This window comes from Cupressus sempervirens, chromosome 3 (assembly GCF_028749045.1).
Source record: "Cupressus sempervirens isolate cs-2001-9-10 chromosome 3, ASM2874904v1, whole genome shotgun sequence".
Classification (NCBI taxonomy): domain Eukaryota; kingdom Viridiplantae; phylum Streptophyta; class Pinopsida; order Cupressales; family Cupressaceae; genus Cupressus; species Cupressus sempervirens.
The window spans coordinates 139787232-139931410 of NC_143120.1; the positions used below are offsets into that span (position 1 = coordinate 139787232).

Below are 144179 nucleotides of genomic sequence, written 5' to 3' on the forward strand. Positions count from 1 at the left end.
ATAATGTTCTCTAAGAATGGCAATGGTCTTATCTCGACAAAAATTACCTGCCATCCCTCCTCTGTGTTTCTCCTTAATAAAATTTTCCCTCATGGAACTCCTTGGAATGCACAATTGACTACCCTTGAACAACATGCCATCCTGAATCAAATAGTCTAACCACTTGGTTCTATCTATAGCAACATGCTCTTTACAAGCTTTCCATGCTTCAGCAAAATTAGGATCCTCAGAGTACAAATTCTTGAGTTCATCAAACCCAACTACTTCAACCTGCATTACTGTAAGCAACAACTGTCTCCTGCTTAGTGCATCTGTAACCCTGTTAGATTTTCCACTTCTATGTTTCAACACAAATGTATAGCTCTGCAAGAACTCTACCCACTTCATATGCCTCTGATTCAATTTACCTTGGCTATTTAGGTACTATAATGCCTGATGATCAGTATACAAAAAAAATTCCTTTGGCAACAAATAATGCCTCCATTTCTTTAAGGCCTGAACTATTGCATAGAACTCTTGATCATAAACATAATACTTCTTCTTTGCATCATTCAATTTTTCACTAAAATATGCAATTGGCTTACCTTCCTGGCTTAATACAGCCCCAATAGCATTGCCACTAGCATCACAATCCACCTGAAACACCTTTCTAAAATCTGGAGGTGCCAACACAGGTTGTTCTATTACCTTCTTCTTCAACAATTCAAAACTTCTCGCAACTGCTGTAGTCCATTTGAACTCTTTTCTATCCCCTCTTATTGCGTCATTTAGGGGTGCACATATGCCACTAAAATTCTTAATAAACTTCTTGTAAAAACTAACCAGACCATGAAATGATCTTACCTCAGTAGCAGACCTTGGAGTAGGCCATTCCAAGATGGCATTTACCTTCTCTGGATCCATTTTGAGACCTTCAGGTGATATAACAAACCCCGAGTAGACTAACTCCCTTTTTGCAAAGATACACTTCTTCAAATTAATTAACAGTTTCTCTTCCCTTAACCTTTCAAGGACACTAAGAATATGCAATAAATGTTCTTCCAAAGTCTTGCTGAAAATTAAAATATCATCCAAATAGACAATAACAAATTTTTCCAAGAACTTCTTAAGTACCTCATTCATAAGCCGCATGAAGGTGCTTGGGGCGTTTGTCAATCCAAAGGGCATGAATAATCAGTCATAAAGACCCTTCTTGGTCTTGAAGGTTGTTTCCACTCATCTCCTTCTCGTATTTGTATCTAATGATAGCCACTTGAGATCTATCTTTGTGAAGTATTGAGCTTCACTCAAGCAATCCATAAGATCATCCATTCTTGGCAAAGGAAACTGGTACTTGATGGTTATCCTATTTATAGCTCAAGAATCTGTACACATCCTCCACTCTCCATTTTTCTTTAGTGCGAGTACTGAAGGTACTGCACATGGACTTAGGCTCTCCCGAATCAAGCCCTTCCTCAACAGCTCCTGAACCTGTCTATTTAGCTCCTCTGTTTTAGTAGGAGTCATCCTATGAGAAGCCTTGTTAGGAAAACTTGCTCCTAGAATCAGATCTATCTGATGACTAATTTGCCTTACTGGTGGCAATCCTTCTAGAACATTATTAGAGATAATATCTCCAAATTCACTTAGTAAATCTAAAACTTCAAGTGGTATTTCACTACTACCTTCTTTATCTTTCCTAAGAATCAAAGCATAGCACATACGCTGATGTTTCATTCCATCTAAAAACTTCCTTCCATGAACAAGACAAATCCTAGCACTGCTACATAGCTTTTCACCTTCCTTTTTCATGGGCTTTAGTTTGTGGAAAACTCCATCCTTTGTTAGAGAATATGTGTTTGCAGGACCATCATGTACTGCATGTCTATCAAACTGCCATGGTCTACCCAAAAATAGATGGCAAACATCCATCAGAATAACATCATAGAGAACTTCATCATGGTAAATCAAAATTTTGAATTTCATGAGACATTGTTCATGTACCAGGACCTTATGATCATCTTTTACCGAAGCAATCCGATAGGGCTAGGTATATCTCTCCCTCTTGAGCTTCAACTTAGAGACCATATCTTCTGATACCAAGTTATCAATGCTACCACCATCAATGATCATGTCACAACATTTATCCTCACACTTGCATCTGGTACAGAACAAACTCCTTCTTTGTCCTAGTTAAATCTCACCACTTAGTAGGACCCTTTCATTCACCAAGGTCTCTCCTCTTTCTGCATCCTCTGAATGTGATGATTATGCATCCTCATCCACATGAGCAACCCTAGCTTGACCCTCAGCTCTCCTATTTGTCCTTCCTTGTCGTTGAGGGCATTCAAAGGCACGATGACCTTCTTCATTGCAATGGAAATAGGTACCACAAAAGCCTCCTCTTCCTTTTCCACATTCTCTACCTCTTCCTCTCTGATTTCAAAAGTCTTTATCATGGGAGCGATTGAAACCCTCATTCCTCTGGTTCCTGCTAGTACCCACATCTTCATTTTTCTTTTGGGTTTCATTTCGACCTCCAGATGACTTACTACTTCCCCTTCCTTCTTGACCATGCCATCTTTGTCTCCCTTCAAACCTCTTATTCAGCTTCTCTTCAACTTGATGGAAAACTGGTATGCCTCTTCAACGCTGGTCATTCTTACCAGGCTTAATTCCTCCTGGATGTTAGGTCGCAACCTACTGATATAACGAGCAACCTTCTCCTTATTTGCTTCTGCATGCCCTGCTCTAATCAAAAGTTGATAAAACTCCTCTATATATTCTTGGACTGATCTTCCTGCTTGCTTTAGCCCATTCATCTTTTTAAACAAATCAAGCTCGTAGTCCACAGGAATGAACCGCTTCTTCAATTTGTCCACCATGTGATCCCACCTTGTGATCTTCTCCTTTCCTTTTCTATTTCTATCCAATTGAACCTCTTTCCACTAGATTTTGGCATGTCTTTTCAGTTTGGCCTTTTCAAACTTAACCCTATCTGGGTCCCTAATATCCTCATACTCAAAGTATTCTTCCAGTTCATTGATCCAGTCGATCAACTCATCTGGTTTAAGATTTCCTAAAAATACACCCACATCAATTGTAGGTCTTTTCCCAAATTTAGTAATGGCCCTATAAAGCCTTTCCTCTGCCTAATTTAGAACTTCTCCATCAAATTCCCCTTCTGGTCCAATTGCTTCTTCTTCATTGTCATCCTTACTGTCGTTGCCCGCGGCAATATTTGTTCCTCTACAGAGCTCCTCCTGCAATGCTTGTACCTACCTTTGGAGGGCTCTAACCTCCTTAGGATTAATAGCTTTGGGCCTTCCACCATGCTCTCTTTGTAGAGGCATTTTCTTAACTCAAACGTACAACCACACAGTCCTGGTGCAAACTGCCTCACAGTCGGCACTCTATCTACACACTCAGGAAAACTAGCTCTGATACCACTTGATGGGGACACAACCCAAACATAGAATGGACACAACAGGAAAAGGGAAATTGTATTAACTATGAAAATAAGCTAGTACATTCAGTATAGAGAAAATACACTTCATAACATGCCCTATGGGCTTACAATAACATAAATCTAGAGATAATTTCTCCTTTCAGTACTTCCTCTCAAACTCCACTCCGAAATGCCTTTTACAATGCTAGAAATGTCCTTAAATAGACCCCGAAGGGTTAAGGACTAGGAATAAATTCTAGAAAGTGCTAGTAGGCATCCACTGACCAAATAGAAGGCTCCAAAAGCTGCGTTAGAAGTCGACACAAATCTAGAAGAATCCAAAAATGGTAACCGAACTTTCAGGAGGCATAACTTTTGAACCGTAGCTATGATTGACGAACCGTTTACATTTTAAAAAAGCTCTCAAAGCTCTCTATAGTCCTATGGACTAGCTTTGCTCATCACCCATTTTTTGACCCTTTTCAATGTCATTTAATTCCCCTAACCTGACTTTGAAGCATTCTTAGGAGGTCTCCAAAATCTGAAAAATTGCGATAACTTTCAAACTGTGGGGCCTTTTGACTTGATTCTTTTTCTAGAATGCTCTAAATTACAATTACATTCATCTGGCCAATTTACACTTCCTAGTTCACCACAATGTTGGCTCAATTACATACTTCTTTTTTTTTGGCATTTATACGTATCCCAAGGTGTTCCAAATACTCTATCCTAGAATACTGATAGTGGAACTGTGAGAGTTGGAACCTTTATTTGATCCAAATGGGTATCCAAAAATGAAAACACATGAAACAAAAACTAAGTCTAAGTACATTTTTTTTTGGGTGACACAGGATTGCCCTTATACCTCTGGATGCTCCTGCATCAGGTTAAGTTTTCTTAAGGTTGATAATTTTGATAATAGTTGGATAACTGGTTCACTCCCCCTTTGATTTATATCAGTGGAATGTATATTCTAACAATTAGTATCAGAGCATCAAGACCTTGATGGATAAGAATAATAAATTTGGCAGATCGATGGTGAATCTTTTCAGAAAGTATAGTCCTAGATTTGATGGGGTCAACTATGATAGTTGGGAGGAGAAGATGAAGACTCATTTGTTGTGTATGGGTCTGGGATATTGGATCTTGAGAAAGAGAAAGAAGATAATCATTGAAGAAGAAAAGATTGAAGGATGTAGTGAAGAAGAAAGAGAAGCTCTAGTAAAAACTCTTCCAAAGAATGAATACAGTCAGGTAAAGTCACTTATAACATCTTATGAAATTTGGGAACCATTAGAATCCAATTTTGAAGATGACGATTGTGTAAAGAGAATGAGAATACAAAATTGGATATTTGCATTTCAAGATGCTTAAATGATGGAAGATGAACATTTAAGAAGTTATATTGGTAGAATATTAGAAATTGTTGTAGGAATTCAGTCCCATGGTGGAACCAAGGAAGATGATGAAGTTATATGGAAGATCTTGAAAATTTTGACACCACCATCCAAACTAGTAGCTCATATGGTTCAACTAGTAATGCCCTATACTAAGGATTTTACAAAGGAAACATTGCTTGGAAGATTAGAATCAATAGAAGAAAACCTGAGATAGTCTAAAGATCTAACAAGAGTCAATACAAATTTCCATGACCTGAACATTTGACCTAATTTGACAAGGAGTGCAAGCACATGTGGAGATTTTTCTAGTAGCAAGAGATCTAATTAAGATAAGAAGATTGAGGAAGGAATAACCTTTCTTGTGATAAGAGAAAAAGATGGTAAGAACATCTATAAATGTTGGACTTGTAATGAATTTTTTCATTATGCATCTAAATGTCCTAAAAGAGAGAAAAAGTATAAAAGAAAGTTTAACCCTAGAAGAGCTAGAGATAGAAATTGTTTGTATGCAAATGAAGATAAATAATCTGATGAAAAAGGTCAAAGTGAAAGTGATGATGAATTAGGATTTGTGGTTGTCAAGGAAGATGATCTTGATAGAGAAATTAGAGAAGAAATAGCTCTAGTTTTCCAAGAAGAAAATAAATTTGATTGGATAATTGATAGTGGTTGTTCACATCACATGACTAGTGATATGAACAATTTTGTTCAGTTCAAGAATCATGATGGAGGTATTGTTAGAGTTTGTACCAATACAACCTATCATATAACATCAATTGGATCCATTACTCTTGATGGTAAAACTAATATTGACGATGTTTATTTTTTGGATGGATTGAAGCATAACATGTTAATTGTTTGACAGTTTGTGGACAAGGGTTATCTATTGCATTTCAATGAGAAGACCTATATCATTAAAGAAAAAGATGGTAAGATGATTAGAACTGGCACTAAATCTAGAGGTAATGTATTTTAGTTAAATCCTACTGAAATGACATGTTTGGTAGCTAAAGTGGATAACAATTGGTTGTTGCATAGAGGATTTTATCACATAAACTTTGATAATATTGTGAAAGTTAGTAGGACTTTTACAGTTAGAGTCTTTCCTAAGATTACAAATCCTACTAATGTTGTGTGTAAGGAATATATTTTTTCTAAGTAGAAGAAAGCGTCATTTCCTAGTAAGAAGTTCACTACCATAAAGAAGTTGGAGATCATTCACACAAATCTGAGTGGTCCTTCTAGAACAAGAGGATTCTATTGTGAAAGGTATTTTATGATTTTTGTTGATGATTTCATTAGAATGATATGGGTAGTGTTTCTTAAAGAGAAATCTAAATGTTTTGAGAAGTTTAAGATATTTAAGAATAGAGTTGAGAATGAATATTGTGTTAAGATAAAGTGTTTGAGATCTAATAGAGGTGGAGAATTCACCTCTGGAGAGTTTAACATATTCTGTGAAGAGAATGGTATCAAAAGTCATTTATCTACACCTATAATTCTTGAGAAAAATGAGATTACTTGATGAAGAAATAAATTAGTAGCAAAGGCAAAAAGAGCGATGGTTGAGAATGATGTTTCTCAGACATTTTGGAGAGAAGCAGTTAATACAATAATACATACATTGAATAGAGTACATATTAGAAAAGTTATGAGCAAGACACCTTATGAACTATGGTTTGGTCATTCACCATTAGTTAAGTATTTTAGAATATTTGGGAGAAAATGTTACATTAAGAGAGATTATGACATTGGTAAGTTTGATCCAAGAAGTGATGAAGGTATGTTTTCATTGAAAAGTAGGGCTTATAGATGTTTTAACTATAGAACTAAGACAATAGTTGAATGAAAAAATGTAAGAATTGATGAAAAGTTTGGAACTAAAGAAAAGATGGTAGATTATAATTCAGATGAAGAAGAAGCTAATTTTGGAATTATTAGATAGAATGATGAAGTTCTCTTTGAGACTAACAATTATTTGTAGAATGATGTGATAGCTATTGAGAAAAGAGGAGAACAAAGATCTAAACTAAGAGAAGAGATAAGAGTTGAAATGTCAACTCCTATGCCCAACATGAATTTGACAAGGAATCACCCTCTTGAGTAGATAATTGGAAGCAAATGCAAAGCTATGATGAAAAGGAATAGAGTAAATGAGAGGATACATTTGATATCTCAAGTTGAACCTAATAGCATAGATGAAGCAGTTAAAGATGATCATTAGATTCAAGAAATAAAGGAAGAATTGGACTAAATAGTGAAGAATGATACATGGGAGTTAGTTCCTATACCTAAAGACAAGAATGTGATAGGGATCAAATGGACATTCATAAACAAGATGAATAAGCAAAGAGAAGTTGTGAGGAACAAGGATAGACTTGTATGCAAGGGATATTCACAATAAGAAGGAATAGACTACGAGGAGACATATGCACCTGTAGAAAAAATGGAAGTAGTAAGGATGTTCTTGGATTATGGAGTGAATAAGAAGTTCAAGGTTTATCAGATGGACGTTAAATCAACCTTTTTAATTGGAGAACTTGAAGAAGAGGTATATATTGAGCAGCCTAAAGGTTTTCCTTTATCAAAAGACAAAGACATGGTATGTAGATTAAAGAAATTTTTATATGGTCTAAAGTAAGCACCCAAACCTGGTATGCAATGTTGGTTCATTATTTGGAAAAGCTTGGATTTGCTAAAGGTATGATAGACAATAACTTGTATTTAAAAGAAGTTGAAAATGGTTTGTTGATTATTGTAATATTTTTTGATGACATTATTTTTTGGAGGTAATGATGAAGCAAGTGATAAGTTTGCTGAAGAGATGAAGAATGAGCTTGAAATGAGCATGATAGGAGAAATGAAGTTTTTCCTATGATTGCAAATTGTACAGAATAGTGATGGTATTTTAATTTCACAAGATAAGTACTTGAAAGATTTGTTGAAAAGGTTTGGTTAGGAAAGTTGTAAACTTGTTGGTACACCTAGGATAACTGGTCACAAGTTATCCAACAAAGATGAGACACCTACAATAAAGCAGAAGAAGTAGAGATCCATGATTGGAGGTTTGAAGTATCTCACTCACACTAGACTAGATATAGCAAATATAATTGGGATTGTAGCTAGATTTCAAGCTGATCCTAAGGAATATCATTTTGCACTAGTGAAGAGAATATTTAGATATTTGAAAGGGACATCTGACTATGAAATATGGTATGATAGATCGAGTAATTTCACTCTATGTGCATATACTGATCCAAATTGGACAAGTAGTATGGATGAAAGAAAGAGCACCAATGGTGGAGCATTCTTTCTTGGAGGAATATTGGTTTCTTGGCTAAGCAAGATGCAAGATTGTATCTGGCAAAGTACTGTTGAGGTAGAGTATGTTGCAGCAACAAATAATTGTAATCAAGTTATGTGGATGAAGTAGATGCTGAAGGATATTAGAATTGATTTTGAAGAACCTATTATCATTTACTGTAATAACATAAGTACAGTGAGTATGTCTAAGAATCATGTATTGCATTCTAAGACTAAGCATATATCTATTAATTATCATGTATTGAGAGAGAAAGTAGTAGAAAAGGAGATCATATTGGAGTATGTGAGTACTAAAAATCAGATTTTAGATATTCTATGAATCCTTCGTTTAAAGATACATTTGGGTACTTGAGAGGTATGCTTGGGGTTATGCCCCTACCTACTTCTGAGTAGATGATGCAGAGAGTGCATTAGTCTAGTGGTACTATGACCTATTGGTAGCCTAGACTGAATGCTAATGCTTCTTGTATGGGGGAGTATTTGTGATGATCCAAGTCATTAAGGACTCTTGGTATTTGGTATTGAATAGTGTCATCAGACACTCGAGCTAGTTGATGAACTGGTACAACATATTGAAAATTAGTATTTAACAATTGGTATATTGTAAAACTGAGATTGAGGTCTCAATGGGGGAGAATATGCATGAAAAACATCTCCTAAGATATGGGGTAGAGCATCTAATCCTAAGCATGGAGGAGAGATATCTCTTTAGAGAGATTTAGAAAGATTCATGTAAGAAAGCAGGGATATGCATATGATGTATTATGAATTATTTAGTGCAAAGTAAACAATTGATGTCTAAGAAGGAGTATGCACATGTATGCATTTGATGTGTTTGATATTATTTTTAGCATGTGGACAACTGATCTTGGTTAGTAGCAGGAATAAAACACTATTTGGTATTCTTGAAACTTAGGTTTTTTTCATCTATGTTACCATCAATGCCAAAGGGGGAGATTGTTAGCATGAATGTTGATGATACTACTTTGGAGGAGTATTATAAGTATTGGAGAGTATTGACATGTTGCATTCATTATTGTATTTGTCATTGATGTCAACATAAGATAGCTTCTATAAAGACTAGTTGATTAGCAGACAAAGATCTTGATGGTACAAACAATGATTTGATTGTTTAGTGATGCATAGTTATGGACATGTTCGACACATTGTCCTGATGATGTGGTCAAGTGCATAGAGTCTAAGTTGAAGATATACACAAGTTATACTTGATTTACAGATTGCAGTACCTGATAACAAGGAATATTTGTATTAGTACATCATTTTGTGGGTACCATCCCCACCGAGGGTTTCCCTTTGATCAAGGGTTTTCGTAGTTAACATATCTAGTGTTATTCTATATGAGTATATTTTTGTGGTTTTAGTTTATATTACTCATATGGTTAAGTTTTCTTAAGGTTGATAATTGTGATATTAGTTGGATAAATGATTCAAACACCCCCCTCCTCTTAGTTATATCAGTGGACTATATATTCTAACAAGAATAAGATCAAAGATCTAGATATTTTCCTTTTTTCCTCTTCCTTTGATTGGTTTTCCAACCTTCATAGGGATCTATCATCCACGCCAAAATGCATAACAACCACTACATCAAGTTTTTAGGTTATTATTTGAGGTCATTCTCGTTGTTATGAAATTGATCCTACATTTATAGAATTAATCTCTATATTTTTATATCTAAAATTTATATTATTATGATATTTACACAATTTCCATAATGCACTAATTTGGTACATGTTTCATGTACTTTATTACAATGGGACATGTTATTTAAAGGAATTTGGCATGTATTTATTTATGATACCCACCCAATTTTTTATACTTCGGATAGAACTATGTGATCATTCGTATATCATCATATTTATGAAAGGAACATACTAGTATAACTTTAATTGGATCACCATGAAATAATATAATTCTATATCACACCATCTTAGAGAGTATGCATGCATGTTTGCAAGTTTTTTGTCCTTAATCCTTTTCTATGGCCATAAAGAAAGTTCCTTCTAAGGGTTAATCTTTGGGACCTTCTTCCCTATAAATTAGACAACCCTATATAAATATTTATAAATAAAATCAATATCTATGGTGAAGCAACCAATAAGAAAAGGGAAATGGAAGAAAACAAGGATGCACATTTTACTAGATCAATTGTGCAATCAATCATAAAATTTGTTCCCTTTGAAATAACCTAGATCATTAAATTTCAACCTTCATAATGATGATATAATTTCAAGCCTAATGTGAAAGAGGTACAAATTCAAGAATTTCATTAGAAAACCTACAAATTTAGATATTCAACCATGTATGCTAAAATCTAGATATTCATAATTAATTTAATATCACTCCTGCAACTAGTGAATAATCAATCTACAATTATTAATGGTTTACCTAAATGAGAATTATACTAGATAAAATTATAGGGATAATTTATAGCATGAAATTGACTTTGTATTTCCTCTCCAACACATTGATTTTATCTTATTGGATATATTCTCTAATTCAATTTTATTGTCTGTCATCTTTACACTTGGCAAGACTATAACTCTCAACCCTTCTATATCTATTATACAATATTACACTTTCCAAAAAGTAAACAATCTACATCAAGTGATCCCACTTTTATTAATTATGCAATTCTTATACATAACAAAAGATTTTTGTTGTTTACTTTAGAAAAGAAAAGAAAAATTCCATATGCAATTCCATTAATAAACAATATATATTGTCTGACTCTACTTCCATCAATTGAATGATTTCTAAACATACCAATAATACTATTATTTATTTTAGAAAATACAAGATAGAATTTTTATTCAATTTAGAAAGAAAATAATCTATCATATTCCATCAATCTCATTATCTATTTTACAAGAAAGAGGCACTCCTTCACATGGAATTTCATGCTCACCCACAATGTTGGTAGCACTTTAACCAAAAGTAAGAGCTCCATATTTTATGGTCTAGCTAAGAGAATATGATACCTAAGAGCTCCATATTGTATGGTCTAGCTAAGAGAATATGATACCTAATGAGTATTCTTTAGTTACAATTCTAACACATGATAATGTCTTTCTCTTCAACTAGATATATGGGCTCATGTCATAAACACCTACCCTTCATTTGTATTGTTTATCAGTATGTGAAAGTATTAGAAAAATCTAATGTCTCTAACAAGGAAGGCCAGGAGAATATGCTTGGTTCAGTTTACTTTTCAAGCTAGCATTAAACAAAGTAAGATAGATGTATAGTCAAGTTTCTGATACCATTAATGTAATCTACTCCTATGCAAATGCCCACTAGAAGAGAACATAAAGTCCATTATAATTGATTTGAGTGGCATCTAATACTCAAAAATGTCTAATGTAATGTATCTTTCTTTATGGGATTCACTTTGCTTGTTAAGTATCTATGAAACAACAAACCTATTGATAATAAATTCATATAAATCCATTTCAGCACATTTATGAGATCAAATTTGAAAACCTAAAAGTTTAGATATTCTACCATGTATTCTTAAATCTAGATATTCATAATTAATTTAATATCACTCCTACAACTAGTGAATAATCAATCTACACTTATTAATGGTTTACCTAAATGAGAATTATGCCAGATAAAATTATAGGGATAATTTATAACATGAAATTGACTTTGGATTTCCTCTCCAACACATTGATTTTATCTTATTAGATGTATGTTCTAATTCCATTTTATTATCTATCATCTTTACTCTTGGCAAGACTAAAACTCTCAACCCTGCTATATCTATTATACAATATTACACTTTCCAAAAAGTAAACAATCTACATCGAGTGATCCCACTTTTATTAATTATGCAATTCTTATACATAACAAAAGATTTTTTTTTCTACTTTAGAAAAGAGAAGATAAATTCCATATGCAATTCCATTAATAAACAATATATATTGTCTAATTCTACTTCCATCAATTGAATGATCTCTAAACTTACCAAAAATACTATTATTCATTTTAGAAAAGAAAAGATAAACTCTATATTCATTTTAGAAAGAAAATAATCTATCATATTCCATCAATCCCATTATTTATTTTGCAAGATAGAGGCACTCCTTCACATGGAATTCCACGCTCATCCATAATGCAGATAACACTTCAACCAAAAGTAAAAGCTCCATATTGTATGGTCTAGTTAAGAGAATATGATATTGAATGAGTATTCTTTAGTTAAAATTCTAACACATGATAATGTCTTTCTCCTCAACCAGATATATGGGCTCATGTCATAAAAAAATGCCTTTAATTTGTATTATTTATTGGTTTGTTAAATCATTAGAAAAATCTAAAGTCTCTAACGAGGAAGACTAGGAGAATATGCTTGGTTTAGTTTACTTTTCATGCTAGCATTAAACAAAGTAGGATAGATGTACAGTCAAGTTTCTCATACCATTAATGTAATCTATTCCTATGCAAATGCCTACTAGAAGAGAACATAAAGTCTATTATAATTGATTTCAGTAGCGTCCAATACTCAAACATGTCTAATATTTCATATATTTCTTTATGAGATTCACTTTACTTGTTAAGAATCTATGAAAAAATAAACCTATTCATAATCAATTCATATAAATCCATTTTAGTGTATTTATGAGATTAAATTCAAAAACCTAAAAATTTAGATATTCTACCATGTGTGCTTAAATCTAGATATTCATAATTAATTTAATATCACTCCTACAACTAGTGAATAATCAATCTACACTTATTAATGGTTTACCTAAAAGAGAATTATGCCAATTAAAATTATAGGGATAATTTATAGCATGAAATTGACTTTGGATTTCCTCTCCAACACATTGATTTTATCTTATTGGATATATGTTCTAATTCCTTTTTATTGTTTGTCATCTTTACACTTGGAAAGACTATAAATGTACTAGTATGTTTCTGGATTCGATTGTGTTAAGATTTTTACCATCAACGTTTCGAATCACACTACATGATCCATCATCAGGATGAAGAGCAAGAGAAGCACAAAAGTATATCGTGATCACTCTATATTAATGAGTCAAACAAGATAATATAATGAAACTTAAAATTTATGCTCCAAGAAACACTAGTCAAGAAGGAAAAGGGAAGATACAAATTTAGTAGCACATGTTTAAAAGTTAATAGGGAAAATATAAGGATACACATCCAACATGATTTGTATATTTATAATATAGTATAACATATAATCAGTAAACCATTTATATGGCCTTCATTTAGGAAATAACTTTTACAATCTCTAAGCTTGATATGGTAGTGGTTGCAGTAAAAAATTTAATAAACTAATAAACATTATTTCAAGTAAGACAATTTTTTTATATCAAATTTTAATAAATATTCTTATAAATAAAGTTTAATTATATTATGGCTTTCCTAAAAGATTATATTGAATAAACATATAAGAACAAATTATACGCATTGAACTATATCAAAATTTACTTAGACACATGACATTTATCACCACCCTCTAGTTTTTCCATATTTTTTGTGATCCTTTTCACATATAGTCATAAATTAGAAACCTTATCACATAGCCAAATCATAAAGCCAATAAAATAATTAATAAAAAGTAATATTCACTTTAAAAAAATTTAAAAAAATATTATAATTCTTTTATCATTTGAAAAAAAATCATTACAAGAACTATGTTTGTAAGACTTTGGCCATACTTGTTTTGGTATGTTATTCTTTTCCAAAATGCTAACACCAAACACATCAATTTCCCATCTTTATAATTTCATATGTAATTGTCAACCATTGGAAGAAAAAATTAAAGTATCATCACATAAAGTTGATATCGGAGTGATGCCGGTAGTCCAGCTCAAAAAAAACCCCCGCCAGGTAAGCAATAATTTGTTTAGGGGCCTTCCCCTTAGAATAGTAGGGGACTTAACTGAATGTCCTACTATTCGCCAGGGAATATATTTTTGATATATTAAGTAGCCCAAATAAGGGGGTGGGCCCTTACAAATTGTCATACTTGCCAATTACCAGTAGAATACCATCCACGCAAGAGGATAAAAAGAAACCCCTAACCACTCTTAACACACCAAAAGCATAACCAAAACAACCTAAGATCCCCATAGGAGTAGTCAACCAAAAATTTTAAAACAATTGATAAAATAGCAGAGTACTAGAACCAACACAAGTTCAAACATATAAAGTATTTAAACAAAGGCATCACTGCCTTAAAACTAACTAGGTCAGTGACTTAGCAAAAAAAAATAGAGAACACATAAAGAAATAAAAGGAGGGGAAAAGGTACTAGTTAGCCTTCCCATTTCCTTTCCCCTTGAGGAGGACATTATCCCAATCTTTTGCCAAGAATTTAAATAGTAATTTGGAGTCCTCCTAGTTTAGACCCTCTTCTTGATTACCTTGAAGAAATTGTAGAGTGGTAGCTACCACATGGGTCACTTTTATGGTGAACTTGGATAGAAGGAAAAACCTTTCCTCCATAACCATGGTTTTCTCTTTGAGAAAGTTGACCTCCGCATTCATAACTGCCACCGTTTCCTCCAACAAGCATCACAACTTGCACTTCTCCAACTCCATGTTGTTAACTTGCAAAACTAGGGAGTCAAAAATCATCTTCTCTTTATCATTATCTAAAGTTGGGGAGGAGGCCATCATGGGAGAGGGATCCCTTTTATCTACAGTATCCTAGAACTAATCTCATGGAAGATCCACCATATTCATCATGAGGGATGTAGAGACATGGGTCACCTCCTTGCTCTCATTTTCCTCTTCCCCCAAGCCCAAAGATGATGAATCCAAAATATCCACCTCCATCTTCACATCCTTGTCCTTCTTTGCTCTGTATCTCATCATCTTTTGCTTCAACCTTTTCTTGGGGGGAAGGGGGCATATCTTCCAAATGTGACTCATGATCATGATGCTAGATAGTGGTTCTCAATATCATCTTAGCCTTTGATATTGTGAGTCTCATAGACCTTCTTCTATAATCCTCAGAATAAATTGGGTCCACCTCCTTTCCTATATCAGTTTTCACCCTTTTCACAAAGGACATCAAGAGGGCCTCTTAATCTTAGCAAGGGAAACACTAGGAGAGGGATGGGGGGTGGGGGCCTTAATGCCAATAATTCTCAAAGGAACATGGGGAGAGAAAGGGTCTTGGAAAGTAGGGATATTACAAACTTCCACAATTCTAGTGGATAGTAGGGCCAAGTGGAAATGGTAGAGATGAAACATTAAACCCTAGTGCTGGATAGTGAAATTAGCACCCTTCTTTACTTTTTCCTTCACATCTGCAACAATGTCCACTAACTTATGCAAAAAAAAGAAAGGAATAGAAAGGCTATCACAGTTCCTAAAATGGTTCAGGAGGGGAAAATGTTAATAATAACAAACCCCATACCTCCCTTCAAGAGTGAAATATTTTGTCAGCACAAAACATACACTGTTCCATGGCTCCAAAAGCTTTTCCCTTAGAAACCCACCACGATGGTGAACATGTTCTTCTCCCTTCTAAAATAAATAGTTCAAACTAGCTTCATTCATGACTTTGGCCACTTTCTCCCATTTCCTACCTATCAGAGCAAGGCCTATAGCCAAAGCAATGACTTCCTCATACACCTTAAAAGTGATACCATTCACCATCACTCTCCTATCATCCCAAAAATTCACAAACTAGAGCAAAAAACTCTCATCATATCCATTCATTACCACCATAAAAGAGACTAGGCCTCCTTCCTTCAGCATGTACCAAGTGAGAGGTTTTTGAGCACTTTCTTCAATAGCTAAAGGTTCAATACTAAGTAGGTCAACCCCCATTGCAATATCCTTCTCAACATTGATCACACCCTCCTAAGTCCCAGACCAGAAACATAGATTGAACCTATAGTAACACTTAGGCAAAAAATTAAGCTCCACCAAGTAAAGCACATTCTCATAAATGTCTTAAATTTCATAAAACCCCATGTCTTTACTTCTCTCCACTGTCACATGTCATTTTTCACCTCCTCCATTCCACTCTATCTCATCATCATCATGAACCCGATGCTTTTTGAAATTTGAATCATTACTTGGAGATAGGTACAAATTCATTAATAGAAAAATCATAAAAAAAATACTCAAATTGTACTTCAATTTTATTTCCCTCTCAAGCCTCACATATTTATTTTTGGGAGTACTCTTTCCATAATTTCTCACCATTTTTCTAAAGTGGCATGACCCCATCAGCCTACTCAGCCTTGAGTTGTCACTATAAACCATAATTCCACTCCACATAAACCCAATCATGAGGGGTTTTCTAGGGTCATAAGAGATATTACCAAATTTGGTAACAACTCAACATCTCTCTAACATCATAAGCCATGAACTGTTAGACCCATTGCAACCATCGCATTGGCCACCGCATTCCACTCCCGAAAAATTTGCTAGAAGTAATACCACATTATGATCATTAAAAAATTCCACAATTCCTCAATCACCCTCCTAAAAGCACAACCCTCTTTTATAATATCCTTCATATTATCTATGATAGCCTTTGAGTCCCCTTTGATTACCACATTCTTCCACCCAAAATGAATGAACAACTTTAGGCCCTAGAGGAGAGCCATAGCCTCAATCATATTATTTGAAGCCTTACCAAGATTAACAACAAATGCTAATGAAATTTTACTAGTGCTATCTCTCACCATCACGCCCCCCCCCCCCCCCCCACCCACACCCTGCCCCCCAACCACATCCCCCCTCGCAACTCTGTCAAAGTTCAACTTAACCTAGTTCTCTTTGGGAGGGCACCATTTAGTCCTTTCTCAAGTGAGTTGTTTTGAATTATCAACCTTTGAAAATCCCTCCATGAGTTTCCAATTCTTGGAAATCCTTTGTTCACTTAGCATAGAGAGAGACAATGGTTTCTTTGTATTTTGCATGTTCTCCACTAACCACTTTACAATCAACCCCGCCACAACCTCCTCATTCCTTTCTTCATTCTTGAAGACCATATTATTTATTTCCTTCCAAATACCCCAATAGACATGGGGGGAATAAAATTCCATAGTTGGATAAGGAGAGGGTGGTGGAAAGGTCTCAACCAATTCATAGCAAATTATTCCATCCCTATATGAAATACCCTTTTCACCTCTAGCATTTGGAGAATCCTTCGCTAGATAATTTTAGTAAAACTATAGTCTGGGAAGAGGTGGGGAATGTTTTCTCCTTCCTCTTTACATAGATAGCATCTATTGGGAATTTGAAATCCCTTTTTTTGGGGCTGTCAACTGTAAGAATCTTCCCATGCATGGTAACCCACCAGAAGATGTTGACTTTTAGAATCAATTAACTAATCCACACCTTTTTCCAGCATTTAGGAACCAAATCCTTCTAGAAGATCATCTTATAAGAAGAGCCAACTAAGAATTCTCTCGACAAGGTGTTCCTCCATATGAATGTGTACTCCTATGCCACCCTTGGGATTCTATACTCCTTAAGAAACTCACCAAGGTACCCCCACTAGGCTCCCCAAATTATAATTCCCCTCAGGCAATTGTAAGTTTCTACACCTCTTGCCAACCATAATATAGTCTATCACCTTACTTCCCATCAATGACTGAAGACAATACCTAAGAACCCCAAATTTTGTACAAACCAAAGGTTTACCATCCAACCAAAATCTTCCTAGAATCTAATCTTACTACTCAAGCCCACTAACCATCTCAAACCTTCCCTAAGGAGTCCTCTATTCTTGATGATACTTACCTACACCCTAGAACCTAAAGGAAGACCATTATCCCAAATACAATACACAAACTTCATATTTCCAAGGTACTTAGCTTTAAGGATCTTACACCAACTAGCTTCATCTTTTTCAAGTTTCTAGTTCACCTTAGTAAGGAGATATTTATTCAAATCAATAATCTTTCTAATACCTAACCCTCCTTTACATTTAGGTTTATAAATGGTGCAGTATCCCAACCAACCATGTTTAGCTAGTTTTTCTCCTCCCCACCTGACCACATGAAGTTTCTTTGTATTATTTCCAATTTCTTAGCCATAGCCTAAGATATTTCATAGAGGGAAAGAAAGTAAATGGGAATACCTTGGAGGGAGGTCACAAGTAATTGAAGCTTCCATGTACTACTCAAGAGTTTACCCTTCCACCCAATCAAAATTTTTCCATTTTTTCATGAATAGTATTCTATAGCTAGTTAGAAACCTCTTTACCAATAAGTAGGAGACCTAGATAGGTATCTGAGAGGAGGGCATTATTGAACTCCAATATGTTAAGCACCCTCCTCTGGATATCAAGCTTCATATCAAAGAAAAAACACCTTACTTTTATCTAAACTAATTTTTTGACTAGCATTAACTATGTAGATCTCCAAGATATATTTCCAAGCTTTGGCTTTAGACACTGACGAGTCTCTACTTAGGAAGGTATCATCAAAAAATTCTTGTATCACCTGTACCAGGAGGGAAGTGGTCAGTTTGATACCTTTGATATCCCTCATGTTTACCTTTCTTAGAAATGCTCTTCCCAACACCTCAACAACCATGATGAATAGGTATGGCAAAATAGGATCCCCCTACCTAAGACCCCTTTCCACACCAAAGTTTCCCTAGGGTGAACCATTCACCAACAAAAATTAGTACATAGTCTCGACCATATCCCTAATGATTCTAATAACTCCCTAGTTGAAACAAATTATCTCCAAGACTTCATAGAGAAAATCCTAGCTGACCCTATTGTAGGCTTTTGAAATATCGATCTTTAGAGCCATTCCTAGATTACCACTCATATCCATTGACTTTAGCACCTCATGAGAAGTAATAGTACCATCCAAAATTTGGCGACCAGGGACAAACCCATTCTAGGGTTTGTCAATAAACTTGTGTAATAATGGCTTTAGATGGTTCACTAGAATCTTAGAGTAGATCTTGTAGGTCATATTGCATAGACTTATAAGTTGAAGTCAGTGAGAGACATGAGGTCCTTAATTTTTGGGGCTAGGGTAATCAATGTTTTATTAAGTCTTTAAAGAATCTTTCCAGTCCTAAAGAAATATCTAGCAACTCTAACCAAATCCACTTTAATCACTTCCCACTAATGTTGGAAGAAGGCTGGGGGAAAACCATTAGGACCCAGTGTTTTATAGGCTTTCATGAAAAAAATATCTTTACACACTTCCTCCTTCATAACTAGCTACTTTCTCTTCTGCCTAGATCACATTAGGCATGGAATCAATCAACCACTTCCTATCTTCCTAATTGGAATCACTGTGGTATTCCCTATAGGATTTGTGAAAGAAATTACTTGCCTAGCTAGCAATATCCTCCATCTTAGTCAACTTTTGGTTCTAGACATCCACCACAGAGTCAATCATATTTCTCCTTTTATGATTAGAGGCTAACGTATGGAAGAATGTCATGTTCTTATCTCCCAACTTCACCCAAAGGACTCTCGACCTTTGTTTCCACAAAATGTCCTCCCTCACTAGGGTATCCTTCCACAAACCCCTATAGTTTTCCCCTTCATGTATCATAACACTCAAGGCTGACCCATCCCCCATCACATTTTGGAGATTCTCTACTTTCCCTTCCACCTCCTTTATAATTTTAAGGATAGCTCCAATGGACTTCTTACTCTAGGGGTGAACATTCCTTCTAACACTATCCAATTTTGCAGTGAGCTTAAACATAGTTGTACCCTCAATATTTATATTCCATCACTCTACACATTTTCTAAAGCCTAGGTAGGACCACCATATTATTTCATATCTCAATGGCATTGGGCCCCCCCACCACCTCTTTCTAGTTGAAAAGGATAGGGGCATCATTTGAGACACTCTTAGGAAGACCTGTAAGAGTAGAAGAAGTCAACCCCTTCTAACTAGCTAGGACAAGGAGCCTATCTGGTTTGACTTGAATAAGGCCCTCCCCCTTCCTATTATTCAACCGTATTAGTTTGACTCCCTCAACTCTAGATCCATCAAGTCATTGTTATTTATAAATTCTGCTAAGTCATTCATACTATTTGTAAAATCAATCACACCCCCAAAATTCTTGAGGAGTACAAGGGAGTGTTGAAGTCACCCATAAAAAATGAGTTCCTTGATTGTTTTAAGAAGTTTGTCATCTCCTCCCAGAGCCACCATATACCATGTCTCAAATTTGGAGCATAAACATTAATGACATTCTAGTGCAGGAGCACCTAACTCTCCATTCACCATGGCATCTACATTTTTAACTCTTCATGAGTTCTACTCAAGGGAATTTAAGCCTAAGAGACATTTTTAATAGGATCACCATAGGTATTCAATAATTTGAGCCTAATTGTAAGACCTGGTCCCCATTTGGTACTTTATAAACCATGGGTTTTGACTATGGTCAAGAGGCATTTCTTAGATCTAGTATCAGATAGGAATGTCTCTAGGTTTTTAAAAATATTCTAGGTCTCTAGGGAATAAGGAAAAAGTCCTATAAGGGTTAGATTGTGCAAATTGTGAAAATTTCAAAAAGTTGCTTGAGAACTTTTGCAAAAAGTTGTCAAGTTTTGTTAAAAATTCCCCAAATGGCCACTACCTTTGAATTTCAATTGGGATGGTTGAGAAAGGACTTCAAATATCCCTTTGAGGTGAGTGAAAGTCAGAGAATGTAATTTTTCTTTTGAAATCAAATAAAGATCCCATTTTCCTTGTAAAATGTTGTAATTTCTGACTGTACTGATAGGTACAAATTGGCACATGTGAACAACCTATCATTCTGGAATCTAGAACATCCTACCTAATTAATGTAATTTATTTGAGGGTTTGAAGTTCTCAACAATTGAAGTTATTAAAAGACCTTCCCTGGGTGCACCAAAACCCTCCTTTTGGTGGCTAGTTTAGGAAATGAGGCCCTAACTTGCATTCCCACTATGGGATTTCAAAACCACTTCATAAAATGCAAGTTAGGAATTTTTACTATAACATGCCTAAAGGATAGGAGATGGAATTCAAGGCTTCAACATTTTCTAGCAAGCCCTAGCCCAAACATCTCCATGTGTTTGGTACAAAAAAACATGTGTTAAAGTGATGCAGGCACTTTGGAAGTGGATGTAGCCAACCTAATGGTGTACATTGGAGCTTGATGGTTCCTTTTATGTTTTCTTATTGGTAGATTTTCCAAGCCAAACATCTAACTAGTATTTCCTTTATAAACCCTAGAAAGTAGGCTTATATAAGGGATTTGTTACATTTTTGGTTAAGATATCATCCAACCAATCTAGAGTTTTGCAAGTTTGGAATCTTGTACTTCTCAAAAAAGGGTAGTTTTTTTTAGGATCCTTTGGAGGAATGTCAAAACAAGTCCTAATTACCTTATTGATAGGGCTAAAAGGGGCTCCTTGACCTAATTGGAAAAATGGTTGTTTGAGGCCTTTAGGAACCAAATAGGCATACCAACCTCACCAATTTGAGATGGTTGACCATTAAGTAACCTTTCCCTCTCCCCCTAAACTCATAGGTTCCATATCCAAGAAAAAACCTAGTTTTGGTAGATTTTTTGCTTTGAAGGCTAGTAGAGCAACTTTGGTGCCTAGTGTTAGAATATGAAAAGATTAATAACCCAGAAAACTAGTGCAAAGAGTAAATATCTAAACTATGAATGCAAATGATACAAAATCAAAATAGCATCATAGAGTTAGTCTCCAAGAGAGTAATGCAAATGCTGGAAGCAAAATAGCATTAGGAGGATGCAAAAACAAGAGTTGCAAATACAAGCCAGGTAGCATGCTTATATAGGCTAGGAAGAGGGAGGAGGTGGCAACACCAACCAATGAGGAGCAACCATCTATCAGACTAAAGATAGAAAAGTATCTTCCCAAGATAGCTAATGGATGCTCACATGTAGGAAGGTGACACCTCACAACCATTCACCTAATAAGACATGCTTTATTAACCTAAGTGAGATTATTAAAAGTGTAGGAAAAATCTAGCAAAATAGGAAAAATAAAAAACTACACTAACACCCCCCCATAAGCGAAGCTTAGGTGGATGTAGAAATGGGTCCCGACAAGTCAAGCCTGATGAGGTACCCATGTACATAAAATTCCCCCAAAAGAGAGAGAAAAGAGACTCCCCAAAGAAAATTAGGAATCCAAGTGAGAGGAAGAGGCCCCCCCAAAAGATGTAGCATCCCGCACCTCCAGCAAAGCTTGCAAATTTTGTCCGGTAGATCCACTTGCATCGAACAAGTTTTCTTCCCTTAGGAAAAAGGACAAGATCCCAAGTGTGGTTCCTCATCAAGGAACTATACTCTTCCTGCATAGCTATATCCCACTCAAAAATACCAGAAGCCTCATAAAAGGACTGTGGATTTGAGGCAGTAGCAATGAAGATATGTAGAGCATCCTAGAATTGTGAACAAGTCTGCTTGGTGTCTGATGGATCCCCAACCCAATCACCTGCAAACTGCAAGGTCTGTCTAGCCCAAAGTGGACCAGAAGATGGAGAATCTAGAGGAGAATCATCAACCTGTGAATGATGACTAGGAGAGGAAGGAGGTGAGTCCTCTGAATCACTCTCTGCATCAAAAGTGGAGGTAGAAGACTGCTCAAGTGAATTTGACCCATCAGAAGATCTATCATGTATTCCAAGTGACTCCAATGTCAAAGTAGAAGGCAACCCTGTGACCATGCTCTGTTGGTTAAGCTGATGCAAGTAGTGGAAGTTAAGATGGCCAAACTGCTCATGCCATAATCTGCTCACATCATTAGAGTGGGCGAGAAAAATAGTCAAAGGAGGATCAGGAACAAGGTGAGAAAACATATAGAGTCTTGACTGATGATCAACTGCAATTGTAGAATCATTGTGCAACTCACGTATCTCCACTGAATCAGGAGTGAACTCAACCCGCTTGCCTAAACCTGTGTGAGTGATCTGGTGTACCGATAAGAGATTAGTTGACAATGAGGGTACATAAGGAACATCATGGAATGTGCCATCCCCCACATCAATAGACCCTCTCCCACACACCTCAATAGGAGTGTTGTCACCCATCAACATAGAAGGCATAGTACATTGTTCCAAGGATGCAATTTCTTCCTTAGATGAAGCCATGTGGTGTGAAGCACCCGAATCAAGAACCCAAGTGGATGGTGAGGAAGCAACTGCAAAAAGGGCCTTGCCCTTTCCTTTCCCCTTGCTGTTTTATATAACCTCCCCTTAAGGCAGGTGAGGTGACAGGCAGCTGAAAAGATGGGCCAAAAATCTCCTACAACACAGGAGCCAAACACATCGAGAGTGAGGTACAAACACAAATAAAGGCACGTGTCATCGACACTGCATGAGGAATTAGAGAAAGAGGGCCTATAAGTGGCAAACAACTATCCCCCCCATGGCACTTTATATAATAGTGCGAGTACAACGAATCACAATGATGAAAAGGATCCCGAAACGCAAGATTGGCACTTTATCTCAGTGCGTTGCATAAAAATGCTTACAATGAATATCAAAAATGATCATAAAAGACATAAGGCTGAAACAATAGAAGTTAGAGCCCAAAACGAAGCAACTGAAGCAACAAAATCGATCCCCGGACCTGAAACAAACAGGATATCCACCAGAATGCTAAAATGAAAAAGAATAAATAGGATGTTTCTGGAACAGAATCTGGAACAACAACCAGCATCACTGGAAAGAACATAGAAATAGCTTTCCAACGATATAAAGAAGTCCAAAGTCAAAGATCGGATGCTCAAGATACGCCTCCCGGAGTGCAAAAGAGAACATCCGGCTTTGACTGCCAAAACAGGAAACCAAACTGCATCAAAACTCAAAAAAGCCTACACTAATATCTCCGTCTCAGAACCAGCTTTCCGGCACATTTTTCGGATCGAAAAAATACATCCGTATGCTCAAGTTACGGAGAAAAAACCACCAGGCCCTCTGAAATGCATGAAATTTTTTTTTTTTTTAATAAAAAAATAATAAAAAAACAAAAAAACTCCACCACCACCGCACCGCCGGCGGAGTGGAGGCCGGGTGGTGGGAGGGCGGAGTGGAGGCCGCCACGGGCGGGGCTGCGGTGGGGCCGCGGCGGGAACCGCCGGCGGAGCCGCTGCGGGCCACTGGTGGACTGCCAGCGGTGACCGCTAGCGGCTCCGCTGCGGTTTCTTAACCGCGGCAGCTGAAAACAGCCGAAAAATAAAATTTTTTTTTTGCAATTTTTTTTCCCGCCTCGTATTGCGTGCAGGGGGCCGTACGGCCCTGTCGGACAAAAAAAATTTGCCTCCCAGACCAACGGTGTCCAAAATGGACAAATTTTATATGGATTTTGACTGCAAACGGCCTTCTGAATCCAATGGAAGCGTCCGTTTGAGCCCAAAGTGCTCCAAAATTTTTTTTTTTGCAATAAGTGCAAAAAAGTTGTCCGTACAGCCTCCCACTGCTCCGAAAAATGTAGCTTCTAAAACGCTTCAACAAACCACGAACAGCAAGCAGCAAGCTGCCTCTGATACCATGTTAGAATCTGAAAAGATTAATAACCCAGAAACCTAGTGCAAAGAGTAAATATCTAAACTATGAATGCAAATGATACAAAATCAAAATAGCATCATAGAGTTAGTCTCCAAGAGAGTAATGCAAATGCTGGAAGCAAAATAGCATTAGGAGGATGCAAAAACAAGAGTTGCAAATACAAGCCAAGTAGCATGCTTATATAGGCTAGGAAGAGGGAGGAGGTGGCAACACCAACCAATGAGGAGCAACCATCTATCAGACTAAAGATAGAAAAGTATCTTCCCAAGATAGCTAATGGATGCTCACATGTAGGAAGGTGACACCTCACAACCATTCACCTAATAAGACATGCTTTATTAACCTAAGCGAGATTATTAAAAGTGTAGGAAAAACCTAGCAAAATAGGAAAAATAAAAAACTACACTAACACCTAGGCTATCTTTTGAAGTAGAATTGTTTCAAAGGTGTTGAGCCCTCTCTTGAATCTATTTTAGAGTGTTTAGGAAGAATCCTAAGGCTACACCACATTACTTTTTTGTTTAAGGGATAGATCTACATCAAGTGGTATCAGAGTGTAAGAACCCCAAATAGGCTCTACGCTGTTCACTGTTTGGTTCCCTAGGTGTAATGATTGTTTTTGGTTTGTTTTTGAATGTTTTAAGCTATTTTCGGGTTTTTGAGTTGATGAAAAGAAAAGAAAAATATTGAAAACTAATCTTACCTAAAATTATAACTCAAATCTGATTATAATGCTAATGAAATTCGTTTATTTAGATGGCTCCTAATGTATGTACAATACTTATTGCTGGAAGAATACATTAAAAGCATCATCATTAATAGTTGAAAAAACCCTGATTTTTGTCTCCAATATGCAACCCCGCTGCTGGTTGCTTCCTCCTTGGGCAGTGCCTATCAAAAACTGCAATATTAAATTTCTAATTTTTAATTCACTGTAGCATTGTACTGTTCACAACACTGTAGCGCACTGTTCATGGCGACACTGTAGCATGTTACTGTTCGCGGTACTGTAGTGCACTATTCACGACACTGTAGCGCATTGTTCACGGCACTGTAGCTGCTGTTATAACCCCTTCCAACTTGTAAACAGATTCATCCGATTCTTTCCTACTAAAACACAATATTGACTCCAGAATGAAGTCAACTCACAGGCAAAATTCAAGTGATATTTCACACCCTCAAATTGCATCAACTTTGAAGATACTTCGTTCTCCACAGTTTGAATTCTTCTCAAACTTGTAGAAACCCTTGTTGCCACAACTTCAAGAAATTTCACAAGGCAAAGTTTTTAAGCAATTCTCATAACCTCCTCTTGAAGGAAGACAAGGTTTGTTTATAAGGACTCCTCATCTCCAAAATGAGTCTCCACGCTCAATGTGGGATAAAAGATATAATAATAACATAAAAAATGTTATTACATTAAAACTTAGAAAATCCCTTTTAATTTTTCCATAAGCTTGGACCCATAATTAATTGAAACAATGGCCCCTTTTATGATATCATGACCCTCACTTAAGTTATATATTATAACTTAACAATATAGGCTCAAAACCAATAATGTTTATTTTAACTAAATAAACATTAATAACTCCATTATTGCTCAACATTTTTGAATGTCATTTGGACTGGGAGCTAACATGATAGAGCTGCATATGACCATACCCCTTTTCTAAAAATAGCAGGGGTCTATCTTTATAACTACAAAACTACTAAAAATAGCCTGACCAAGCCAAACTCAAAGAAAAACTCATCATAAATAAACTCTGGCAACCTAGAAGAGTACTCTGCTCTGGTCCTTGGAGGATTTCCACACCAAGGTGACCCTCTATCCAATCTTATTAGCCTACGAGGGTCTCTGATAGGCTAATCACCAGCTAAAGTGATGTCTCTAGCTAGAAGGGGACATCACAGTTCACCCTCCCAGAAATTGCTTGTCCTCAAGAAATCTTAGCTCTGGATGCTGTAAAATCTCCTCGCTCTCCCAAGTAGCATCCTCTACCAAAAAATCCTTTGACTTCACCAAATATTCCCAGATGGTACGTCTCCTCAAGTTCCTCTCTCTAAAATCAATGATAGCCTCCGGTATCAAAAAAAGTTTTCCCTCATCATCCAGGGGTGGTAGTATTGTAGAAGGCACAATATGATGCCCTAGCACCTTCTTGAGGCATGACACATGAAAAAAATTGTGCACCTTGCTCTCTGTCGGCAAGTCTAACTCATAAGCCACCTCTCCCACTTTCTTGATAATCCTAAATGGACCATAGTATCATGGCTTGAGTTTCTTGGCACCACTCTTCTTGAGAGTGGGTTGATGGTAAGGCTGCAACATAAGATACACCATGTCTCCAACCTCAAATGTCTGCTCAGTCCTCTTCTGATTTGCATACTACTTCTGCTAATTTTGTGCCTTAGTTAGATTATCCTTGAGAGTCTTATCAAGGTCTTGAATCTCCTATAACAAATCACCTGCACTGGGCACTCTACTGTCACTCAAAAGTAGATCCATAAAATTGGGTGCCTCATACCCATACAGGGCCATAAAGGGTGACATCTGAATAGACATGTGATAAGTGGTATTGTAGCAATACTCACAGATATAAATCCACTTTACCCATGCCCTATGTTTCCCTGCTATATAATTTCTGAGATATCTCTCCACCCATTTGTTTACTATCTCTATTTGACCATCTGTCTGAGGGTGGTAGATAGTACTTGGAGTGAGCTCTGTCCCACACAACCTAAATAGCTCCTGCCAAAAGTGACTCATAAACCTACTGTCTCTGTCACTTACAATGCTCTGAGGTAAGCCATGTAATCTGAATATCTCCTTGAAGAACAACTCTGCCACCTATGTAGCAGTGATCGGAAAGAAGTGTGCAAACTTCGTAAGGCGATCCACAACCACATATATGCAGTCCCTACCTTGGGCTCTAGGTAGTCCTATGATGAAGTCCATAGACAAACACTCCCACTTCCTATCAAGAATCGGAAGTGGCTGAAGTAAACTGACTGGATAGGAGTGTTCTTGCTTATTCTACTGGCAAGTGGGACACTCCCTAACATACTAAAGTACCTCTACTTTGAGCCCTTTCCATGTGAATCACTCTCTAATATGTCAGTATGTCTTGTAGAAACCAGGATGTCCTGTCATAGGTGAATCATGAAAAGATTTCAAAAACACCCTCCTCACTACTGATCCTGGGACCAAAAATATTCATCCTTTTTAAATGATGAGCTCATCCACAAGGGTGTATCTGCTGTCCTGAATAGTCCCATCTACGAATCCAGCTGCCCAAGTGTCCTTTGCATACTCTGCAAGGATCAAGTGTCTCCAATCCTCCGATATGTCTGTCAATAAGCTTAAATTGGGCCTACGTGATAAGGCATTAGCAACTACATTCTGTGTCCCCTTAAAATATGTAATGTCAAAGTCATAGGACTGTAACTTGCTCACCCACTTTTGCTGCCTATCATTGAGATCTCGCTGCCCCAAAAAGTGTCTTAGGCTATTATGGTCGGTTTTGATACAAAATTTGCTACCTACCAAATACTGCCTGAATTTGGCCAAAGCATGCATAATGGCTAACATCTCCTTATCATATATGCTGAAGCTCCACTCTGGCCCTCTCAATTTCTTGCTCTCATAAGCAATAGGGTGCTTCTCCTGCATAAGCACCGCTCTAATGCCCTCTCTGGAAGCATCACAATGTAGCTCAAAAGGTTTGCTGAAATCTGGTAATGCTAACACTGGACAAGAAGTCATCAACCCCTTAAATTTATCAAAACACTCTTGTGCCTCAAGAGTCCACAAGAAAGCTCCCTTTCTCATCAAATCTATCAAGGGTGCCGCATGCCTAGAATATCCATCCACAAACCTCCTATAGAAACCAGATAGTCCTAGAAATCCCCTCAACTGTGTAAGGTTCACCGGTGAAGGCCACTCCACAATGGCACGAATCTTTTCAGGATCCATGCGCATGCCCTCTACACTGATGATGTGACCCAAGTACAACAACTCTGTCATGCCCAAATCACACTTGGACTCCTTTGTATACAAGGATTCTCTATCCAATATACCCAACACCGTGTCCAAGTGAACCAAGTGCTCCTCCCAAGATCTACTATATACCAAGATATCATCGAAGAAGACAAGTACAAATCTCCTCAACTGAGGATGGAAAACCCTATTCATTGTTGCTTGAAAAGTAGTAGGTGTGTTAGCTAGCCCAAATGGCATAACTACAAACTCAAAATGGCCACAATGACATCTAAAGGCTATCTTCTCAATGTCTTGCTCTCTAACTCTGATCTAGTGATAACCTGATCTCAAATCTATCTTTGAGAAGAAGCAAGCTCCATGAAGCTCATCTATCAACTCATCGATCCTGGGAATGGGGTACCTATTTTTAATCATTTTCCTATTAAGCACTCTGTAATCAATGCACATCCTCAATGTCCCATACTTCTTCTTTACTAACACCACTGAAGAAGCAAAAGGAGACTTACTTGGTCTAATGTGGCCCATAGCAAATAACTCCTTTATGGTTTTCTCAATTTCATCCTTCAACCTCTTCGGATGCCTGTAAGGTGTAATCATGATGGGCTTAGCCCCCTCCTCTAACTTAATGATGTGCTCAATACCTCTGTCTGGTGGTCTACCTGGTGGAATGTCACTGAACACCTTAGAGTGTTTAACTCTAAGCTCCTAAATATGAGGAGGATATTCAATCTTATGCTGTCCCTCCTGTGATGGCATCAACATGCACTCTGCTGCCCAGTCTACCTGATCATGTCGAATCAATCTAGCCATTCTATGAAAAGAGAGCATCCTGAGATCACTGTCCCTGATTGCCTTAAGAATATGTGTCTTCCCATTCACTTTAAACCTCATCTCCATCTCCTTGAGGTTAAGAGTGAACTCACCAATATTGTGCAACCAACTCATCCCAAGAACTATATCTATATCTCCCATAGGTACAACATAAAAATCTGCCTTAAAGTCATAATTATTAACTTTCAATGGGAGACCAGTGATCCTATGATCACATTTGAGGACATAGCCATCTGCTACCCTCACTCTAATTCCCCCAAACTCCTCTATTTGTATGCCACACTTCTCCACCATCCTAGCATCAATAAAATTATGAGTCGCACTTGTATCAAGCAAGGTTATGACTCTCTTTCCAGCAAGTACTCCTCTCATCCAGAATGACCCTTCTTGCTTAATACTAGTGAGACGAGCTTCCCTAAGTTGCCCATCTCCTTCCCCATCCTTGGACTCCATTTTAGACAAGTTTTCAGCCTTGTCTTCTTCTTTTTCACCATCTATTTCCTCTATATCAGACCGCTGATCTGAATTATCTAATTCTGATTCCTCATAGTATGCCCACATAACTCTGTTAGCTTTTCCCTTTGGCCTTAGAGGACAATCATGGTTTGCATCATAGGGTCCCTTACAGTAGAAACATAATTTTTTCTTCCACAAATCATTTAATGTTTCCCTGTCAAAAGGTGCTGAAATTTTATCTTTAGAATCATTTTTAAAATCAGTCCTCTCTAATTTTTTATAAAATGGTTTGTTATCTTGACTAGAAGATGCTCCTTTGGACTGAAATTTGTTTGTTGGGACTGCATGTTCCATACTTCTTTCCTTTTTCATTGCTTCCTGTAAAGAAATAGGATCAAATGCCTTTATCCAACCTCTGAGTGGTTCGGATAGGCCCTCAATGAAAAGAACTATCAATCTATGCTCTGAAATGTTTGGCACCATGACTACCAATCGCTGAAATTCACCAATGAAATACTCCAAGTTGCCTATTTGTTTTAGCTATGCTAAGTCCCAGAAGTAAATCTCTGGATCTTTCTTATCAAATATTTCAACCAACCTATCCACGAAGTCCTAGTATTCTGTCACCTGGTTATGTTGAAGTGCTACCATACCATGGTACCACCAATCATGTGCTATTCCCTCCAAATGCAAGGTGGCATATTTGATAGCTTCAATCTCTATCATTGACCTCAGTGTCAAAAATGTGTCAAGCTTATGAATCCAAGCTTGAGCTGTCATCTTACCACTCCCATCAAATGTAGGCATAGTAAGCTTGCCTGTAGCCCTCTTCAACTCAATATTTTGACCTCTAGGCCTCCTATCTTGTCTGAGTGACCTATAATGCTCTCTCCTCTAATTTACAAAGCGTTCAAAGGTCATCCTCTCCCGAACCTGTGGAGCTAATAATTCCCATTCATTATTTGCATCCATGAGTGCATCTGTGAATATGGGGTCTCCTGTCGCCTCCTCTACCGGAGCTTCTTCTGGCTCCTTTGGAACAAATGTAGGGTGTGTAGGCCTATAAGCTATTCTAGAATGGATCCGTTGTGGTGTCTAATTACTTGTAGCACTCCTATTATCTCCCTGTTCTCTTGGCTCCCCATTTTGTCTAACAGGTGGGTTAATCCTTTCTACCATAGTAGTGAGTGCCTGTAATGCCTGTGCCATCTGCTACTACCCTGTAACCATAGCACGATAGAATTCTCTGGTATCTTGATCATCATTATTCCTCCTGTTTCTAGGTGGACTACCATCATGCCTCTCTTCCATATTTCCTATTTCTTGTAACTGTTCTCTTTCAATCAGAGCTCTCCTACGAGTATGGTACCTGTGTGGTCCAATTTCCAGTGGCTGCATATGACTCCCCAAACCCTTAAGATGGCAGGAATGAGGCTCTGATACCAATGTAAGAACCCCAAATAGGCTCTACGCTGATCACTGTTTGTTTCCCTGGGTGTAATGATTGTTTTTGGTTTGTTTTTGAATGTTTTAAGTTGTTTTTGGGTTTTTGAGTTGATGAAAAGAAAATACAAATATTGAAAACTAATCTTACCTAAAATTATAACTCAAATCTGATTATAATGCTAATGAAATTCATTTATTTAGATGGCTCCTAATGTATGTACAATACTTATTGCTGGAAGAATACATTAAAAGCATCATCATTAATAGTGGAAAAAAACCTAAATTTTGTCTCCAATACGCAACCTCGCTACTGGTTGCTTCCTCCTTGGGCAACACCTATCAAAAACCGCAATATTAAATTTCTGATTTTTAATTCACTGTAGCACTGTACTGTTCACAGCACTGTAGCTCACTGTTCATGATGGCACTATAGCATGTTATTGTTTGCGGTACTGTAGCGCACTGTTCATGGCACTGTAGCACATTGTTCATGGCACTGTAGCTGCTGTCATAACCCGTTCCAACCTATAAACAGATTCATCCAATTCTTTCCTACTAAAACACAATATTGACTCTAGAATGAAGTCAACTCACAAGAAAAATTCAAGTGATATTTCACACCCTCAAATTGCATGAACTCTGAAGATACTACGTTGTCCATAGTTTGAATTCTTCTCAAACTTGTAGAAACCCTTATTGCCACAACTTCAAGAAATTTCACAAGGAAAAGTTTTTAAGCAATTCTCATAACCACCTCTTGAAGGAAGAAAAGGATTTTTTATAAGGACTCCTCAACCCCAAAATGAGTCTCCACGCTCAATGTGGGATAAAAGATATAATAATAACATAAAAAATGTTATTACATTAAAACTTAGAAAATCCCTTTTAATTTTTCCATAAGCTTGGACCCACAATTAATTGAAACAATGGCCCCTTTTATGATATCATGACCCTCACTTAAGTTATATATTATAACTTAACAATATAGGCTCAAAACCAATAATGTTTATTTTAACTAAATAAACATTAATATCTCCATTATTACTCAACATTTTTGAATGTCATTTGGACTGGAAGCTAACATGATAGAGCTACATATGACCATACCCCTTTTCTAAAAATAGCAGGGGTCTATGTTTATAACTCCAAAACTGCTAAAAATAGCCTGACCAAGCCAAACTCAAAGAAAAACTCATCATAAAAAAACTCTGGCAACCCAAAAGAGTACTCTGCTCTGGTCCTTGGAGGATCTCCACACCAAGGTGACCCTCTATCCAATCTTATTAGCCTACGAGGGTCTCTGATAGGCTAATCACTAGCTAAAGTGATGTCTCTAGCTAGAAGGGGACATCACACAGAGCATATCTAAGTTCCCTTAGGCCAATAAATTTGTTGATATAATGGCAAAAGAAGATGATGGAGGGTTGTCCTAAAGGATGAACAATACAGAGATACTCAAATACCTTCATGATCATAATTTAAGGCAAGATGAACAAAGAGATAGAGAGATGTAGTTGATGAGGAAAGAAGTAGAGAAGCTTAGGGAAGAACTCAAGAATAGAGGCAATGAAAACTCTAGAGATATTCAACACGGGAGTGATGAAGAACCCCTTGAGTAGGAGTATGAAGAATACCTTGTAGAATAGGGGTTGCTGATGAGGACTCTCAAATCTATGGAGAGAACAATCATGGATGCTAAGCTTGAGTTACCTACCTACAATGGGAAGATGGACCCAAATGATGGAATGGATTGGGTGGATTCCCTAACCAATTTCTTTGAATGTAAAGATATCCCTGAAAATCAAAGGGTGAAGATTGCCAAGTCTAGACTAAAAGGCTCTACAATCACATTGTGGAACTTCATCCAAGATGATAGGGTGAAGAATGAGAAGAATCCAGTCACAACATGGAAGGAGATGATGGCTCTACTTAGAGAGACATATGTCCTTGAGGGTTATGAAGTTCAACTTCATAATAAAATAATGAGTTTGAGATAGAAGGAGATGGACATCCTTACTTATACCGAAGAATTTCAGAAGTTGGTGATGAAATCCAAAATGGTTGAGTGTAAAATTGTGAATCTTGCAAGATACATGTAAGGATTGAGGCTTGCCATCCAAGATGAACTAAATTTGACAAGCCCTACAATTGCAAATTAGTGCTATCAATTAACACTTAAAGTTGAGAAGAATTTCAAAAGAAGAAATGAATATAGTAGAAACAAAGGGAAGAATGACAAAGGTAAAAGCTTTAGAGGAAGAGGATCATGTGATACCCCCATTGATAAGATCCATATAATTAAATAAATAATAATATAATATTAATAATGTTATAGTATATTAATATGGCAATTAAATATCATATTAAGTGATAAAATTTAATATTTAGATTTTAATAATGTCTCTACTTAGACATTATGTATTATATGTATTAGTATTAATATTAATATAAGAAATATAATTTATCTTATTAATATTATAATATGTATTATGTTATTAATATAATATGTATATTTAATATAATTAATTTACTAATATATTAATATTTACGAAGAGAAATGACTCTTTGATATATATATATATATATATATATATAGAGAGAGAGAGAGAGAGAGAGAGAGAGAGAGAGAGAGAGTTTTAACATTGAGGGGGATAGAGAAAAATATGAAGAAATAAAGATCTTTGGGCTATAAGGAAAAATCTAAAATAAATTATTTAATGTCTTGGCACAGGAAAACTACAAGTGGCATCAAAGCATGATTCTACCATCCTATGACTAGAATTTCATACAAAATTGCAGTTAATTGTATGCCCTTTCACTAATACCCATTTGGTTTCTTGAGGTTAATGGACCTATAGGGTTTGGAGTTGTTGGGTCCTTCACCTTGAAGGATCATTTCCCCTACTTGATTCAGGGTTAGGGGGTTCATAAAAATAAACTCTTTGGGTTCGTGTTTTTCTTGTAAGAATGGTGACCTCTGGTGTTTTCTTGAGTCTTGCGAATGAGGAGTTTCTTAATTCTCTGATAAGCCCTTGACACAAACATGGGTTTCTATATGACGTAATAGTTATTTACTTATTGGTTGATGATTCTAGAATACCCTTCAGAGTTTTCCCCACATAAACTATAACTTCATTGAAAATGAGAATACAAACCCTAAATGGTTTTGTAGACACCTAAATTTTTCCAAAACCCATTTCTTGACCAATTAAATAAATATTTATTATTTATTTAATTCCCCTACCCTTAATTAAATAAATTTTCATTTATTTAATTACGTTTTCCTTTCCTTGATTTAAATAAACTAAGGTTTATCTAAATCCTAGCCTTTCCTTGACTTAAATAAGCTAAGGTTTATTTAAATCCTAACCCGTCCCCTTTAATTAAGTACTTTGTTTACTTAACCAATCCTTGCCTAATCCCTCTTGGAATTAAATATTAAATTTAATCTTATTTGAGCACATGGCTCCTAACTTTAACCCTCACCTAACCTCACTTCCCTGACCTAACCCATCCTTCTAACCTAGGTCAATCTACTTATCCACTAATTAATCCTAGTTTCCCATCTCATTACATCCCTAATCATTTGTACAATCCTAATCAAAGGATTAGCAAACCCTAGTCACATGTGACATGTAACTCTTACACACTTACAACCTTGTCCCCCTTCACATGTGAACCAAGGTGTCTCACACATGTGTGAGAAACCTTGAGCCTCCTACCCTCTTACACATGTCATTGACCCATCACTTTCAAAGGTGTCTCACATGTGTGAGGAAACATGATCTTACACACCTCTTACACCTGTCATAGACATGTCACATCAAAGGTTGCTCACACATGTGTGAGAATCTTGCCCCCTTTGAATGATCAAAACCCTAATCCACATGGAGTCTAATTGGCCTCCACCTCATTGATCCTGAGAGATCCTAGCCTTCCATCTTGCATTCAATCTCAGCCATCCATTTTCCTATAAAAGGAGAGCCCTCTCCTCATTCTTAAAAAAAAAGAACCTTCTACCTCATTGTTATGCTGCTGGATTTGTGAGCAACCACATCCCATGAGCAATGAAATCATCTACACTTGATGGTTTCATGAGGTTTGCATAGTGCTATTTTGATGTTCATCCACATGTCTTGTTTCATATTTTGAGGTTTTGCATGATAATGTAGGAGTGTGCATTAGTTGCTTAGTTTTATTTCCTTAGTTACATTTTTATGTAACACATTTTTGGCACACCCAGTGGGACCCACTTCATGGGTTCGAACTAACCATCTAATGTGTTTTTGAGTGTTTTGTGAGTTTTCAAGATCATAGGTTGAAGGCTTACATTTGGAAATCGAATTTCATGGGGAGTCTCTAATCGAGCCATAAAGCCCATCATTGCATTTGGAGGACCCAAGGGAAGTTTTTTAACATAAAACACTTTATATTTTGCCTATTTTTTTTATTTTCAAGTTTTAGGGTACATATGCATTGAATATCCTCTTCGTTATTAGGAAAATTTAAAAAGAAAAAAAAAATACTCCTCTTTTTGTTGATACATAATTTTTTTGAAAAAAAAAGGGGATCATTTTATTTTAATGCATTTGTGCGTTTTTGATTTTCAAAAATCATTTAAAGTCATTTGTATTTAAAAAAAAAAAAATAATAATAACAAATATAAAAAAAAATATATATATGGGATGAGTTATAATTTAAATTTTCATTTATATATGTAAAAAGTTTTTTTTTTAGTTTCTTTTTAATATAAATCAAAAATCAAAATTAAAAACATAAACTAAAAAAAAACAAAATCAAAAATTTAAAATAAAAAAAAGTAAAAAAATTTAAACCCTTTGGCAGGGTTAGCCACCCACGGCGCCACAAGCGGTGGTGCCAGCGAGCACCGCCCCTGCACCCAACTTCCCCGCGGCGGCGCCCATGAGCGGCGCAGCCGCTGCTGCGGCCCCCCCGCTCCCCCTTCTCCCGTCACTCTTGCCTCTCCAAAGCCTGCTGCGACCCCTGCAACCTCCCCACGGCAGCTGCTTTGTCCTTCTCACCGCCCATCTCCCGGCGCCCGGCTGCTTCTCTCCTCCACCTGCATTCACCGTCCCGCCAGCGGCTCATTCTCTGCCTATGCTAACAACCTCCTGTCTCAACGACCATCTTCCCCCTCTGCCACTGACTGACGTGATCGCCTGGCTCCTCTAAAGAAACTACTGGCTCATGGCCTCTCATCCATCGCAACTGTTGCGGCCCGCTCCTCCCTATACTCCCTGCGGCACCACCACCTGCGGCCAGTCGTGACGGCCGCTCTGCCCATGCCACCCTCGTTGCTCTGCCCCCCTTCTGCCTCAACCTGCTACCTCCAATTCAGCTTGCTGCATCCACTCCCTATCGTCGTTTTCCCCGCCGCTGCTCCACTGCACAAAGAACCCCAACCACCACCTCCTCCCCACTCCAGCGAAACCCTACACTCCCCACTTCTCTGCACCTCCCGCTCCTCCTCCGCCTAGCCTCTAAAACCCTTCTAGCCCCCTTCCATTTTATTTTTAATTTTTTAAATTTTGTTTTTTTTTTAATATATATTATTATTATTATCTTTAAAAATATACTTAGATTAAAATTTTAAGTAGTATTATTGTATGTTTTTTTTTTACAAACCTTTATTTAAAAAAAAAAAAAAAAAATTTTTCCTCTGTCATGTACAATGTAAATTTCTATGTATCCTTGTGGTCTCAAAAATGTTCAAAATTTTTTTTTTTTTTTTGCTTGACATGTCGCTAACCGTCAATTCTTGCTTGCAGGTCGCTGATGTCAGCACTGCATTAGCAGTCCACATGCCCTTTTAAGCCATAAAGAGTAGTCTTCCATTTTTTGCTCATAACTTGAGCATACGGGCTCCGTTTTTGAAAAATGAAATATCGTCGAAAAGCTGATTTCGAGCTCATCGTCATGGTGTTGTTTTCATCAAATTTTGATGCAGTTTAGATCTCTTTTTTTTTCTGTCAAAGACAAAACTTTATGCTAACCTTTTCATTGCAGGGTTGTTTAACGTTTGTCCTACATTTTCGCTACCCTAACTTATGTTTTTGCAGGGATATTTTTTCACTAACCATATTGCTTGTAGATTTTTGTGTCAATTTTGTTTTGGAAATGAACTTGTATGGTTAAACAGTCATCTTTGAATGCATGGTTCAACACTAAAAAAATCAAATTAAATTTTGAATGCTTTAAGGGAATGGACATGTATGCTTAGGCTAGCAAATATCTCAAATTGGTGCTTAAAATGAACCCACAAAATTTGGAATGCCTTAAGGGAAATTAATTTCATTTTCAACAATTTTGCTTATGCACACGCTCGATTTACTTTCTTGTTGATGAATTCGCCTTTTCATTTACGTTGGCGCTATTTCAAGTTGGAAAGAACATTGTATGCTTTAAACACGTGTGTCTTCAAGTAGATTACATAACCTAAAGCTTCATTGGAAAAAAATGAGTGTCATTTTGAACTCCGATGCCACTTACGTATTCTCTCCCCTCGCGACTTCGGGTGATCTTGGGTGCACAAGAAATAAGTGGTCTTTTTTTTGCTTTTTAAGGAGGCTTACTTAGAGATTTCATCACCCCTTGGGACGACCTCAACTCTAGTTCTAGTGGAGTATAAAAATTGGGAGGTGAATCGAAAGACACCTCTCTTGGAAGCAAAATATTGTCACTCTTAGCTAAGCCCCAAAGAACTTTATACTTTTGGGAAGTGAAGGAGGAGATTTGGGTTACCATCTCCCCTCGACTGTGTGGTAGTATTTTCTTTCATCTACAGATTTGGGCCTCACGTACCTTGCGTATATCAAGGATGTCCTCTAGTTGATCCTTGTACATCGTAGTCAAAACCTTATAGGTTTATTGGTGTGTTTGATGTTCTTGCGTGTTTGAAACACACTTGCCTTGTACATATTTTCTTGTTTGCTTTTTCATCTTAAAACCTAAAAATCCAAAAAAATCATAAAACATAAAAATCCAAAAAATCATAAAACTTCAAAAATCCAAAAAAAGATCAATTTTTTTTTTCAAAAACAACAAAAACAAGTCTTGGTTTAAGACCTCTTAGTCAAGTTTTCCACATCACTTCCACGTCACATCTTCTTTCCATCCAAGTCATCACCCTCACACATCTCGTCTTCATCATTCAAACCATTCTTTGATCATCGCTCTTCGTCTACATCATTTCCTTATCTTCCTCATCATTCAATCTAGTTCCTAACCTTCATCCTAGTCATGTTTCATCATCATCTAGATACCATTTCTTTCGCCAATCTCATGATGCATTCTTAATTCAATCCTCCAAATCATCCTTCTTTGATGCAAGAGCATCTAGAGGTATAAGGGCAATCCTGTGTCACCCAAAAAATATACTTAGACTTAATTTCTGTTTTAGGTGTTTTCATTTTTGGATACACATTTGCGCCAAATAAAGGTTCCAACTCTCACAGTTCCACTATCAGTGTTCGTGTAAATCCTGAAAAAATAGGAGTATGTAATTGAGCCATGATTTGGTGAACTAGGAGGTGTAAATTGGCTAGATGAATGTAATTTTAATTTAGAGCATTCTAGAAAAAGAATCAAGTCAAAAGGCCCCATGGTTTGAAAGTTATTGCAATTTTTCAAGTTGTGGAGACCTCCTAAGAATGCTTCAAAGTCATGTTAGGAGCATTAAATGACCTCAAAAAGGGCTGAAAAATGGGGGACAAGTGAAGCTAGTCCATAGGGCTATAGAGCGCTTTGAGAGCTTTCCAAAAATGTAAATGGTTCATCAATCGGAGCTATGGTTCAAAAGTTATGCCTTCCGAAAGTTTGGTTACCGTTTTTGGATTCTTCTAGATTTGTGTCGACTTCTAACGCAGCTTCTGGAACCTTCTATTTGGTTGGTGGATGCCTATTAGCACTTTCTAGAATGTACTCATAGTCTTTAACCCTCTGGGGTCTATTTAAGGAGATTCCTGGCATTGTAAAAGGCAGTTCGGAGTGTAGTTTGAGAGGAGGTACTGAAGGGAGAAATTATCTCCACATTTATGCTATTGTAAGCCCTTACGGCATGTTTTGAAGTTTATTTTCTTTGTACTAAATGTACTAGCTTATTTTTCAGTTAATACAATTTTCCCTTCTTCAGTTGTGTCCATTCTGTTCTTGAGTTGTGTCCCCATCAAGTGGTATTAGAGCTGATTTTCCTGAGTGTGTAGACAGAGTGCCGACTGTGAGGTAGTTTGCACCAGGACTATGTGGTTGTGGGTTTGAGTTAAGAAAATGCCTCCACAAAGAGAGCATGGCGGAAGGGCTAGAGCTATTGATCCTAAGGAGGTTAGAGCCCTCCAAAGGCAGGTACAAGCATTGTAGGAGGAGCTCCATAGAGGAGCAACTGTGGCCGCAGGTGATGAAAGTGAAGATGACAACGAAGAAGATGAAATTGGGCCAGAAGGGGAATTTGATGGGTAAGTTCTGAATCATGCAGAGGAAAGGCTTTTTAGGGCCATTACTAAGATTGGGAAAAGACCTACAATTGAAGTGGGTGTATTTTCAGGAAATCTAAAACCAGATGAGTTGATCAATTGGATCAATTAACTGGAAGAATACTTTGAGTATGAGGATATCAGGGACCCAGATAGGGTTAAGTTTGCAAAGGCCAAACTGAAAGGCCATGCAAAAATCTAGTGGCAAGAGGTTCAATTGGAAAGAAATAGAAGAGGAAAGGAGAAGATCACAAGATGGGATCACATGATGGACAAATTGAAGAAGCAGTTCATTCCTGTGGACTATGAGCTTGATTTGTTTAAGAAGATGCATGGGTTAAAGCAAGCAGGAAGATCAGTCCAAGAATATACAGAGGAATTTTATCGACTCTTGATTAGAGTGGGGCATGTAGAAGAAAATAAGGAGAAGGTTGCTCATTATATCAGTGGGTTGTGACCTAGCATCCAGGAGGAATTAAGTCTGGTAAGAATGACCAACATTGAAGAGGCATACCAGTTTGCCCTACGAGTTGAAGAGAAGCTAAATAAAAGGTTTGAAGGAAGGAAAAGAGGGCACGGTCAAGGAGGAAGGGGAAGTGGTAGATCATCTGGAGGCCGCAATGAAACCCAAAATAAAAATGAAGATGTGGGTACTAGCAAGAACTAGAGGAATGAGGGTTTCAACCACTCCCATGATCAAGACTTTGAAAATTAGAGAGGAAGAGGTAGAGGATGTGGACAAGGAAGAGGAGGCTTCTGTGGTACCTATTTCCATTGCAATGAAGAAGGTCATCATGCCTTTGAATGCCCTCAACGACAAGGAAGGATAGATAGGAGAGCTGAGGGCCAAGCTCGGGTTGCTCATGTGGATGAGGATGCATAATCATCACAGAGGATGCAAAAAGAGTAGAGACCTTGGTAAATGAAAGAGTCCTACTAAGCAGTGAGATTGAACCAGGATAATGGAGGAGTTTGTTCTGTACTAGATGCAAATGTGAGGATAAATGTTGTGATGTGATCATTGATGGTGGTAGCATTCATAACTTGGTATCAGAAGAGATGGTCTCTAAGCTGAAGCTCAAGAGGGAGAAACATCCCCAGCCCTATCAGATTGCTTGGGTAAAAGATGATTATAAGGTCCTGGTAAGTGAACAATGTTTAGTAAAATTCAAAATTGGGAGTTACCATGATGAAGTTCTCTGTGGTGTTATTTTGATGGATGTTTGCCATCTATTGTTGGGTAGACCATGGCAATTTGATAGACATGCAGTACATGATAGACATGCAAACACATACTCTCTAACAAAGGATGGAGTTCGCCACAAATTGAAGCCCATTGAAAAGGAAGGTGAAAAGGTATGTAGCAGTGCTAGGATTTGTCTTGTTGATGAAAGGAAGTTTTTAGATGGCATGAAACATCAACATATGTGCTATGTCTTGATTCCTAGGAAATATAAAGAAGGTAGTAGTGAAATACCACTTGAAGTTTCAGATTTAATAGGAGAATTTGGAGATATTATCTCTGATAATTTTCCAGATGGATTGCCACCAGTAAGGCAAATCAATCATCAGATAGATCTGATTCCAAGAGCTAGTTTGCATAACAAGGCTACTCACAGGATGACTCCTGCTGAAACAGAGGAGCTAAATAGACAGGTTCAGGAGCTGTTGAGGAAGGGCTTGATTCGAGAGAGCCTGAGTCCATGTGCAGTACCTACAGTACTTGCACCAAAGAAGGATGGAGAGTGGAGGATGTGTATAGATTCTCGAGCTATAAATAGGATAACCATCAAGTACTGGTTTCCTTTGCCAAGGATGGATGATCTTATGGACTTCTTGAGTGGAGCTCAGTACTTCACAAAGATATATCTCAAGAGTGGCTATCATCAGATATGGATTCGAGAAGGAGATGAGTGGAAAACAACCTTCAAGACCAAGGAGGGTCTTTATGAGTGGTTAGTCATGCCCTTTGGATTGACAAACGCCCGAAGCACCTTCATGCGGCTCATGAATGAGGTATTTAAGAAGTTCTTGGGAAAATTTGTTATTGTTTATTTGGATGATATTTTAATTTTCAGCAAGACTTTGGAAGAACATTTATTGCATATTTTTAGTGTCCTTGAAAGGCTAAGGGAAGAGAAACTGTTAATTAATCTGAAGAAGAGTATCGTTGCAAAAAGGGAGTTAGTCTATTTGGGGTTTGTTATATCACCTGAAGGTCTCAAAATGGATCCAGAGAAGGTAAAAGCCATCTTGGAATGGCCTACTCCAAGGTCTGCTACTGAGGTAAGATCATTTCATGGTCTGGTTAGTTTTTACAGGAAGTTTATTAAGAATTTCAGTGGCATATGTGCACCCCTAACTGATACAATAAGAGGGGATAGAAAAGAGTTCAAATGGACTGCAGCAGCTGCGAGAAGTTTTGAATTGCTGAAGAAGAAGGTAATAGAACAGCCTATGTTGGCACTTCTAGATTTTAGAAAGGTTTTCCAGGTGGATTGTGATGCCAGTGGCAGCACTATTGGGGCTATATTAAGCCAAGAAGGTAAGCCTATTGCATATTTTAGTGAAAAATTGAATGATGCAAAGAAGAAGTATTCTATTTATGATCAAGAGTTCTATGCAATAGTTCAGGCCTTAAAGAAATGGAGGCATTATTTATTGCCAAAAGAATTTGTTTTGTATACTGATCATCAGGCATTACAGTACCTAAATAGCCAAGGTAAATTGAATCAGAGGCATATGAAGTGGGTAGAGTTCTTGCAGATCTATACATTTGTGTTGAAGCATAGAAGTGGAAAATCTAATAGGGTTGTAGATGCACTAAGTAGGAGACAGTTGTTGCTTACAATAATGCAAGTTGAAGTAGTTGGGTTTGATGAACTCAAGAATTTGTACCTCGAGGATCCTGATTTTTCTGAAGCATGGAAAGCTTGTAAAGAACCTGTTTCTATAGATAGAACCAAGTGGTTAGATTATTTGATTCAGGATGGCATGTTGTTCAAAGGTAGTCAATTGTGCATTCCAAGGAGGTCCATGAGGGAAAATTTGATTAAGGAGAAACACAGTGGAGGGATGGCAGGACATTTTGGTTGAGATAAGACCATTGCCATTCTTAGAGAACATTATTTTTGGCCTCAAATTTCACAGGATGTGAAGAAGTTTGTACAGAGTTGCTAGGTTTGTCAAGTTGCCAAGGGCTTTAGTCACAATACTGGCCTATATCAGCCATTGCCTATTCCATCAAGGCCATGGGAGGACATAAGTATGGATTTTGTTCTTGGATTTCCAAGGACACAAAGGGGTAATGACTCAGTATTTGTGGTGGTTGATAGGTTCTCCAAAATGGCACATTTCATTCCATGCCACAAAACTCATGATGCTGTCAATATTGTAGACTTGTTTTTCAAAGAGATGGTAAGACTACATGGTCTTCCAAGGAGCGTAGTTTCTAACAGAGATACTAAATTTGTGGGGTATTCTGGAGGACATTGTGGAAAAAGTTAAGAATTGACTTGAAATTTAGTTCCACGCATCACCCACAAACTAACGGCCAAACAGAAGTGGTAAACAGAAGTCTGGGCAATTTGCTGAGATGTTTAGTTGGGGATAAGCCCAAGGGATGGGATTTGATTTTACCACAAGAAGAGTTTGCTTACAATAACTCTATAAATAGGAGTACTGGAAAATCACCATTCCAAATTTTATATGGGAATAGCCCAAGGACTGCGCTAGAATTAAGGAAGATAGAGCAAGGGGAGAGGACAAGTGCTAAAGCGAAAGAATTTGCTGAACATATCAAGCATCTACATGAGGAGGTTCAGACACACATTACCAAGATGAATCAAGAGTATAAAGCTAGGGCTAATCAAAGGAGAAGACATAAGGAATTCCAATTAGGCAATCTAGGCATGGTGCACTTATGAAAAGAAAGATTTGCAGCTAGTACTTACAACAAGCTGAAAATGAAGAAATTTGGCCCCTGCAAAATTCTGAAGAAACATGACTTAGGAAATGCATATGAGGTGGAGCTGCTAGATGGTATTCACATTTCTCCTATTTTCAACATTGCAGATTTAACAAAGTATCATGATGATGGTGCAGATGATGAGCCAATGTTAGAGCCATGTCCAATTCCTACTTCTAAGAAGGAGGAGATAGAAGACATTCTAGATCATCATGTGGGTAGGAGTACTAGAAATAGGTAGTATGAAGAGTATATGGTCAAATGGAAAGGACGACCGATCGAGGACTCAATTTGGATTTTAGCAGCTGAGGTTTCCCATTTAGGATTTCCTCTACCATTCATAAAGTGACAGGGTCACTTTTCAATCTACCCTGGGTGTCTGATGCAGGAGCATCCAGAGGTATAAGGGCAATCCTGTGTTACCCATAAAATATACTTAGACTTAGTTTCTGTTTCATGTGTTTTCATTTTTGGATACCCATTTGGGTGAAATAAAGGTTCCACCTCTCATAGTTCCACTATCAGTGTTCGTGTAAATCTTGAAAAAATAGGAGTATGTAATTGAGCCATCATTTTGGTGAACTAGGAGGTGTAAATTGGCTAGATGAATGTAATTGTAATTTAGAGCATTCCAGAAAAAGAATCAAGTTAAAAGGCCCGACAGTTTGAAAGTTATTGCAATTTTTCAGGTTGTGGAGACCTCCTAAGAATGCTTCAAAGTCAGGTTAGGGGCATTAAATGACCTCAAAAAGGGCCAAAAAATGGGGGACAAGCAAAGCTGGTCCATAGGGCTATAGAGCACTTCGAGAGCTTTCCAAAAATGTAAATGGTTCATCAATTGGAGCTACGGTTCAAAAGTTATGCCTTCCAAAAGTTCGATTACCTTTTCTAGATTCTTCTAGATTTGCGTCAACTTCTAACACAGCTTTTGGAACCTTCTATTTGGTCGGTGGATGCCTACTAGCACTTTCTAGAATGTACTCCTAGTCCTTAACCCTTTGGGGTCTATTTAAGGAGATTCTTGGCATTGTAAAAGGCAGTTCGGAGTGGAGTTTGAGAGGAGGTACTGAAGGGAGAAATTATCTCCACATTTATGCTATTGTAATCCCTTAGGGCATGTTTTGAAGTTTATTTTCTCTATACTGAATGTACTAGCTTATTTTTTAGTTAATACAATTTTCTCTTCTTCTATTTTGTCCATTTTGTTCTTGGGTTGTGTCCCCATCATTCTTCTAATCCAATCCCTTGTCAAATTCATTCTTTTCTAATCAATTTCTAATTCGATCCATTTACATATTCTTCCATAATCCATCTTCCTCTAATTCAACTTTTCATCAAATATTCTACTTTGGTCATAGGAGCATTTTCATAAATATTGGAATTTAATTAAAATCTTGCATTCACTTATTTGCAATCTCATAAGGGTTTTTATCAAATCAAATCAAACCCTCATCCAATGAAATCAAAATCAAATCAAATCATATCAAGTCAAATGCAATTTGAATCAACACAAAGTCCAACATTTTCTCCTAGTCCTAAGTTCATATCCCATTCCTTCATCATCAAATCTTTCATCACTCTTCTTCTATCATCTATGGATTTGAATTTTCTTAATCAAATGGTTGACAATCTTCAAAGACAATATGGAGTTCTACCTCTTGTTCAACCTGCATATCCAATCCATCCTCAACACTTCATATTCAACTCTCATCCATGTCATGTTCATGATTCTTCTACCTTTGACAAGGGAAATCCACCTGATTATCCTTCAACTCCATACAATTCCATTCCTAGCCCACACACTTCCTCAAACACAAACGGCCTTGCCATGGAAATGGAACAATTGAAGAATTATCTTTTAGCAAGTCAAGAGAAAGAGGCCACCTTTCATGCCATGTGTCCTATTCCCCAATGTTTTGAAGATCATAGTCCTCATGTCCCATCCAACCCCAACCCTCCATACAATCCTCTACCCATAGTTACACCTCCACACACTCCTAATCCTCCAAAATCCACATCCTCCCGAACTCGAAAGGGGTTTTTCACATCACTCTTGGCTAAATGTAAAGAACAAGATAAATTGAGCTAATCACCCAAAGTTCTTCATCCAAAGCATGACATTATAGATTCCTCTTCTCCTCTAGATCTGAGCATTTCTCCATCCCATCCTTCCCCTATCCCTCAAGATCCATTTACCCCTCCTCATCCATCTCATGATTCCCTTCCTAATCAAGATCAAGGTATTCCATGTACCATGCACATTATTGCTTCCATTCCATCTGACAAGTTAGCCTCCATCGATTCTCCACTTCATGCAGATGTTCCTTCCACTCCATCCACTCATATTCCTCCATGTCAAGATCAAATCAATCCATCTCATGGTTTCATTCCCTCCCTTCCATTATGTGATCCTATTCCATCTCATGATCCACTCATTCCACTCCATGATCCTCTTCTAAGTCAAGATCAAAGCACCCCTTCAGTTTCCTTTCATTATTCCCCTCCATTTCATGATCCTATTCTCCTTCCTAATCCTCCACATGATCCTATCACACCTATCCCATCCACTCATGAACCCCATATACCTAGACTCGCATCTTGTGTTGAAAATGCTAAGTATCCCATTGAAGAAATAATGGCTCAAGATGTTGGTACACCTTCCACAATTCCTCCATCCAAACCTACAACATCCCATCATTCATCTTCCAAGTCCATTCTAGGTCCTTATCTTCCATCCATTCTAGGTCCTTATGTTCCACATTCAAACCCTTCATCCCTTCCATCCATTTTGGGCCCTTACATAAATCCATCCACCATATCCATGTTTTCCACTTCATCAAAGATCAACAAAGGCACACATCCTTGAATTCCTTACCACGTTCACCATCCATAAGCTCTCCATCTCACTTACCTTCATACACCCATACCATAGCTAATGGAAGCAAATTGGATGCAAAAGAAAATACAAATAAAGCCAAAAATCCACAAAAGTCTAAGGATCAACATGTCCCCTCTAAACGACATGTTCAAGAAAAGAAAGATCTAATCCAAAACAAAATAAAAAAGCCACAAAGGCTAAAAATCAAAAATGCAAAATTTTTTTGGATACCAAAGCTACTTAATGTAGCAATGAATCTCAAAGAAAGATTCACAATGACATCCAATTTGGCTAATCCAAAGGCTTCCACATCCATTTTGGGTCCTTATATACCCAAATCCACCATCCTAAATCCATCGTCTCCTTCATCCATTTTGGGTCCCTATATCCCAAAATCCAAACTCTCTCCCACGTATCCTCCACAATTTCCTCCTTTCCATGACCCTTCAAGGTGTGTGCCAATGACGATCTTTTTGCCTCCTTCATCCATTCATTCACAAGTCTTCCAACCTAGCATCCATCAACCATGTCTTTTTCCCACCCACTCCATCCCCTTAATCCAACCTTTTTCATAAGCCATTTTCCTCCATTCACTACCCTATCAACATTTATGAGCAAATAATCAAAATTCCTTGAAAATAAAAAGAATAAAAAAGGAAAAATATATCAAGGGATACCATCCACGTATATAGATGCTTGAGTCCTCCCTTCATTCTCCTATCATGTATCCATAGTCTTCCACGTTCGCTTATCCATCCATTCACTTTTCCCCTTCCACTTGCACTCTACACTGGGGGCAAGCTCCATCCATACCAAACTTCCCTACATCTCTTCCATCCTTCATCTACCATTCATTATCCCTTTCCATCTTTGATCTTGACTTTCACTTTCCATTCATCCATCCATATGCACTTTCCGTATCCCTTGCGCATTATCCATACATTTTCCTACCATACTCCCATCATTCTTCCATATCTTTGATCTTGACATGCTATCCATATCTTGCATTCCAAAGTCCTTCTCATGTTCATCCATTTTCCATCCATACTCCTACATGCTTCCATCATTTTTTCATACATCCTTGATCTTGGTTATCCCTTCCATTTCATCCGCTTCATATTCCACATGTCATCCATATCCTTCATGTCATTACCCATCCCTTTTTCATACTCTCCCTCCCATATCCCTTATTCATTCTGCTTTCATCCCCATGCTCGTGATCACTACTAGAGGCACAATACCAAAATGTTTATACATGCTTTGGAAGAGCACATGCCTTCTCTTCCTCCACATGCTAGCCTTCATGCCATCTTCCCTTTTCATGCATCCTTCCCCACCATTTTTCCTTCCATTTTCCTATCCTTGGAATGGGGCATTTGGACTCCTTCGAAACATGATCCTTGGCCTTGCATTTTTTTGCCACCATATCATTTAGCCCCTCATATCCTTTCATTATTCCTTGCATCGACCAACATCACGTTGCTTTTCCTCCATTTACCATACCTTGACCCTCCCTTATAATTGGTTCCATTCTATTCATTCTATCTCACATTCATTCGATCAATTCATTTCTATCCATTCTATCTCACATTCGTTCGATCAATTCATTTCTATCCATTCTATTTGTTCATGTCACATTCAATCTAATTCTTCCGATCACTTCAATCAAATTCATTCATTCTTCAGTCAATTTCTATTCTACTCTCATTATTCTTCATCCTATCAACATCATTCTTCCAATCTCATCCACGTTCATTCTTCTATCCATCATAAAATCAAAAAAATAAAAATCTCAATAACTATGCAATCAATACTAATTCAATCAATCTAATCTTGTAATCTTGTACATCAATCCCTAATCAGTTCATCAATTTGACCCAATCAGCTGATAATCCATTTCTTATATTCAAACATCATTATCATGGGATGAATCCTTCCCAATCCTTGGATGTGCATTACGCTTAGCATTAGCTTTTCCATCCTTAATCAATCATCATCAATCGATCCATTAATGGGTTTTCAGCTTGACTAGGGGCAAAATGGTGGTTTTCTTTTGGTCTTTTGTGCATGGTTGCTTGATTACTTGTATGCATTAGCATTTTTTGCATGTATCATGGTCTTTGCATCCTATTTTCCTAGGAATCATGATCTCCCATATCATGGTTTCATAAGGCATATGGTTGTATTAGACCCCTTTTTATCACGTACTTGACACATGGTCATCTTGGTTCCTCATACCTTGGTGCATAGTGTTAAATACAATATCAAACTTAGGTTGTTCACACCATTGCAGCATAACTTTTTCTCTCTTCCTTTCCATTCCGAGAGAACATCTGTGTTCTCCCAACCTGCATGTCCTCTCGAGGGGGCATACCCTTCCACCCTCGTCATCCTTCCTCATCCTTTCATGACTAGGGCATCATGCTACTAGTCTTATCCTCCTAGACACTATATTTTATTCTTCTTTGATATAACATTACTAGTGCTATATCAAAGAGGGGCAAAATGTAGACACCTAAATTTGTCCAAAACCCATTTCTTGAGCAATTAAATAAATATTTATTATTTATTTAATTCCCCTACCCTTAACTAAATAAATTTTACATTTATTTAATTATGTTTTCCTTTCCTTGATTTAAATAAACTAAGATTTATCTAAATCCTAGACTTTCCTTGACTTAAATAAGCTAAGGTTTATTTAAATCCTAACCCGTCCCCTTTAATTAAGTACTTTGTTTACTTAATTAATCCTTGCCTAATCCCTCTTGGAATTAAATATTAAATTTAATCCTATTTGAGCACATGGCTCCTAACTTTAACCCTCACCTAACCTCACTTCCCTAACCTAACCCATCCTTCTAACCTAGGTCAATCTACTTATCCACTAATTAATCCTAGTTTCCCATCTCATTACATCCCTAATCATTTGCACAATCCTAATCAAAGGATTAGCAAGACCTAGTCACATGTGACATGTGACTCTCACACACTTACAACCTTGTCCCCCTTCACATGTGAACCAAGGTGTCTCACACATGTGTGAGAAACCTTGAGCCTCCAACCCTCTTACACATGCCATTGACCCATCACTTTCAAAGGTGTCTCACACATGTGTGAGGAAAGATGATCTTACACACCTCTTACACTTGTCAAAGACATGTCACATGAAAGGTTGCTCACACATGTGTGAGCATCTTGCCCCCTTTGAATGGTCAAAACCCTAATCCACATGGAGTCTACTTGGCCTCCACCTCAGGGACACCTCATTGATCCTAAGTGATCCTAGCCTTCCATCTTGCATTCAATCTCAACCATCCATTTTCCTATAAAAGGAGAGCCCTCTCCTCATTCTTAAAAAAAAAGCACCTTCTACCTCATTGTTATGCTGCTGGATTTGTGAGCAACCACATCCCATGAGCAATGAAATCATCTACACTTGATGGTTTCATGAGGTTTGCATAGTGCTATTTTGATGTTCATTCACATGTCTTGTTTCATATTTTGAGGTTTTGCATGATAATGTAGGAATGTGCATTAGGTGCTTAGTGTTATTTCCTTAGTTACATTTTTATGCAACACGGGTTTGTATAGAAAATGCTAGAGACTTCTGTATGAGGGGAGAGAGTTAGCCAGAAATGATTGCCTGATCAAGGATTATGGGGTCACCATTGGGAAAGTTCTACATCTGGTCATTAGACATTCTAAGCTTTAGGAGGAAAAAATGAAAACTTTGGAGGGAAAGGAGTATGCATTTCTACTTGAGAGAAGCTCTAGCATTAAGGATCTAAAGAAGAGGATTATACAAAAAGAAGGAAGAATAATAAGTTGGGATGAAGAAGAAATGGTTTTTGAAGGGAAGCAACTTGAGGATAAAATGTTGGTAGATGAATTGTTTGTGGAGAAGGAAGACAATGTTGTTGTTCATTTGTTTGTGAGGAAGGATTCCAAAGTTAGGATGAAGTCAAATGGGACTTTTTTTGAGTTGTCATTAGATGTCTCTATACTTGAATCTAATCTACAATAGTACGATGACATTCAATTTGATTAGGTAACAAAGAAGATGGCCATAATGCTGCTAGCATGACAAAAGGTTCCCCAAAAGCTATTGCCAGAGAAATGAAGTAATTATCATGATAAGATAATAGAATATTAGACTCTTGTAAGAGGGCTTCCAAGATGTCAATATCTCTTCAAGCTTGTAACAACCAATTCATGGCATAAACTGTCTCCTGCTCTCCAAGATATGGTCAAAGTCATGAGAGAAGGCTTGGAGCATGTATACAGGCCTATTATGTCCAAAGAGGGGTTTGGTGGTGCATACTTTCTTCAAGATCCAAAAAATCCATTGGTGTATTTAAGCCAATGGATGAGGAACCCATGGCTATAAATAATCCTAGAGCTTTACTAATATCCTTGAATGGAGAGGGTTTGAAGAAAGGTACTAGAGTAAGAGAGGGTGCTTATAGGGAGATTGTTGCCTATATACTTGACCATCCTACTAGTGGTCTTCAATTAATGGGGTAGTTATGAAATAGGCTTTGCAAGAGTTCCCCCCATAATGATGATATGGTGCTATTGTAGTGCCTTTCATTTGGCATCAGGTTTTGATAGGTTGTGTCAAGAATCAAAGATGGGTTCTCTACAAAAGTTTGTGGATAGCTACAGTAACTTTGAAGATATGGGTCCAACAACATTTCCTATAGATGAGATACACAAGATTACTATGTTGGACATGTGTTTGGAAAACATAGATAGACATGGTGGGAACATCTTAGTTTGCAAAGGAGAGAAATCATCAGTCTAACTTATTCCTATTGATCATGGTTATTGTCTCGTAGATAAAGTATGCATTTTTGAACTTGTAACTTTTTCAATTTGTGCTTAAGTTCATGATGGATGGGGAGTGTGCATAGGGGGAGGAATAAATTGATTGTGTTGGGGAAAAATATTCCCAATATGGATAAAGATTTGGGGGATCCCCAAGCTGAGAGTGTCCAACATTGAGAAGTAGTAAATCTACCATCCACATGAAAATGAAATATGTTCCTAGTGCATAGGGAGTGTGCATAGGGGGAGGATTAAATAGGTCATGTTGGGGTGAAATAATCCCAATATGGATTAAAATCTGAGGGAGCCCCAAGCTAAGCATGTCCAAACTTGAGCAATAGTAAATCTACCATCCACTTTGGAATTATACACCCTATTATATTACTAGCTATAAAAAAGTTGTTAAAAATATGTATCTTCAAGAACTTTTGATTTTGAGACAAGGAAAAGGAGCATGACATTCATGATCAAACTGGTAAAACGTTTCCTTACATTTTCTTATTTCAAATTGTAAGCAAGATTCTAACATGTATATTATGTGTCTACATCGTGTCTTCATGTATTAATATGTTTGCTTCATGTCTTCTTTGTGTCTTCCTACATTCATGTGTCTACATCATGTTTGCATTGTGTCTTCATTCATAGACCATCATATACACTAACATGTGTACTTTGCAAGTATTTTAACACATATAAAAGAAAAATAATGAATTTGAGTTATAGATTGCTTGAGGACAAGCAAATTTGAGAGGGGAGGACTATGATATCCCCATCGATAAGATCCATATAAATAATAATAAAATATTAATATTGGTATAGTATATTAATATGACAATTAAATATGATATTAAGTGATAAAATATAATAGTAATATTAATAATGGAAATACATAAAATAGATACATTATGCATTATCTGTATTAGTATTAATATTAATATAAGAAATATAATTTATCTTATTAATAATATAACATATATTATGTTATCAATATAATATGTATATTTAATATAATTTATTTACTAATATATTAATATTTGTGAAAATACATGACTCTTTGATAAAAAAAACTATATAGAGTGAGAGTTTTAACATTGAGGGGGATAAGGAAAAATATGAAGAAATAAAGATCTTTGGGCTGTAAGGAAAAATCTACAATAAATTATTTAATGTCCTAGCACGAGACATTATAGATCACAAAATAATAGACCTCAAGGAGAATCTAACAAGGAGAATGACCAAGGAGAGAGTGAGGAAGGGGAACATTTAGAGGTAGGAGAGGTAGAAATGGTGGAAGAAACAATGGCCAGATCAAGTGCTATAACTGCAATCAGATGGGCCACTACACCAACAAATGTCCTAAGAAGAAAAATAATCAAGGAGAGAGGAGGACTAACATTGTGCAAGAAGATGATGACGATGAAGGAGTCAGAGATTGTATTAGTGAAAAAGGGGCTACTCTCATGTTGAAGAGGACATTGATTCAAGAACCTATGCCAGTAGAACCTTCACAAAGGGAAACTCTCTTTAGGACCAACTACAAAAGGCATGGAAAGGTATGTAAAGTTTTCATTGATTATAGTTCTACTAAAAATCTTATTTCTAAGTAAATGGTAGAAAATTTGAGTCTTGAAAGGATACCCCACCCAAACCCCACCCATGTCTCTTGGTTAATGTTAACCAAAAATTGCCTCCTACCTAAAAATCAAATTCAAATAATGATCTATTTCAAGGACCACCTAAGATTCTCATGAAATGATTTAATGTTAGTCATTTTATCTATTTTATTGTATGCCTTTAATATTTTAAGTCGCAACTATGTGATTTGCATGGTTGCGGGTGATTAAGTGTCGACTAAGGTTAAGGTGGTGAAGGTGTGCTTTTCTTTGATTTCCCTTGATCGCATGGTTATGTTGGCATGATATGGTTTGAGTTGTAATGACATAACAAAGAAGATCTCCAGTGTCCAAGACATATCCTGCATTGTTAGATCATTCAGACCTAAGGCCAACACATGATCACCATGGATTGAGAGATGGCTAAGCCTTGAGCTATGATCCAAAAGTTCCCTTTGTTTGACTTGGTCACAAGGGTCAGACAGTAATACCAACCCAAAGTGGCAAGGTGATGATGACTAAAAAATTGTGGTTTCATAAGCAGTAACAGTTATTAAGGGAAGGTGTTGGTGAGGATGCAATCATGAGTGATTGAATGCAAGACATAAGGCTTGGACCATTGACATGGTGGCAAAATGGTGAGAAATTCTTGGTCCACATGATGGAGCCTAATGATTAATCCCAATTGACTAAAATCACAGTCAATTTTGTGGATTGGTGACAATAGAACAAATTCCTTGAATGAAGAACCTGATCTTTTTGATCTCCTGCAACCCATTTTTATTGATCCCTAGGCCTAATAAGCATAAAGAAATACTCCACCACTATTTATTAGTTCACTCATTTAGTCAAAGATTAAATATACATCACTCCTAACCTCTCATAGATTTTTTTTGGTGTTGAAGTGATCCTCTCATGTGTGGATTTACTCAATGGATAGATCTTTCAGCTTTGCAGTAACTATTCTTTGGAGATTTGATTGCAGTAGTTGAGTTTTATCTTGTAATAGAAGTTATCAAAGTTATGCCTACACTATAAAGACAAATTTTGTACTCTTTCTTAGGGTTATATTTTCTCTATTTCTTTAGTACTACCCTGGCATGCTACTATAAAATTCCCTGTTGGCTCTAAGTTATATGACTTCCTACCTTATCTCTTTCAACCATCATCATACTATGCAAATTTTTTTGCCTCTGTTTGACATATTGCAAATATTTATAATCTACACTCTCTATATCTCTTTGGACCATTAATGATAAGAAGTGAAGTATCTTCCTTGTGTCACTCATATGGTTGTCTGATCTATGTGTAGTTTACATCTTAAAGCAAAGTTGAATCTATATATCTTTAAGGATGTCATAATAATAGTACTGTGCATGTATGGGCAGAGACTAATCTAGACACCCTATTTTGGTGCATCACCCCTTTAGAAAAGACTAGGTATTTTCTTTCATTTATTTCATTCCATTTTTCTCTTTAAGAATAGTTTAAGTGCATCCTAATAGCAGAGGAAGTTGACCTTCTCTAGAAACTCAACCTCATAGTTCAAGTCCCATAGCTTGGAGGTTGTTTCCATGCTTTACAAGGTTGTCCTTAGATAAGACTTTGGACAAGGGTGCAAGCTTTTGTGATAATTGTAGACACCTAAATTTGATTACACCACTTTGGTAATCCTATTTAGCTATCTCTAAAAGGCATCATTAATTAAATTCCTATTTAATTAATCCTTTGCCATCCCCTAGCTGATTAATCTAATTAATCATCCATAGTCCTAATTGATAAATCAAATAATCCACCATTTATCAATTAAATCCTATTCTCCTATCTAATTCCAAATCCCAAATTTATTAAAATCACTTTAATAAATAAAACCCTCAAATCTAATAGCCCCTAAACTATCCTAAATCCTCCATTTAGCCTAATCCACCCCATCCACCCATACTAACTAAGCTTAGCCACTAACTCACCCACCCTCATAAATGCCATCCACTTGCACATCTCTAACATCCCTAATCTAATCCTAACCCATCCCTAATCCAGGCCTTAATCATTTGCACAATCCTAAATGAGCTTAAGACTTTCCTAAGCCAAGCCAAAGTCTATCCCCTCAAAATATCCCAACCACCAAGCCATAAATGCTCTTACAAGCCATAAATGACTCTTACTAGCCTATTTATTGCTCTTACAAGCCATTATGAGGGTCTTTATGAGCTTTGAGCCTCCTTTGTTGACTCCTTAACCCCTCTTGCCCTAACCAATGACCCTACAACATGTGTCACTCCCTGATTAGCTATAAGGAAGAACAATCCATGTGCTCCCCTCTCATTCAATCTGATCCCTCCCTAAGCTTTCATCTCTCCTTGCATCTTACCCCTCCATACCTCAAGCCCTTAGCCTATAAATTGGATCCCCTCCCAAGCCATTTCATCACAATCCATTTAGTAAAGTTATCATGCTAGTTTGAAAAACAAAATCCTTCATGCAAAGCCATAATGCCATTTTGAGAAATAAAGCCATCAACCATACTCTCATAATGCCAAATTGAGAGCTCACAAGGCTACCAATTTTACATTATCCATCCCCAACATTGAAGCAATTGAGCATACATCTACATCAAAGGACACATCTACAAAATCAAGGAAGCATGGAGTGTTTCCTTAGTTGTTTTCTTTGTCTTATTATAAGTGTGGCTTAATTTTATGTGTTCGAATGCTTTCTTTCTAACATTGTGTTCCTTAAGCATATAGAATTATAGCTCTACAATAATATTTAACAAAAGGCCAACAAACCCTAATCAGTGAACAAGCTTGGGTAGATTTCTCAATCAAAGACTATAAGGATAGGGTTCTCTATGATGTGGTAGACATGGACATATGTCACCTTCTTCTAGGTTATCCATAACAGTATGGATTCAAGGAAAAATATGATGGGGTCACAAAAAAATAACAAATTGTGAAAGGTAGTCAAAAATTCAATCTTCTTCCATATCTTGACCCTCACCAAGAGAAGCCCAAGGAACAACTAGTAGTTATGGTAGGTGAATAGGAAATGTAAAAAAACATTCAAGACTCTTAGATTGGGTATGCCCTAGTCATCAAACTAAAGAAAAAAAAAATAGTCAAGAAGTACCAAAAGATATCAATAACCTACTGTAGAAATACAAAGGAATTCTTGTAGGAGAAACACCAGATGAACTCCCACCTCTAAGGGAGATCTCACATCAGATATTTCTCATACCAAGTGCCTCTCTTCCTAATAAGGCTGCATGTAAATTGACCCCTAATTAGAATGCAAAGGTGTCAAGGTAGATCAATTATCTATTATATAAAGGACTCATTCAAAAGAGTCTTAGCCCTTGCGCAGTCTCTAGTGTCTTAGCCCCTAAGAAAGATTGCAAATGAAGGTTATGCATTGACTCTGGGGAAATGAACAAAATAACTATCAGGTATAGGTTCCCTATACCTAGAATTGAAGATCTACTTGATCAACTAGGAGGAGCATGCTATTTCACCAAAATAGACCTTAAATCTAAGGATTAGGCCTAGAGATGAGTGGAAAATTTCATTAAAAACCACTGAAGGGATGTATGAATGGCTTGTCATGCCACTTGGTTTAAGAAATGCCCCCAATATGCTCATGAAACTAATGAATGGAGTATTAGATGACTTCATAGGAAAATTTTTACTTATTTATCTTGATGACATATTAATCTTCAACAACATTAAGGAGAACACTTGAAACATGTGGAACAAAGCCTCAAGAGGCTACATGACAACAAATTGGAAATCAACCTTGAAAAGTGCCCATTCCAACAAATAGAGTTGACATACTTAGGTTTTTCAATCTCAAAGGGTACATTGGAGTTGGATCCTAAAAAGGTAGAGGCCATCCTCAATTGGCCAACACCTAAGACATCTAGAGAAGTCAAGAGCTTTCATGGATTGGCCACATTTTAAAGTTCATCAAAAAATTGAGTCACATTTGTGCATCTCTCTTGGATACCATTAAAAGAGATAAGAAAAAAAAATTCTAATGGACCACTCAAGTAGATACATCATTTGAGTATTTTAAAGGTAGAGTAGCACAATATCCTATCTTGGCAAAAACCTAGCTTTGGTAGATTTTGTGCTTTGAAGCCTAGTAGAGCAACTTTGGTGCCTAAACTATCTTTTGAATTATAATTGTTTTTTATTAGAATTGTTTCAAAGGTGTTGAGCCCTCTATTAACTCTATTTTGGGGTGTTTAGGAAACATTCTAAAGATACACCACATTAGTTTTGCTATTTAAGGGAGAGCTCTACATCACATTCCAAACATCCTCTTCCACCTTATGCTCTATAATGAGGTAGCACTTAGAACTATGAATAAATATAACTTTAACAACACCATGGTTCCAAAAGGTGGCCACCCCTCTTGAAGCACCCTCTACTTTATTATAAAAAAAAGTTGGTCCCTAGCTAAATGTAACCAACAACCTTATCCAAATTTTCCAAGGACATTTTGACTTCCTGAATCAGTAGGATATTGTTGCCAACTTTTGATCTATTCCCTTTTAAGTATATAGTTGTTGAAATTCATTTCAATTTTTTCCAATTTCTATTCAAGATAGCCCCTAGGTGATTCAATTCTCATCAAGTTTCCAAGAATCCCACTTTGTGTCTTTTTTGAGCCTCCCTTACTTCACTTTTCCTTATTTCTCCATGTGTGATTCTTGTCATTCCAATGCATTTGGTGCTTAGGTGATTTAGGTTTGGTTGGGATATGGTTTGAGCATCTTCTTTACGAGAAGTGAGTCCCTCTTGTTTCTATGAAATTTCTCTTGCTCCAACATTCTCATTTCCTTAAAATTCTGAATCATCTAGATAACTATCCTCCTTGGTGAACTTCATCAAGCAAGAACCCAAAGATCAAAGTCATGGTAGCATTCATAGATATACACCTTCTTGACTTATGATGAGAGGGTTTAGAGATGTGAAAGCTAAAACTAAGAAATTCTTGAGTTAAATTTCTATGGTAAAAATCCATTATTGTGCAAAGAAATGGGTAAGCATGTTTTCTACTAGTCACCCAATGGAAATGAAACTGTTCGATTATGTTTTTGAAGCCAACAAGGCTCATGCTCCATTCAAATTTTTTATGCATCAATGGGACCTAGGTGTGATGCTAGAAAGGAATGAATCCAAGCCCATGATGGTGAATCCATGTTCAAAATTTCATCTCGAGGATACATAAGGTAACTAACCAAAACAAGGGAAAATGATTTAAAGTGGTTCTTCCCCTAGAAAGTATTGGTCTTAGAGGAGTTTTTTGTCCTTTAGAAACATAAAGGCTATTTCTCTAAAAGAATAGAAAGGTAAAGAACTATGAAAGTATGTTGTGAGAATATTCTATGGAGATTCCATAAAGATGCTTCTAGGAAAGTTAGTTGTAAAGGCACATTTCTAATATAAATGAGATCAAGTATTTAGATACTTGATGTAAAGAATAAGAAAATGAAGTGCCTAAGGTATTGAAGGACTATTGCTCACACTACAATCTTAAATCAAAGGAAAGATAATCTTATAGAAATATGGATCTATGCTTTATCCTCCATATATAAAGACTTATCACGTGAATCTTTGTTCCAGATTCTAAAGTAAATGAGGGAATTTCCACTAAATTGGAATCCCTTAGTTCAATAAGTAGCTTTTCATGCTACTAAATCACTTTAAGAGAGTAATGTATTTTTTGGGTTCATGGATCCTTAACATTTTTTTGAAAAATAAATGTTAGTTATCAAGTTTATTGCAAATCCTATCATTATGATAGTTGGTTGTGTTTAATTTCATTCATGTGGCACAAACATTGGGATTTCTGCATCTATTTGATCAGATTTGCCTCAAACTTGCTTCCTCATTATTTTAATGACTATTTATCTAGTAGATTCCCCCCCTCCCCCCTTTCAATTTATAAGAAAATAGAAATCAAAGAAGTAGGTTATGATAGAATCATAGGTTTGGAAAGTGAATTGAAGGATCTCTCTAATACTTCATTCAAATTCTAGCACTTAGGTGATCTATACAGAGGCTTAACTCTCAGCCCATCCATCCAATTACCTAAAAGTTGAAGGAAAGTGGATTGGTGGAAGTCGCTAGATTTCCCATGGTTGTGTAGGCTCTATAGCTCGTAAGAGAGTGTATCAAGAGATATAATCCAAAAATAAATAAAATCTTGTTTCATAACTTGTCTATCCTGCTCTCAATAAACAAGTCCTTGATGCAATTTGTATTTGGTATGCTAGTGAAGGAAGAATACTACAACATCAATTTTGGGTCCTCTACATCTATGTTCAATGAAAAGAAGACTTTGAGAAAGAGGATATGCAGGGAACCTAGTTCCAATCACCTTGTTCAAAGAAGAGAAAAGTGCCAAAAACCCTTTTCGAAACCAATTTGAAAAGAGAAATCATCGACATCCTGGCACTACTAGTAAGATTAAAAGGAACGGATGAACTTTTGGATTTCATTGAGCATCACTTTTTCTTGGTGCAAGAAATATGTGCCAAGGGAGTGCTGATTGACTAGGCTAAAACCATATTTGATGAGCTTGCCTCAGGTTTAAATTCACCTAAGGCATTCAAGCAATTGTATATGTCCTCATATTTAATACATTCCTTAGCCATGCATCACCTATGGCTACGGCTTCCCAGAATCAAAGAATATGATGAGACTATGAAAGTGTATGAGTTCACCCTCATTTTAGCTATAGAGGAGCTTCGAAGTGTATGTGAAAGTGAATGATGCCTTCACTATGAGACTATGTTGCGAATCAAAGGCTACCTTGAGCAAAGGTTTTCACTAGAAGCTATTTTGACTATAGCCCAATTCAGATGCTCTTTCATCCAATTCTTGAGCTTCTCCTACCTATAGATTAGTGCTTTTGATGGGTTTCCCAAAAGGCTCCCTAGGTACCCTAAGGACAATGTTGTTCTTGTTGAATTATGTTGACAAATAATAGAAGTGAGCACCTTGTGTTCTAATGTAAAGAAACTAGTTAGAATTTCCTTCCCAATAGTAGTTCGACCCTATTAAGGTGCTTCTAGATCCAATGCCTAGAATCTAGTTAAAATTTTTGAGAGCAAGATCAAATTGGTGAATTATGAGGTACTTAGGCCTTAATATGACTCGGTGAATTTCTTAAGAGATCATTTGAAGCTAGGATATGATCATAGACATGTTCTAGACATTGAAGATTATTGGATTGGATGATATAATAAATACCAAACCAAGGAGAGGTATTGGTCCATGATATAACAATTTATGAAATTAAGTTATATAATGACTTTGTTGATGTTTATGATATTGTAGATGATGAATCCTATATGCATCCCTCCTCCTTTGAGAAGATCAAGGGAACTCCCATTGTGTCAACCCTACATAAAGGTCTTATTATCAATATAATGGAGGTCCTAATGCATGGGATCATTAAAAGGACATACAAATGGGTGGAGTGGACTAGGGAAAGAAAGAAAAGAATAAGAAGTACAGGCTCTACTGGTGGAGTAGCTTCTAGAGATGCTCAGTCAATTGCAACTACCTCCACCACTACTACCACTTCAACATTAGTAGGCCCAAACTAGTCCATCGGTCATGGTGGAGATCAATCTCTAGAGAAGAATGTCTAGATTACCCTTACTTGTGGAGGAGGATCTCTCTTAGACATAAGAAAATTTGGGGATAAGGTGAAGGATAAAGAGTAGGAGCAAGAGAAATTAGTGGCCAATCATTCTTCCCCTTTCCAAGTCATCAATCTTTACGGTGACACCAATCCCATGGATGATCAAGAGCAAGATGCATCCAAACATGATGATACCTTGGCCCTCTTAGTTACTAAAGTGACTACTTTTCCCATTGCCACTTAGAGCAAGAAGACACTGATAGTAGCAAGGAAGCCCTTTGATCCTACAAGACTTCAGTCAATGATCAAGGTCCTCTCAACCAAGTCATGGTTGGAAGAGACCATTGATAAAAAAAAAAAGATACGAGGAAGCTTCCCCATCCAAGGACCTCATTATGCAAGATACTTCTTCTCAGCCACAATCAAAGAAGATAAAGAAGTAGAAGTCTATAGAAGCATTGGAAATAGATCCCTCTACTAGTCATATGTTGATGGAGATAGAAAAACCACATAAAGAGGGCAAGTTATATGAGCTCACTACCAATGACTTTCAGATTAGAATGGTCGACATTGGTATTCTTGTGCATGATTCCATGGTTAATATATGAAAAGAAAACAATGAAAAGATAGAGGATAGAATAGAAGAATTAAGGGAGGAGAAAGATCTAATGAAGGCATTGAACAAAGAACTAATGGCCTACATTAGAGCTAGACTTGGGAGAACTTCTACCAATACATTTGATCCAAGTGCAAAAGAGAACAAGAAATTAATTTTAAAGCTACAATAGGAAAGGAAATTCAGTCATATTGGCCACTCATGGATTGATTGAGAATCTTGGAAATTTACTATTAGATACTAACAAGTTGAGGGAAGTAGTTTCTAGTCATGAAACTACCATGCACAAAAAATCAAATAAACTGATGGAGCAATTAGCCTTGTTGTAAGAGGTGATAGATATGAAGACTAATGTCACCATGGCCCACAGAATCCTTAAAGAAGGTCAAGAATAATTGCTTCATTGGAAAAAATCATTGTATTTCATAGTGGAAATCTCTGTAAGATCAACAAATAAGCTTAAGGATGTGAACAATTTAGTGCAGAAGGTCTTAGAAAATATTTTTGAAAACTTAAAGGTGTTGCATACAAAATCATATGTATCTAGTAACAATCAATTGGTGAACATCAAGAAAATGAAAGACCAATTCCTAGAATTTGTTCATGAAGATACTAATCTAGTTAGCTTCTAGGTGTCAAAGATCTAGGAGCTTTTAGTAGTAGATTCCATCCTAAGATGAGTAGAGGAAAAGTTCCAATCAAAGGTTGCTAGAGTGGAAAAGTTGATAGAGATGCATGACTACTGGATGATTCGAGATGACAACATCATAATCCTAGGTGTCAAAAAACTAGATAAATTAAGGGATGCAATGAAAGCATATAGAGGTAAGTCTATGAACCTAAAGAAAGTTTGATGCTCTAATCTTCTCTCAAACAACTGTCACTCTCTCTCTCTTTCTAAAATTCTCTTTTATAATCATTTTTTCCAGGAGGCTTAAACTCTATAATGGACGATGACCATTCTAGTCCTATTTTTAACTTCCTCTATTTAGAGACTCTTAGCAATGTAATCATCAAATGTAACTAGCTCTTCTAGAGATGCCTATATATGTAAATTTTTGTGAAGTTAATAACATAAGAAAATTATTTTGTGGGCAAACCCTTGTAGTTGGGGCTACTGTGTGTGACTCTGAGTCTACATTTTAATTTTGTTGTTCATTTAGTTGTTTATAGTACTTGGGATAAATATGTTGTAAATGAAAAATAAAATATTGAAAATAGACTTGGTTTTATGTTTTTATCCTAGTGGGTTGTAAGCTTTACTTTCCTCAATATAAGTATTACTTTATCCCCCTATGTTGTACCTATTAGTTAATGTGTGATTTATAGATTGTATATGCATGTATTAATTAAGAGCATACCCCAAAAACTTAAAGATAATTCATTAAAAATCTTGTATTTCAAGGGAGCTATACCTTTCAATTCAGGGGTCTTTGATAGATTACTACACTGACCCATTCTATTGTTAGCCACTTTGTTTTCCATTTATTAAGAGTCGAGGTATAAGCCATTGAAATTAAGTAAGACAAACTATTAACAAACAATTTTTGGTGACTCTACTAGGGACATCCTTTCCTATCGTAAGTTTTTCTTAGTAAGTCTATCTGTGGCTTTTATGGATAACTTAGAGATCCATCTCAATTTATTGATTCATGCCTATTAGCTCATGCGGAAAAATGGTGTTGCCTCATGAAGGTCAAATCCCAATAATGCAACCCAACCTTAGCTTCCAAAGTGAACAAGAAGATATAATAAACTAGTTGAATACACTTTCTTGGAAAAGTCAAAAATTCCTTGATGAGTATCAAAGATTCATCTTTGGACTAGAGAGAGAGGAAGCCAATGTTGAGTATTGGGAAGGTGTATTGCAACAAAGAAGATTGTGACAAGAACACCCATTATAAAATAAGTCAATTCACCCTAGATCCTAAGGATATCAAAAGTTCTCATGAAAAAGAGCAAGTTGACCCAATGTTTGAGGAATTAAAGAAAGTTGATTTCCCAATATCAGAAGATCCTTAAAGAAGAGGAAGAACCTACTCACAAGACCCAATGTTTCAAGATATCCATGGACCTCTATTTTTTCCACCCCTTCCCATATCCCAAAGATGTAGTCATTCCTCTTCCCCTCCTATCTTCCACACTCAGATTGCATCATTGTGTAATACTCTCACCTTACATGGAGTGGTAGCCCCTACTATCATCACCTTTCAGCCAATACCAATAATTCTTCCTGCTTCAATGGCTATGCCTTGGGGTAATACTATTGGACACCTTAGGCTTGATACTAATAATGACCTACGAAGAGCTTCCCAAAATAATATCCCCAAATTAAATGGTGATGGGAAAGTCTCTCTTGATGAGCATTTCACCACTTTCTTTACAGTATGTAGCATTGTTTTTCCTTATCATGAAGATGTAACAATAAGGATGTTCATAGAGACTCTTGTTGAAAACACAACTGATTGGTTTCAATATCTTATGGTGGGATACATTACAACTTGGGATTACATGAAAAATCAATTTGAGGCATTCTATAAGAGTACAAAAGATGAAAATAGTCTTCTATCTTAGCTCACGCAAATTTAAAAAAACCTAGTATTCCCATGAGAGATTTCATCACAAGGTTCAACAAACTGGTCAACCAAATCCCTGCTACAAGTAGGCCAATTATAAATAATAAGAAGATATTTTTCATTAGTTTGATGCCTCTAGATATTAGTTTTCAAATTAGAAAGAGCACATGTGGCTAATCTTCAAGCTACTTAGACCTTGGTGATAGAATTGGAGGATGACCTGATAGCAACTAGAAAATGGAAGAGAGGGCTTAAGAGAAAAACTTCAACAAAATCTACTGCTAGTACAACCAATGCTTAAAAATTTATCAAATGAGATGATTACCATGAAAAGAAAAATGGGTAAAATAGTTCCTTCCTTCCAACAACCTTATGAGGACATCCCTAGAAGAAAACATGAAGGGAAACCCTTACAATTACCGTTTGCTCAACAAAATCTTGTCATAGAGGGAGCTTGTAAGAATAAAAATATGTGTAGATCAAAATACTAACTCTTTCCTAGTGATGAATATAGATGAATAGATAAAAGAAGATTAGTGCTAGTAATGAGCTAATAGTGGAATATCCTAAAAGAAAAGATCATTCTACTCCCCTTGGTCACTTAGGAAAATTTTTCCTATTGTGAATTAGATTCAAACTTAGGAGGTGATTTCTTTGCCACCTTGGATGGAATAAAAATGACTATAGCAATGAGAAGTAAGAATCCAATGAACTTATTTCCTACCTAGAACATGAGTCCTAGCTCTTCACTAGCTACGACTAACAAATCCAATTCCTCTTCTAGGAGGAAAGAACAAGAAAAATTTGAGCTAAATGGTAAGCCTCATCCCTCATTTGATATCATTCAATATTGAAAAGATGCTCATATCCAAGCTCCTCCCATGGATTACTTGGAAACTCACCTCGTAGAGCTGCAAAAACTAGTAGATTATTACAAAGGTAAAGCTATTTATAAAAATCACCTTAATGTCAATACTACAATTAGCAATGACCAACCTCATTTCAGTAATGGTCCTCCTTCTGATGAAAAACCAAGCCTATCTATGTTTTTTAAGAAGAAGAGTCCTTATTTTTAGCTACCTTTCCTAGCACAAAACCCAATCCATTTTACGTGTTCTTATATGTAAATGGTCATAGAATGAGTAATTGTAAAATTGAATCAAGAGCCTCTCACAATGTCATACCTTCTACTGTTGCTTGCACACTAGGCTTACCTCTAACCAAAATCTTTGGAGACTATTATTTCATGGATGCAAAACAAGTTCTCCTATTAGGTCATGTAAAATATGCATAAGTAGCCTTAGCTACACATCTTGCAAAGAGAATGAAATTAACCATCTTGGTAGCTGATATCCTTGCTAGTTACGGTATATTTTTGAGTAGGAGATTTTGAAGAGATATGGGTGGAGAAATTAAAATAGATTAGTCTGATTCCATAATCCTAGTTGGCAATAAAATTATTAAGCTAGAACCTGAGGAGAAATCTAAATTTATTGTCATGGAATCTGATGATCCCAAGGAGCAAATTTTATATCAAGAAATAGATTTTGGGAAATACATGGTATTCTCTAGCTTCAACACTTTAGAAGAGCAACTAGATCTTCCTAGTGATGAAAGGATTTGGACCTTAGAGTTTGATGGAAGTTATGCTACTACTAGATCTGAAGTAGGCATGGTGCTCATTTCCCCTGATGGAGATCTTACACAACTTGTATATAAGCTACAATTCAAGAACACAAATAAAATTGCAGAATATGAAGCATTGTTCTTGGGTATCACTACTACAAAGAAAAGAGGAGTGTAAATCCTAAAAGCCTAAGGAGATGTAGATCTCATATAGAAGCAAGTATGAGGAAACTATACTATGAAGAACATAAGACTTTAAAACTCCAAGAATAGGGCCTAGGATGAAATTGAAGAACTAGATGCCTTTTCAATACAAGTCATTCCTAGGGAACATGAAAGATTTGAGAAAATATGCAAATCAAATCCACCAAGCCCTCAAATACCTGCATGTAGAAAACCTATCACAAAGAAGAAAAAGACAAGAAGATGCAAGGGTTTTCTCTAGAAAGACACAAATTATATATTCAGATAAAGAAAAGATGAAAGATTACATAAAGATCAATCCTTAATAAAGAAGATCGAAACCCAAAAAGGGTAACCTAATAAGTTATCAAGGGTAACCTAAAGGTAAAAGCTATTTAATAATTAGTAATTAATTATTAAATAGAGAAAGAAAAAAATGCATAAAGTGAAATCTTAAGAAGGGAGCAAAGGTAATTTAATTAACCTTTTTCTCGAACACCCCCCTGAAGATGAGCAACACTGTAGTTACAAACAATGCAGAAAGAGCAAGGAAACTATAATGCAATGCTGAAAGAAAACTTGGGTCCTAGAAACAAGGCCTGATGAGTACCCAATCACAACAAAATCTCTATGAAATGAAGAAATAGAGAAAACCCAGTGGGAAAAACTCTATTCCAAAAAGATATAGCTAAAAATCTAGTGAAGGACTATAGAAGCCTCAAACTAGAGGAATGTTCTAGAAAATAGGAACAAAGAGTGATCATGAAGAAAACCAATGAAGCATGAAGAAGCCACAAACTCTATCAAAAGGAAACTACTAATCTGTAGAACCTCCTCTGAAATGAAACACCAAACCTTGAAGAGCTAATCAATCAAACCAAGGAAGCATGAGAAACAATAGGACCCCCCCTAATGCAGATAAGGGTGAGGTACTGAAAAAGTGGGCCAAAAGAATTGCATGTAAAGGAACCATGATCAAGATGCATGAAAGAGTACATCAGTGTGTACTGAGGTGATCAATCTCAAACATGTCATGAGGCTATTGCCATGGAAGGGACACTCATTGGAAAAAGGAAGATGACAAACAAAGATAGAAATCAACCCCCCATGACACTTTATTGGAGTAGTACATGTACAATAGGGCACAAGACATAATGAATCCCAAGAATATAATAATCTATACGAGTGTCCTTAGGTGACACTACTTGAATCATAAGGCAAAACAAGGAAAACAACTAAAATGAAAATATAGATGCAATATGGCTCTTTATCTTAGTGTGCATAAAAATTCTTACAAATGATATCAACAATGATTAGAAAGGACAAAGAGCTGATACAATAGATAGTACAACCCTAAAGAAGAGATCCCATGCCATGAAAATGATCCCCGGACTTGAAACACCCAAGATATCTACCATAGTGCAAAAAATTTAAAAAAACATGATAGAAAGAGCATGGAGAAGAATCTAAAAGAAATTGGAACATTTTTGAAATAGGCACTGAACCAGCTTTCCAAAAATATAACATTTTTGGAAAATAGAGATGGGATGCTCAAGATATGCCCTTCAGAGTAACAAACTAGAAATCTAGCTTTGACTATCCAAAATGGCAACCAAACTTCATGAAAACAAAAAAAATTCTACACCACTATCTTTGTCTTAGAACCAACTTTCTGATGCTTCTTACAGATTGAAAAAATACATTTGTATGCTCAAGTTATGGTGAAAAAATCGACAGGGCCCCCATGTGAGCAAAATTTTTTTTTTAAATAAAATAAATTAATAATTTTTTTAAAAATAAAACACTACGCCATTGGTTGAGTGGTGGCTGGGTGGCAGGTTGAATGATGGAAGTGGTTAGAGGGAGGAGCCACTATGGAGCTTCCATGGAAGTGTTGGTGGAGTCCCTAGTAGAGGCGCTAAGCGAGCTACTAAGCAGTGATTGCAATGGTGCTGCTAATGGTTAGTTAATAATGATGGCCCAAACCCACCAAAATTAATTTTTTATTTGTGTTTTTCAATTTTTTTGCATCTCAAACAACATGTAGAGGCTGTATGGCCCTACTAGGCAAAACAATTTTTCTTCCTAGATCAACGTTGTTTAAAATAGACAAACTTTATATGGAAACATGAGATTTGACGCCTTCTGGATCCATCCATGAAGTCCATTTGGCCTCAAACTACTCTAAAAATTAGTGAGCCCCCTATTTTCTTAGGAAATACTTGAAAAACTCCAGATCTGATCCATCAAACCCTTGTTCTCTTTTTTTCTCCAAATATTGAACAAGCTATAGTAGATCTGGCTCTGATACCATGAAGGATTTGAGAAAATATGAAAATCAAATCCATGAAGCCCTCAAATACCTACATGTAGAAAACCTATCACAGAGAAGAAAAAGATAAGAAGAGGCAAGGGTTTGCTTTGAAAACACACAAATTGTATATTTAGATAAAGAAAAGATGATATATTACAAAGAGATCAATCCTTAATAAAGTAGATTGAAACCCGAAAAGGGTAACCTAATAAGTTACTAAGGGTAACCTAAAGGTAAAAGCTATTTAATAATTACTAATTAATTATTAAATAGAGAAAGAAAAAACACATAAAGCAAAATCTTAAGAAGGGAGAAAAGGTAATTTAATTAATGAAATTAAAATAACCTTTTTCTCTAATAGAATAGAATGTGAGGGCAGATCTATTAGCTGCCTTCTCTTCTCTTTTGCTTCCACATCTAAAATTCAAAGATAATCAATACAAGGTTAAATTTCTCTTTAGAACTAATGTACCTAAAAATGTTGAATCATGTAAAGTCTTCAATAGTGATAAAGAAATCTAATGTTTCCTAGAAGGGTCTGAGCCTTTTAGTGACCAATACTTTAAAGGAAGTGAAAAATCTTGTCAAAAGTTTTCCCCTAACAACAAGAAAGATTTGGAGCTTAGTCTTGAGTAGCTTAAAGGTAAAAAAATTTGTAGACACCTCATTTCTCTAGACAAGTCATTTTATTGGCATGATGCATATATCAGAAGGGAAAGCGGTAGGAAAGGTGGAACCTCTGGAGAGTTTGAGGGGATGAACATAGGTACTAAGTCCAAATTTAAGATGATTAATATTGGTAGTAGTTTCTCAAATGAAGAAAGGACTAGGGAAAAAGGCTTACTTTCTGAATACCAAGATATTTTCATGAGGGTATGAGGATTTGAAAAACTTTTAGGAATTGTGAGTTTAAACACAAGATTCCCCTTAATCCTGAAGCAACCCCTTTTAGATAGAAGCAACATAATTATAACCCAATGATATTAGATGTCATCTTTAGAGAATTTCACAAGATGTTAGAATAAATGATCATATATCATATACACCATTCAACTTGGATAGCTAACATTGTCCCTATTCAAAAAGAGTGGGGAAATCAGAGTTTGTGTTGACTTTAGAAATTTAAACTAGGCCTCTCTTAAAGGTAATTACACTCTACCTAACATGGATCATCTGCTACAGATAGTGGCCAACTCTAAAATGATGTCCATGTTGGATGGCTTCTCAAGATTCAATCAAATTGAAGTGGAACCACATGATCAATTTAAAACAATGTTCATCACCCATTGGGGAACTTTTGCCTATAATAGAATGCCTTTTAACTTAATCAATGCTGGAGCCACCTTTTAGAGAGCCATGAATTCATCTTTCACTGATTTAAAGGATAAGATTAGTGTTATATATTTAGATGATCTAACAGTCTCCTCCAAGAAAAGAGAAAGTCATTTAAAGGACTTGGAGAAAGTACTAAGAAGTGGTAGGGAATACAGAATCTCCCTTAACCCCAAGAAATCTATCTTCTATGTTATAGGAGGTATATTTCTTGGTCACATAGTTTCTTACAAAGCTATCAAGATTGATCCTGAGTGTGTTAGAGCTATCCAACAATTGAATTTACTAGCAAGAAAATTTGGAATCAAGTCCTTCTTTGGATAGGTGAATTTCTTGAGATTCTTTGTTCATGATTTCTTCCAAATTACCAAGTGCATAGTTGGCATGATGAAGGGAAGTCAAGTATCCAAGTGGAATGATTTTGGAAGGAAAGCTTTTGATTAAATCAAGGAAACTATGGCTAAAGATCTTGTCCTAGTTCACCCAGATTATACCAAAGAGTTCATACTATACTGTTACGCATCAACCCATACATGATCTACCATACTTATGTAGGAAAATAGGGAGGGTATTCAAGAACCTATTGCTTTCATGAGAACCCCTCTCAAGGAGCATAAATTATGGTATTCTTAGATGGAAAAGAATGTGTATGAGATGGTAAGAGAACTTAAGAATTGAAGGGTTAATGTCTTACATTCATGTTCTATTATACATGTACATGACTTAACTATCAAAAGTATCTGGACCCAACAAGAGAGAGGATGTAATACTAGAGGAGCCTAGATAGCCAAAGTCCAAGAGTATGATATTGAGTTGAAACCAAAAAAGTTGGTATGAGGAAATGGCTTGTGTAGAGTAATTACAAAAAAAAAAGAGTCTACTCAAGAGGAAGAAACTTCAAGAGCATTAATGGTAAGCCTCCAAGATCCTTGGTTTTCAAATATTTCTTATTTACTTAGTTATGAAGAATGTCTTGATGTATTGAAATACAAGTAGATAAGAGATCAAAAAACTAAATCCAGCAAGTATGTCATCTATATGATCTATTGTATAAAAGGGAAATCGATGGAACCTTCTTGAGATGTGTGGATAAACCTTGACAGGAGAGATTTCTTTAGACATTCCATAATGAGGCATGTGTTGGAAATTTTTCTCTACAATAAAAAATTATAAGATTCTGAGGTAGTGCTACTACTTACCTCATATGTCCAAAGATGCTTATAAGTGGGTGGCCAAGTGTGAGAAATTTAGGATGTTCTCTAGTAAACCATAGTTAGCCACCCTACCACTAAAGCCAATAGTAATAGAAGGCCCTATTGGATAATGTTGTCCTTGATGTCACACAAATGTCATATCAGTCATTAGTCTCAAGATTCACCGAGCTCAGATAGTCTGCAATGCAATCTATAGTGCCAACCGAGCTTACTCGATCATCGAAGGAAATGTGGAAGATAGTGTTAACCGAGCTAACTCGGTCAACAAAGGAAAGGTGAAAGATAGTGATCACTGAGCTCACTCGATCAACAAAGGAAATGTGGAAGTTAGTGTTAATCAAGCTTCACTCGGTCTCCAAAGGGCAGTTTCCACCAAGCTCACTCGATCATCAAAGGAATCATGGAGAAGTCAGTGTTAATCGAGCTTCACTCAATCTCCAAAGTGTAGTTTCCACCAAGCTCATTTGGTTATCTCAGGAAACTCAGTACTTACCGAGTTCTCCCAACAATTGAAGGATTGTCATGAAGTTCACTATATTAATAGAGCTCAGTCGATTAACACAAGAATTATTTTCAGAACAAAGTTCACCGTGGAGGGTTGGCCAATATAGGGATTTGCTAAATTAATTACTTCTAGCCGACTGTTGTAATTATTTGTTTAGTCAGTGATTCAAGCCAACTAAGATAGTTTGAAAGGTATATATGGTCATTCAAGTTATGAATTAAAGTGTGAGATTGTGAAAAAGAAGTTATGAATGCAAATTATAGTATGAATTGAAAAGGAAAATGTTGAGAAAAGTCTGATGAAGGATTAGATGTGTTGAAGGAGCTGTAAAGTTGCATTTGATCAGTAAGGGTCCAACCAAGCACAATAGAGATCTGTAATCAGCAAAGATAAGTTGTACATTATATCAGGTCACTTCATTGTTGCTTTCTAACCATTGTAACAGTGAATTCAAAATCTCTTAACAGAGTTGGTTTAACAGCCATTCAATAAATCCTCTAACAAGGTGACAGTTCAATTTAATTGTTCTAAAGACCTCTAGCAAGGCCACTCCTAATAGGGTGATTAAATCCTTTAACAGGGTCACACCTAATAGTGTGTTTTTGTAACCTTTAATAGGGTTGGCTCCTAACAGGGCTCACTTCAGAAGAGTGAAAAACCGTATCTAGTTACTTTGGTGGTTTTTCCCATATTGGGTTTCCACGTTAAATCTGGTGTCTCTTGTGTTCTTAATCGCTAAATTTCTTTATGCATGATAACATATCAATTCTTAATATTTGTCATTTTCTGCGTTATCAAGTTTCAACATTTTATATTAATTAGATCAAGGGTATATTTAGACATCTTAAGGACTGTGAAAGTTTTTCTAGTAATTGATTCACCCCCTCCCCCTCTCAGTTACTCTATTCTCATTTCCAACAATTGGTATCAGAGCTTTTGGTGCTTGCAAGAAGAGATTTCAAGGATCTAAGCCAAAGATCAAGATGTCTTACAAAAGAGAAATTCCAAAACTCAACAGAGATAACTTCTCCGCATGGCAAGGATTGATGAGACTTCATCTGGCTACTGTTGGTGATACTGGACTAAAATACCTTGAAGAAAAATATGAAGAACCTCCTGGCACACTCTCTATCAATGACATTGCTGAAAAGAAGACTCACAACAATATGATGATAGACATAGCATCCACTCTCAGTTATGAAGAATTTGATGACATTAAGGACTGCAAAACTGCCTTTGAGATGTGGAACAAGCTAAAAGAGATCTATGGAGGAGATGATAATGTGAGAAGAGAAAAAGAAGAAAGTCTAAGAGGACAATTTGATCAAATGAGGATGAGAGAGGATGAAAACATTGTGAAGTATGTTGAAAGAGTTAAAGCATGTGTGAGTGCACTCAGAGCATCTGGAGGTGATATCAAAGGAGAAATAGTTATAAGAAAAGTTCTCAAAACCTTGCTTCTCGTTTATGCAATCAAAGTTTCTGCAATTCAGGAAAGAAGATGTGAAGAAAATCATTAGATAAATCTTGAGGCCATAGTTGGAAGACTAACTACATTCAAACTAGATAACTTTGACAACTATGTTCCAGCCTCCAAGAACATTTAATTAGCATTTCAGGCCAAGCTCTCACTGAAGGAGAAAAAAAGAGGAGAAAGAATCTCAATCAAAAAGTGAAAATGAATCAAGCCAAAGTTCAGACAGTGACCTCGAAGTGATTGAAACTCTACTAGGAAAGAAATATTCTAGAGGCAGAGGAAAATACAAAGGTAAAGTTCCTCTAATCTATTTTTCTTGTGAAGAAATTGGTCATATTGTAGCAAGGTGTCCAAACAAGAAAAACCATGATGAAAAGAAATGGAATGGCAAGAAAGACTTCAAATCATCCAAGAAAAAAGGTAAGAAATCATGCTTCATGGCTGAAAATTCTAAAGATTCTAATAATAGTGAGGATGAAATTGTTTATATTGCCATTAAAGATGATTCTGATAGTTATGAGGAAGATAAAATGGCACTTGTTTCTCATATAAGTAAGAATGATACATGGATTATAGATAGTGGTTGCTCACATCATATGACTGGTGATAAAACTAAGTTTGATCAGTTTGAAGACTATGATGGTGGCAGTGTAAGGTTTGGTAATAATGAACCTTGTTTCATAAAAAGAAGAGGAAGAATCTGTCTGACCAAAGAACTTGTATGTAATAATGCCTATTGGGTTGAAGGTCTTAAACATAATTTTCTAAGTGTGGTACAGTTACTCAATACTGGATTTAAGGTGGAATTCATGCATGGAAAGGCAAGACTATTGAATGAGCAAGGAAAGCTGATAGGATCTGGCACCCAAACTAAACATAACTTGTTCTATCTAGAACTTGGTGAATGCTCATGTTTTATTGCTCAAATTGAAGAAATCTGGTTATGGCATAAAAGGTTGTGTCATGTCAATTTGGATAATCTGGTAAAAATAAGTAAATTCAAGAAAGTGAGAGGCATTCCTAACATTAAGAAACTTGAGGTTGGTCTATGCAAGAATTGTTAGATTGGTAAAATGGGAAAGACTAGTTTTAAAAGTAAGAACTATTAGTTTGAAGATATATTAGAAATTGTGCATACTAATTTATGTGGACCCATTGGAATAGAAAGCTATACTGGAGAAAAGTTTTTCATTCTTTTTGTTGATGACTACTTAAGAATGATGATTGTCATGTATCTAAGGAATAAATCAGAAGCATTTGAGAAATTCAAATGGTATTTGGCAAGAGTAGAAAAAGAAACAAGAAAAAGACTAAAATGCTTAAGGTCAAATAGAGGTGGTGAATTCATCTCACATGAATTCAACAAATTTTGCATTGAAAAAGGTATTAAAAGACAGGTCTCAGCACTAGGAACTCCTGAACAAAATGGAATAGCTGAAAGAAGAAACAGATCCATCATGGATTGTGCAATAACCCTGATGATAGAAAAGAATATTGCTATCAAATACTGGAAGGAATCCATCAGCACTGTAGTTCATACCTTAAACTGAGTACAGTTGAAGAAGGACTCATTCAAAACTCCCTATGAATTATGGTATGGCTACAAACCCAATGTAAGTTATCTAAAAGTATTTGGAAGTAAATGTTATATTCTGAAAGAATCTAGAAAAGGAAAATTTGATGTAAAAGGTGATGAAGGAATATTTTTAGGATATTCTTGCAAAAGCAAAGCATATAGATGTTTAAATCTATCCACTCACAAAGTCATAGAAAGTGCACATGTGAAAGTTGACGAGTTTGCAGACAAATCTGAAGAAGAAAGAAAAAAGGTACCTAAAGATTACAAAAGATTTGTTTACGTTGAACCAGATACTATACCAAGCATACCGTTCACTCAAGAATCCTCAATTCCTGAGTCATCAGTAACCGAGTTGCAAAAAGTTCAAACCGAGCCACAACATCACTCAGACATTACTGAGCTAGTGTCTAGCAAGTTTGAATCACCCAAGCCAATTCTTACCGAGCCAGAATAGCCAGAACATGAAATTGAAGCACAAGGAGAAAGCAATGAAACTCATTCAAGAGGAAAAGAACCTGTATTAGCTAAATATGTCAGAAGATATCATGCATTAGATCAGATCATTGGAGAAAAATATGAAGGAACCTTGACAAGAAGCAAGATGAAAAATACTTGTTTACTTGCTAATTTTGAACCTAGAAGCATTAAAGATGCATTGGCAAATGATAGTTGAATTGAGGCAATGAACGAGGAAATAGAATAGATAGAGAAGAACAAGACATGGACTCTTGTACCCAGGCCTAAAAATAAGAATGTAATTGGAACCAAGTGGGTATTCCGAAACAAATTAACTAAAGATGGTAAGGTATCAAGAAATAAAGCCAGATTGGTATGCAAAGGATACTCTCAAGAAGAAGGCATAGATTATGGAGAAACCTTTGCTCCTATTGCAATATTGTAAGGAGTTAGAACCTTACTTGCATATGCTGCTCACAAAGGACTCAAAGTTTATCAAATGGATGTCAAGTCAGCATTCCTCAATGGAATACTGGATGAAGAGGTTTACATTGAACAACTTGAAGGTTTTGTTGATCCAGATAAAAAGAACATGGTCTGCAAATTACACAAGGCACTGCATGGTCTGAAACAAGCCCCTAGAGCATGGTATGCAAGATTGCATAACTATCTTATTTAGATTGGTTTTCAAAGAACTAATGATAATAGTAGCTTGTATATAAAGGAAGGACCAGATAATAAGATTGTCTTGGCAGAAATATTTGTAGATGATACTGTCTTCACAGGGCATGATGATCTTTGCAAAGAATTTTCAAAAAAAATGAACAAGGAATTTGAAATGTCTATGTTTGGTGAAATAAAATTCTTTGTTGGTCTTCAAATTCAACAAAATAAGAATGTCATCTACATCACTCAATCAAAATATATCAAGGAGATATTGAAAAAGTTTGGTATGGAGGACTGTAAACCTGTTGGAACTCCTATGTGTATTGGATTGAAACTTACCAAAGATGATGAATCCAAAGAGGTAGATCAAAAATTTTATAGATCTATGATTGGAAAGTTGCAATACGTAGTTCATACCAGGCTAGATATTACCCTTGCAGTTGGTATTGTTGCAAGATTTTCAGCAAAGCCAAAAGAAACTCACCTGATGGCAATCAAAAGAATAATGAGATATTTAAAAGGAACTGAAGATTATGGCTTATGGTACAAATTTGGAGGTAATTTAGATTTGAAAGTATTTACTGATGCTGATTGGGCAGGAAACCTTGATGATAGAAAAAGCACAAGTGGAGGAGCATTCTTTCTTGGACAAGCAAAAAGCAGAATTGTACATCCCAATCTAAAGTAGAGGCAGAGTATGTTGCTGCAGCAGTAAACTATTCAAATATTGTTTGGTTTAAGCAGTTATTGCAAAGAATGAAGATGGAAATCAAAGAACCAGTTGTTATGTTCTGTGACAATACTAGTGCAATCAACATATCTAAGAATCTAGTGATGCATTCCAAGACCAAGCATATTGCAATAAAATATCATTTTGCCAAAGAATTGGTGCAAGACAAGGAGATCAGATTGGAATATGTTCATACAAAGGAACAAATTGCTGACATATTCACAAAGCCTTTACTTAAGGATGCATTTTTGTATCTCAGAGGTAAGTTAGGGGTCATTCCCCTATCTAAAGTCCACTAAAAATGAGTTCTAGTAATGCATCAACGCATACAAGATTGAAGATCTATTTGTTGATGCAGTTTAATCAGAAATCATTGCATATGAATCAGTACTAAAGGTACATTACAATTCACTTAACTTTTGTTGTCTTTGGCATGTGTTGTCAAAGAGGGAGAAATTTACTGTCATATCTTTTTTAAATTGTGAGATTTGAAAAGTTTTCCATGAAGTCCCTTAACAGAGGGAGATTATTGAAAGAGGGAGAAGTCTATTATTTTGTTGGACTTGTTTTCAAAATTTCATTCTGTTATGACATGTTGTGTTGCCATCAGTGCCAAAGAGGGTGATTGTTGGATAATGTTGTCCTTGATGTCACACAAATGCCATATCAGTCATTAGTCTCAAGATTCACCGAGCTTAGATAGTCTGCAATGCAATCTATAGTACCAACCGAGCTCACTCGGTCATCGAAGGAAATGTGGAAGACAGTATTAACCAAGCTAACTCGGTCAACAAAGGAAAGGTGAAAGATAGTGATCATCGAGCTCACTCAGTCAACAAAGGAAATGTGGAAGTCAGTGTTAACCAAGCTTCACTCAGTCTGCAAAGGGCAGTTTCCACCGAGCTCACTCGGTCATCAAAGGAATCATGGAGAAGTCGGTGTTAATCGAGCTTCAATCGGTCTCCAAAGTGTAGTTTCCACCGAGCTCACTCGATTATCCCAGGAAACTCAGTACTTATCGAGTTCTCCTGGCGATTGAAGAATTGTCACGAAGTTCGCTGTATTAACCAAGCTCAGTCGGTTAACACAGGAATTATTTTCTGAACAAAGTTCACCATACAGGGTCAGTCAATATAGGGATTTGCTAAATTAATTACTTCTAGCTGACTATTGTAATTGTTTGTTTAGTCAGTGATTCAAGCCAACTAAGATAGTCTGAAAGGTATATATGGTCATTCAAGTTATGAATTAAAGTGTGAGATTTTGAAAAAGAAGTTATGAATGCAAATTATAGTATGAATTGAAAAGGAAAATGTTGAGCAAAGTCTGATGAAGGATCAGATGTGTTGAAGGAGTTGTAAAGTTGCATTTGATCAGTAAGGATCTAGCCAAGCACAACAAAGATCTGTAATCAGCAAAGATAAGTTGTAAATTATATCAAGTCACTTCATTGTTGCTTTCTAACCATTGTAACAGTGGATTCAAAATCTCTTAACAGAGTTGGTTTAACAACCATTCAATAAATCCTCTAACAAGGTGACAGTTCAATTGAATTGTTCTAAAGACCTCTAGCAAGGCCACTCCTAATAGGGTGATTAAATCCTTTAACAGGGTCACACCTAATAGTTTGTTTTTGTAACCTTTAACAGGGTTGGCTCCTAACAGGGCTCACTTCAGAAGAGTGAAAAACAATATCTAGTTACTTTGGTGGTTTTTCCCATATTGGGTTTCCATGTTAAATCTGGTGTCTCTTGTGTTCTTAATTGCTAAATTGCTTTTTGCATGATAACATATCAATTCTTAATATTTGTCATTTGCTGCGTTATCAAGTTTCAGCATTTTATATTAATCAAATCAAGGGTATATTCAAACATCTTAAGGACTGTGAAAGTTTTTGTAGTAACTGATTCACCCCTCCCCCTCTCAATTACTCTATTCTCATTTCCAATAGGCCCCTTTCAGAAGTGGGAATCAACTTCATTGGTCCAATTAATCCCCCTTCCTCTATTGGTCACTTATACACTATAACTACTACAAAATACTTCACAAAATGAGTGGAAGCAAAGGCCACCAAGAGATCCACATCTAAGATTGTTTGTGAGTTTGTCAAAGAAAACTTCTTGGTGAGATTTGGGATACCACTAAATCTTGTCATGTATAATGTTACCTATTTTTATTCTACATAGATTATAGAGTTTATTTATGATAACAGCATATACCTCAATCATTCCTTAGACTACTTTCCACAAGGGAATGGTTAGGTAGAATCGAGCAATAAAAAATTGATTAACATCATGAAGAAGTCGGTCTCTAAGAATCATAAGGACTAGCACAAGAGGCTACATAAATATCTATGGGTGAATATAGTGACACCTAAGAAAGCCATCGACATTTCACTATTAGATCTTGTATAAGGAGCTAGAGCTATCCTTCCCTGCCATTGGAACTATCGTTCTACAAACTACAACAAGTGGTTGAGAACCCAATATTTCATAACAATTTGGAAAAGTGAATCATTTATTTCACTAATCTGGAAGAAGATCATGAGAAATTGATTGACCACATCAAAAAGCATCAAAAGCATGGAAAGAGTTTCTTTCATAAGAAATCTAGGCTTAGGAAATTCATGGAAGGTGATCTGGTCCTATTATGGGATAAGAGACATGAACCCAAAGGTGTGCATCATAACTTCAATTCTCTTTGGAAAGGCCCTTTCAAGATTGTGCATATAAGTATGAATAACTCCTTCATTATGGCCTATCCCACTAGAGAGATTGTTCCACTATCTTATAATGGCCATGACCTAAAAATTTATCAAATTCACAATTGAAAGCAAGTAACACCTAGAGCTAGAGTTAGTCTAGGTAGGCTTTTGTTTCTACTTTCTTCCTTGCTTTGTTTTCTTACTTTCCTAGGTTAGTGTTTCTTTCCATAGTGTGCTTAGCTTAGTTTTTTCCCACTATAGTCTATCATTCTATTTATGTGAAACTAGAGATTCTGGGCCCCTTCTCAGACATTTTCATTGTCTAAGTCCCAAGCTAGAGCTAGTTATTGCCAACTTTTGATCTATCCCCTTATAATTTTATAGTTGTTGGCATTCATTGCAATTTTGTCTAGTTTCTTGTCACGATAGCCCCTAGGTGACTCACTTCTTATCAAGTTTCCAAACCTCTCACTTTGTGTCTTTTTTGGGTCTCCCTTGCTTCACTCTTCTTTATTTCTCTATGTGGGATTCTTGTCATTCTAATGCATTTGGGGCTTAGGTTATTTAGGTTTGGTTGGGATATGGTTTGAGTGTCTTCCCAACAAGAAGCAAGTACCTCTTATTTTTGTGACATTTATCTTGCTTTAGCATTCTCATTTCCTTCAAATTCCCAATCATCCAGATAGCTATCCTCCATGGCAAAATTCATCGAGAAGCAACACAAAGATCAGAGTCATGCTAGAATTAATAGATATACACACCCTTGACCTATGATGAGAGGATTTAGAGAAGTGAAAGCTACAACTAATAAAGTCTTGAGTCAAAGTTATGAGGTCAAGATCCATTGTTGTGCAAATAAATGGGTTTGCATATTTTTTGCTACTCAATCGATGGAAACAAAACTATTCCTTTATTTTCAAAGCCAACAAGGTTCATGCTCCATTCAAAGACTTTATGCATCAATAGGACCTAGGTGTGATGCTGAAAAGGGGAAGGACATACTATGAACATTCAATTAAGTGGGATGGATTACTTGAAGCTAATGCAACTTGGATGTTTGAGAAAGATATCAAAAGGAAAAGAAAAGATTTGCAGGAGCTGGGTTGAAATTTTGAGTGCAGAAAAGTATTTTACCAAAATTGATTTAAGAGTGGCTATCATCAGATCAAAATCAGAGAAGGTGATGAATAGAAGACTAATTTCAACACAAAATATGGTTTGTATGAATGGTTGGTTATGCCTTTTGGTTTGACTAATGCACCTAGTACTTTCATGCAGTTGATGAATGAAGTTTTGAAATTATTTTTGGGTAATTTTGTGATTGTTTATTTGGATGATATTGTGATATTTAGTAAGACTAAGGAAGAACATATTGAACATGTTAGAGAAGTATTGTAGAGATTGAAAGAGGAAAAGTTGATTAATTTAAAAAACTGTTCTTTCATGCAAGAAGAGATTGTGTATTTGGGATTTTTTATTTCAGATGATGGTTTGAGAATGGATCCAGAGAAGGTTAAAGAAAATTTTGAATGGCCTACACCTAAGAATGTGGGTGAGGTAAGAACATTTCATGGTTTGGTTAGTTTTTACAAAAAGTTTATAAAGAATTTTAGTCTTGTTTGTAATGCTATGATTGAGACAATGAGAGGAGATAAAAAGGAATTCAAGTTGACACATAGAGTTGATAAGAGTTTTGAGACTTTGAAACAAAAGGTTGTTGAGTTACCCATATTGGCTTTGCTTGATTTCAATAAGGTATTTGAAGTTGAATGTGATGCAAGTGGTAGTGCAATAGAAGCTGTATTGAGTCAAGAAGGTAAGCCTATTTCTTTCTTTAGTGAGAAGTTGAATGATGCTTAAAGGAAGTATTATGTGTATGATCAAGATTTTTATGCTATTGTTCAAGCATTGAAGAAGTGGAGACATTATTTGATTCCTAAGAAGTTTGTGTTGTATACTGATCATAAAGCTTTAGAATACTTGGGAAGTCAACATAAATTGAACCAAAGACATATGAAGTGGGTTGAGTATATGAAAAGTTTTACATTTTTGATTAAGCATAAGAGTGGATTTACTAAGAGAGTTGTTGATTCATTGAGTAGAAGACATTCTTTTTTGACTAAAATGAATGTTGATATTCTTGGTTTTGATGAAATGAAAGAGTTGTATGATGCTGATCCTAATCTTTCTGAGGCATGGAGAGAGTGTATAGCACCAAATATAATAGATCACATCACTAAGTATGCTGAATATTGCATTCAAGAAGGTATGTTGTTCAAAGGTATTTAGTTGTGTATTCCTAGAAGTTCTATGAGGTTGAATTTGATTAAGGAAAATCATAGTGGTGGATTGGCTAGACATTTTGGCATTGATAAGACATTGAGTTTGTTGAAGGAGAAGTATTATTGTCCATAGATGTATAAGGATGTTTAGAAATTTGTGAAGAGTTGTGGAGTTTGTCAAGTTGCAAAAGGAATAAGTCAGAATACTAGATTGTATAAACCTATTTTTATTCCTGAGAAGCCTTGGAGTGACATTAGTATGGATTTTGTTCTTGGATTGCCTAAAATAGCAAATGGGTATGATTCTATACTGATTATTGTGGATAGATTTTCTAAAATGGCTCATTTTATACCATGTAAGAAGGCATCAGATGTTGAGCATGTTGGTGAACTTTTCTTCAAAGAGGTTGTTAGATTGCATGGATTACCAAGAAGTATTATTTTTGATAGAGACAATAAGTTTGTTGGTTATTTTTGGAAAACTTTGTGGAAGAAGATGGGTATTGAGCTAAATTTTAGTTCTACATTCCATCCATAGACTAATGGATGGATAGAGGTTGTGAATAGAATCTTGGGTAATTTTTTGAGATGCTTAGTTGGAGATGAAAGACATAATTGGGAGATTGTATTAGCACAAGCTAAGTTTGCATACAATAATTCTATCAATAGAAGTACAGGAAAGGAACCTTTTGAGATTGTTATTGGAATGAAGCCTCAAGGAGTATTAGATTTAAGAGATGTTGTTGGTAAAGAGAAGAGAAGTGCTATAGGAGAAAGAATTTGCTGATTTCATGGCATATTTGCATAGGGAAGTAAAGTTGAAGATGGAACAAAGTAATCAAAAGTATAAGGAAAATGTTGATAAGTCTAGAAGACATCATATTTTTGAAGTTGGTGATGAGGTAATGGTTCATTTGAAGAAAGGAAGATTTTTGGTTGGAACATATAGTAAGCTAAAGATGAAGAAATTTGGTCCTTGTAAGATCTTGAGGAAGTTTGATAGCAGAAATGCTTATGAAATTGAGTTACCTGATGACATGGATATATCTCCTATATTCAATGTTTCTGATCTGTATAAGTATCACAAGTCAAATGATGAAGTTGTTGTACCTAATGATTATCCTAAGAAGCAGATTAAAGAGGTTGAATAGATATTAGATTAGAGAGTTGGTAAAATCACAAGAGGAAAAGAATACTATGAATATTTGGTGAAGTGGAAAAACAAATCAGTTGAAGATTCTACAAGGATTTCTCAATCTGAGTTGGATTTAGCTAAGGTTGCGACTCTTGCATGATTTAGGAGAATCATTTCTTTCTACCCTGGTTGTTTGATGTAGGAGCATCCTGGGTTGACATGTTATCCTACTCATTTGTTTTCATTTTGCCAATTGTTATCGAGTTTCAGAAATTGCCAAGTTGCAACAATTGTTGAGTGCTAGTAATTTTATAGTTTAAGCTGAGTTGAGGTTATCCCATGTCATGTTAACACTAGGGTTCACATGTTGTCCCATCTTGCCACTACAGTTTGTTCTAAGTTTCACAATGTATGTCGAGCTATTCTTTATGTGTTGAGTTACCTAGTGGATGCCGAGTGACCCTTCATGTGTCAAGTTGTCTTGTTTATGCTGAGTGTCAGCCTTTTGGATATGATTTTTGTATTTTTGGTGTGAGTCAACTTGTTGGATTTATTTTGTTCACAAAATTTATGATGAGATCTTTTCTTGGGATGTGTCTAGACTATTTTTAGATCAACCTTCCTATTATGTAATGTTCTAAAATTATTTGTAATCCATTTTGGCAAATATAAATAGAGTTTTTTTGGTCAGAGCTAGGGCATATTTTGTGGAGTTTAGATCAGAATGTGAAAGTTGAATACTTTGATACATGTTTCTGGAAGTTGCAAATATAATGCTAGATCTTATATCTTGAATACATTTTGTATCTGGCCATAACTCAAAAGGCCTTACAACTGAGCATGTATGCTGATCATTTCATGAATCAATACAAGAATATTGCTCTCTCTCTCTCTCTCTCTCTCTCTCTCTCTCTCTCTCTCTCTCTCTCTCTCTCTCTCTCTCTCTCTCTCTCTGTGGTGTTGTTCTCTTTGTGTATTTTCTTATGTTGTGTTTACTTTGCAAGGTTGGTTTGGATTTTTGGGTGTGCCTTTGGCCTTGGTTCTTTCCATGCCCTCCTTGCATCACCTATTGACCACCTAAGTTTGGTCATCAGTCTAAGGGTGGTATGCCAAAATGAATCACAAATTTGTCCCCAACTTTTGTAGTAAGGTCCTTTAAAAGTGACCAACAATTTTGAATGCCTGTCTAATGTAATTGTCAATGGAAATCCATGTATCCTAACTACTTCCTTGACTAAAAACACTATTATGTAACTAAAATTATTTTTGGTTTACAAGGTATAAAATGGGCCATTTTCTAAATCTATCCACTACAAAAATGCATTGTCAAGTCCTTCTTTTGTCCTTGGTAAATCCAACACAAAATGCATGCTTATGTTTTCCCAAGGCCTAGTTGGAATAAGTAATGATGGATACAACCCTACATTAGTTGAAGTTCTCTTATCCTTATAGAAAAAAGTACAAAATTCCACAAATTATCTCATATTATTTTGTATCTTTGACCAAAAGTACAATCTCCTAACCTATTCCAAAGTCTTAATCAAACCTAAATGACCTCCTAATCCATCACAATTGTTCTACTTGATTATAATCCCCCCATTAAGAAAATTGGGATATAGAGTTGACATCCATTGAACAACAATCCATTTTCCAAGATATACTTAGAAAAATCAGCGTGGAAAGAGTTCTCAAATCTTTTACAAGTTTTATATACCTCCTTGAAGTCTTGGTCCTCTACATACATCTCATTGAGTGCTTCCATGTCCATTATTTTCATGTATACTTCTTGGATAGTTAGTACCCTTCTATTAAGTGAATCTAAAACCTTGTTTTCTTGTCCCTTCTTATGCTTAATCGAAAATGTGTAAGCTTATAGAATTTTAACCTAGAAGCTATGTGCCCAACTTGGTTGCAATTGTAGCATTTAAAGGAATTGGATCCTCTCCTTGATCTACCAGACTTTCCTTTGCCAGGGGGTCTGCAACCTGTGTAGCTTCCTCTTCTACTTGACTCTTGTGTAATCAATATAACACCTTTTTAGTTATAGGATTGGACATCCCTTTCTACCAAATTACTATGCCAATCTTCATTAAATGTCAATTTGGGAGTGTGAACTTGAGATGATGTCTACAAAGTATATTCTCTAGTTTTGCTAAAAGTCACCACTACATTGAATGCAATAACCATTAAGAAAATCTAGTTTATCTAAAGGAAAGACAACTATCAAATACTTGGAAGGGAATTCTAATTATTTAACCATACATCTATGCACCTACTGCTGCAGGAACAGTGACTAGTTTTGTTTACAGTGGCTGCAGGAACAACAGTTCTAATCTTAACTTAGAAAATTGAATCTAACTCGTACTTACTAAAGTAAACTCCACCTTCTACATGGGCCCCTAGGGAAGAATGAAGGAAAAGATCAACTTAGACAAAAGTATGAAAACTCAACAAAGTCATGTATTCATTCAAATATGCAATATTACAATAGCTTGGAAAACAAAATGTCTATCAACTCTATTTGTCTGCTCACTACCTAACCTCATAGATATAGATGAGGTCTTATTTAAAAGTAAGGAAAACAAAAAACTCCTATAATTATGACTTCCTCATGAAGGAAAGTTAGTTACAACTTAAGACTGCAAGCATGCAATTGTAAACACATTAATTATCCCATAAATTCCCCATAATTATAGATCATAGAAAATGCTAGATCTTCTCTTTTATCTAACTTTAAACAGCTTCTAGGAATCCAAGTATCGTGCTTTGCATGTTTATCCAATCGCTTTGATGCTTGCTTCCTTGCTTAGTTTCTTTATGAGGTCCCTCTTTATTATTCATTAAAATAGGTCCCTTCTGACTTTTTTGCCAAATCTCTAGCTGCAACAGTGTCATAACGCTTCTCTTTAATACCATCAATGCCTTAGTGCTATTCCTTCACAATTTTTTTTTGATTAACTCCAGCTCAGCTTGTATTCTTGCAATCAACATTTAATACACACAAGACTTCTTGCAAATATTTATTTACATTTATTAGTTTATAAAGAAAAGGTATTAATTATTCAACTAACAATTTTTACAATCTCTTTGGCTGCAAGAAGATCTACCCATATCAAACATTCATGAAGAAATATTTTTACCACAAAATGAACCCCATTTTAGATATAATTTCGATTATCATTTTTATGCCTTATCTCCATACTTTATACATCAAAAGTTCAAAACACTTATACTAAAAGATGATAAAGTTCAGTATGTTATAGAAAAATGTTCACAAAAAGACTTCTATTTCTTCATGTCATCATTTTCCCCCCAAATCATCTTGAGGCTGGTCCCTTCAACATCTATAGGTTTTTGATCCTAATTCGCAGCTTGAGATCATTAGCAATTTTCTCCCTTGATTCATGAGCTTTGTAATTAAAATATCCATGATTTTGTTTCAACCTTTCCCATTTCTGTTCTTCAAATCATGTTATATTCAGAAAATGAATCATACTTTTGAAGCATAGGATGCGAGAGTATTGGTGGTTGGAAACGAAGAGGTACCCAATAATTTTTCTGACTTCTACCTAACATCATATACCTGGGCATCCTGCTGATGGCCAACTCCAAATTTTGATGAGAGTGCAACTCCCTTGTTTTCAGATCTTCTAGTAATCAAACCCATCTTAGAAAGGGAGGCTTGTATAGCATCAGGGGCATTTTCAGAACAATGCTGCTCCCAATCTAAAAATGCTTTTTTGCAGACAGGGTGAATTTTGGTAGCAACACTTTGATTATTGTTAACAAAAAGCCAATCAAAGAATACTCTGTGAGTGTTTTGCACCTCTAGCCAAATATACAATGGTTCAAACATTTTATTTTCCCTATAAGGAGCAACTTGGTTCTCTCAACTAATCTCATTATGTATCCATGACATAACTACCCTAAACTGTACATCTTCCACATATAATAATGAATTCCAATCTTTATCATCTGGAACAATAAGATTATGAACATACAACTCACATAGGAGATTTTGCAGAGCCATTGGAATTGATTTGAATGCTGCATATAATTCCTGGGGAGTGTGCAAGGAAGGGTTCAACCCTCGAGTAATTCGAGACAATTGAAAATTAATCATTTTCTCTTTTAGGAACAGTGTGTAAACTGGAGATGGTGACTTGCAATTTACAAGCTCTGGAATGAGCTCTATAATCTTCGTGACATGTTGCTGCAAGACCATAATTTCACTATTCTTCTCTTCAATTGCTATGCTTGTTCCTAATAGTTCTGAGCAATTGCTTCCTTTCTAGGTCCTAGTTTTCTTTTTCCCATTGAAACTATTGGTACAAACTAAAGCTAGCTATTAATGGAGTAGAAATGTCTTGTGGTGTATGACGACAAACAACAGGTCTATAATCTTCAAGTTGGTGCTTAGGATGATGGTGGTCAACACTGTTGTCATCCTAAGAATATTGACATTCAACAAAGCTGTTATTTTGACAAGCAACAATATTATCAATTTTTTTGAAGGTACAATAGTTGCAGGATAGGGTGCAATAGTCATTTTAACTTGAAATGTTTTAATAATTTCCTGAACCATTTCTTATGCAACAAATGGATATTCCTTTGGTGTTAGATTATCAGTTTCCTCTGCTGGCTGTTCAAACCTAGACACTATTTTCTCTGAGGACTCTGTGTTACTATCAATATTAATAGGGCTATTTGGCTTTGTGGGAATTTCCTCAAGATCATTTTCATGTTTAGGAGTAGGTGCTGTGTGCTCTGGTGACTGTACAAGTGTAGGTACTAGAGTTTCAACATCAATAGCTGATATAGGAGGCTTAGCAAGTGGCACAGGAGGTTCAATTCTCAAATTTACCCAAGACATTCTGGTGACTCATCATGGAGTAGAAATTGGGGTCAAAATTGGTTTCTTGCCCTTATCAATAGATTTCCCTTTATTAAGGTTGAGTGCAAGTTCTTGTGATACTGGGGATACTTCATTTGAACCTTCCTCTACAACAACTGTATGTGATTTCCTCTTTCTAGAATATGAGGCTTCTACAGGAATTTTTTTCCTTTTCATAGTTTTAGGTATAGATGCAGAAGCTGAAGCTTCTTGAGCTATTCTATATACTACTTTCTTGACTCCTATAGCAGTTTTCTCTCTTGTCCCCATTCCTTGCCTTTTAGGTCCACCCCTTTTAGGTCCCTTTGTCTTGAGTTTTACAAAATCCTCCCATGTTCCCAAGTGTTACCTAGTCAACTCTCTTTTAGTTATAGCCCTGATCAAGAAATGGTGGGATACTGACTGGGTTTTTCCTTGCTGTATATAGGTAGCTTGCCTTTTGATAATATTATAAAGGAAAATTGAGAGATTTATAAGACAATCACCGTGCCACAAACCACTCAAAATTTTGAAATGAACAACATGCAAATAAGAATACCTTCATTCATAGGTAAAATATCTTATGATAAATTCAACAGGGTGGATGAATTGTAGAGGGAGAGATAATCGTAATGTACCTTTCTTTTTGTTTTCCTCCAGCCGAGGATCTCCAAGTACTGAGAATTTATCTTTTTCTTGTTGTGCATCCATGTCCTCTATCCATCATTCTCCATTTGTGGGCAAACCAAAAACTTTTTCCACAACTTCTTTGGTGAATTCTATTCGAATGCCCTTAATAGTTGCATAACCATCCCTTAATGTATTATGAAATTGGAGCACAATTTCTTGATCAAACTGCTTCAAACTAAGATAGTAAGCCAACCAACCTTGTTGTTGAAACAAACTACATGTTGCTAGGTCTGCCAATAAGACTCTGTGGTTTTTTGGTTCATGTCACTGAGGTTCTCCACCCATATTTTTCAAAAAAAATGCTATTACTAGAAAATTCACTGCAAGTGATTTGAGAGTATGGACGAAGATGGCTATAGGGGTTTCAACAAAGGGAAATTTTCAAAAAGAAATACTTCAATAATTTCCAAACATCACATCCTTTATTACTTCATGATGGAATTTCAATCACCAAACCATAATGAGGATAAAGATCGTGCTCAAAAACATATGCTGTATTAATGAGGGGTTATGTGAAATCATGATTTAATTGTTAGCCTTCTTTATATTATTTCACACATTTTGGAAGTACAAAGGAGCACTAGTTCATTACTAAAATGACCCTTCCCTGTACATCCTACATGCCAACTTAAGATTTTCCTTGATTTGCATTCATGATTTCAATTTTTCCTCCCCTCAACCTAGCAAAGACTATATCCCACCAAACCATAAAGATTGAAAATTGTGAAAATCAAAATAACATGCTTTTCTAAATAAATAATAAATTAAATAAATGCAAAGGGGTCAAGTGTGTCTGGCCTGAGGTGTGATAGGAAGGATGGTTTGAGTAGTACCATACGAGAGAAAGAAAGTGAGATGGCATGATGATGGAAAGATAAGAAGGTGGGATGGAATGAGGTGGAAAAGAAATAAATTTTGCATGAATGCAAAATTTTTATTATGAAGGCCTTGAAAATAAATTCAAGGGGCTATAGGCGTTTGAGTGGGAGACTCAAATGGAGTGGCTACAGGAAGAGATGTTTCTCTTGTGGTGAACTATTGAAGAAATTCTTCCTGGGTTATTGGTTTATGATATAACTTTAGGCGATGCCCATTAACCAAGAGTTTGAACTTGACCAGATCAATTGTTGACAGTTCTACTACTTCATTGTTAAAAATTACAATGATTTCATAGGGACCAAGCCATCGAGTCTAAAATTTTCCTTGGTGATGCTGATATCATAAATCATACAGGAGTGCCCAATCACCAATAGAGAATTCTCTATCTTTAATGAATTTGTCATGCCATTGCTTTCTTTGACTCTGAATTAATTTTGTGTTATGAAGAGCTGACTTTCGCCATTCATCCAACTCATTGAGATGTAAAATGCGATCCTGTTGTGCTGCAGGAAGGGTAATATCAAGTTCCAAAGCTGTCTGCAGAGTTTTATGTTCAAATTCAATGAGCATAATAGCTGTCTTCCCATATAGGAGCTGAAAAGGTGTAAACCTGGTAGTGGATTTCCATGCTATTTTGTACACCCATTAGGAAGTCTAGTTGCCCAATATTTATGATGTAAAGACATGGTTTTAGTGAGTATATGTTCCAGCTCTCTATTGGTCACTTCTACCTATCCATTGGGTTGTGGATGATACTGAGAAGATTTGCCATGCCAAGTTTTATACTCCTCCATGAGTGCAACTATCAAATTAGATGTAAATTGAGGCCCTTGATCTAATTGTAATTCTCTTGGAACACCAAATCTGGTAAAGATACATTCATACAAAAACTTTGCAACATTATTGTCATGAGGATGCTTCATGGGTTTTGCTTCTGCCCACTTAGTAACATAATAAGTGCAAACTAGTATGTAACTTTTCCCTTTTGATGGTTGTTCAATAGGGCAAAAAAAATCAATTCTCCATTTATCAAATGGTTCTACTACTATCTATGGCTGCAAAGGCATTTCATCTATTTTTTTCGGTCAACCTATTCTTTGACATTTATCACATATTTTTGTATACTGAGCCTCATCCTTGTGAAGTGTAGGCCAATAATAACCTGTATTCAAAATCTTTAATGCAGTCCATTTTTTAGCAAAGTGACCACCACATGGCTTGTCATGACAAGCATGAAGAACATCATATGTTTTTTCTTCTCGAAGACACCTTTGTGTCACCTAGTCTAGCCCAGTATAAAACATGAACCCTAAGATCCATGAGAAATTAAAACTCTTTTATGACAACAATCATTTTTTCTTTTGCAGAGAAATGTGGGGAATTTTTGCTAGTAGTTAGGTAGTTGGCAATGTCAGCATACCAAGGGTTTTGTGCTAACAAAAGAAAGAGATGTCCATCGGAAAAGCTATCTTCTATGGCTGCAAGATCATCAGGTGTTCGAAGATGAGACAAGAAATCAATTACAACATTTGCTTTACTTGGCTTGTCAATAATGGTGATGCCAAATTCTTGCATTAGTAACAAAGATCGAGCCAATCGTCCAGAGATTGCTGGTTTGTTCATCAAATATTTGATAGCAGAGTGATCTATATGTACAAATATTTGGTATCTTGTAATGTAATGTCTAAATTTATTTAGAGCATAAATTATAGCAAGCAGTTCTTTCTCTATCATAGTGTAGTTATACTCAGCTCCTTGAAGATTTTTGCTGATATAGTAAATTGCATGTTCTACTGAATCTATCTTTTGGCCAAGTACCACTCCAATGGCATGATCTGAAGCATCTATGTGTATGTGAAGAGGTAACTCCCAATTGGGTCCTTAGAGCACTGGTATTATTGAGAGGACTTCCTTAAGCTGCAGGAAAGCTTTCGTATAATCTGAATCCCATACAAACTCTATATCTTTTCGAAGAAATTTATATAAAGTTGCTACAATTTGACTAAAATCTTTGATAAAATATCGATAATATCCCACATGTCTTAGAAAACTCCTAACTTCTTTCAATTTAGCTAGTACAGCTAATGTGTGTATGACTTTTATTTTTGCGAGATCTACTTCAATTCCTTTAGGGGAAATAAAGTGTCCCAACACCACTCCTTCTTGCATTATCATAAAACACTTTTCATTGTTTAAAGATAAATTGTAGTCTTTGCATCTTTGTAAAACCTTGTCCAAATTCTCCTTGGCTTCTTCAAATGTTTGTCCATATGTGGTGAACTCATCCATATACACTTCCAAACAATTTGTAGATATGTCAGAAAAATGCTAATAACAACTCTTTGGAAAGTTGCATGTGCATTGCACAAACCAAATGGTAGGACAACATAAGTGAATGTTCCCCATGGACATGTGAATGTGGTCTTGTCCTGATCCTCTAGTGCTATTTGGATTTGATTGTAGCCACTGAATCCATCCAAGAATGAAAAGTATTTTTTTCCTGCAAGATTGTCAAGAACTTGATCGATAGAAGGCAATGGTAAATGATCCCTCTTGGTAGCTGAGTTAAGTTCTCTATAATCTATGAAAACTCACCATTTTCTCCCTTTTTTGGGAACAATAACCAATGGTGACACCCATTGGCTATCTAAAATAGGATATATGAAGCCATCATTGAGTAGCTTTTGCAATTCATTTTTGACAATATCCCTTAATGTTGGGTTTATCCTACACTGAGGTTGTCTCACAGGTTTGCAATTCAGACTGATATAAATCCTATGGGTACAGAGTGTAGGATCCAAAACCTTCATATCTGTATACTCCCAAGAAAAAACATCCTAGTTCTTTTGTAACAGCTACAGGGTATTATGATGTTGTGCCTAAGATAAGGAATTACTTATATTTAATTCTCTTCCTAGAATGATTGTTGTTTTGACTACTTTTTCAGCCATTAAAATTTGCACAATTGGTTGTGAATCTATCTCATGTAGCAGGAGTGAATGCATAAGCTACATAGACTCACAATAATGAAGTTTAGTGGGTAAAGGTAGAATGCTTTCTAAGACATAATCTTGTTTAGAAGATGTCTTAGGTTGTGTTCCATACTCATTTAGTATGATAGCAGAAATGACATCATCTTCTTTTTTAATGTTTACAAATGAGTCCCATGAGATCATCATCAATTGTTGAATAGAATCTATGTCCATATCAGAGTCATCCATATTTGGCCAGACAACTTGATCATACTGCAGTAAAGGCTGAGCATGAGAATACAAGGTGAAATTTTTAGTGTTCATTCCATTTGAAATAGTCATTTTCCCTTATCGACACGTAATATAAGCATTTTCTATTGCTGACCATGGTCATCCTAGAATGATAGGATATCCCCCAATACTTTTTTTTGAGAGAGTACTACAATATCAACTGGACACTCCTATGAATGTAATGTGATAGTGACATCTTATAGCATACCATCAGGAATGATGGTAGAACTATCTGCTAGCTGTAAGATTGTTGGTGTTTGCTTGAGACCAATGATGTCAATTTGGACACTACTTCCTTGGTCATTACATTAATGGATTCTCCTAGGTCTATTAAGGCATTCTGCACTTGCACTCCTTGAATGGTGAGGTTCACTACTAGGCTTCCAAGGTCTACATACTTAGGCATTTTACAGTTATCAAGCATGAGATCAGAAAGCTGCCCAAGGACATGGGTAGTCTTTGGGTCTTTCTTTTTCCTTCCTAGATTTTTAACACTGGCTTCTTTGATGGCTTTTGAATACATAGGGACTTCGTTTATTGCATCAAGAAAGGGAATATTTACCATCATTTTCTTGAGTTGCTCAAGAAAATCTAATGCAGCTTGAATTTCACTTGGTAGAACTTGCTCTGTTAACCTACTAGGAAATGGTGGTTTCTTGGCTACAGAAGAGATAGTGGTGGTAGGTTCTTGAACTGACTTAGCATTTTTATCATCTATTTTTGTTATAATGGGCTACTGAGGTGAGGCAAGTGTTGTTCTAGATCATAGATGGATATCATTCAGGGTGATGGAATAACTTTGTTGTTGGGCTGAAGGTTTTGCACTATTAGGATTAGGCGTAGGTTGTGCAAGTAACTGTGGTTATTTTGGAGGGGCTGTATTGGCTACAGGAAGCATTAAGGGTTGCTGTTGAGGAGGTTGGGTCAAGGCTGGTTGATGCTGGTGCTGGTGCTAGTTTTGGGTTTGCTGCAAACTCTGTTGAGGTTGTTGCCAACCCTGCTAAGGTTGGTGCCAACCTTGCTTAGGTTGTTGCCACCTTGGTTAGGCTGCTGCCAACCTTGGTTAGGCTGCTGCCAATTATAATTACCATGTAATTTTTGCCATTGGCTATTACCACCGTAATTATGGAGTGGGTCTTGAGGAATACCTGATCTTGGAGCCCACAACCTTCGTTGAGCAACATAGAGGACTTCCCCATCTTCAACAATTGACTTGAACTTAGTAGGGACATGTTGTGATTCCAAGCTAGCAATAGGCTTACATCGGTAGTTTCATTTCTTTTCTCTACAATGGGGGCAATATTCTGCCAACATAATATCAACATCCTCCTTCTTCCTTTGTGCTTGCATGGTGTCCAATTGTGTAGCAACATCATTAATGATGTCTTACTTGAAATCTGACAAGAGGTTTGATAGTTCTATCTTAGATACTCCGGTCCCAGGAGTTTTTTGGAGTAAGTCCCTCAAACCTCATCCTTTTTTTGATGTTTCTCTGGAATAGTTCAAACAAATATTACAGATTTTAGCCCACGTCTTCTGTGTAATGTCACCTCTAGCTGTTAAATCTAAAGCTTCCATACTCCTGTCATGCACTCCTTTCAGAAAGAGATGCTTTTGGGACTCCTCATTCAGCTGATGTTGTGTGTTATGCTATAAGTTAAACATGAACTAGGAAATATAGTCCTCCAAATTCTCATCCTCCTTTTGTGACATTTTAAAAATGTCATCTCCTTTCAAATCATGGCCTCTGCAATATTTCTTATATTTATTAAGGAACATGTTACTCATAGTTGGCCAATCTATCACAACATTAGCACCTAGACTCATCAACCATCTTAAAGTGGCTTCTTTGAGAGTTGATGGAAACAATTTCAGCTTATGGGCATTAGTTGAGTAGTCATAACTTCGACAAAGGGTGTTGAACTCAAAGAGAAAAGTTTCTAGATCTTCAATAATAAGGCCATAGAATTTAGGCAGGGTAGTTGAGGGTATATTTTTCAAATTTTGGTTACCCTGTTGAGGAGGAATTGGAAAGGGAAAGGTAGGCTGAGATGCTATCATTTGTGGATGTCCTAGTGGTGGCTTATAAATGACTAGAGCTAATGGATTATCTTGATATTATGGCTCAACAAAAAGATTATTCAAATGGAAGGATTCTTTAGATGTGGTCAATGATTGTACTTGTTTTGGTACTTTTGCAAATACATTCTCAAATGGTTCTTGTTCTATTTCTTCTCTCTCTTCTCTTTCTTCAGGGTTAGGATAAAAAGGGTCTTCCTAATTGAAGTTGGAAAGAAATCTTCCAAGGTGGTCTCTTCTCCTATGCATGCAAAAATGCCAAAAATGAAACTAAATGACTCAATAGTGAATACTAGATTGACACCATCCTCGACAATGGCACCAAAAATATGTCTAATCAATATAACACCTTTTTATTTATAGTATTGGACATCCCTTACTACCAAAGTACTATGCTGATCTTCATTAAATGTCAATCCAGGAGCATGAACTTGAGATGATGTCTGCAAAGTATATGCTCTAGTTTCGCTAAAAGTCACTACTACCTTGAATGCAATAACCATTAAGGAAATATAGTTTATCCAAAGGAAAGAAAAATATCAAATAATTGGAAGGGAATTCTAATTATTTAACCATATATCTATGCACCTACTGCTGCAGGAACAGTGACTGGTTTTGTTTCCAGTGGCTGCAGGCACAACAGTTCTAATCTTAACTTAGAAAATTGAATCTAACTTCTACTTACTAAAGTAAACTCCACCTTCCATGTGGGCCCCCACAAAAGAATGAAGGAAAATATCAACTTAGAAAAAAGTATAAAAACTCATCAAAGTCATGTATTCATTCAAATATGCAGTATTACAATACCTTAGAAAACAAGATTTCTATCAACTCTATCTGTCTGTTCACTACCTAATCTCATAGATACAAATGAGGTCTTATTTAAAAGGAAGGAAAACAACAAAATCCTATAATTATGACTTCCTCATGAAGGAAAGTCAGTCACAACTTAAGACTGCAAGAATGCAATTGTAAAGACATTAATTATCCCTTAAATTCGCCACAAATATAGATCATAGCAAATGCTAGATCTGCTCTTTTATCTGACTTTAAATAGCTTCCAAGAATCTAGGTATCATGCTTTTCATGTTTAACCAATCACTTTGATGGTTTCTTCCTTGCTTAGCCACTTTATTAGGTCCCTCTTTGTTATTCATTAAAATAGGTCCCTTCTGATTTTGCTGCCAAGTCTCCAGCTGCAACAATGTCATAACGCTTCTCTTTAATACCTTCAATGCCTTAGTGCTATTCCTTCATAGTTTGTTTTTGATTAACTCCAACTCAGCTTGTATTCCTATGATCAACATTTAATACACACAAGAATTTCCGCAAACATTTATTTATATTTATTAGTTTACAAAGAAAAGACATTAATTATTCAACTAACAATTTTTGCAATCTCTTTAGCTGCAGGAAGATCTACCCATATCAAACATTCATGAAGAAAGATTTTTACCACAAAATGAACCCCTTTTTAGATATAATTATGATTATCATTTTTATGCCCGATGTCTATACTTTATACATCAAAAGTTCAAAACACTTATACTAAATGATGATAAATTTCAATATGTTATAGACAAATGTTCACAAAAAGGGCCAAAAAGACTTCTGTTTCTTCATGTCATCAACTGTTCCACCCACTCTCCATGGTTATACTCTCCTTGAGACCTTTTTTTTGGATTTCTTCCTCCATAAACACATCTACCTCTAAAGTTCCTTCCTCTTGTTCCTCTAGTTTTCTTCTCAATCTTCATTTTCAACTTCTCTTCAACCCTTACGTCCAATTTAAAACACTTATTTAATGTATCATGATAGGATTCTACATTTCAGCTTGAATAATCATCCTAAGGACATTCCTACATCTAACCACCTTCTCTAATTCCTCTCTTTGATCTTTGACTCGATCCTTAGTTTATGATATTTTATCTCTTTGCATGATATTTTTGAAATTCCTATATATTGAGCCTTTTAATAAATTGGTATAAAATAAGCTTTTATTTTTGTCTTCATCATCTCCAAATAGGATATCATGTTCTTGCATTCTTTGATCCTTTCTCATTGTAGGCAATTCTACCGTGTGAGGATATATCCTTTTATTTGTGCCTTGGATAATTTAACCCTCTCATCCTCTAGAGTATTCTTATATTCAAAATAGTTATTAAGGGCCTCAATTCAATATATCACCTCTTTTACATTCATGATACCATTGTGCATAGGCATACTTTTTGTGGCATCTCTATTCACTAATTTCATGGGTTCTACAAAGGTCTTTTGATCTATAGGTAGCCCTACTACTTGATTAGGATTCTCTCCCTTTTATTTTTCCTCTTCTTCTTCTTCTTCATGAATTTCACACTCACATTCTTTCTTCTTACCTTTGGTTTATTTCAATTCAACAATTTTTGCTTCAAACATCTCTTTTATTTGTTTTTTGATTGGATCTTGTGACATACCCTTAGGAGAAATTATGCTAGCATCTTCTTCTCCTCCTTCTAAGATACACTAAAATTCAACTCCTAAAGTGATTAGTAAAAGCTCTAATGCCGATATTATGAGGAGGAAATAGATAGGACAAATGAATATTTTACTATGGCCTTTTAATATGCAAAGTGGGTAAGATGAACCCTAGTTCTCCTTGGAACAAGAAAGGATGAAACTACTTCCTAGATCCTTTTTAATAAATTCCAAGACTCCTATATGTCTTACCCCTCAAAAACATTTTGTAACAAGATCTACTAAATCACCACCTTGTACTCACACACTCCCCTTCCAAATGGCTCACACAAGAAAAATAATGAGAATGACACATGTATAAACTTATGAATTACTCTTGACTTGTTTGAAATGAAAATATCAGTATTTGATACCCCATTTTTACTTCTAGATTGGTTTTTGCTATTTAGGCCTAAAGGAGACCTAATTCAAATTAGTCCTACAAACACATTTTTTTCTCCTTTGTTCAAAAGTTCTCTATAAATCCCCTTAACATATTCTAGTACCCTTTTGGGAGTAGCTTGAGGTTATAGAGAATTTCATTTGAGTTCCTCTTTTGGCTAGGGAAACCCTAACTGGTGTGAAGTAGTCCTAATGAGGCCTAATTGAGCACTTTATAAATTAACTGCCCTTCTCTCTTCATGCACCTTTGCGAAAATTCTTGGGAAACTATTTCCACACATAAAAATCACACAAGGTACCCTTGAATGAGGTCTATCTATGATTCGTTCACTTCTACGAATAATTTTGCATCAATTTTTTGATTATTCACATGGAGATACTTTCTCGTTGTTCTCATAGTTCCACTAGGATTTCTACACCAAATATTTTTCAATATTAAGAAAAACTCCTCTATTTTTTCCCCTGATGGCTATTAGAGTCCAATGGTGGAAACTCAAGTTAGGTGCATTTTTGTGTGCAAACCCTGTTAGGCCTAGGCTTTCAGACCCAATCCTACCTAAACAAGTGTAACTTCATTCAAAATACACCAAATAAAGTTAAGTAAAGTTAAAAAGGTTACATAATTTTTTTTTCCACACTCTCCAATTTATTTCAATCAATCATGAATCTATGTAAGGAATTGACAATTAGAACACTAAAAGTTGTAGAAAAAAAGAGTAAAACTTTTTCATTTGTAAACTCCATAGCTACATCATGGTACCAAATCAAGTAAAAAATCTTCATAAACCTCCTATCAATGTCACCAATGACCTTTTGAAGTTTTTAATCTACTAGGTGAAGTTGTTTCTTCAACTTATAAATGTTGTCAATGTTGTCAAAAAATTATAATGCAACATTTTGATAATGTTTGCAAAATATTGCAACTTTTGTCAATCTTCGCACTAAGACTCCAAACTTGATCAAAATTGTTTACAAATGAATCAAAACACTCCAAGACCCTATTTACCTAATTTTTGTGTCATCTTGGACCCTTTGACCAATTTTGAACATGATGGCTTATACATGCCTATCATGTCAATTGTCTCACAACATTGGTCTTATTACATCACTACTTGGATCTTAAGAGCTTATTCTATTCTAAAACATTCCTATTACAAGTTTTTCACTCATGGAATCCCATGTACTTTCAAATTATTATTTTGTCTTCATGAGGTGCTCTTAAACCACCTATAACTTTACACATCAAGAGAAACCAAGTTTGTAGTGACTGATCAAGGAAGTGGTGTACATGCTCTATAATTGTTTCTTGCAATGATATTGAGCTGTAAGGGATTAGAGATTGTAATCAAGTTGTAATCACTGGATCATAATAATATTGAACTTTTTGATTGGTGGACATAACCTAGGAATTGGGTGAACCACGTTATATCTTGGTGTGTTTTGTTCTCTTCTGTGAAATTTATTATTTTTTGATATTGTTTATATTTTCATGTTATTTTTATTTATGCTTATGGTTTAATCCTAATTAGTGGTATTAGAGATAGGTTATTTTTTAGTTATCCTTTGTAGGAAAGTCTCACGATTGAGTGGGAGTATCATGATTGAGTGGGATAATTGGTAGATGTGGGTAAGCTAAAGGTTGAGAAGTTTAATGGGAATAACTTTTAGTTATGGAAGATGCAAATGGAAAACTATCTTTATTAAGAGGATTTATTTAAGTCATTGGAAGGAAAATCCAAGAAAAAGGGAACTATGATAGATGAAGACTGAGAGATTTTAGATAGAAATGTTGAAATCTGATTGAAAAGATCATTGATTAGAAAGATTGTTACGAGGGAGATTGTTGTGTGTTTCAATCATTGTTTTGTCACTAATATCAAACCTTCTATTCACTGGTAAGACAATTTCTTACAAGATTCAAGTACTATCACTTAGTTGATTGATGAGGGGGTTTTGATCAATAAGATGTAACAAAAGCACCTAGAGGAAAGGTTGAGTTGTGATTATGTAATGAAGTATAAGGATTAGTTAAGACATTGATGACATGATGTATTGATGATCTACTTAAGGTTACAAATGTTGGATACACTAAGAAAGTTTAGAAGAACAAGTTAAACAAAGGTTGTCTACCAAGCTTGACTAAGTGGATAGTAGGTGCTGAGAAAAGTTAGTACAAGCCAAGCAGAAAGTTAGTTGGAGTTGAGTAAAATACAATTCTAGTGGATGCCAAGTGAGATAGTTGATGCTGAATAAATTTTAGATGATGATGAGCATTAGTAAACTTTAGTTGATGCCGAGCAACATAGTATGTGTTGAGCATCAGAAGATTGATAATGCCGAGCTGCTGCATTATGAAAAAGATCAAAGATTTGCCAAATATAAGCTGACAAGTTTGTTTTCTTGAAACTTGTGAACCAAGAGGAAGGTAAGGTTGATGAGATGGTGGCACATAATTTGATGTAGACTATTTTTGAGGCAAATTCAAATGGATTCTAGGAGAAGTTTCTAGAAGAGATACAAGATATGGGGTAGATACATTGTATCCTACCTAATACATCCAAACCCTAAAGTCGATGATGAAAAATGAAAAAGTATCTTAATTTCCTATTTATAGGAATGTCTAGTCATAAAGAGAGGTTTTCATATGTGAGAACCCAGAGAAAAGAAAGAATTAGGGGTTTTGCTTCATCAAGTGACCCAAGAGAAGAATCTACAATGACATGTTAAGCAAGAAGGCTTAAGGAGATATATTCTCGAAGGGTGAACAAGCTATTAGAGTTGCAAAGTGTAAAGGCCAAGTAGAATGGAGGATTGAATAGAGATCTATAATCTACAAGATAAGTTGTAAGTTGTATCAAATAAAAGCTCTATTGTTACTCTCTAACAATTGTATCAGTCTAGGGTAAATCCTTTGGATTAAGGTTGACCTAACAGTCATTAGTAAATCCTTTAACAGGGTGGCATTCCAAGTGAATGGCCTAAAGTCCTATAACAAGGCTCACTTTTAATAGGGTGATTGAAATACCTTAACTGGGTCACATTTAACAATGTGTATTGTAACCTTTAACAAGGTTGGTCTTTCACAGGGCATCACTTTAGAAGAGTGAAAAAGAGTAGCATTATATTGGTGGTTTTTTCCAAATTAGGTTTCCACATTAAATCATTGTGTCAAATGTATTGATGAACCTATTATGCTTCATACTTTCCATTTCTATGAATTGATTAGACTATAACCTACAAGTTTTAAGTAATCCCATATTCATTTGGATACATGCATGAATATGAATGTTTTATAGGTTCATTAAACTAAGAAAATCTTTATTTGTACATTTGGACCTTGGATAACTGATTCACCCCCCCTCTCAATTAGTCTAAAAGAATTCCAACAAGAAAGGCACTTGGAAGAATTTAGTTATGACTTCCACCGTGACATTTAATATTACAAAAGCAAAGATGATGGAAGAGTTGATGGAAACCCTAGTAAAATTGTATGTAAAATTATATTTCTCATGAAGCATTTATTTAATATGAATATTGCAGAAGGTGGATTTGTTATAGATCATTTAAATTTGTTTAATACTACTACTAGTTAGTTATCTTCTATGAATTCCAATTTTGATGAAGAAATTAGGGTTCTCTTGATTTTGTGTTTTTTTTTTGAAAGTTGGAATGACTGTGAATAATTATGTTCCTAAATCTAATACCCTAAAATATGATGATGTGATTGGTATTATTCTAAGTGAGGAAACTCATAGGAAAATCTTAGGTGGGTCTATATCGGGAAGTGCTTTGAATGCACAAAGTAGAGGCAGAATGACTAAGAGAGGAAATAAAGGGAACAAGGAGGCAAATGTGGCGAGTAACAAATCTGAAGATTCTTGGGTTTTAAATTTTGGGGCTTCATTTCATGCTACACATCATAGAGGTTATTTTATTGATATGTCCAAGGGGATTCTAGGCTTATTTATTTGGGGGATAATAAACCTTGTCAAATTGTTGGAAAGGTAAAAGTTAAGATTAAGTTGCAGAATGAGAATCATTGGCTACTACAAGAGGTATGACATGTTCCAAGGCTGAGTAGGAATTTAATTTTAGTAGAGAAACTCAATGATGAGGGTTGTGTAGTTACTTTTAATGATAAAAATTAGAAAGTTTCAAAATATTCCCTTGTAGTAGAAAAATGTATGAAATTAGGAACCTTATATCTTTGTAAAAGTCATGCTATTCCTTCTAATTTGATTTTTTAAGAGTAAATTGAATGTTTAGGAACAATTACCGTAGTTGAGCAGGAAGAACAAACAAATGTTATAGATTTAGATACAACACTATGGAACAACAGACTTGGGCACATGAGTGAGAAAGATATGAAATTACTTAATCCAAAGAAATTTTTACTAGGTTTGAAATGTGTGAATATGGATTTATGTGAAAGTTGTGTGTATGGAAAAAAGAAGAGAGTGAGTCTTGTGAAGAGTGGGAAGGAAAAGAAAAGTGAGAGATTAGAGGTTGTGCATACAAATATATGGGGACCTTCTCAGGTATCTTTCCATGGTGGCTCAAATTATTATGTTACATTTATTGATGATACAACTAGAAAAGTATGGGTTTATTTCCTTAGACAAAAATCTAATGTATTTCAAACTTTTAAGAAATGGAAATGCTTGGTTGAAAATGAGATTGGTAAGAAATTAAAATGTCTTAGATATGATAATGGTGGTGAGTATTGTACTCATGAGTTTCAAGATTATTGCTCAACTGATGGTATTCATAGACATAATTTTTTTCCAAGGACTCCACAGAAAAATGGAGTGGTTGAATGCATGAACATGACTATAATGGAGCATGCAAGGAGAATGAGGTTTCCTGCATCAGTTTTCTTAAACATGTGGATGTAGGTTATTAATAGTGTTCTATATTTCATAAGTAGAGGTCCTTCTACTCCTTTGGGCTATGGTATTCTAGAGGAAGCATGGATTAGTAAGAAGGTGACTTATTCTCTTCTCAAAACCTTCGGTTGTGAAGCATTTGCTCATATAGATTTTGAAAATATAACCAAGATAAAAGCTAAGTAAAAGAAATGTATATTTGTTGGATATGGAATTGATGAATTTGGTTATAAGCTTTGGCATTTTAAAAATCTTAAAATTGTAAGAAGCATGGATGTCATATTCAATGAGAAAGTGTTGTACAAAGATCTATTGTAGCAACATGAGAAGAAAGAAGATGATTATGTAGTGCTAGATGATACTCCAAAAGATGATGTTCTAGAAAATCCTCATGATCTATAACTACCACAACAATAAATACCACACACCCTAGTAAATTTTTGATGGTCAACAAGGCTAAGTAGACCTCTTGAAATATTTTCTCCTTCTTTGTACTCTATTTTACTAATAGATGTTGATGAATCTAAGTGTTCTAATGAAGATATGCAGGTGGATACTAAGATTCAATGGGAGTTTTTTTGGCTAGTTAGCTTAATACCTTAGTAACAAAGGATTGGAAATCCTTTCATAGTGACTCCATGATTACACATAATCATGTGTTTTCCTAAGAATAACATACTGACTTCATTTTATTTTGTCAACCTAGGAGAATAAGCTTGAGAGGGTGGCTACAAAGTATATGCTCTAATTCCTCTTTAAATCATTAAAACTAAAATATAAAGGAAATTTGAAGGAGACTTAAGCTAGGAACTAAAACATCATATCTTAGAGCTTAGAGTGATGTTGCAAACAATAAATCTATCTATGCACCTATGCTCTAGGAACAATTCACTAATTATGTTATCAATGACTGTAGGACAACACAATTCTACTTTGCAAAAAAACAAACAAGGAAATGAATAAATTCTAATAGAGCAATTCACTCACCAAGTTGGCCCCCTTGGATGAGTGGATAGAAAAGACAATCAAGATAGAATATGTTGGCTTGAACTTTGTATTCTATTCATTCATAGTAAAAGATTATATTTGATTAAAAACAAGATAACACATTGCTGTTATGAAGATAAATTTGTTCAATCTTTCTCCCTACAAAAAATTATTTCAAAGCTACAAAATGCATTATTTAGAGGAAACTTAAAATAACCTCCTACTTCTACATGCTGGAAATATAAGAGGAGTAATTTGGTGGGGGGGGGGGGGGGGGTGGGGGGCGTTGAATCAATTACTACAAAAATAAATCCTAAATCCCTTAGATGTCAACTACAAAATTTAGACTAATAAAATTGATTACTGCTGATACTCAGTAAACACACATAAATTATTGTAACTTAGTAAATGTAGAGTGTGTATTACTTTAGTAAATCTTAAGATGTTATCATTAATTACTTGTAAGCATGAAGGAAATAACATGAACACATGAGACATTAGGATTTAACATGGAAACCCAATTTGGGAAAAATCACCAATGCAACTAGTTACTATTTTTCACTCTTTTGAAGTGAGCCCTGTTAGGAGCCAACCCTGTTAAAGGTTACAAAACACACTATTAGGTGTGACCTTGTTAAAGGATTTAATCACCTTGTTAGGAGTGGCCTTGCAAAATGTCTTGAAACAATTTAATGGAATTTCCACCTTGTTATAAATGACTGTCAAACCAACTCTATTAATAGATTTTAGTTCATAGCTACAATGGCTAGAGAGTAACAATGAAATGACCTGATTGTGATGCAACTGAAATGCTGATTAAAAATATCTACTCTAGTTCATACTTGATCCTTTCTGATTGAATAAAACCTTTCTCCTCCACAAGGATATCTTCTTATCCTTCAAGTTTGCTTCCTCTCTTCTATCTCTTTCAACTTATTCAACTTGCATCTCACACACACTTTGAAATCACAACTTGACCTTTTAATTATACCTTCTAGATTGTTAAGTTGACTCAAATACAAATTAGAATAACCAATATTCATCACCTCTTTTAGCTAAAATCAATAGGTAAAATAATTAAGCTTTACATGCCAAAATAAGAGAATCCTTTTGTAGCTGACCTAGCTTAGATAAAATTGATTCTGTAGTGATTTCCTATGTTAACCAATAGAAGCTTAGTTAACACTATGAACTTAAAAAATTTATTTGGTAACCAAGTGAACTCAGTTAGCACTCACTTTGTTCAACTTTTCCTTTGTTAATTGAGTGAGCTTAGTTAACACTCTTTTATGCTTAACTTCCTTCGACGCCCGAGTGAGCTCGGTAGAAACTGCCTTCTACACAGAGTAAACTTAGGAATGCTCGGTAGATGAGAAAAACTATCTTCATTAACTAAGGGAGCTCAGCATGCATTGACTATCAACTAATATGACATTTGTGTAACATCAAAGACAACGTACAATTAATCAATTGTATCCAACAATCTCCCTCTTTGACATTGAAAGAAAAAAAACATGTCATAGCACAATGAAATTTTGAGAACAATATTTCCTTTGTTAGAAAGTTTCTCCTTCTTTAATTTTATTTAGGAAACTTCTCTTATATTATTATCCCTCTATGAATGAGCTTCTTAACCTTTCCTTATACAAAATTTTAGAAAGATATGACAATAAACTTCTCCCTCTTTGACAACACATGCCAAAGTCAATTTTGATTATTAATAATGTACCTTGAGTACAAATTCATCTACAATATGTCCTTGTCAATACTGCATCAATTGATTGATCTTCAACTTGGTTCCTATTGATGCATCACTAAACTTTATGTAGTGAGGTTCAGATGGGGGAATGACCCCTAGCTTACCTCTTATATACAAAAATGCATCCTTAGGTAATGGCTTTGTGAATATGCCTATAATTTGTTCTTTTGTATGCACATATTGCAATCTAATTTCTTTGTCCTGTACCAATTCTCTTACAAAGTGATTTTTTATAGCAATGTGCTTTGTTTTGGAATGCACCACTAGATTCTTTGATATGTTGATTGCATTGGGGTTATCACAATACATCACTATTGGTTCTTTGATTTCAACCTTCATTCCTTCCAACAACTATTTGAACTAAAAAATGCTAGAGAAATTCATTGTTGCTACTACATATTCTACTTCTGCTATGGATTGAGATGTGTAGTTTTGCTTCTTACTTGTCCAAGATACCAACCTTTTTCCAAGAAAGAAAGCTCCACCACTGGTGCTCTTTCTATCATCAAAATTTCCTATCCAATCAACATCAGTAAATAATTTTAAGTCAAGGTTGCCTCCAAGTTTGGACCATAAACCATAGTTTTTAGTACCTTTTAGATATCTTGAGATTCTTTTTATTGCCATCATGTGGTTTTCTCTAGGTTTAGCTAAGAATCTTGCCACTATCCCAACTGCTAAGGCAATATTGGGCCTTGTATGTACCACATACTATAATTTCCCAATCATTGATGTGTACAAGGTTTGATCTACTTCTTTGGAGTCATCATCTTTGGTAAGCTTAAGTCCTGTACACATGGAGGTTCCAATTAGTTTTGAATCCTCCATGCCAAAATTTTTGAGTATCTCTTTGATGTACTTAGATTGAGTGATATAGATACCATTCTTGTTCTAATGTATCTACAATCCAACAAAGAATTTTATTTCACCAAACATGGACATCTTAAATTCTTTATTCATTTATTCTGAGAATGATTTTTATAGGTTATCATTTCTTGTGAATAGATTATCATCCATAAATATTTCTACCAACACAATCTTCATATCTAGTCCTTCGTTGATGTATAGGCTATTATTATCATTTGTTCTCTAAAAACCAATCTGAATCAAATAGTTATGTAGTCTTTCATAGCAAGCTCTAGGAGCTTGTTTGAGACCATATAGAGCTTTGTGTAATTTTTAGACCATGTCCCTTTTATCTAGATCAAAAAAACCTTCTGGTTGTTCAATATAGACTTCCTCATCAAGAATTCCATTCAAGAATGTAGATTTAATATCCATTTGATATACTTTGAATCCTCTATGAGTTGCATAAGCTAGTAAAGTCCTAAGACCTTCTAATCTTGCAATAGGGGAAAAAGTTTTACCATAATCAAATACCTTCTTCTTGAGAGTATCCTTTACACACCAATCTTTCTTTGTTTCTCGACACTTCTCCATCTTCATTTAGCTTACTTTTGAATACCCATTTTGTACCAATCACATTTTTATCTTTGGACCTAGGTACAATAGTCCAAATTTTATTCTTTTATATCTATTATATTTCTTCATTCATAGCCTCAATCCAAATTTCATTTTCCAATGCATCTTTAACACTTATAGGTTCAAATTTAGCAAGTAAACACATACCTTTTAGTTTTCTTCTTGTCATTGTTCCATCAGATTTGTCTCCAATAATCTGATCAGGTGCATGATGCCTTCTGACATATTTAGCCAATATAGGTTCTTTGACTTCTGAACTATCTTCATTTTGAATTTTAACTTCTAGCTCTAGTCCTTCTATCTGTGTCTCAGGTTCTTTAGACTTGGTATGCACTAACTTGGTATCTTCTAAATGTGGCTCTAGTCCTCATGACTTGGTTTTTTCTTCTTGCAACTCGATAATTAATGTAGATTTGGAGAGCTCAGGAGATAAAGTCTTCTTTTTGTCAAATGTGTTTGGCAATGTATCGGGTTCATAGTAGACAAACTTTCTATAATCTTCTGGTTCCTTTTTGCTTTCTTCTTTAGTCTTTTCTACAAACTCATCAATTCTCACATATGCACTATCTATGATTTTGTGAGTAGACATATTCAAACATTTGTATGCTTTGCTTCTATAGAGATATCCTAGAAATATATCTTCATCACCTTTTACATCAAATTTTCCTTTTCTAGATTCTTTCAAGATATAACATTTGCTGCCAAATACTTTCAAGTAACTTACATTGGGTTTGTAGCCATACCATAGTTCAGAGGGAGTTTTGTTTGAGTCCTTCTTCAACTGAACTCGGTTCAAAGTATGAATTGTAGTGCTGATTACTTCCTTCTAGTATTTGATAGCAACATTCTTTTCAATCATTGGTGTCCTTATATAATCCATGATGGATCTATTTCTTCTTTTAGCTATTCCATTCTATTTGGGAGTACCAGGGGCTGATACTTGTCTTTTGATTCCTCTTTCAATGCAAAAATTATTGAATTCATTTGAGATGAATTCACCAACTCTATCCGATCTTAAGTATTTCAGTCTTTTTCTACTTTGTTTTTCTACTCTAGCCAGATACCATTTGAATTTCTCAAAAGATTTTGATTTTTCTTTGAGATACATAATAGTCATCATTGTAGAATAATCATCAACAAAGAGAATGAAAAACTTTTCTCCACTATAAATTTCTATTCCAATGAGTACACATAAATTAGTATGCACAATTTCCAAGACATCTTCTGACTGGTAGTTTTTGCTCTTAGAAACTAGTCTTTCCCATTTTACCAATTTGGCAATTCTTGCATAATCCAACATCAGGTTTCCTTATACTAGGAAGACCTCTTACTAATTTGAGTTTGCTAATCTTGACCATATTATCAAAGTTTACATGACATATTCTTTTGTGCCATAGCTAGCTTTCTTCTACTTGAGCAACAAAGCATGAACAATCACCAAGATCAAGATAAAATAGGTTTCATTTAGTTTTCCTACCTAATCCAATCAGATTTCCTTGGTTATCTAGCAATCTTGCCTTGCCATTCATGAATTCTACCTTGATTCCAATGTTGTTCAACTATGCCACACTCAATAAATTATATTTTAGTCCTTCAACCCAATAGGCATTTCCACATACAAGTTCATTGGTTAATGAGATATGGCCTTTTCTTTTTATGCAACAAGGTTCATTATTTCCAAACCTTACACTACCTCCATCATAGTGTTCAAAATGTTCAAACTTAGTTTTATCTCCAATCATATGGTGTGAACATCCACTATCTATGATCCATGTGTCATTTTTGCTAACTTGAGAGACAAGTGCCCTCTTATCTCCTTCATTATCAGATTCATCTTTTACAACAATATACTATTTCATCTTCACTATTATCAAAATCTTTAGCCATAAAATAGGTTTTCTTACCTTTGTCTTTGAAGGATTTGTGACCTTTGAATTTCTTCTTTCCTTTGTATGTGTGACTTTTCTTCTCTTGCCTTTTTTGTTTGGACACCTAGCAGCAATATGACCAATTTCTTCACAAGAAAAATAGAGTAAAGAAATTTTACCTTTGTACTATCCTCTACTCCTAGAATATTTCCTTGTAAGTAGAGCTTCAACAATTTCAAGATCAGTATCAGAACTTTCTTCTATTTCTTTCTCACTTTCTGATTGATTATCTTTCATTTTCTTTCCTTTTTCTTTGAGTGAGACTTTAGCTTCAAATGTAGACTCAATAATCTTAGAAGCAGGAACATAGTTGTCAAAGTTGTCTAGTTCAAAACTTGTCAATCTTCCAACTAAGGCATCCAAACCTATCTTGTTATTTGGATCACATTTCTTTTCTTGAATATCAGATACTCTAATTGCATAGATGGTAAGCAAAGTTCTGAGAATTTTACTTACAATAGCTTCTTCTTTAATTTCTCCTCCAAATGCTATAATTGCACTAACAATAGCCTTCATCCTTTCAAGATATTTTGCAACATTTTCATCTTCTCTCATTCTTATTTGATCAAATTGTCCTTTAGGCTTTCTTCTTTGACTCTTTTTACATTGTCATCTCCTCCATAGATTTCTTTTAGTTTGTTCTACATGTCAAAAGTAGTTATACAATCTTTAACCTCATCAAATTTAGCATAACTGAGAGTAGATGCAATGCCAATCATGATGATGTTATGATTCTTCTTCTCAACAATATCATCAACTGATAATGTTCTAGTGGGAGTCTTATATTCTTCATCAAGATACTTGCATCTTGAATCACTGATGGTAGCCAAATGAAGCCTCATAAGTCCTTTCCATATTGCAAATTTGTTCTATTCAGCTTTGGAATCTCTCTCTTGTAAGACATCCTAATCTTTATCTTAGGTCCTTGAAACCTTCTTTGCAAGAACCAAAATCTATGATACCAATTATTGGAAATATAAGAGGAGTAACTAAGAGGGGGGGGTGAATCAGTTACTACTAAAATAAATCCCAGATTCCTTATATGTCAACTACAAAATTTAGACTGATAAACTAATTACTATTGATACTCTGTAAACACATAGAAATTACTGTCAGAGTGTGTATTACTTTAGAAAATCTTAAGATGTTATCATTAATTACTTGCAAGCATAAAGGAAATAACATGAACACATGAGACACCAGGATTTAATGTGGAAACCCAATTTGGGAAAAACCACCAATGCAACTAGTTACTATTTTTCACTCTTCTTAAGTGAGCCCTATTAGGAGCCAACCTTGTTAAAGGTTACAAAACACACTGTTAGGTGTGACCTTGTTAAAGGATTTAATCACCTTATTAAGAGTGGCCTTGCAAAAGGTCTTGAAATAATTCAATTGAATTTCCACCTTGTTAGAGGATTTACAAATGGCTGTTAAACCAACTCTGTTAAGAGATTTTAGTTCACTACTACAATGGTCAGAGAGTAATAATGGAATGACCTAATTGTGATGCAATTGAATTTTTGATTACATATCTCTACTCTAGTTCATACTTGATCCTTTTTGATCGAATAACACCTTTTTGCTCCAAAAGGATATCTGCTTATCCTTCAATTTCACTTCCTCTCTTCTTATCCCTTTCAAATTATTCAACTTGTATCTCAAACACACTTTGAAATCACAACTTGACCTTTTACTTATACCTTCTAGATTGTCAAGTCAGCTCAAATACAAATTAGAATAACCAATATTCATCATCTCAATCAACTCGAATCAGTTGGTAAAATAATTAAACTTTACATGCCAAAATAAGAGAATCCTTTGGTAGCCAACCCGACTTAGTAGAAATTGATTCTGTAGTGATTTTTTGTGTTAACCAATAGAAGCTTAGTTAACATTGTAAACTTACAAAATTCCTTTGGTAACCAAGTGAGGTTAGTTAGCACTAATTTTGTTCAATTTTTCCTTTGTTAACCGAGTGAGCTCGGTAGAAACTGCCTTCTACACAGAGTAAACTTAGGAATGCTCGGTAGACTAGGAAAACTATCTTTATTGACCAAGTGAGCTCAACATAGATAGACTGTCAACTAATATGACATTTGTGTAACATCAAAGAAAACACACAATTAATCAATTGTATCCAACACTATGATCACAATATTAATGAGGATCAATTACAAATTCATAAGTTTTACAATAGAAATATCGTTAACCATGATTTAGCTCCTCCAAAAATATAGCAAGTTGAGGGAGCTATATCTATGTGTCGCCATAATAGAAATTACACAATAATCTTCTCATTGTGGTGATTTAGTAATCTTGTTAGCTTTGAATTAGCACTGAAGTGTTGACTTTGAATATGCATGACAAGTACCTACAAAATATTGAATGCCTATAACTTCCACACACATATATTCATTTCATCATCAATGTTATAAAAGGTATAATATTCAAACTATCACTCTTTTAAAATATTATGGCTATAGGAAGGAATATACCAAAATGTAACATGGATGAGGAAACATTTATCAGCATGTAATATTCCTTTATTATACCATAGAAGTCCATAGATTCAAGAAAACATAGCACATTTGAACTATCTACACTTCAATCATCATGTCTTAACATATTGATAACATATCCATAAAAACATAAGTTCATTTACTTAAAACTATAGAGTCATAAATTTTTTTATAGAATAATTGTCTTAAAAACAAGATAAAAAGGATCTCAAAATAATGGCCGTTTAGAGGCCTATCGTTCCCCCCAACTGATCTATTGTTGGTCTCTAGAATCATGAAATTCCTGATTCAGCCCTGCACTCTCTAGTCACTAGGTTTCATTTCTCCTAGCTCATTCTTCACATAGTCGAAGTATTCATAATTTTCCTTAAGCCTTTTACAACTTTGTATTTTAGCTATCATACCATGATCATTTTCATTAGCATTTTCTGCTAGTAGTGGTTATAGGAGAACTAGGGTTTGATACCTTAATGACATCCAATGTTTACATTGATTTCTCCCCAAGTCAATATACCATAGAATACTAATTTTAGCAAGAGTCAAGTTTTGTGGAGAGTGGGGTTCTCTTATTTTTAAATCATGTGGCATTCTAATCCATGACATCACTACTCTTGACTACACATCCCCCACATACAAGACTGGGTTCCACTCTATGTCATTAGCTATTGCCAGATTATGAAGATACAATTCACACAATAAATTTTTCAAAGTCAAGGGAATAGATTGAAATGCATCATAAAACTCCAGTAGAAATAGAGGGATTGAGAGCTTCCACAATTCTAGTCAATTTATAATTTGCAAATTTCTCTTTAAGAAACAAGGCATATATTGGTAATGGTAACCTACATTCCATTAATTCAAGAATCAATCCTATGATTTATTCAATTCTCCTTTTCAAGACTTCATTATGATCTAAACTCTCTTTCAATTGGTAGTTCTACTTATTAATAACATGTTTTAATTTTTCCTTCTCTAATTTCCATTGAGCTCTCTCCCATAACAATTGTTGAATCAAATTAATACCTATAGACAAAGATGTAGAAAAATTGGGTGGTGACAATGGTTCTTGATTAAAGAGATCTATCCACTCAAGTGCCAAATGGGGAGTTTTGTTAACACTATGTGGTGTGGAGCATTCTACTTTTCTTATGACAACTTTTGTCACCACATTTTCTTCCCTATCAGATTCAGTAGCTACTGTGGCTAATATGTCTAACCCATCTTGATCTATTTTTTCCATTACTTCCTTAACAATTTCAAGTCTAAATTTTGGATAATCCTTCTAAGGGAACTCTACAAAATTGTCACCAACAATTTTCATATCAGGGTTTTCCTCAAACTCCTTAGATACTTCAAGCTCACTAGACTCCTTATCACTATCAATAAGCAAATAGTCAACACTACAATCAACTTTAGGTTGTGGATTCTGGAATTTGCATTATTTTTCATTGGCTTCATTTTCCTACAATTTTTCCTCCAGAGAGGACTCCTTTTCACATTCTAAAAACTCAAGGGTAATTACTAGAATAGAGATTTCAGTAACCCTACCCTTGAAAAGTCTTGAATTTCACCTTATGGGTGGTGTTAAAAAGCATGGAGGAGTCTTTAGTTTCCTTTTACTTACAAATATTTCCATTATAGGCACTTCAGGAGGTTTTCCTAAATCTTCCTCCTCTTAATAGTGCTAGGTTTCATTAATGTTACTCTCCTCATCTGGTTGTTATTCTAACCTTTCTACCTAAGGTTCCATAGTTTTATATTTACCTTTTTTAATGGTAGACCTATTATTAGAAGATGATGGGGGTTTAGGGGTACTAGCAACTTCTACATGTTTACTTCTCTTTTTACTAGTAACAGAGGGTTTAGTTTCGTAAATCCTCTTCTTAGTTAGTGTAGAACTAGAGGGAGATGCTTTAGGAACATTTTCATCTCTAGGAAAAACTTTATAGAAACCATTAGACATTCTTTCCCTATGTCCAACACCCTGGCCTCTAAGGCTGACCAAACTAGGGTCTACCTCTTTTAATTGCAAGAACTCCTCCCATGACCCAATTGCTTGCTTATTCAATTCCCTTTCTATGATTATTTTTATTAAGAAATGGTAAGAGATAGACTAATCCTTTCCCAATTGTACTAAATAATATTTCTTCTTAACAATGTTAAACATGAAATTTGGAAGGTTTAAATGTTTGTATTCATGTCATAGGTGAGCCAAAATCTTGAAATTTAGGGCATGCAAGTATGTGTAACATCCTTCACATGTGAAGTACTAGATAATAAACACTCATGGTTGAATAAAATCTATTAGTAAGGATAATTTAGAAGTACCTTATTTCTTATCAATGTTTAATTGAGGGTCTTGGTGAACATTGATTTGTGCCCTAGCTATCCTTAGGTCAAACACTTTCTCCCTTTTTTTTCCTTCCTAGGGTAACCCAGTGACCCCGGCTACCACCTCTTCTATGAACTCAATTCTTAGGCCCTTAACTACTACAGTCCCATCCTTTAAGGTGAGCATGAATTGAAGAGAAACCTCCTCATCAAAACCTTTTAAACTAAGACAATAATCTAACCATCCCCTTCTTCTAAACATTTCACAACTAACCACATCACCCAGAAGAACCCAATGATCAACTGACTTGTTCCTTTGGAGTCCTCCACCCATTATTGGTTTCAAAAAAATTGTGGCAAAAATCATGATGTTTCAGAGCTTGGTGAATCAAATTTTGCAATATTCTGATAGTAGTCAATTCAGAAAAATAATGTGTACTTGGAGAGTTTAATGCATAATATCTCATAATATCCCTCTTGCATCAAGTTTCATAATATCCATTATTGTATAGTTCTGTCACCCGAGCACATTGCAAATTATTATTAAAATTTAAGTAACTATTTTTAATGTCCTTAATTTCAAAATGATGCAATCATATAAGGACAAGTCATCAACATGTGACATTAAGCATGTAATTATTTCCAGTCATCTTAATGAACTTTTAAAGTTACATGTGATTTGAAATTGATTTGAAAACAAATGTTTAAATATTTCCCTCCCCCCAAATATGAAAAGGTATGGGTCCCACCATACCAAGGTATGCAAGAGAGAATAATTATAAACAATACTAATTCTAAACAAAGCATGAAAAAAATAAAATAAAATGCATGCAAAGTTATGCGATATGTAATTGACAATTGCTACAGGAAAGATGTTTTGCAAAAGATACTTAGTTTTGATAGAGTGATGGGCTGGAATGATAAGATGGAAGAGAGAGAAGGTGAAGTGGATTGGATGGTGGAGAAAGTACTTTAAAAAAGAAAGTGTTTATTATGAATGCCTTGAATAGAGTCAAGAAGTATTAGGAGTTAGGGTAGGAGACCCAAACTCTTTGGCTACAGGAACGAGAATATCCTCATTTTTTTGGAATTAGTGTAGGAACTCCTCATGGCTAACTAGTTTATTATAAAGCTTGAGGCGATGCCCATTGACAAGTAACTTGAAGTGGACAGGATCAATGGTAGATAACTTGACTACCTAATTTGAAAATATGAAAACAATCCCATAGGGTCCTCACTAGCATGTACAAAATTTTCTTTGATTATGTTGGTATTTTGAGTCATAAAGGAGTGCCCAATCTCCTACAGTAATCATTTTCTATTTGATAAACCTATCATGCCATTATTTTCTCTAGTGTTGAATGAGCTTGTATTGTTTAATGCAGATTTCCTCCATTCATTAAGACCATTTAAACTTTGGATTCAGCCTTGTTGTGCAATAGCGAGTTATATCTTGAGCTCCAAGGTAGTCCTCAGTGTTTTATATTCAAATTCTATAGGCATACCTGTTGACTTACCATAGACAAGCTCAAAGGGAGTAAAACTAGTTGTGGATTTCCAAGTGGTTCTATAAGCCCAGAGAGAATCAGGAAGGCATGTGGCCCAATCCTTCCTATGGAGTGCTACTATCTTGGCAAGGATGGATTCCAACTCCCTATTAGTAACTTCTACTTGACCATTAGCCTGGGGATGATAAGGTGATGATTTACCATGCTTGATAGTATACTCCTTCATAGGAGTAGTTATCGAATTTGATGTAAATTGAGCCCCTTGATTAGATGTCAATTCCATTGGGACTCCAAACTATGTAAAGATGGATTCATACAATAACCTTTCCACATTGTAACCCATGGGTGCTTCAAGGGTTTAGCCTCAGTCTATTTATTTACATAGTGAGTGCAAACTAGAATGTATGATTTTCACTATGAAGAAGGTTCAATAGGTCCTATAAAGTCAATCCCCCATTTGTCAAAGGGCATAACAACCACTTGAGGCTACTGAGGCATTTCATCTGATTTAGTGGGCCTACCTATTCATTTACAATTGTCACATTTCTTTGTAAATCTGGCTACATCCTTGTGCAAGCTTGGCCAATAATTCCTAGTTGTCACATTTTTGAAAGTAGTTCTTTTAGTTGCAAAGTGACCTCCATAGGTTTCATCATGACATGCCTTTAAAACATCATATGTTTCATCCTCTCGTAGACACCGACACATGACTTGATCAAGTCTAGTATAGAACATAAATCCAACAATCCATGAATAGTTAAAACTCTTATGTACTAGTAATTTTCTTGCTTTGGCAGAGAAGTGAAGTGACATTTTACCTATGGTGAGATAGTTAGCAATGTTTGCATACCATGGATTCTATGAAAATAAAAAATGTGTTCATGTAGAAAACTATCTTCAATAGATGGAGGATCATTAGGGACATGTAGCCAAGAAAGAAAGTTAGCTACCACATTGACCTTGACAAGTTTATCAACTATAGTGATATCAGATTCTTGCATGAATAACAACCAATGAGCCAATCATCCTAATATTGTAGGCTTGTTCATCAAATATTTGGTAGCATAATGGTTAGTGTGAACAAATATTTCATACCCATTAATGTAGTGCTTGAACTTATTGATGGAATAGATGACTACAAGTAATTCCTTTTTAGTGACGGTGTAATTAAATTTTGGACCTTGGAAATTCTTGCTGATGAAATAAATGGTATGTTCAACCGAGTCTACTTTTTATCCTAGCATGATACCAATAGCATAGTCTAAGGCATCTATATGGATGTGAAAAGGAAATCCCCAATTGGGTCCTCTTAGAATAGGTGTTGTGGTAAGAACTTCTTTAAGCTGTAGGAAAGATGAAGCACAATCAGAATCCCAACCAAATTCAGAATCCTTTTTGAGCAAGTTGTAGAGGGGTGTTGCAAGTTGACTAAAGTTTTTAATGAATCTTCTATAATATTCAGCATGTCCCAAAAAACTACACACATTCTTCTACTTTTCTGGCATAGGCAAGGTACTAATGACTTCAATATTTGCTAGATTTACTTGGATACCCTTAGATGAGATGAAATGGCCTAGCACTACCTCTTCCTCCATCATCATAAAACATTTCTCCTTATTTAAGGAAAGGTTATAATCTTGACATCTTTTGAGTACCTTTTCTAAATTTATTTTTTCTTCCTCAAAAGTAGCACCATAAATAGTAAAATCATCCATGTAGATCTCCATATAGTCAATTGAAATATTTAAAAAGATATTGAAGACAACTCATTGAAATGTGGCTGGGGCATCGCACAAGCCAAAAGGAAAAACTAAGTAGGCAAATGTTCCCCATGGGTGGTTAAAATTTGTTTTTTCTTAATCCTCTAGGGCTATTTGTATCTAATTGTAACCACTGAAACCATCTAGAAAAGAAAAATACTTTTTGTTGGCTAGGTTATCAAGGAATTGGTCTATGAATGGCAAAGGAAAATGGTCTTTCTTAGTGGTTGAATTGAGCTCCCTATAATCTACACAAACTTTCCATTTTCCTCCCTTCTTAGGTACTATAACTAGGGGTGAGACCTATTGACTATAAAAAATGGGGTACATAAAACCAATACATAGTAGTTTTTGCAATAAATTCTTAACTATATCTTTTAAAATAGGGTTAACTCTCTTTTGAGGTTGTCAAATGGGTTTGAAGTCATGGCTGATGTAAATCTTGTGAGTGCAGAGCATAGGATCTAATCATTTAAAGTCCATGTAATCCCAATAAAATGCTCTTTGATTCTCCTATAGTAAGTGTAACATAATCTTCTATTGGGAGGGTGACAAGGCATTGTTTACATTCAGTTCTTTGCCTTGACCAACTTCCATATTAATAACCTTATATGCCATTAATAATTGGGCAATAGGAGAAGAATCCATCTCATGAGGTAATAATGAGCAGAGAAACTATGAAGCTTCTAAATGATGTGGTGAATTCAAGGATGGTAATATGGTCCCTAAGATACATTCAAATTGAGGACACACTTGAAATTCTATTCCATATTCATTCAAAATAATGGATGAAATTATTTCATCATCTTCTTAAGTAGCTATAAATGATTCTCTACCTATCATCATCAACTAATGGATAGAATTGACTTCTGCATCATCATCACCCAAGTCTAGCTAGATTACTTGGTCATCTAGTAACAATGGTTGATCAGGGGAGTATAAAGTTAGGTTCTTGGTATGAATACCATTGGACATTGTCATGTTTTCAAATTGACAACCTATATAGGCATTTGTAGTGGCCAACTAGGGTCTTCCTAAAATTAAAGGATATTCTCTCATATTAGCCTTTGGAGAGAGAACAAAAAAATTGACTAGATTCTCCCAATAGTTTAAGGTGACTATGACATCTTCTATAATCCCATCTAGCTTAATGGTGGAGCTGTCAACAAGCTAAAGTATGATGGGTGTCTCTCTGAGGCCAATGATATCTAGTCAACACAATACCTCCTTTGTCATGACATTTATAGATGCTCCTAGGTCAACTAAATAATTTTTAACTTGAATCCCATAAATAGTGACTATAATTATAGGACTCCTAGGGTTAGATTATTTATATACAATTAATTGCTCAAGCATTAAGTTAGACAACTATCCTGGGACATGCATTTTTTTGGATCTTTCTTCTTCTTTCTGTGATGCTTAATGCATGCTTCATTAATAACTTTTGTATATGTAGTAACTTCCTTAATAGCATCTAGTAATGGTATTTTTATTGTCATCTACTTTAGCTGATTAATAAAATCAATAACTGCATGGTTCTCTATGAGCCGTCTTTGTTCTAACAACCTATGATGAAATGGAGGTTCTTTGGCTATAAGAGAGGTTTGTTGATTTGACTTATCTATATGCTCATTCAAAAGATCTTCAACTTTAGTTATTATAGAATTTTGGGGTGTAGGAAGAGTGGTGCATGACCTTAAGTGAATATCATTCAATGAGATGTCATAGCTTTGTTGTTGAGCCTATTGTTTAATATTGTTTGGATTAGGATTAGGCTAAACTAGTAGTTGGGTCCACTTGGGAGAAGTATTAATGGATACAAGAGGAGGCATTAGAGCTTCATATTGAGGTGGTGGCAATAGGGTTTACTAACTAGGTTGGGTATTCCAATTCTAATTTTTCTGCTAATCCTATTGAGGATGCTACCAACCTTGCTGGGGTTGTTACCAACTATTATTTCCACTAAAACTAGTATTCTAAAATTTTTTCCATTGAATATTATTATTATAACTTTGAAGAGGATCTTGTGGCATACCTTGTCTTTGAGCCCATGGTCTTTGTTGAGTGACATAAAGCACCTCTTCATTTTCATCAATGGCTTTGAACTTAGTAGGCATTGGTTGTGTCTCCACACTTGCAACAAACTTACATCTACGTTGCCTTTTTTTTCCCTACAATATGGATAGTATTTAGTCAACATGGCATTATCTTCATCTTTCTTCCTTTTTTCTTGCATTGTGTCTAGTTGAGTGGATACATAATCAATGATGTCTTGCTTGAAATCTGACAGCAAATTGGATAATTCCATCTTGGATACTCTTGAACTGCCATTGGATTTATTTGATAAATCTCTAAGTTCCCTACCTTTCTTTACAGTGGCTTTGGAATAATTTAGGCATATATTTTGTATATCATTCCAAGTCTTTTGAGTGATATCTCCTCTTACCATAAGATCTAGAGCTTCAATGCTTGCATCATTTACACCTCTTCGAAAAAGATGTTTCTTTGATTCCTCATTCAATCGATGTTGTATACTATGCTTTAGGTTGAACATGACCCAAGAAACATAATATTCCAAGGTTTCATCATCCTTTTGGAAAATTTTGAAAATTATATCCCCTTTCAAATTTCAACCCCTATATTATTCCTTATACTTTGTGAGAAACAAGTTTCTCATTGCAGTTCAATCTACTACAACATTGGCACCCAACCCAATGAACCATCTTAGAGAATCTTCTTTGAGACTAGAAGGAAAAAACATTTGTTTGTGGGCATCAGTTGTATAGTCATAACTTCTACAAAGTATGTCAAACTCAAAGAGAAAGGTTTTAGGTTCTTTAGTGATCAGGCCATAAAACTTAGGAAGTGCAACATTATGTATTTTCTTCAAATTTTGGTTACCCTTCTGAAGAGGGATAAGAAAAGGAAATGTTAGTTGAGGTTGAGGTTGAGGCTGAGCCATTCCTAGAGGAGGTAATAGCAATGGTGGTTGATAGATGACAAGGGAAAGTAGATTATCTTGATATTCAAGTTCAACAAAGACATCATTCAAATGTAAGGATTCATCAGAGGATGAGGGTATTAATTCTTGAGCAACAGCGAATGGATTTTCAAACATTTCTTCTTCATTTTTTCTTTGAGGTTCTTTAGGTTTAGGATTAAAAATGTCTTCCTAAATATTATAGGGAAGAAATATCCCAAGGAGTTCTCTTCTTCTATGCATGTAAAATAATGCAAAATCTAAACTAACATAATGACTTAAGGATTGAATTAGATTGACACCTCCCTCGGTAATGGTGCCAAAAATGGCTAGTCATCTTAATACCTTAGTAAAAAAGTATTGGACATCCTTTCACAGTGTCTCCATGATTAGACATAATCATGTGTTTTCCTAAGAATAACATACTAACTTCATTTAATTTTGTCAACCTAGGAACATAAGCTTGGGAGGGTGGCTACAAAGTATATGCTCAAAATTCCTCTTTAAGCATTACAACTAAAATAGAAAGGGAATGCTGAAAGAGACTTAAGCTAGGAACTAAAATGACATCTTATCTTATAGCTTAGAGTAATGTTGCAAATAATAAACCTATCTATGCACCTATGTTGCAAGAATAGTTCAACAATTATGTTATCAACAACAACAAGAATAGTAGAATTCTACTTTGCAAAGAAACAAACAAGAAAATGGAATCTATTCTAATAGAGTAGTACACCCACTAAGCGGACCCCTTTGGATGAGTGAATAGAAAAGAAAATGAAGACAAAAGATGTAGGTTTGAACTTTGCATTCTATTCATTCATAGTAAAAGTTTACATCTAATTAAAAACAAGATTACACACTATTGTTATGAAAGTCAATCTATTCTATCTTTCTCCCAAAAAAAGCTTCTTCCAAAGCTACAATGGACATTATTTAAAGGAAAACTACAATAACCTCCTACTTCTATGATCTCTCCATTAATGAGGATCAATTATAGATTCATAAAGTTTACAATAGAAATATCATTAACCATGATTTAGCTCCTCCAAGAATATAGTAGGTTGAGGGAGCTATATCTATGCAATGTAATAACATGAATCACACAATAATCTAGTTAGCTTTGACTTAGTGCTAAAGTTTTGACTTTGAATACATGTGGAAAGTACCTACAAAACATTGAATGCATACAACTTCCACATACATAAATTCATTTCACCATCAATGTTAGAAAAGGTATAATATTCAAACTATCACTCTTTGTAAATCATATGGCTATAGGAAGCAATCTACCCAAAAATAGCATGGATGAGGAAATGTTTATCAACATGTAATATTCCTTCATTATACCATAGAAGTCCATAGATTCAAGCAAACATAGCATATGTGAACTATCTATACTTCAATCTTAATGTCTTAACATATCAATAAAAACATAAGTTCATTCACTTAAAACTATAGTCATAAAAGTTTCTATAGGATGATTGTCTTAAAACAAGATAAAAAAGATCTCAAAATAATGACCTTTTAGAGGCTCATCATTTGTACTGGTAGATGAAGTAGACTCCTTATTGAACAATAAGACTTGAGATTTATACAAGTTGCCTATAGGTAAAAGGGATTTACATAATAAATGGCTTTATAGGTTGAAAGAAGAGGATGAAGCTAAGAAAATATTTAAAGCTGGGTTAATTGTAAAAGGATTTGCATAGATAAAGGGCATTGATTTTGATGATATATTCTCTCATGTTGTAAAAATAACTTCTATTCGCACTATTTTAAGTATTGTGGCTACTGAAGATTTTCATTTGGAGTAGCTTGATGTTAAAATAGATTTCTTTCATGGTGATTTGGATACACACACACACACACACACACACACACACACACACACACACACACAAAACCATAGGGATTTGAGGTCAAAGGTAAGAAGAACTTATTGTACAGATTGTAGAAAAGTTTATATGGCTAGAATCAAGCACCTCAGAAATGGTATCTAAAATTTGATAATTTTATGCATGAGCATGGATATAGTACGTGTCATTTAGATCATTGTGTTTGTTCTAAGAGGTTGGATGATGATAGCTACATTATTTTATGTTTATATGTTGATGATATGCTTGCAATTGTGTCTAACATGGATCAAATTAAGGGATTAAAGGAATAATTAATACATTCATTTCTTCTAAAGGATTTGGGGGCAGCAAAGCAAATCCTTAGTATGAATATTGGGAGAGATAGGAAAAATAGAAAATTGACATTATCTTAGGCTAATTCTATTGCAAAGGTGTTGTAATATTTCTCTATGGAGAATGCTAAAGCTGTTAGCACACCTTTACCTAGTCATTTGAAGTTGACTAAGGAGATGTTTCCAATGACACAAAAAAAGCAGGATAATATTTAGGTACCTTATGCTTCAGCTATAGGAAGCTTGATGTATGCTATTATATGTACAAGGCTAAATATTGTGCATGTAGTGGGAGTTGTTAGCAGGTATATGAGTCATCCAGGGCTTGAGCATTGGAATGCAATTAAATGGATTCCTAGATATTTGAGAGGAACATTCAATACGTCTTTACATTTTGGGGGCTTTACTACTGATTTATAGGGCTATGTTGACTCAAATTTGGCAGGGGATATTTATACTAGTTGGAGTACTATAGGTTATCTATTTACTATTGGTGGGGCAACAATGTGTTGAGTTTGTAGGTTACAAAAGGTGAACGCCTTATCCACTACAAAGATAGGGTATTTTTCTATTACAGAACCAACCAAGGAGATGATATGCGTTTAGGTTTTCTTAGAAGAATTGGGACACCTTCAAAAGGATAATTATTTTTTTAGAGATAGTCAAAGTTTCATTCATCTTACAAATAATTATGCTTTGTATTCAAAGACAAAACACATATAGTTGCGATACCATTTCATTCGATCGATTTTGGATGATGGACATTTAAAGCTAGACAAGTTACCTATAGATGACAATCTAGTGGATATGTTTTCAAAGGTAGTGACAAGGGAGACATTGAACTCCACTTCATCTTCAGTTGGTTTGATCCTATGGGAGCCCCATGGTGTAGTGGCCTAGTTATAGGATCAATCTCCAAGTAGGAGATTGTTGTCTAGTGTGGAGCTTGATCAGTCCCCAAGTGGGAGATTATTAGTTTGTGGTGACTAATGAGGGAAGTACTATACATACTGCATAATTCCTTAGCAGAGTTCAGGTTGACATGTTGTAACTAATTTTAACCCTAAAGTGGCAAACATTCTTGTATAAAAGGGCTTAGGGTTAGGAATTTTCTGTTAGTCTTAGAATGGTTTTGACATTTGAGTACCAACACAAAACCATTTTCTACATTGGAGCTAAGCACACTATGTATGCCAAGCCACAATATGTGCCGAGTTAGGAAAACCAATAGGTGCCATCTGATCTTCAGGTGCCAAGTAGCCTTCAGGTGCCAAGTGAAGATTAGGTACTAAGTGAGAATCAAGTGTCAAATGACTTTAGGTGCCAAGAATTATTCAAGTACCGAGTGATATTTGAGTGTCGAGTCATAGACGATGTCAAGCACTACAGAAATGCAACAGGAGCCGAGTAAGCCAGTTTGTTATAAGTGTCGAGCATCAGGAATCAGTAAGTGCTGAGTAACAGAGAATGTACATATAAGGTTGTAACTTTACTAATTCAGATGTAAACCATTTTCATGGCCGACATATGATGAAACTCGAAGGATTAAAATGATAAGATCAAAACTTTTGTATTTCCTATGCAATCTACATGTAGCCAATAAGAAAAATGGAGAAGGCATGCAACCAATAATACAAGTGCAAGGAATGAGCAAGAAATAGAGATTCAATATGGATCATAGATCCACATCTAACCCTAAGTCTTTGAATGTCTTTATAAGGAAGACTAAATCTCATTGAATATATAAGAAAATGGATGAGGGTGTGTAAGGAAAATTATTTTCAGAGTGAAGAGTATCAGATCTCAGAGGATCAAGATAAGAGAAAGTGAATCAAGTGCCTGTATTTAGCAATCAAAAGATTGTAAGCTATCAGATTTATTATACCTAATACTCTTTAGCAACTATATTAGAAAAGAAACCCTATAGTGATAGGTTAGCTTAACAATTATTTTGTAGATCCTTTAAATAGGTGATTAAATCCTTTAATAGGGTAACACTTCATGTAAAGTGTTTGTAAATCCTCTAACAAGGTCACATTTAAAAATGTGTTGTAGCTTTTAACAGGGCAGATAATCAGAAGTGGTCAAACATTATTGCTGCAGTAATTTTGTGGGTATCATCCCCACCCCAGTTTTACCATCTTATTCCTAGAGGGTTTCTAGGTTACCAAAATTTCAAGTATTATGTGGTGATGCACATGTGTATTTAATAATTTATTAATGTTGATATGCATGCATGTACATTTCAATATTATGTTATTAAGGATTTGTGAAAAATAGGTTAAAAGCTAGTACTTTTGATTCACCCCTCCCCCCCCCTCTAAAGCATTCTTTCCATTGAGATATTTCAAAAATTGGTATTAGAGCCGCAAGGTTCTCACAAGGAGAAGTCTAACAGCTTGGAGAAAAAGGTCTAAATATGGAAGTCTTCAAACTTGGAAAAATTATTAACAATCAAGTGATTGATGTGCAACTAGCTCTACACAAAGTAGAGGAAGTAATGGAGGAACTGAGAAAATCCTTGAAAAGAAGGAAGGATATAACCATAGCTGAAAATGATACAAACTACAAAGAGATAGATATCACAAAACTATTTTCCAATAAAGACACTAAAGAATTTGATGCAGCAATAACAGAACTGATGGAGAAAAACAAAGTTCAAGAAGAAGAGATAAGATCTCTCAAGATGGAACATGAATCACAGGCCATAATGTTATGTGAAATCACTAAACAAAAGAAAAGAGCCATTGAGGATAGAGTCATGATGGAAGATGACAAAAGAAATCTTGCAAATAGACTTGAAGAAAAATGTATTGAATTAACACGAATCTCAAACATGCAAATGGATACACTTGCCCAAATGATGAACCTTCATCATGGACTCAATATGAAAGATATTGAGATCTCTACTTTGAAGATGCAAAATGAATTTAACAGAGAAAAAGAAATAGCAGAGAATCTCAACAAGTCAAGTGAAGCCATCAAGTACTTTGAACAGTTGATGAAATTTCCAAGATCAACCCATGATACATCAGGACTTGGATACAATAGCACTGAAGTAGGGGAATCATCAAAGAGTGTTGAGCCAAGAAGTGACAAAGGTAAGGATTCAAAACCCATTTGTCATTACTGTAATAAAAAGGGACATATTGCTAATATTTGTAGGAGTAGAAGATTCAGTCAGCTAAATACACCCAAGAGCAAGAGTTACTATCACAAGTGCAACATACAAGGACATATGACACAAGATTGCAAATCCAAAGTGACAAGGACACAAAGATTTGATGGAAATTTTCATAATTGTAAGAAGTATGGACATAGAGCATTTGAATGTAGATTAAAGCCTATGTGGGCATCAAATCAACCAGTAAAAACAAAAAGAAATGAAAGTCAATACCATTGGGATTACAACACTAGGTATAGCTATCATTATTGCCACAAATATGGACATATACCCCAGAACTACATCAGAACACATTTCAAAGGGAACTATAAAAGATGGTTGAACCAAACCACATGTTTTAGTTGCTTGAAAACTGGTCATATCAGCATAAACTGTCCTACAAGGTCCAAAGCACCAAAAATTGAATCCAAAAAAAAAAATAAGGGCAAAGAAAAGATTGATATCAAGAAAATAAGAAGACAAATGAATAAGACTTGGAAGAAGAAAGATGAGTGCAACACATCAAGTGGAGTGATCACTTCATCCAATGGGTCAAGTGATCACACTTTATCAAACTAAGCATAAGAGAAGTGTATGCAACTAATATACAAAGTTACATCAAACATCAGTCCCAAGATAAAGAAGTACTGAAAAGTAGAAATAAGCATGAAACAAGATGCCAAGACAAAATTTTAAATGAAGATGCTGAGTTGTCTTTGGATGCCGAGTAAAACTCCAATGCATGCCGAGTTCCTAATAGCGACTGAGTTGATAGCTGATTCCGAGTTGAGTAACTCCTATGGAAGCCAAGTAAAGTGGAAATGTAGTGCAAGCTGAGTTTGCAGTTGAGCATTTAATGTGATGGAAATAGGGTATATTATCGTGATTTTAATCATTTTTCTTCATCGTGATCAAGAAGCAAAGAAGATAAAGAGAGCAGAGTGACTTCATAGCAGAGAATCCAGCATTCTAATTAGATTGCAACCTCTTACAACATGTTTTCATCAATCTTGGAGTATTTTCATTTGTGCCAAGCTACACAGTTTCATATTTATGTGTAAAGGAAACCCTATTTTGCATAAATGGCTTCGAGTTCTAAGAAAACCCAAGAAAAAGAATCATTTGAAGTCCAACTAGTATCTAATGAGGTTAGACAACCTAATTTTTGTCCCATCCCTAAAGTTGCATACAAGAACGATCCCACCAGAGCCCTTTCTTGCATAACCCCAAACATTGTTATGGTTCAGGATGTAAGGAGATGCTATAATTACAAGATAGGAGCCATAGGAGACATGGAAATAAGAGAAGCCTTTGTGAAGCTATGTGTCGATGGAGTCTTGAAAGATGAATACAAAATTGTTGAAAGGAAGGGTTTAACATGAGTTTTGAGTTTTCCCACCATATTTAAAATAGAATGGATCAAACTTGTGTTGAGCATAATTCATGATGGCAATCTGTGGTTAGAAGATGTCCCTGTCAAAATCACAAAAAGAATCATTCATAGGGTAACTTGATATCATACCCTAGATCGGTTCAAGACCTTGAGAAGTGAATCCAAGGAGGTTATTGAAAAGAACATAGGTGCTCAGTGAAATAAAAGAGGAATGACAATTCACACCATTCAGGATCCTCTAGTTGAGTTTGTTGTTAGAGTTATTGCCCACAAATTCTACAATCTAGTAGACTCAACAGTGTGCCATGTATTGCAGTAGATGTAGGCTACAAACTAGTGAAAAAGGATCATAGTTATGATCTTGCAGAACTGCAAGTACAAAAAATTAATGAAAACCTAGCAGCCATAAGAAGGACAAAGGGTGCTCAATGCAAATTTGGAGCAATTCTAGTTTGTGTATTCTTTTATGTTCAGAATGAATTTCCCTCTTTTGGAAAAGTTACATGGAGAAATGATAGAACTATCATATCCCAAATTAATGAATGTATAGAACAAATGGGAGACAATTTTGATACCCTGATGACAAGCTATTTTGAGGATTTCAAGAAATCCATGAACCAAAGGGTGAGAATACTAGTTTCCTTAGTGGACAAACATATTAATGATATATGATTCTTAGTTGATATTGACTTCACCTATATCCAAGTAGCAGTTCCAAGGGTGAGATGGCTAAGGCCATTTGGTTATGAGATCAACATAGATGAAGCATCTGCAACCATAACCGCATTATTGGTAGAAGAGATAGATAAGAGTGCCCCACACTTTGGCACTTATGATGTGGTAAGGTCAAAGATAAATATGGAATTAAAGACTGCCTCCACATTGAAGAAGAAAGATAAATTGATGAAGAAAATTAAGAAGAAATTTGGTGAAGGAATAGAGGCTGAAGCAGAAGAAGAAGAAGATGATGACAATGATGATGGTGAGAATGAAAAAGAACAAGGCCCAATGGGATTAACTCAAGTCCTAAGTGAAGACAAGGAGGAAGGTGCTGAGGAAGAAGAAGCCAATGAAGCACCAACCCAAGCCGAGCTAAAGAAGAGAAAGACAATAGAACAGCCTCCAGCTTAGTCCAAACCAAAGAAAACTGCCATGCCATCACCAAAAAAGCCAACAACCTGAGCTACAACAAGGGCCTCCACACAAAAAGCTAAAGAGGAAGCTATGAAGAAGAATACAAGGAAGAAGCTGCTGCTCCACTAGAAGAAATAAGAAAAAGAAGAGAAGAGAAGGAAAAAGTAGAGCAAGAAAAAGAAGAAAAGAGGGAAGAAGAAAAGAAACAAGAAGAAGAGAAGAAGGAAGAAGAAAAGAAAGAAATAGAGGAGACACAAAAGCACGATCAACTGTTGAGCAAGAGCAGCAACAAGACCAAAGTGTGCAAGACACACAATTGCCACTGACTAGCCCTCCTCATGTACCCATCACACCTGCAGCAACTACAACTATATAGGATATTCCTGACACTTTTTCCCACAACATCAATCCATTAATTGCTGAGGATCTCAAAAGAATCCTTGACCAATCCACACAACAAGCAAAATTATGTACAGATCCAGTATTGGTTAGTGTGGATGAATTACAAAAACTAGTAGAAAACATAGCTAGAGATAAGGTGAATCCATAAGAACCACCTTCCTTCATCTCTACAGCTACTAATGGTCAAATTCAAATGCCAACAGTTGTTTCATTAGGCATAGTTGACACAAAAATACAAAATCTGAGTGCAATAATAGACAAAGAAATAGAACATACAGGACAGACTATTACATCTGATCCTACAGCACAAACACAAGGTGCACTTCATAAAATTACTATTATTGATCAAGGTAGTAGACAACAGGAGGAGAAAATAGAGCAAACACCTAAAGAGCAGGAGGCAATACAAACATTGATAAATTTTCCTACCTTGGCGACTCCTTCACAAAAGCCATTGCAAATATTAGCACTAGGATCAAGTTCTACAAAAGTTGCAAGGGTACTTCACTATAGAGACCTTGAACTAGATCAGGAAATTGTCATACCAAGTTATGACTCAAAAACAATAAACATTGATCAAATCAATGAGGTGCAGGAAGCATTAAATAGAAGAAAGAGGCAAGAGATACTCAGGAAGGAGTATCAACAAAAGAAAACTTTACATGAAATTAAAGACATCTTTATGGATGCCTTCAATATTCAGTCACCAGATGATTCTAAGCATAGAATGGAACAATTGATAGATATTATTGACCAGGTGACAAATGTAGACCAAGAGACAAATGCAAAACTTATGGAATGGTCTAAAAGAAAATTTCAAGGGAAAGTTAATGAGAAAATATCTAGTGAAATAGCACTTTCATAGGTTGAATTGGAAAAGGTAATAGAAAAAGTTAAAAAGGTACTTGAGAATATATTCTCATTGTACAAAAAGTTGTGTGACTTTTCATACTTCACACAGGAGACAAGCCAAAAGATAATGAGCCCGGAGAGGAATTTGAATATTTCAAGCATGTAGTTACCAAAAGATCCAGCTCAAAGTGAGAAGCATTTTGCTCAAATGCTTGACACACAAAAGGAAATAGCTGTATTAATAGTAGAAGAGGTCACCATCAAGGAACCACTAATACAACTCCAATCCTCCATAACCCCACATTTGGGAGTACTCCATAAAGAACAGGTCTATGTTGAAACTGTTCTAAGAAAAGATCCTAATCTTTCTACTTTAGAAGGACTTATTCACCTTGCTGCAGAAACTGCCATGCAGCACAAGTCATTGGAAATTGCTTTGCATATATGGGATGTAGCTCTCAGGATGATTATGGAGGTAAACAACACATTTTTTGTGAAATATGGCCTTAACCCTTAAAATCCTTTGACATAAGTGTCAAAAAGGGGGAGACAAGATGAATGGGGAAGACAAGATGAATAAGGGAGACAAAGAGACAAATTAAACAGGGGGAGACAAGAAAAAAAGGGGAGCATGATATAAAGCATCAATTTTGGTTATCAAAATGGCACAATCAACTCAAGGGGAGTTACAATAATTTTGAGGTACACATTATAAATTACAAAATTTTGATTAAGTTTTTAGAACCTCTATATATACCAAGTAGATTAGTAAATGTACTCATAAGGTCAGTTAAGTGTTTTTGTCACTCATGTCAAAGGGGGAGATTGTTAGTCTTAGAATGGTTTTGACATTTGAGTACCAACACACTTAACCATTTTCTACATTGGAGCCAAGCACACTATGTATGCTGAGCCACAATATGTGCTGAGTTAGGAAAACCAATAGGTGCTAAGTGATCTTTAGGTGTTGAGTAGCCTTCATGTGGCAAGTGAAGATTAGGTGCCGAGTGAGAATCAAGTGCCGAATGAATTTAGGTGTCGAGCATTATTCAAGTAACAAGTGATATTTATGTGCCGAGTCACAGATGATGCTGAGCAATATAGAAATGCAACAGGAACCGAGTAAGCCAATTTATTATAAGTGTCGAGCATCAAAAATTAGTAAGTGCTGAGTAACACAGAATGTACATATGAGGTTGTAACTTTACTAATTCAGATGTAAACCATTTTCATGGCCAACATATGATGAATCTCGAAGGATTACAATGATAAGATCAACTCTTTTGTATTTCCTATGCAATCTACATCAAGCTAATAAGAAAAATGGAGAAGGCATGCAACCAATAATACAAGTGCAAGGAATGAGTGGGAAATAGAGATTCAATATGGATCGTAAATCCACATCTAACCCTAAGTCTTCAAATGTCTTATAAGGAAGACTAAGTCTCATTGAATATATAAGAAAATGGATGAGGGTGTGTAAGGAAAATTATTTTTAGAGTGAAGAGTATCAGATCTCAAAGGATCAAGATAAGAGAAGGTAGATCAAGTGCCTATATTCAGTAGTCAAAGGATTGTAAGCTATCAGGTTTATTATACCTCATACTCTCTAGCAACTGTATTAGAAAGGAAACCCTATAGTGATAGGTTAGCTTAACAACTATTTTGTAGATCCTTTAAATAGGTGATTAAATCCTTTAATAGGGTAACACTTCATGTAAAGTACTAAAATAAAATAATATTAGTACTAAAGAAAACAAAAGGATCCAAGTCGACTTATTCAAGATACCTCAATGTCAAAATGTCTTAACCACTCATATCATTCTCAAAATATTATTTCATTAGAAAAAGTGGAATTATAGAAATAATAAGGATGCAAACCAATCAAGGAGAGAGAAAGGCATAATTAAATCCATTGGCTGACAAGGTATATTATGTTGGGAGATTCATGATTTTATAAATGTGGGTTCTATTAGCTAGCAAGTTTTGTTATGGTAGGTAGTCCATGCTATGAAAGATCACAAATAAAAATATCTATTCTCTAGATAATATAAAAATCAATTGCAAAATGGTCATTATAGCATGTACTAGCACAAATATCACCCAAAATAATTGTCAGTTTGTAAGTCAATCCTAAAAATTGATTGAAAGTGGGTTTTGCAATATGCACCAACTAAAACAATGAGAATCATTTTGGCTCTCCTTAAGATGTCAACATACATACCATGTTGACATAATCATAAGGAAGAAAAAGGTTCACATCAAAGATAAACATGTTCAACACCAAGGATATATCCTCAACAAAAATACATTTATTCCAAGCTATGAACAATACTTGTCAAAGGATAAAATCCTTTAAGAAATAAAGGGATAGTTATAAAAAGAGATATCTCGCAAAAAGTGTAATGAATCCTTATCAAGTATACATAAGTATCAAACAGGGAGAAAGATCTCCTTTTTTAAAGACATCTACCTTAAAAGAGAGAAGATATATTTAATAAACATGACATCTTCAACTAAGAGGGGAAGAAGATCAATGATACAAAACTTCCCTATTACTAGGATAAGGTAATTCTTGATGAAAGATTATATAGTTTCAATAATGAAAAATAGATCATTTAAAAGATATGCACTTTCAAGAAAGGAAGAGATCTTCATTTATATGCAAGAAAGGAAAAATATTATGCAAAGATGCAAGTCAAAATATAGAAAGTGATCTTTTGGAAGGAGGAATGATTGAAAATTAATCTTGTACCAAAATTTAGATACAATAATAAATAATATATTATGTTTTTGACTTAATATAATTGCACATGAAATTGTAGCATCATGAATGAAAATGAGCCCGCAATGGCTAAGTTATTAGTACCACATAATGAGAAGAAACATAATAGAAACTAAATTTTATATTAAAGGGTCATGAAAAATATGTCTATTATTGACACTTCTCATTTTGCCAATACTAGAATAAATAAATTTCTCAAACTTTACTCTTCAAAGTCTCACATGTATTATTAGAATGGTTAAACATTTGATAATACACACAAACAAAATAATCTTCATGAACTATCTTATGTTTTATCATTCATTTTGGTAAAGAGAGAGTAATAATAATTTCTTTATCAAGGGTAAACAAAATATTCTTTTATTGTGATGAAAAGTTAGAAAAAAGAAAACATAGATGTTGTAATGCACCTCTAACCTTGAAATTAAAATAAATATGCATATATAAGAACTTATGCAAACTAAAGGACAAAGTAGGTTATGGAGATATAAGGGTTTATCCTTTAAGCCTTTGCATGAAACGTTAAACTTCTTGAATGGACAATAATCCAATTTGTGATGATTGAATTGGTCTCTCCTAATAAAGGGTATAGGGAACACCAATTTTCACCTTCTAGACATGCACAAAAGTGCCCACTATTTTTGAATTATAAGTAGCCAAAACTAGGGGGCTAGCCTATTAACAGACAAGATGGTTAACAACCAGAAAATTACCAAAAAATGAAACTACCCCATACAACTTACAAAACAAATACAAGGTTCATAACCATAATTAATAAAGTATCAGAAGGATTAACCAACATATTACGTGTTTTAAAAGTATAAAAACTATAGTAATTTAAAAATAAATACTTATTAAACTTGCAACTATTCAAGTCAAACAACTAGTATATAACCAACATAAAAATAAAAAGGAGGGAACCCCAAAGACTTCTTGGCCTCCTTCCTCCCTAGGAGGATGTTAGCCCAATCTTCTTCCAAGAAGTAAAATAGTATCTTTAAATCCTCTCTAGGCAAGTCTCCCTCTATGTCTTTGAGTAGGTTTAGAGTGGTGGTAGCTACATGCATCACTTTAACTATAAACTTAGTGAGTAGGCACATTCTCTCTTGCAATGCATGGATTCTCTCCCACACCTCACTAACAACCTTTTGCATCTCACTAGGGCCACCTTCAGTTCGTGTCTTAAGAGCTTCCTATACAATCGAGGGGTTAGTAACAACATTGGAAAAAGCCTTGGCAGGGGAGGAGATGGTAATGGGGGAAGGCACCCTATCCACCATATTAGGGAACTAGTCCTTTGTTATGTCCACACACCCTAGACCAATGGTGTTTGAAACATGTGACACATATTTATTCTCCTTTCTCCCCACCCTTAAAAATAACTGGGAAGAGTCTAAAATCTCCTCTTCCTCCTCCTCCATTCTTTCGACCCCAAAATTTTCTACCTTTTCTTTCATTCTCCACTTAAGGCAGCCCAAATCCTCCAAATCCATCTCCTCCTCTTTCAATTTCCTCTTAGCATTAGATTTTTCTAACCTCCCTGACCTCCTCCTACCCCCTCTCCCCTCCTCCTCTAACTCCTCAAGCTCCATCTCTTTCCCTTTATCTTGTTTCCTTTTTTTTCCCATGGGGGTGGACTTCACAAGGGACCCACTAGGTGAAGGTTATGAGGTAGGGGCTTTAGGACCTATGATTGTAAGGGGAACCATGTGGGGTCGAGGGTTCAGGTGGGAAGGGATGTTTCCACAATCCTAGGGGGGACCAAGACAAGGTGAAATTGATACAGCCTAAATATTAATCCTTGGTGTAAAATGGTAAAATTTACCCCCTTTCTTATTTTTTCCTTCACATTGATGATAATATCCTCTAACTCATGCAACCAAAAGGACATAATAGAAATAAAATCCTGGTGGTGAAAATAATTAAGGAGAGGAAAGTGGTAGTAGTAACAAACCCCATACCTTCCTTCTAGGGTTATGGACTTCATCAAAACCTAATGGACCTCATTTGATGTATTAAGGAGCTTTTCCCACATGAAACCACCTTTGTGTTGAATAGGTTCCTCACCATCCACAAAGAAACGTAGCAGCATCAGTTCATCAGCCACCTTGGTCACCTTCTGCCACTTCCTACCCTTCATGGCCAAACCCATCACCAGAGCAATCACATCCTTAGAGATATGGAACTAGATTTCATTTATCATTACTCTACGGTGCACCCAAGAATTGACAAACTACATGGAACAATTTTCATCGTGTCTATTAAGCACCTCCATAAATGAGACAAAAGCACCTTCCTTCAGAAAATACCACCCCAAGGGATTTCTCACATTTTCCTCAATCATGGCTAGCTCAATGCGCATCAGATCACCACTCATCTCTGCAATTTTTCCCTCTCCTCTCTTCTTCTTTGGAACCCAAACATAGTTTCTAAAAAAGACTTCACACTTAAGCTAAAAACCCAAGGGCAAAGATAATAACCACAATTAATAGTAACAATAGGAGCATCCTTATTAGCAAGAGAAGTCATGTGTCGGCCACCACTATCTTTCTCTCAATCATTTCCATCATTCCCAATGCACACTAAGCATTTAAAAATTAAACCTTTTCTCTGCCTGGCATATGAGAACACGCATAAGAAAATTATTAAAAAACCCTCCTTCTCAAACTTCAAATTTTGGGGCCAATGCAAATTTATTATTGCCCATACTCATACCATCACTCCTTGTGATCTATACATTAAGGGCTTGTCCACTTTGCCAACTCAACATAATAATGCAAAAATTCTAGCTAGGATTCATCATTCTTCACTTCTTCACTCACTAGCTCCCTTACCAACATTGGCAATGTGATCAAATCTCTCCAACATCTTAGTCCCTTCACCTTTAAACCTAATGCTACCATACCATCTACCACACTATTTCCCTCCTGAAATATATAATTCGAATCAAACCTATTAAGAATAGCTAATAGGTACCTAAAGTCTTCTATCACATTCTTGATGGCTCATCCCTCCCTCATATTACCTTTAATAGTTTCTATGATAATTTTGGAATTGCATTCAATTCCCACATCCCTCCAACCCACACTTATGAACGATTTTAAATCCCAATATAGAGTCATCACCTTTGTGGTATTATCTGACACTTTCCCTAACTATCTAGAATACACCAACATCATCCTACCCTTCCTATCCCTAATAATTCCTCCATTTTCTAAGCCCTCCTTTCTAGCAACACCATCAGAATTAACCAAATTAGCAGGTAGGGGTTCCCATCGAGTTCTTTTCTTAGCTAGGAGATTTGAATTATCAATCTCTATTATCCCTTCTACCAAATTCCAACTCTTGGCCACTCTAACCTCCAACATAGAAGGGGGGAACACTGATTTTCTCCAATTGCTACAACTAATGTTTTTGACCAACAGTTTGTAGATCATTTCCACCAAAACTTTCTCTTCTCTCGCTTCATTCCTAAACACCCTATTGTTTCTCTCCTTCCAGATAACCCAAAAAACATTGGGGGGGGGGGGGGGGGGGGGGGGTAACCTTCCACAAATAAATAAGGAGGAGGTGGGTAAATAGGCCTTGTAATTCACCACGAATCTCCCCAAGTCCATGTTGAACACCTAGTTTACATCCAGCTTTTGAAGAAGTCTCCCCTAAACATTAGAAGCATAACTGTAGTGTAGGACTAAGTGGGTAATACTCTCTTCCTCCATCTTACACATGTGGCATCTATTGGGTAATTAAAACCCCCACTTCATAAGGTTATCTATTGTGAGAATTTTCCCATGGATGGTGGTCCACCAGAAAACATTAATCTTTGGGATTAAATGGTTAAACCATAAATTCCCCTAGTCCTTGGGTTCTAAGGTTTTATCAAATATTAATTTATAGGAAGATTCAATCAAGAACTCCCCTATAAGGGTTACCTTCCATATGAACTCATCATTCCAATCCCTTCCCAAGTTTGTGTATTCTTCCATCATAGAATTCAGCTCTTTTATCAGCCCTCATCCAACCAATGAATTCTAATGCAACTATGCATTTCCTCCCTAGGTAGATAATATCAGTAACCATTCCTCCCCCTAGTCTTGAAGGTGATGTCGAAGAGACCCAAACTTTGATTTTATTAATGGTTTATCCATAAGCCATGGTTCTTCCCAGAAGTTAATCTAATTACCATTCCCCACTAGCCACCTTATACGCTCCTTCAAAAGGGTTCTTTTCTTCACAATATTTCCCTAAATCTTAGATCCCATAGGGAAATCATTTCTCCAAATGCAGTGTGAGAACTTTATATTTCCAAGGTACTTAGCTTTCATGATGTTACACTAGTTAGATTCCTCCTCCATTAGATTCCACCCTATCTTGGCAAGAAGCACATTATTCAAATCTATTATCTTCCTCACCCCCAATCCTCCTCTGCTTTTGGGTTTACAAATTGTTTCCTAGCTAACCAAACTTAGCCTAATCTTCTTTCTTCCTCCAAATAAAAGGAAGTTATATTGTATTTTCTCCAATTTATTATCCATACACTAAGTAGTCTTGAACAGTGATAGGAAGTACACCAATAATTCATGGAGGGAGGACATCTGAAGTTGTAGCTTGCTTGCACTGCTTAGAGTTTTACCTTTCCACCCAATTAGTTGTTTCTCCATCCTCTCCAAAATTCCATTCCAAAAGTTGCTACTTACATCTTTCATAATTAAGGGGAGGCCCAAATAAGTATCATGTAACTTAGCTATACTACAGCCTAAAATATTTACAATCCTTCACTGTAAATTAGGGGGTGTGTTAAAGGAGAAAATTTTAGTTTTATCAAAATTAATCTTTTGTCCCGCATTCACCACATATGTCTCTAGCACTGACTTCCAAGCTTTGGCTTCTCCCACCATGGACTCCTCGCTTAGGAAAGTATCATCCACAAACTGTTGTATCACTTCAGGGGGAAGTGTGGAAGTAGGTTTAATGCCTTCAATTACACCCCCTCCCCCCCTTCCAACTTTCTCAAGAACATCCTCCCTAGAACTTCAACAACCATGATAAACAAGTAGGGAGAGATAGGGTCACCCTACCTAAGCCCCCTCTCCCCACAAAAATTCCCCCAAGACAACCCATTCACCATCACCGAATAGTTGATAGTTTCCACCATCAATTTTTCCATCCTAATGATTTTTTGACATTTTTCCCACTATTTCCCAAATGACATTTTTCATTATCAAGGTCCCACATTAGGATTTTCACAAAATCAAATGATTGGATTCTTGTTCCATATGCTAATATACCAACTAATGTGAATTTTCATAGAAGATTTTCTAAGAAGAAAATATTTCCTTCATTTTAGAGGCGATAATTTTTCCATTTAGACTTTGATTAAATCCTATTTTCCCAATTAGCAAAGTATATGTAATGTATATACACTCCTACAACTTAGAAATATGAAAACAAGAAATATAAAGTGTTATATGTCAAAAGAATTCCCTTATGCACTCCAAACTCAATGGTGGGCTTTATGGCTCGATTAGAGGCTCCTCATGAAACTTAATCTCCAAGTGCTTCCTCAACCTATAAGCTCACAAAATACTCAAAAATGCATTAGATCGTTAGTTTGAACCCATGAAGTGGGTCCCACCAGGCATGCCAAAATGTGTGCTAGAAAATGTGACCTATTGAGAGCATGAATCAACAAGCAAACACTAGTTCAAATCAAAACATGTAACAAGAATTCATCAAAATGAAGGAAAACTAAACTAATGCTTGCTTGAGTTTTGCAACTCAAAGCAACCAACAAATCAAGTCTTCCAGCCACCTCTACAGCTCAACAAAGGCACCCATGAGAGGCGTTGTTGGTGTGTTAAGATGGAGGGTATGTTTGGTGTGCTCCCCCAAACACAACAATGGAGTGAATCTCTTGAGTGAATGTGAAAATGTGAGTTATGATGCAATATGAACCTAAACTATATGAGATGAAGAATACTTCAAAAAATTGTTATGGAGAAAGCCACACTTGAAAGCATTCAATGGTGAAAATATAAAATTCAACAAGGAAACTAACTAGATATGCAAGTGAAACTAAGATGTAAATGAAATGGAGATGAGAAAATGCATGTAAACTAAACCAATAATGCAAATGCAAAGCTAAACCAGCTACCAAATGGTTAGTATTCACCTAAAAATCTCTATGAAAACTCAAATTACAATGAAAACCCTAGTATGAAGACTCAAGACTCAAAATGGCATGGTAACAATGTAATAATGGGAGATGCCAATGCTTGAGACAAGGCCTCTATTTATAGGCTCAAGAGAGGGCTTGGTGAGGTGGCATCCATGTAGATGCCACATAAGGTGACATGCAAGCCATGCAAATTGAGAAGAAGAGTGGGAGACAAGAGTGCAAAGGGGAGTGTGTAAGCATGCCATCTCACACATGTGTGAGCACACTCTTAGGCTAATGAGGGGGATTAGGAAGAACATTAGAAATGATTAAGTGAGATTAGAGAAGAAGTAGGCTGAAGAGGATGAAAATGATGGTTATAGGCTAGGCTCTAGGTTAGGCTTAAGATTAAATTAAATGAGATTTAATTTAATCATGAGTTTAGAGAAATTAATAGGATGTGAGGACTAAATTAAAAAAAAATTATTTAAAAAAGGGGATGATGGAGGATCATGCATTAAATTAATTTAACACATAAAGGCTAGGAGTATTTAAATTAAATTGAAATACTTAGGAGAATGAACTCATTTAATTAAAATAATTTAATTAAATAAGTAGAAGAATGTGAGCAATATAATTAATTAATTAATAATTAATTACAATGTCACGAGCAATATTAATAAATTAATATAGTGTTTAGGGATGATTTTAAGTGTCTACACTATGAATGCAAAACTATCATGATTTTAATGCAATTTTCTTCATTCCTTTTCAAAAAATGAAACAATATGTCACAAAGGATCACAAGGTGCAAGATTTTAGACTCTCATAATGCCATTGAACAAACAATTCTAACTAATGTCTCACAATCACATAGATCTCTTACAAGGGTTAAGAAGCAAGAAATTTGTGGATGTAAGTCATTGATCCAAATGATCTATTACAACAATTAATTTCATGAATAATCACTCAATTTACTATTTCTTTTCAAAAAAATTCATTATACATAATCATTTATGAATCAAAAGGAAACATTTCAATACTACAATGAGGTGTCAATAAGTAAAAAATATGATTCATTTACTTTACTTTCAATCAAGAGAAAACATAGAATATAGTGCACCATACTCTATGAGGAAAAATACAATAGATACTTGATGCTAAACATGGACACCAGACAATGATTTCAACTAAAGGGTGACACAAGAAAATAAACCATACTAAGGCACATTGATTCCAACCACACTACAAGGTTTATTATTGATGCATTTGATATCATGCCATATCAAAAGATAAAATAACGAGTATTGCTACGATATCCCTAAACAAAGACTAAACAAGGGTCATTAATTACTCAAAATCCAAGACAAAAACACTAACCAAATGGTCTAAATATTTTCATGACGTAATCAATAAGGGATATCATCCATCCATGAGAGGTACACTATTGAAAGTTTAGTAGGAAACTAAGATACTAAGGCAGGGACAGGGGGGCAATGAATTGAGATCATTGAGACTTTTAACCTTCAAAAAAACCTAACTACATTCACCACATTATCCATTTCATATCTAGATTATGCATAACATAAGTTAAAATTTCAAATGCTGAAATATATCTAACTATGTATCACATCCATCAATATGAAAATTTAAACACATAACACAAAGATTTTGGTAACCCTGAAACCCTCCAAGGTGAAGGTACAAATAGGGTGGGGATGACACCCACAAATATTCACTACTACAGTAACAAATTTATCCTATTAGGACTATAAATTTGATTACTTCTGATGATCTACCTTGTAAGGGGGTTTCCTTGTTAGGAGCTTTACAAAGACTATTAGTTCTACCTTGATTAAAGGATTTAATGCTTATAGTGAAGCAAGGACTCTATTAAGAGATTTACTTAGGCATGTTAGGACCACTTTGTTAAGAGACCTACTCTAATTCACTTTGCTAAAATGATTCAGTACCTAATCCTTTGGTCTTACAATGTTGATTACAGATCTCCCATTTCTAATCTCTAATTTGATCTTCTATCTGATATATCTTTACTCTACTCTTCACTGCTTCACTAGGTTGCTAAACTTTGTTACTTCACAACTTTCACTTGCAGCTTCCAAAACCTAACTCCTTCACATAATACTTCATTTCCTCTCTCTTCACAAACAAACACACTATATTTAATATAGGGTTTGGACCTACCCTTATAAATACATATGTAGAGTCTTCCAGAATAAAATCAACAATCTAGATGTTTCCCTTTTTACCTCTTCATCTGATTGGTTGTCCAACCTTTATAGGGATCGATGATCGATGCCAAAATGTGTAACAACCACTACATCAAGTTTGTAGTTTATTATTTGAGGTCATTCTGATTGGTATGAAATTGATCCTACATTTATAGAATTAATCTCTATATTTTTAAATCTAAAATTTATATTATTATGACATTTACACAATTTCCATTATGCACTAATTTGGTACATGTTTCATGTGATTTATTACAATGGGACATTTTATTTAAAAGAATTTAGCATGTATTTTTTTATGATACCCACCCAATTTTTGTTAGGAATAAGGTGTCTCAACCTTGTATAATTCCTATTCTTATTATTTGTTTTGTAAAATGTATTTCTTGCAAATAATGTTGATGTGTCGACATCTTGAATTGTGTGTAAGGAGATCATGACTAAAATAGTTATGACGGATTCCTATGACACGTAAGAGCTATGTTAGGAAGATTCAATGACAGGTGAAGACATGTGGCAACTAAGATATTTGAGTACTGTACACTCTACCTCAATAGTGGGGTTCCTATTTTCTCAAAGAATGGTAAAACCCTAATATGGTTTACCTTTGGGAGTAGCCCTAAAGTGAAGCACATGTTATAAGCATTTTTAGGGTTGCGAAGAGAAGCGATGGAAAAAGGGTGTATTATTGGTACTGCGAGTAGCTACTAGAGTCTTCTATTGTTGATTTTGAGCTTGCACTGCAAGTGTATTGTAACCTTTTGTTGAAGATAATACATTGTGTAGGTTCTGGAGGGGTGGGGTTGTTTTACCGAAAGGTTTTTTCCCATTGGAAAATCTTTGTGTTATGTGTTCCGTTCTCTATCTATTTTCTATATGCATGGTTGGCTACAATATTGTTGTTTACATGGTATTGAATCTGTAAGTGTAGAAGATTTTAATAGGATTTGCATCATACTTTCCTTATGAGATTAGTGTAGGAAGCTGTTTCCACACCTGAGTTTCCTTACAATTTTTGATACTTCAGATAGAACTATGTGATCATTTGTATATCATCATATTTATGAAAGGAACATACTAGTATAACTTTAATTAGATCACCTAGAAAGAATATAATTCTATAGCACACCTATTGGAATTACAATAGGGAAGGAAAACTTCTAGGGGGGGAGGGGGGTGAATTAGTAGCTTAAAATTTGATCCTTAAAACATTCACCACACATCCATATCATACATTCACTAAGTAAACTAAAATACCATGTAGAGCATTTACATCTAAATTATGTAAAAGAGTAAACACATATGACACTAGATATGATTACCCAGAAACCTTCCAATGAGAAGGTAAAACTAAGGTGGGATGACACCCACAAATCTTCACTACTGTAGTAATAAAGTGTATCCAATGAAGGTTACAATGTTTGATAACGAGACATGATCTACCCTATGAAAGGTCTACCCTGTTAAAGGCTTACAAAAATTGTTAGGTCTCACCTTGTTAAAGGAATTCAACACCCTATTAGAAGTGTGCCTTGTTAAAGGACTTCAACTCACAATTAAGTAAGTACCATGTTAAAGGATTTCAATATAGCCTATTAGGACTACTTTGTTAACATATTTAACTCACCTATTAGAATGATTCAGAAATGATCCTATGGTGGCACTTGATTGCCTGATGATAGATCACCTCTATACTAATGTATTCTTGATCCTTTTGATTAGATGTCTTGTGGTTGTATACTATTTCTTTTCTCTATTCTCCTTTAACTAATTATCTAATGTAATCTCAGTTCATAACTCCTTAGCCACCATGAATGCTCTATTTTCACATGCAAACTTCTCTCTTTTCTCCCTTCACTCCTTCTTTGAAACATAGATAGTTTAGGGTTTGTCCTCCTTAAGAAGACTTCGGCAAATTAGGGTTAGGTATGAACCAACTATTGTGATTTATCCATTTTGCCACTTAATCCTTCTCTTTTTTTGATTGGATACATGCAATGCATTAGGAATCCAAATTAGGATTTTTCCTTATCTCCAAATATCATAATTAAATCTTTAAGTCAACTCAAAAATGGTTTACATAGTTGTTTGTTTCATTAAAAACAATTATAAATAAGTTTTCTTACTCGGCATTTGAAGTATTTGATTCTCAACATATACTATTCTCTATACTTTGACTCAACATCTATATCACTTATCATGCACTACTTACTTGACTTCTAAATTACTTAGCATATACTATTCACTCAGAACTTGAGTGACTCAGCACATGAGTGGCTTGGCACTCACTGTGGACTCAACATGCTCTATTATATACATGTTGTACTTGACATGTGCTATTTATTTGGCATGAACTAAGTAAATGACTAAAGTGTGTAGACACTCACTTGTCAAAACCAATTTTATATCAACAATATCCCCCTTTGACATGAGTTTTAGAAACACTTGGTCATGCATTAATATCCTTATTCTTATGAGCATAACATATCTCTTATTTGGCTTATATACAAAACTTCAAAATTCCAAAATTTTGTAACAAATTGTACCTCAAAATCCAATAACTCCCCCTGAGTTGATAGGTCTATTCTATATTCAAAATTATGTATTCCTTCTGAGTAAATGTGCCTCAACTGATGCTCATTGAAACTGATGTTGTTTGTGCTTTCTCCCCCATAGCTTATTTTTTCTTTTCTCTGTCCCTTCTCTTACTCTCTTCTCTCATTCTTATTCTTCTTTTTCTCTATCACCTTTTTATCTCCCAAAAATTATACATCTTCCCAAAATCTATATCTCCCCCAAAATCTATATATTATCCCCTTTTAGACACTTATGTCAATGGGCTTATACACTAATTGTCTATTTTTCCAAGAAAGATCTATGGACATATAGGATAATTTTGAGAGCTACATCCCAAGTTTCACATGCTACATCCAAAGATTTGATTTGGATAGCTAAGTTGGAAACAAGGTGGACTAGACCATCTAACATTGAAAGATTTGGGTCTTTCTTCATAAGTGTTTTAGTTTAGCCTAATTCCTTGTGCAAAATCTCCATGTGTAGGGTCAATGTTGTTTTGATGCTAATCAATTTAGCCCTTATGTTGGCTTCATTTGCTGATAATGTAGCTAACTGACTTTGAGTTTGTAGCAAAGTTTTGAAGTGCTTCTCACTTTGAGCTGGTGTCATAGGAAATTTTTCACTTGATGCATTAATCTGACTTTCTAAACTTAAAATGTGACTTCTTGTCTCTTTTGTGAAGAGTGTTGGATTGCACAATTTAGTGTATAGTGAGAAGATATTCTCAAGTACCTTCTTCACAGTTTCTACCTTTGTTCCAATGCAACTTCTGTGAGTGCTATGTCATCTGATATTTTCTCATTTAGTTTTCTTTGAAATTTCTTTTCTAACCATTCTAATAATTTTGCATTTGTGTCTAGGTCTGCATCACTAACCTTCTGTACTATATCTTTCAGTTGTTCAATAAGTGGCTTGGTTTCATCTAGAGTCAGCAGGTTAACTACTTCTAAAAAGATGTCTTTAATATCCTACAATGCTTGCTTCTACCTATGATCCCTTTTGAGCATGTCTTGATGCTTCTTTCTAGCTAGAGCTTCTTGGAGTATGCCCATATGCTGAATTGTCATTGTGTCAAAGTTGTACTTTGATAACACAATCTCTTCATCAAGGTTCACATCTCCATATTGGATCACTTCATCAACCTTTGATGAGGTTGGACTCAACAATGAGATCCACACCAAGTGTTGCATCTCCACCAAGTGTTGCATTTGTGCTCGGCTTCTAAATAGTGTGATTGGAAGGAGTGTCAATTTCTGGTAAAGTTACCAGTGCTTGAATTACTACTTGCTCCTTCATCTTTGGTGTCAAATTGATCTCTTTAGGCTTGTCCTTCACTTCCACAATTCCTTGTGATGCACCTTGTACTTTTGCTATAGGTGTAGATAAGCCTATCTAACCTATTTGACTTTGTGTTTCTATAGTGGCTTGGGTTTTCACTATGTCCTTTCCAACTATATCAACCTCTTTTGGTGTAGCTTCAGGTATTTTATCTAAAGGTTGTACATTAGTGACTTGAGGGGTGATAGTAGGTGGTTATTTTGTATTCACCTCTTCCTTTGTAGTTTAATTCGCTATTTTTTATATCTCATCTACACTCACCAATACGAGATTATCACATAGGTTGGCTTGCAGTGTAGATTGATCAAGTATCTTTTTTAGATCTTGCTTTGTAAGGGCATTGATTTCCTAAGTTGTGAGATCAAAGACATCCTTTACTATTATTTTTTTAGTATTTACACTTACATGTTGAGGGCTAACATTAGGTAATTGTGTATCTTGTACACTCTATTCTTATTGATGTTATGCCTTAGTTTTTGCCTTGTCATCTACTTTCATTTATGTATCTCTCTCAACATTTTCTTCATTGTTGTCATCTTATTCATCATCCTTCACCTCAATAGACTCTTTTTTATCTACCTTTACTATATCAATTCCATAAATTACCTTCCACATCTAAGTAAACTTCTTAACTACATCTTCAATATTGTTTTGTAGTATGCTAAAGGCTCTATATTTAGGTACAAACCTAACTACATATTTCTTCATAGCCTTAGAAATTTGTGCCCTATTGAGTTCAAGTATCACTTGTGCAAGTGAAGTTTCCCTTATTTTTCTTTCCATGTTCAAGCAATAGTGCCATTTTTGCTCAAAACTCTCATATAAACTTTTAAGCATTGAATTGGCAATTTCTAGTAGGGTTTTCTTAAAATTTT

At 35.5% G+C, this 144179-nt stretch overlaps 1 pseudogene; it reads left to right on the plus strand.

Annotated features, from left to right (window-relative positions):
• Positions 1-34377: 34377 nt before the first annotated feature.
• On the plus strand, positions 34378-92966 carry LOC149565149 (phosphatidylinositol 4-kinase gamma 4-like; annotated as a pseudogene).
• Positions 92967-144179: the final 51213 nt, after the last annotated feature.